This window comes from Phodopus roborovskii, unplaced genomic scaffold, assembly GCF_943737965.1.
Source record: "Phodopus roborovskii unplaced genomic scaffold, PHOROB, whole genome shotgun sequence".
NCBI lineage: Eukaryota > Metazoa > Chordata > Mammalia > Rodentia > Cricetidae > Phodopus > Phodopus roborovskii.
Genome location: NW_026126625.1, coordinates 6,301,227 through 6,428,223, shown reverse-complemented (window position 1 = coordinate 6,428,223; position 126,997 = coordinate 6,301,227). Strand labels below are relative to the sequence as shown.

Genomic DNA, 126,997 nt, shown 5'->3' with positions numbered 1-126,997 from the left:
GGTTTTTGTTATTGTTTTGATATGAGGTTTCTCTGTGGAGTGCATGCTGGCCTGAAAGTCATCAAGATATGCCTGCCTCTGCCTTACCAAGAATGGTCTGGTGTGTTCCGCCACAGCTGCTGATAGCGTCCTTTTGGAAAGGTGCCTATATACGAAGCTCTGGGGAGGTTTTGAATCCCTTTTGTTCCTCCCTTGAAACTGGTGAGTTTTGTTTTCTTGTTTGCAGTACTGGGGCTAGAACTCAGGGCCCTGTGTGCACGAGGCTAGCTTCTGACCAACAGGCTTTCACTAAGTTGCCCGTGGTAGCCTTGAACTTGTTCTATAGCTTAGGCAGGCTCTGGACTTAGGAACCACTTCCTCAGCCCCACAAGTAGCTGGGGCTATATGACTGCTCATAATGCTTGACTAAAAGTAAGTCTTGTCTTTAATTGTCCTATCAGTTACTTGTAACAACAAAACAGGGCTGGCAAGATGGCTGAGCTGGTAAAGGCACCTGCTTCCCAGCCTAATGGCCTGAGTTTGAGCCTCAGGACTTACATAGTAGAAGAAGAAAACCAACTTCCAAAAGTTGTCCTTCAATCTCCCCATGTAAATACACACAAGCATATAAATAAATGGGTTTTGTGTGTGTGACCATAAAGTTATTAAACCAGCCAGAAAACTCATTGTATGTCATCACAGAAACATAACATTTTTAAGGGTTTTACATAATTATTGCTGAACCAGCCAACTCTTGTAAAGCAGATAAAAAGCAAACCAGAGCCAGGCAGTGGTGGTGAGTGCCTTTAATCCCAGCACTCTGGAGGCAGAGGCCAGCCTGGTCTACAAAGCTGCACAGAGAAACCCTATCTCAACAACAAACAGAGTGAGGGGGGAGGGAGGGAGGGAGAGAAAAAGAGAGAGGGAGGGAGGGAGAGGGAGAGAGAGAGGGAGAGACCAGAATTCTAGTAAAAGTTGAAAATCTCTACCTTCAGAAACCTTCAGCCCTTGAGGTAGGCTGATCACTGCCCTTGACTCAGAATAGCTGAGCAGAGTGTGGGTCCTTAGGGACCCTGCCAGACTCCCCTCCAGTGTCTTCTTACAGTTGTATCTGACTTTGTCACCAACGTTCATCCAAATCCACTGGGAAGTGGCACAATCTTGCTTTTGCTTCTTGGACAGGGAGTGCTTGGTCTGAAAGGCTTGGCAGATGTGGTACATGAAACATATTGGCAACTATGGCAGGAAGATCCAAAGGGGCCTCTCTGAAAGCTGTCTGAGATCAGGGAAGGTTCTCTAAGAATCCTTCATTCTATTTAAAAACAAAAACAAAAAAACGCCAATTACTTACAACAGAAGTAATAACACAATTAGGTTCCTCCACTTTTTAAAGATTGTTTTTTGGAAATATTTTTATTTATATACATGAGTGTGCAAGTAGCCATGGGGACAAGAAGATGGTGTGGTATCCCCTGAAGCTGAGTTATGGGCCTGACACGGGTGCTGGAACCCAAACTTGGGTCTTCCGCAAACACAGCAAGTGTCTTTAGCTAAACCATCTCTCCAGGCCCCTAGGCTCCACAGTTCCATTGGGAAGGAACATAAAGGCTGCCTACTCAGCATGCTCAAGGCCCTGGGTTCTATCCCTCCACCACCCTCCCAAAAACAAACGAAACATTTGATATGAAAGAACATTACCGAATATGGAAAAGGATTTTTTTTGTTCTGTTTTTCTTTTTAGAGACAAGTTTCTCTATGTAGCCCTGGCTATCCTAGAACTAGCTCTTGTAGACCAGGCTAGTCTCGAACTCACAGAGATCCGCCTGCCTCTACCTCCCAAGTGCTGGGATCAAAGGCGTGCGCCACCACCACCCGGCAATTATGTTTCTCTTATTGATTGATGAATAAAGCTGTTTTGGCCAATGGACAGGCAGAATTTAGCTAGGTGGGAATTCTGAACAAAGAGACAGGAAAAGAGAGACAAAGGACAGACACCATGTAGCAGCCAGGGAGTCAAGAGACCCGGGCATCACCGGTAAGTGAAGGCCACCTTGAAATACACAGATTAATAGAAATAGGTTAATAAAGAGAAGCCTAAGCCATTCACTAAACAACTGTAACTGATTTTAAGTCTCAGAGTGGTTATTTTTTAAGCAGCTGTGTGTGGAGAGGAAACTGGTCCAGTGCGATCAAGACAGACAGAGAAAATCTCCTTCTATACTTCCCAGATTTCTCCTTCTCTTTATTCTCTCTGCCTGCCAGCTTGGCCTATCCTTTCTCCTGCCTCTCTATTGGCCAGTCAGCTCTGTTTTAGACCATTAAATGTTTTAGACAGGCAAAGTAACACAGCTTCACACAGTTAAACAAATGCAACAAAAAGAATGCAACACATCTTTGCATCATTAAAACGATGTTTCACAGCATAAACAAATGTAACACACCTTAAAACAATATTCTATAATACCATCTATAGACCCTAACTCAGAGATCTGTTTGCTTCTGCCTCTTGAGTGCTGGGACTAAAGGTTTGTACCACTGTCCAGCTGGGAAAAGATTTATAATTCAGTCATTACATTAAGTAGGACTTAGTGGGTAGATTAGGGGCTTTGCCAAGATTCTCAAGGTAATATTAATTATAACTCTTGACTTAAAGATAGCATGTACAATTCTAAGTACTAGAGATGGTTTGGAAAAATAGAAATTACACTCTTGCACTGGGTAGTTTTATGTCAACTTGGCACATGTAGCATCATAAAAGAGGAGGGAGCTTCAATTGAGAAAATGCCTCCATAAATTGGGCTGTAGGTATTTTCTTAATTAGTGATTGATGGAGGAGGACCCAGCCCATTGTGGGTGGGGCCACCCCTGGGCTGGTGGTCCTGGGTTCTATAAGAAAGCAGGCTGAGCAAGCCATGGAGAGCAAACCAGTAAGCAGTTCCCCTCCATGGCCTCTGCATCAGCTCCTGCCTCCAGATCCTGCTTGAATTCCTGTCCTGACTTGACTCCTCCAATGAGCTGTGACTGGAAACTGTAAGTCAAATCAATCCTTTTCTCCCCAGCTTGTTATGGTGTTTCGTCACAGCAATAGCAACTCTGGCCATGACAGCTCTGCACTACAATTTTGAGACTTTTTATGACAGAAAACTACAAACATACAAGAAGAAATAGCATAGTGAACTCCCACATGCCCACCATCTGGCCTCAAAAACTGCTAGTACCCAGGCATGTCAAACAGTTTCACTTATGCCCCTCCCCACCCCGTATCCCCGTGGTTATTTTGGCAGTCCCGGATAAATAAATATTTAGGAGGTGTCTCTCATAAATTCTCAGTGGGAGCAATCTTACTTTCCAACAGTTGTTTTGTGAAATCTGGAGACTAACAAGTAGAGTGCTCCTGCCTGGTATCTAGTGGGTAGAGCCCAAGGATGCTGCTAGCCAGCTCAGACAACTCCCCGAAGCAAATGGTCCAGCTGCTTTTACTGAGAAGGGAAGATGAGAGCAAGCAAGAATCCCAACAGCATTATCAGACCTAAAAATAACTGAAATACCAGACACGGGCTGAGGAGGACTCAGTGGGCAAGGCACCTGCTAAGCAAGCATGAGGTCCGAGTCCAGATCCCTGGAACCAGGTGTCACAGTATGTGCCTGTAACTCCAGACAATTCAGCTGAATCAATCAATGACTTAAAGTTCAGTGAGAGACCTTGTCTCAAAATATAAAAAGTGGAGAACAAATGAGGACAACACCACACACACACACACACAACACCACACCACACACACACACAACACCACATACACACCACACCACACACACACAACACAACACACACACATACACACATACATATACAACACCACACACACACACACCACACCACACACACACATACACACATACATATACAACACCACACCACACACACACACCACACCACATACACACCACACCACACACACACACACAACACCACACCACACACACACACACAACACCACACCACACACACACATACACACACATACACACATACATATACAACACCACACCACACACACACACACCACACCACATACACACCACACCACACACACACACAACACCACACACACATACACACACATACACACATACATATACAACACCACACCACACACATACACACAACACCACATACACACCACACCACACACACACACACCACACCACACACACACACATACACATACATACACACATACATATACACCACACCACACACATACACACAACACCACATACACACCACACCACACGCACACAACACCACAACACACACACACATACCACACCACATACACACCACACCACACCACACACACACATACACACATACACACATACATATACAACACTACACCACACACACACACACAACACCACACCACACACACATACACACACACATACACAACACAACACCACACCACACACACATACCACACCACACACACACACCACACCACATACACACCACAACACACACACACAACACCACAACACACACACACACACATACATATACAACACCACACCACACACACACACCACACCACACACACACACCACACCACATACACACCACAACACACACACACAACACCACAACACACACACACATACACACACATACACACATACATATACAACACCACACCACACACATACACACAACACCACACCACACACACATACATATACAACACCACACACACACACACACACAACACCACACACACACACACATACACAACACAACACCATACCACACACACATACACAATACCACACCACAGACACACACACACATATACACACACACATACATATACAACACCACACACACACACACATATACAACACCATACCACACACATACACACACACACACACACACAATCCATGTTTAAATTTCCCCACTTTTATTTATTTTATAACATTTTGTATGTTTGCCAAATAAGATCACACATTACATCTAATTTGATCTGTTTCTGAAATTCCCCTCTCTGGAAATTCTCTGGTTAGGCAGTTTTTTTCATGCAGATATAGTGATGGACCTCTAGATAGAATCCAACCCTAGATTTCTTATTCCATCTGTGTGTGTTACTCAGTTTCGACCTTCTGGCAGAATAGTTCAGAATTCCCCCCCCAGCACATCAGAGGCTTATCTTTTGGTAATGGAAACACTGAGTGTTGGATTCGATGTTGCCAATTTGACTCATTCATTTCCAAGCTTCCCAGAAGGGTTGATACAACCTGCACCTCAGTGAAGAGCAATCATTCCGCCCATATGAGGTCTTGGGTATGATCCACAGCTCCACAAAACAAAACAAGAAAAAAGCAACAACAAAACAAAGAGCTTCACATCTGTCCTCATCCTGTTTCATGAGACCCAAGCCACCACTGACAAGGACAGACTCAATTTTTCCACATCATCATAGCCAAAAGGCCAAGAAGTGATTGGCTGCATAGATTTCTGTTTGCTTTGCTTTTGCTTTTGTTTTGTTTTAAGACAGGATCTCACTGTGTAGCCCTAGCTGCCCTGGAACATGCTTTGCAGACAATTTGGCCTTGATCTCACAGAGATCAGCCTGCTTCTGCCTCCAAAACGCTAAGATTAAAGGCGAGTGCCATGACACCGGCTGGCTAGATTTCATATTAGGAGTTAATAATATCAGGATTCCTATTTTATTTTATGTTTTTAGACAGAGTCTCACTGTGTTACCCTGGCTGGCTTTGAACTCACAGAGATTCATCTGCTTCTGCCACCTTGACCATCCTGGCTTTTTAGTTTTATGTATGTATGTGTGTGCCTGTGTTTGTGTATGCACACATGTGCAGGCACATATGCTGGAGGATGCCTGAGGAGGCCAGAAAAGGATGTTAGATCCCTGTAGCAGGAATTACAGGTGGTTGTGAGTCACTGATACAGATTCTGAGAACCAAACTCAGGTCCTCCGGAGGAAGAGCAAAGGCTGTTAACCATGGAGCCATCTCTCCAGTCCTTTCTCCATTATTATCTTTTAATAGTGACTTAGGATTTGATGCCTTCTGTGTCCTCCTCAGATTCCCCCACCCTTGTGTGCACATGCACATACACTCACATACAACACATAGATAGATAAATAATAAATGACAAATGAGACTTGTGTAAGATGCAATCATTATGAATGGGGCTGGGGTGTAGTGCATTTGGTGCAGGCTTGCCTAGCATGCATGTAGCCCTTGGAGTTGTAATCATGGCATTTGGGAGGGGGAGGCAGGAAAACTGGAAGGTTAAAGTAGGGGCCTGTGAGATGGCTCCATGGGTAAAGGGCCTGCTGCCACTCTGATAACGAGTTTGATACTTGAGATGAACATGGTGGGAAGAGAGAACTAATTCTTGCCAGCTGTCCTCTGACTTCCACAATGTCCTATGACATTTGTGTGCCCCCTGACATTTGTGTATATGCACATTTTGAAAAATAAATACATGAGGGCTAGAATACATGAGGCCCTGCCTCAAAAGCAAACAAAGGACAAAAACACAACAACAAATCACTATGAACATATCCAACTATAGCAGCACACTAACACAGTATGCTGTATTTCCAGTCCTAAGCGGCTGAGGCAGGAGGATCACTCTACAAGGCCTTGTCTGAAATATGTTAAAATATCATGATAAAGTGCTGGGCTTCATTTGTATGCATATATTTGGGAATGGTAACATGGTCTCCTGTAGCCTAGACTGGCCTGGAACTCACTGTGTATCGGAAGATGCCCTTGACCTCCTAGTCTTCCTCAGGCTCCAAGTGGTAGGATTACAGGCATGAGCCAGCACACACAGCTCTAAGCTTTTCCAGTAGGGAGAAACTTTAGGAGAAAAACACTTCGTGAGTTCATAACAAACACACAAACAAAACCCGTTTTTATGTAGATGTAGTTCAGGAAAGCTCTGAGAACTTCATACCATCTAGCTTTCCCCGAGTACCTCTGCACCCAGAGTTCCATCTTTCAGACTCTTGGCAACTGGTATGAACCTTCCTTATGGCTCATTCCCCTGAGCTTCTGAGCCTTGTTCACTGGTCAGTGAATGTCATGTTGGGAAGACGTGTGGACAGTCTCTCCAGAGTTTGTGCCCTTCTGTGGGCTATGGGGGAGCTACTGATGAATTCAAAGTGCAAGAACGGCTCAGAGAGTTGTCTCAGAAATTTAAAGCCTGTGAAAGTCCCGAGGCTGGGCTCAAGGCAGGTTGTTCCAGGTGTCTGTAACCTTCAGAACCAGAATCCACTCCCGCCCCACCGTCCTCCACCCCCTCACCCCACTGCTGCTGCCCTGGGAAGCCACCCTTACATCTGCACATGGACACCCATGTCTCTTCCGGTAGCCTTTGACTGGGCTTGGCTGATGGGAAGCATCACCAGGAGCCCCTACAGCACAGGCTTTGTTCAGTCAGGTGATTGCAGACTGGCTCCTCTTTCTACTCAGGGTCCCCATCAGACAGGTTTTCCAAGCACTCACTTCTCCCCAGGAAGGTAAACAATCTCACCCTAAGACCCTTGGGCCTCCATCGATAACTAGCCCCCAGAGGAACTGCATTATCCCTAAGCTCTGCCTTGCCTCTTAATTAACTTCTCTTCAAGCCACTCCATTTGAGTCTGCTACCTGTTTCCTGCTGGGATCCTGACTGATACACCAGTGGACCAATTAAAGTCTCAATTAAGGGGGGGGGTTGGTGTGGTGCTCTGGGTGTTAGGATGGAAAGAGGCCGGGGAAGTTCTGGACGAATTTGGGAATTAGAAGTATTTGTTGGCAGTTGTAGGAGGAACAATGGGCCCTGGATTCTTCGGCAACAAGCATTTCTCTCTTCTATTACAGAGTATATTGGGGGAGCATCATGTTCCATCATCACCCTACACAGAAGATAAACACATAAAAGGCTCTGATGGTTTTTTTAAGAAAGACTTTATTTTTATTTGTAATCATGTGTATGCATGTGCATATGTGGGCAGGGGACAGGCAGGATGTGTGTGCATTTGAGTACAGTTGCCCAAGAAGGTCAGAAGAGAACACGGAATCCCCTGGAGATGGAGTTACAGGCAGTTGTGAGTCACCTGACTGAGGTGCCTGGAACTACGGCCTTCTGCAAGAGCAGCGTGTGCTCTCAACAGTGAGCCATCCCTCCAGCCCCCAAACTTTGATTTTCCTCTCTTTTTCTGCCTTTTTCATCTTTGAATGCCTGCCCAAACCCTAAGCATATTTGTTCTGTACTCTGGGCTTTCTCACTTTCTCTGAAGACCACCCTATCATCGCCCCCTGGCAGCTGCTCACAGCCCTTCATCACTAACCTGCCTGCTTTCTCGGCCCCTAACTCAAAGGCAAGATTCTCCTTCTTTTCGCCATCCCCTCCTCACAACAGCTGCCGGCATTCACAGCCTGCTGGCCCTACTGTTTTTCTCTCAAACTTTAATGAAATTGTCCTCTAGCTAAAATAAATAAATACATAAGAAACAGAAACAACAATAAAATCAGAGGAAAGCTGAACTTAAACCATCTTGAAGCCCACTGAAGTCCATGGAGCACAGCTATCCCCAGACTTTTCTGGCCTATAGTCCCAGCTTGCTGACCCTTACCAAGGCCTCACGGGCTGTCAGTGCAAGGCATGCTCCAGGGCTGCTTGGAAACCCCAGTGCAAGAAGAAGCTAGGATATACCATAGGCCATCTGAAAATGGCAAATATTATTAGAAAACAAAAAGGGGAAATTGTGCACCTGTGTAGAATTTTTGACTTCAGACTGCAATTTCATTATAGTTTTAGTGTTTGTTTAAAAAGTGTTTGCTCTTGCTGGCATAACATGCATAAGGTCTTGGGTTCAGTCCTCACCGAGAATACACGCACGTGTGCACACGAGCAAAACATGCTAAGCTGGGGGTGTTGCTCAGTAAGTGAGAGCTTGGTTCAGTCCCATCACAGCGACGAGGCTTGGTGTATACACCTGCTATGGAGGATCAGTAGTTCAAGATCATCCTCAGAGATAAGTTCCAGCCAAGCCCGTGATAAATGTGACACCTTTGGGAGACTGTAGAGGTCGCTTAGTGCTTAGGATCATTTGCTCTGTGGAAGAACCCAGTTCAGTTCTCAGCACTTACACCAAGCAGCTCTGTCACTCCAGTTGTGGGGGATCTGACCCCCTCTTCTTGTCTCCTCAGACACTCACACACACATACATGCACTCGTTCACACACACAGACACATAATAAAAAATAAGTGTAACTTTTCAGTGTTGAATTTTGTTTTTTGTTTCCTAGAAAATGTACACACACACACACACACACACACACACATATGTATATATTTGTGGTAGAGTGTTGGCTTACCACATGCCTTAGGTGCAATGCCCCTGCACTGGAAAAAATAAAATGTATACTTGATAAACTTACTTGGTCACAGCCACGGGCCTTTGTTGCAGCAGTGAAACACATTGCTATAGACACACAGCTCTGAATGGTGGCGGCAAGCTCTAGAGAGGAGTCATGAGATACTCACTAGAAAGAGCAGTGTTATGTGGATTAGAGAATAATGTCTATAAAAGGCCGGTTTTAATTTGTTTTCAGCTCGAGAAAACACAAGGTGCCCGCACAGCTGTCTTCACTGTCAGAGACCAAGTTCTTTTCAGTGGGAAAGGGATGGAGGAGGAAGCTTATTGGCGGCTGCTGGGGACCTTTAAGAAATCACAGATGAGGAAGGCAGATGGTGAAGCTGGACTTGCTCCCCTCCTGGACTGTGACTTTCAGAGGGAGGTGGGAATTTCTCAGAGAACTGAACTGTGGGAAAGTGACCTTTCTTTAACCTGAAGTTGATTTTTTTTTTTTTTAATTTAGTATGTGTGCAGGATGTGCCTATGGAGCCCAGAAGACAACTTGGGAGAGTGAGTATGTGGGTCCACCATGTGGATCCCAGGGATTAAACTCGGATTGTCAGGCTTGGTGGCAGTGCCTTCACCCCTTAGCTACCTTGCCAGCCCCGACTCCATGTTTAAGATCTGAGGCTCTGGATCCAAAGGGAAGAAATACTGGGTTGAGGAGGAGGCTCAGTCAGCTCAGTGCTAGAAACACAAACACAAGAATGGGAGCTCAATCCTTCTCACCTGGTCCAACAGCAGCTACAAGGCTGGGCGTGCTAGCCTGTGTTTGCAATCCCAGCTCCAGAGCTGGAAGCAGACACAGGCAGATCCCTGGGGCTGTCTAGCCAGCCAGTCTAGCCTAATCAGAAAGTTCCAGGTCCCCATGAGAGACCCTGGCTAAGACAACAAAATCTTTAGACTGAAATACACTCTTAAGTAAACAAGCTCTTTAGATTTAAATTTTCAAAATTCTAAGATCCAAGATCCGTATCTGACACAAAGCAACAAAATTGCAAAGTAATCAAAAGATAGATAGGATTGTCTACAGAGAAAGTATCAAGCCAGGGAGGGGCAGAAGGGTTGGGGAATGGAGCTCAGCAGGCAGTGTGTTTACCTGGTAATAAAATACCTGGATTGACCTCTGGCATTCGCAGGCACACACACACACACACACACACACACACACACACACACACACACACACACACACACACAGAGGAACAAGGGAAAATAAAGGGGGGAGCTGGAGAGATGGCTCAGTATCTAAGAGCACTGGCTGCTATTGCAGAGAAACCTGATTTGGTTCCCAGCACCCACAAGGTATCTAGCCACCCTCTGTGAATCCAGTCCCAGGAGTTCTAATGCCCTCTTCTGGACTCTGCAGACACTGCATGTGGGTGGTGGGACTACATTAAAGCAGGAAATACACTTACACACATTAAGTAAAGGAACAAGTAAGTGAATAAGCCATTTTTTAAGGAGTTGGGGGTAGTAGGAAAGGGGAAAGAGAGAAGGAGGGAAGAGGAGAGGAGGGCAGAGGAGGTGGAGTATCATGTCAGGGGTCAGGATAACTGATATGGTGAGATTAATGACTTATTCAAACACAGCCTTGCTAGAGAGCAGGCATTTTAAGATAAAACAAAAACCAAAAAACAATTTAGTTGAACTACATTTGTTATCCCTGTACCAGAGAGAAGATAGGGATTACCTACAAAGTAACAGACACAAAACTAATAGGGGGGGGAACGCACCCAGAACACTGGGGCCCAATTAGTAGAGTGTTCCTCTACCATACATAAAGTTCTGGGCTGCTGTGTTTGTGTTCAACCATAATCCCAGCAGTTGGGAGGCGGAGGCAGGAAAATCAGTTCAGGATCATTCTTGGCTACATAGAGAACTGGAGACCAGCATGGGATACTTGAGACCCTGTCTCAAAAAAACAGTAACAGAGTAATGAGTTGGCTCGGTGAATAAAGGATCTTGTTGCCAAGAATGATAACCAGAGTTCAATCCCGGGACTTACACAGTGGGAGGAGAGAACTGATTTCCAGGAGCTGTTTGATGACCTCTATGTACCGTGGTTCTCCCTACATTCCCACCCCCAACAGTAAATACATAAACTTAATAATGTAAAGAAAAAATAACAATAAACAACTAAATAAATACATAAAGTCCAGATTCGAGAAGGGAGGAGGATGAATATGTCTGGTGAATATACACCAGTGAAAAAATAAAATGCAAGCTGAAATAGTGCATGTCTGTAATCCCAGTAATTGGAGGTAGAGGTAGGAGGATCAGGGGTTCAAGGTCATCCTAGGCCACAAAGCCTGGGCTACATGAGACCTTATTTCAAAAAACTAAAATAAAATATAGATACCTTAGAGGTATGTAAAATAGAAGACAGCATTTCCCAGGACCCTCTATATTCCTGTACCTATGTATTGATGTATGTATAATAAAATTTCTTCTCGTTAACTATTACAGGCCATGATTCAGGACCTGGGCTAGTGAATAAAGGCTAAAATAACAAGACTTTAAACGATCATCTCTAGAACAGTGGTCCTGAAGCTGTGGAGGATGAGTATTCGGCTCCATAATACCAGGGCCCTTCTGCTGCCAGTTCTCCGTCATTCTCAAAATTGATCTAAAAGGGATCAAATTAACCCTTCCATCCAGTGACCCAGGACAGCTGCTTCCATTCTCGTTGGTAAACCCACATTCCAGACAGTAAGAGGAGAGAGGAAATGCAGGGAAGGGAGGCAAAGAGAGGATAGGGGAGAAATGGCCGTTCCTTCCGATTAAATAAGGGCACAGTCCTGAAGCCGCCCATGTTACCCCTGCTTAAATCCTGCTGGACAGAATACAATCTGGTGACCATGCCTGTTGGGAAGGGAGACTGTGTGTGTGTGTGTTGATTTGTGTGTGTGTGTGTGTGTGTGTGTGTGTGTGTGTGTGTGTGTGTGTGTGTTTGAGACAGTATTTCACTATGTAGCCCTGATTGTTCTGGAACTCGAATGTAGTTGAGGATGACCTTGAACTTCTGAATTTCTGACCCCCTTGCCACAGTTGGGTTTATGGAGTGCTGGGAATTGAATCCAGGGTTTTGTGCATGCCAGGCAAACACTTTACCTATTGCTCTGCACCCACCCTCATGAAATTAAAAAAAATAATATATTAAACAATATACCAATTAATAAAATCTATAAAAAATTTAAGAATGTATATGGGTATTTTGCCTGGTTATATGTCTATGCACCACTTGAGGCCAGAAGAGGGTGTCAGAGCCCCTGGGACTAGAGTTACAGATGATTGTGAGTCTCCCTGTGGGTGCTGGGAATTGAACCCAGATCCTCTGAAAGAGCAGTCAGTGTTCTTAACCATTGAGCCATTTTTCCAGTCTCTATGCATATTTTATTTATTTAATTAATTAATTAATTTAGTTAGTTTTTTTTTTTTTTTTTGAGACAGGATTTCTCAGTGTAGCTTTGTAGACCAGGCTGGCCTCGAACTCACAGAGATCAACCTGCCTCTGCCTCATGCATATTCTTACTTATATTTAGTTATTCTTGACATATTCTTATAAGTTATTTATTTAGCGTGTGGGTATGTGATTTCAGGGCTCACAACGACTTGCAGTAGCTAGATTAGGTTGTAGGGTTTACTGGCCAGCCCCTCGGGAGGCAATTTTTAACTCTTCCCCCAAATATACACCAAAGTATATACTCTGTACACACTTAATGCTGATTTATCAGATGTGACCATTTAGTTTCGTTGGAAGAATGAAAGCAAAGAAAAAAATGGTAAAAGTTGGGCATAAAGCACCCTTTTTAAGACTGGAAATTGAACAATCTGTAATATCGAGTCCATCACAGACAGCAAGGTCACAGGGTCATTTTCAGTGAATCTGTCTTTCTAAAATTATAAACCTCTGTACTTACTCCAGGCAATTCCTAGCACTGTTATTTATTGGATTAAAATTTAGTTCAGGGTTGGGTGGTGTGGTTGAGTGGTAGAGGCTTGCCTATCATGTGCAAGATGATTGAAAAAAAATTAAAACACATTAATTACAAGAAGACCTGAAATAGAGCGAATATATTCCAGATCAGATGGGGAGAAAAATGTAGAATTAGGATGCAGTATGACAGCCCCTGGTGCTGATCAGGTTGATGGAGACAGCTCATTTAGCTCCATAGCCAATCCCAGTACCCTTCAGTCCTTTCACATGTAAAAGCTGGAAGGTTAGAACTACATTTTCTAGGCAACTTTGCAGCTGGAATTCTGGGCACAATTTTGTTTCTTCCCTTTTTTTCCCCCCCAAGATCAGTAAATAGATACATTGGAAAGATGGCTCAGTGATTAAAAGTGCTTGTTGCTCTTCTTTCGAGGACCTGAGTCCAATTTGCAGCACTTACAGTCAGGCAGTTGAGCTTCAAGGGATCCAGTGTCCCTTTCTGGCCTCCATGGGAATCTGCTGTGTGCATATGGGCACACACACATAAGCAAATAAAATATTAAAAAAAGAAACGCTTGCTGAATGGGAGCGAAGTGAGTTTGTGCATTGTTTCTGCTGGGGAGGGCTATGGTGGTGGTTTCTCACCATGACCACTGAGTAGTGGCTCCCTTACGGTGGGATTCCATTCTAGGACCACCAGTGGCTGTATGAACTACTGAGGCCTCTGCGTATGATTTCCCTCAGTCATTGGTATCACAGGTCTTAGCCATCTAAACACACTCTCCCCAAGAGCATTTGCCTTTTCATGTTAAAAGGGAAAAAAAAGTAAGACACTTTACAACTTCATTTTGGCATATCTGAATTGCCAGCAGGCTGGGCCTTTTTCTTTTAAACTGTCCCCTACCCAGGAACAGGGTCTTATGTAGTCCAGGCAGCTCTCAAACTGGCCTGGTATCTGAGGTTGGTCTTGAACTCCTGATCCTTCTGCCTCTACCTCCCAAATGCTGAGATTATAGATGTGTGCCACCATGACCAGCCAGGGCTCTTTTCCCTCAAGATTCATCTTTACATTATGTGCCTGGGTGTGTACATGTGAGTGCAGATGCCTGACAAGACAGGAAGCTTCTGATCGCCCTTGTGCTGGAGTTATTGCCAATTTCCAGCCACCTGACTTGGGTCCTCTACAGGAGCAGTACAAGTTCTTAACCACTGAGCCATCTCTGCAGTCCCTAGGGATCTATTCGTAAGGTTTCACTGTATTTATGGTGCCCATACAGAGATTAGAGACCACCTTCTAGGAGTCAGTCAGTTCTCCAGTTAAGCTTGCACAGAAAGAGCTTTTATCCACTGATTCATTCTTGTAGGTGCCCCTCGAGGGCTTCTTTATTAGTATTTTTACATTGTTTGCTTCTGTGTGCATATGCACACTCCATGACACCTGTATGAAGGTCAGAGGACAACTTGCAAGAGGTGATTCTATTTCTATCATGTGGATCCTGGGGATCAAACTCAAATTGTTAGGTCTGGTGGTAAGTGTCTGCATTCTCTGAGCCACCTTGCTGGCCCCCAGCTGGGGCTTTTTATTAGATAAAATAAAGGTGAACAAAGCATTTCATGGCAGTTCATCTTCCATCTGAGACCATACTAAGCAACCAAGCAGGTGGGTGATATATACACCATGGACATGCTGGGCAGGTGGTCTATACCGATGTATAGACATACTGGTCAGTGTTCTATACAGCACAGACATTCTTGCTGGGCAGGTGGATACCTCCCATCCATTTGTGAGATGACACAAATTTTCATTGTGCTACTCAGATTGGCAAGCAATGTAAAACTCATGAATTATTAATTTTTGGAATGTCCCACTTAATATTTTTAGACTATGGTTGTTGGAGTGTAATTGAAACCTTGGAAAATGAAACTATGGGTAGGGAGTATGCTTCCTTGTGTGTTTTCAGAGCTGCGAAGTGTAGCTAAGTGTAGTGACAGCTTTCCCATCTGGTTGGTGGCTTCCTATTTCAGAAGTAATGGTTCCTTTGCTGGCTCATTTTTGCAGCCAGGCCCTCAACACCAGAGTCTGTATCAATCTTCCAAATAGGTTTTTAAGCAATTCCTTTATTACTTGAACTAGCTAGCATGGATTTTTAGTTTAACTGGTTTTGTTTGTTATTAAGATGGTGGAGAAGGGGGCCTGACTCACTATGTGGACCTGGCTAGCCTTGAACTCATAGAGCTCTACCTGCCTGTGCCTCCCGAGTGCTGGGATTAAAAGTATGTGCCATTTCCCCTTCACCTGTTTATGTATATACTTGTTTTGAAGACAAGGTCTCAGTATACAGCCTGGGCTGGCCTAAAACTCAATATGTACATCAGGCTGGCCTCTAACTCATAGATATCTTCTTGCCTGTGCTTCCTAAGTGGTTCAATTAAATGTGTGTGCCACCATGCCAGGCTTTTTTTTTTTTTAAGATTTATTTTGATTATATTTAATTATGTGTTTATGTGTCTCTGTGTGGGCATGTATACATGAGTGCAGGTGCCTGTGGAAGCCAAAGATGTTAGATCTCCTGGAAAGGGAGTTTCAGGAGGCTGTGAACACCCAATTTTCTGGGTGCCAACGGGTCCTCTGAAAGAGTTACAAATGCTCTTACCCACTGAACCATTTCTCCAGCCTGCCTGCAGTTGCAGCCTAGAATGACCTCTAACCTATAGTCCTCCTGCTCCACCTTCCAAGGGCTGGGATCTCAGGTGTATGACACTATGGCCAGCTGGCTTCTGTTAGTTGAAACTGAACTCAGTGTGACACAAAGGCAGAGAATAACATGTAAAGAAAAGCATGGGTGAGGCCAGAGGCTTGACTCAGTGATTAGGAGTATTTACTGTTTTTTTGCAGAAGGCCAGGGTTCAGTTCCCAGCACCCACCTGGCAACTCATGATCAACCATCTGTAACTCCAGTTCCAGGAGATCTGATGCTCTCTTCCAAGCATTCCTACACACACATCCTGCACATAAACTCATGCAAATGCACACATTTACATAAAAATGAAGACATCAACCTGAGTTAGATGAATGGGCCCCACACAGTAGAACTAATTGCCACAAAGTCAACTTGGCACATGTGAACACACATGTACAATAAATAAATAAATAAAAATAAACACACCTCAAAAACATCTCAGAAAATAAGTTGCATGTCTTGTCTATAATTTTGTTTTTGTGACAAGGTCTCATATAATCCAGGCTGGCTTCAGTCTCACGTTGTAGCCAAGGGTGACTTTGAACTCCCGATCTTCCTGCCTCTGCCTCTCACTGCTGGAATTACAGACATGAGCCATAATACCCAGCCTCATTTTTATACAAATCTAAAATATAAGACTTCATATTCCACATATTGTCACTGGATTAATAGATCATACATGATAAAAGTATAAAACATGGACAGTATATATTAATCAGTGTATATTAATTTTGAAAAATATGAACATAGTTACATTTTATGGAGACAATGAAGAATGAGGGTGGGTTTTTTTTCTTTTATAAACTCCAAGCATATGAAGCAAAATGACTTAAATGACTTTTTAAAAGTATGTGTGTGTGTGTGTGTGTGTGTGTGTGTGCGTGCGTGCGCCGCGCGCGCGCGTGCATGCACGAGTGCTCAGGTGTGTGCTTGCACAGTCTGAACGTAGATGTTGAAGAACAATTTCAGAACTCAGTTCTGTCCTTCCATACGGGTGGCTTTTAGGGATCAAACTCGGGTCATCAAGCTTTTATTAACTGAGTCATTTAGCTGGTCCCAAAACGACTTTTAAATTTTATTTGCAGTCCTGGAATGAAACCAAAGCTAGGGCTTGTCACACACGCGCTACAGCTGAACACCATTCCTAGGCCCTGCAAAAATGTTTTGATGGTTTAATCATGAGGTGCGTGGGTGTTAATAATGTTATTTTCTGTACTTTTCTGCATGTCTCTAATACATCCTAATTTATAAAACACAGATGCGCTCAACACTCTCCAGGACATCTTAGTATACAATTATGTTGGAAGCGGCTTCTGGCTAGAAAGGGGGAAGCCTGATTAGGCAACTGGCTGTTTTAAAGTGTCGAAATTGAGGGGGCTGGAGAGATGGCTCAGCTTTCAAGACAGTGATTCTCAACCTGTGTGTTGAGACCCCTGTGAGGTTGAGGGACCCTTTCACAGGGGTCACGTATCAGACATTTACATTATAACACATAACAGTAACAAAATTACAGTTATAAAGTAGCAATGAAAATAATGTTATGGTCGGGGGTCACCACAACACGAGGAACTGTGTTAAAGAGTCGAAACATTAGGAAGGTTCTATACCTTCCGACTTTGGTTCCCAGTGCAAGGGACATCTCTGATCTCCGTGGGCACCTGCATACACGTGTACATATTCATACACTTGCATAAAGTTAAAACGAATCTTAAAAAAAAAAAAAAAAAAAGAGTTGCACCTTCTGAAGTTGGGCTTTTGAAGACACCACAGGGCCACTTGCAAAGAATGGGGGCTGGTACTCCGGTTGTGAAGTGGAGTAAAACAGGAGAGAGGGTTAGAAACAGATCCAGGCTTAAGCTGATTTGGTGGTGGTGGTGGTAATGATGACCTCAGAACGCCACCAGGAAACTAAACCGGAATGGGTAGGAGGAGGCAGCTGTTAGGCTCCAGGCCGGCCCAATGAGGTCCCCAGGTACACTCTGTGGTAAATTCCTCAAAGTGAGTTCGATCAGGTTGCACCCGCTAAACTCAATTACGCTCGCTTGAAGAGGGTAGGTGTATTGGCACAACCCTGTCCCCTCTGAGTCACCTAAATGCAAAGACCATCCCGAAGCTGGAGGTGTGGGCAGTGGTACCCAGCGGCTCCCACACGTTGGCGCGGTTCAGCCGTGCTGCCGGGACGTAGGTGTGAGGGGGTCAGCAGCCTGGGGTAGTGGGCTGAGCGCTCGGTCCGGGCGCGGGAGGCCGGGCTTCGGGGCCGGGAGGCTCGGCAGGCGGCGCCGAGGGCGGGGCCGGCGCGTGGGGGCGGACCTCGGCGCGCTCCCGGCCGCTCGCTGGCTCCGGGGCCGCGGCGGCTCCTCTGCCGGGTCGCGCCGGAGGACAGGCTTCGGGCGGCGGCTTGGACGGCCTGCGGACCGAGCGGGTGGGCCGAGCCGCGGTGCCCCGCGCCTGCCGTCTGCCCTGCCCGCTCGCGCGGGGCGCGCACCATGGCCGCCTCGCCGGGCTCGGGCAGCGCCAACCCGCGGAAGTTCAGCGAGAAGATCGCGCTGCACACGCAGCGGCAGGCCGAGGAGACGCGGGCCTTCGAGCAGCTCATGACCGACCTCACCCTGTCGCGGGTGAGGGCCGGGGCCGGCGCGGGCGGTGCGGGCGGGCCCGCGAGGCGGGGGAGAGGTCGCCGGCCGCGGCGGCGGCGGCGGGGCGGGCGGGGGCAGCGGCGGCGAGCGGGGCCGGGGCGGCTGCGGCCTCGGTTCTGGGCGGTCTGGCGACACCGAGTGCGGCTCGCGATCTCGGTGGAGGTGCGAGGGTCGCCGGGCCTCCGGTGCGGGAAGCTGGAAACCGCCGCGCCGCGGGAGGCGGGCAGCGGGGCCGGGCGGCCTAAGCGGGAAGATGAGCCCGAGAGGAAATCGCACGCAGCTCCGAGGCGGGACCGAGACGCGCCTGGTTCGGGCGGTGCGGCTTCTCGGAGCCCTGGACACCCACCGCCAGCGAGTCCTCGACTGTCGGCCTGGAAGGCCTTGGGGACCCGGGGGTCGCACATCCTCCCCGGGGGAACGCTCGCTGCACGCACAAGTGAATGGACGGCCGGCTCCTGAGAGTGGCGGGGGGCCTTGGTACCACGATGTGATTCCGTGACGAGTTAGTTTGTGGCTTTCCCCCTTTCGCCTCTTGGAGGTGCTTTACGTGGTCCGGCGTATTTGTACAACATCAGTTATTAGTGGAACCGACGGGGTGCGGAGCGTAGACGGTGACTGAGGAGGGCCCCAGAGGAAAGAGTAAGGAGCGAGTGGGGACCAACGCCTGGGAGGCTAGACACCTGGAGCAGAGCTGCAGAGGATGGAGAGCCCTGCTGCTGTCTGTGCAGGATCGCAGAGGGTGAGCAGCCTTGAAGATTCTGAGTGCTGGCCTTGAAGGCGCGTTGTCAGATGGGGAGGCCATGAAGATGCTGGGGGTGGACGGCTGGAAGGAGACATGAGAGCAGATTGCAAACTGGTTGTTTCCCTGCTCCCTGCTTTGTAGACATACAATTTTTTGGCTATCATAGTGTCAGGAACTCAAAAAAAAAAAAAAAAAAAAAATCTGTTGCCAGAGTTTTAAAATTGGAAGTGTTTTCTTTAAACATACATTTAATATAAATTGAACTAATGTAAACTAAACTTACTTTAAAATTGAGACACCTGGTAACAATCTTGAACTCTTATGTTCACCTTTGAGTATGAACTCTGTTTTTATTTTGCTGTAATACAATTCACACCACTCACTGTCACAGTCCCCCACACTGAGACCATTTATCATATTTATGTAATGTTTTCTTTTGGTGTAGTTAAGGGAAAAGTGAAATACTTTCCAAGCTTTCATTCCTACTACACCATGGCAAAAAAAAAAAAAAAAAAAAGGGGGGGGCGGGATAGATAAAGAAGGTTTTTTAGGAAAAAATTTCGTGTGCCCTGACCAGCTCCACTCCTTACCAGTTGGCTTCCATAGGCCTTTACATTTTGTGACTTTGGTTAGACTGAACTTGACAGAGCACATTGAAGAGGATGTGTGGGTAAGAGCCACAGATTAATGTAAGGCCTGTGTTGTGCTGTTTAGAGACATATGTTATGCACATATGTGTCTGTGTATCTACAGTTCCAGTCACTCATTTGATTTTGAGTAATGTACAGATTATTTTTATTTTTATGAGACAAGGTAGCATAGTCCAGCTGGCTTCTAGCCTGCCATCCTTCTTCCTTAGCCTCATAAATGCTGGGGTCATAGGCATGTGCCATTATACCTGGTTCAGACTTGTAAACAAAAAGCCCTCACAGATGCTCAGTGTTCACACATAAACTTATATATGAAGTTCTTCCGGCAGAGCTTTGATATACCCATAAATCAAAACATTTGTGTGTGAAACATAAACTCAAGGTTACAAATGCAGTAAATCCAAGTACATTTAAGTTACATGATAAATGCTATTCTGCTGAACTGAACTGAGGCTCTTCTGTGTGAATATGTTGACTTTAGCAAGTCTGGTCAACTAACTGCATATAGGCTATTCCAACTGATATTTTTTGCTAATTACTACAAAATTATGTCACTTTGATGCCCTTTACTTGGTACAGGGAACCATTTGCATGATAATTCTGCTTGTGTTTTCTTCTTGACCAATTGGTTCCATTGTGCTCACATGTTCACAAGTGACAACACTGAATTTGCCCAGGAGAATTTGCTTATTTTACATTTTAAAGGATTATTTTCTCAAAGAAATCACATAACGGAGCACTTCTTATAAAGAACTCCTAGATCCTCAAATATATGAGTATATTCTAATTTGGAGAACAATATGTATATTTCATAGAGGGTAATTGGATGACTGCTATACAGGCTTTCTTTACTGTTTATATATAGCAGGCATGTTATTGATAGATAGGCACTGAAACTGATCTAGGTTTCCTTTCTTTTCAGAGACTGAGTTGAGCTTCAGATTCTCAGTGTATCTGCCACAGTTAGTCTTTCAGGGCTGAACTTAAACTTATTTGCTAGGAAGGTGGGATGCTCAACCTGTGGCTTGCAACCTTACTAGGGTCTCAATCTGATTTTTACATTACAATTCATAACAGTAGGAAAATTACAGTTATGAAGTAGCAATGAAATAATTTTGTGGTTGGGGTCACCACCATGAGGAACTGTGTTAAAGGGTCGAAGCATTGGGAAGGTTGAGAACCACTGCTTTAGATTTTGGAGAATTTTTTTCTTTCCAGCTTTAGTTGTTCAGCTTCATCAGGAAGCAATGTGAAAGATTTTGTTTGTTTGTTTAGTTGGTTGGTTGGCTTTGGTTATTTTAAGACTAGACTACTCTGGGTAGCCGTGGCTATCCTGGAACTTGGTCTGTAGACCAGACTGGCCTTGGAACTTGGAGATTCTCCTGCCTCTGCCTCCTGAGTACTGGAATGAAAGGATGCCTGGCTAGTAGTGAGAAAGTTTTGAGAAGGGAGTACTCGGAAGATTTGTCCATGGTGGTACCTGGGATTTCCTGGAAGGAGGAAAGTGGAGGCAGGTCTGCCTGGGAAGAGTGCTGTGTTTCCATCATTTCTGTGTTGTTTGTGAGTTGGGTGCTACCTGTGGGGTTAATGGACTGTTTATGACATGTGTGTGTGATGGAGGTAAAGACAGGTGTTCCCTTTGACAGTCTCCTTAGTGTGCTTACAAATGCTGTGTCTGTAGTGTGTGCCTTGGTTATTATGGTTATTTGGGATGCCATATCAGGCAAGCAACAGAGTCTTCTAATAGACGTTAGGATCTAGAGAGGAAGATATTTAAGAAGTAAAATCCATTTTGGTGATTGTTATAAAAAGGCAGTGGCTGAAGCCCTGGGCATGTATAGTCGAAAGTCCATGCCACTTCTCATGGGCTGAAGTAGAAGAAGGGGTATAGGGAAGGAATGCGGGGGGATCTGTGTGTGGGAAGGGAGTGTACTTCAGGCGGAGTCCTAAGGTCCAGCAGGAGGATTAGAAGGGAGATTTGAGATGCTGGAGACTTCACAGGTTGTAGAGATGAGACTTGGGGCTTGATCCTAAGAACAATAGTAGGTCATTAAAGAGGTCAGACCTGGATTGATCTGCAACTTAAAAGGATCCCTTGAGCTCCAGGGTAGTGGCTGGAATCTAGGAGACTACAGTAGAGAAGCTGTTTGGAGGTAGTAACAGTAAGTTAAGGTCAGGCAGGGAGTTGGTGGCATTGACTAGGGTGAGGGTGAGCCAAGCAATACTTAGAAAGTGTGAGGAGTTCGGAGAAGTGAGGATGGTGAGAGAGGGAGGGTCTAGATGATACCCAGGCTTCAGGTGCCTCAGGCCCTTCATGGAGAAATCTCTGGCAGCAGGACATGAGGGCCTTCGAGGCAGGGAAGGCATGTTCCAGCAGGCATTGGTTCGTATGGGCCTGGGGCTCAGGAAGGCAGGATGGGTGATGATACAAATTTGGGGCTCTTTGGAGTTTAGCCACAGGAGATTTGGCTGCTTGGGAAGAGTTTAGAGGCCACATCCTTCAGGGAGGGAGATGTAGGTCAGGTGGCAGGCGGCTTGCACTGAATGCTCCAGGTCCTGAGTTTGGTCTCCAGCAATACCAGGTGTGATAGCTCATACCTGAAATCCCAGCACTTGGGAAGTTGAGGCAGGAGGATGAGAAATGTAAAGTTATCCTTAGCTACATAGGAAGTTTGAGGTCAGCCTACCCTATCTGAAACAAAAGAAACCCCCACCAAAAAACCCCTACAAACTGACTGTCCGTCTACACCCTATTTTTGGTTCTCTGACATGATTTTATTTTGCTTTCTTGGCCCAAAATATGTGGTGTGTTTTGTGTGTGTGTGTGTGTGTGTGTGTCTGTCTGTCTGTCTGTCTGTCTGTCTCTCTGTGCGTGTATGTGTGTGTCTGTGTGTCTGTGTCTGTATGCTTGTGTCTGTTTCAGATGGGCCAGCAATGAGCACTATGATTGTACATTAAAGTCTAGCCTCTGAATTTTGGAAAATGAGATCACTTAGCAACATCCTTCTTACATTTCTTTTTATATTAAAATATTTATTTATATTTTTATTTTATGTATATGAGTGTTTTGTCTACATGTATGAAAGTGTACCATATGGGTGTCTGGTGCTTATGAGGCAGAAGAAGGTGCTAGATCCCCTGGAATTGGAGTTAGGGATGGTTATAAGCTGCCACGTTGGTGCTGTGTACCTAACTGGATCCTCTGCAAGAGCTGGAAGTGCTCTTACGTTCTGAGCCATCTCTCCAGCTCCTCCTTTTACATTTTTTCACATTTTGTATGCAGGGGAGGTATATACTGCACACGTTTGTGAAGATCAGAGGACTACGGGCAGGGTCAGGTCTCTCCTTCACCACATGGGTCCTGAGGGTCCAACTTACATCATCATGCCTGGCAGCAAGTGCCTTTGCCTACCAAGTCATGTCCCTGGCCTTTTCATCATATTTCCAAAAGCATGGCAGCAATAGTCTGGTGTTATGAGCAGTTTTCCTGCCAGCCTGGTCCCAGAGCCTGCCAGCCCCAAATAACACACAGAGACACTGTATTAGATATAAAGCTGTTGGTCTGTTATTAGCATTACTTATTGGCTAGCTCTGTCTTAATATTAACCCATTTCTGTCAATTTAAGTATTTCCATGTGGTCTTATCTTATCAGAGAGAGGGCCCGGACCTCTGGTCTCTTCATTCTACATTTTGAATCTCATCCTACTTCCTCTTCTCTCCTCCTAGTCCTGCCTATCTTGCTCTCCTATTGGCCAACAGTACTTTATTCATTAACCAATGCGAGAAACATATTTACAGAATGACATCTTCCATCAGTCTGGTGATGCCCCATTAGACAGGACATGTGTGTGGGCCTTAGTTTGCCAGAGTCCCCACCATCTCTGTGGCATGCCTCATGATGCTCTAGATTGCCTTTGAATCTGTCCCCTTGCTGTAAAGACAAGTGTGAAGAGGGCCTAGAAGCCAAAGAGCTCCTGCTTTTTAAAGGGAGATGGAGGATGAGGTGCCATCAAAGACTAAAGGACAACTAGAATGGCAGGAAAAAACTAGAGGTATTACTGTGAAGGGGTTGTCTGCTGCTGAGCCTGTGCTGCTGTCATGTTAAGAGCGTGTCATTTGGTCTAGTTGTGTGCAGACCATCAGTTACCACTGCATGTGGGAATGCTGGTGGAAGATGGATTGTGAGGTATGGAAAAACAGGTAGACAGAGAGGGAAACCGTTGGAAACCTCAGGATAAACTGAGCTCTGCAACGCCAAGTGTTGACTTGCCTTGGATAGTTGGCAAAAGCCATTGTTTTCTGTTTTGTTTTTCTTTCTCTTTTTTTAAGACAAGGTCTCATGTAGCCTTAATAGTGGCCTCAAGCTCACTGTGTCAAAAACTGTTGAACTCCTGTTCCTCCTGCCTCTGCCTCTGGAATGTTGGGATCACAGGTTGAACCACCATACCTAACTTAGCAGCACTAAGGAATGAAGGAGCACTGGGGATGTTAGGCAAGCCCTCTCCCTGCTGAGCCACAGTCTCAGGCCATTCATTGGTTTTTTGTTAAAACAAACAATGGACATGCTGTAGAATGGTGAGGCCTCTGAGCCAAGAGTAGAGAAGGAAGCCTGGAAAGACCAGGTCTGGGTTAAATGTGAGGGCTCTGACAGGCACTATACTGATCTCTTCACTTGTTACTTCAGACAGTCTTGTGGTTTATCTGTCTAGATTTTCTGTCACTTTGTGGATGAATAAACTGAGGCTTAGCAAAGTTTCTTTCCAAGACTCCTAAGGGCAGAGCTAGGACTGAGCTTGGTGTCACACTGGATGCCCAATGCATGCAAAATCCTTCCCCCTCTGTCACATTTACTGATCTTTCTCCCTACCCCACCTCCTGGGATTGAACCTGAGGATTCATACCTGCTAGGCAGTGCCCTGTCACTCAGCCATTACCTCCACCCCAGATTTTTTCACAACAGCACCCTGGGTTTACTATAGTTTTGTAATAGATCTTGAAACTATTAACTTAAATCTTGTAATTTACCCAGGTGGTGGTGGTGGCAGCTGCGAATGCCTTTAATCTGCAGGAGGCAGAGGCATGTGGAGCTCTGTGTGTTCAAGGTCAGCCTGGTCTACAGAGTTACAGAACGGCCAGAGCTGTTACACAGAGAAACCATGTCTCCACCCCCCCCCCCCGTCACTCCCCCCTCCCCATAAAAAGACTCAGGACTGGAGAGATGCTCAGTGGTCAAGAGCATTTGCTGCTTTTGCGGAGGACCCAAGTTTGGTTCCCGCATCCACAGCTCATAAGTGGCTGTAACTCCAACTCCAGGGGACTATGATCTTCTGGACTCTATATGCACCTACGCTCATGTGTGCATTCCCCTACACAGACACATAATTAAGAATAACATAAATCTTTAAAGTTTCCGCTGCTAAGCTGGGTCATTTGTACTTGCATAAATTTTAGAATTATCTTGTTGATCTGTGAAAACAAGACTGGCTGGGATTTTTTTCACTTTTGTTTTTGTTTCGCTGTGGAGATTGAGCCTTTGGTATGTTAAGCTCTGCTCTGCCACTGAGCTATGCTCCCAGCTCCCTGCTGGGATTTTGATTGGATTGTATTGACTATTGGGAGACAAGAATTAGTGTAGATTCTATCTCATTTATGCAGGCATTAAAAGAGATTCTATTAAAGTGTGTGACCTTAGGCCAGATCTTGCTAATGAAAGTTTCAAGGTGAGGTAGATAAGGAAGATGAATGGAAGGGCCAGGAATTGATGGCAAATGGTAGCTAATCCTTAGCTATATAGAGGATAACCAGGTTTATCCAGGCCTGGGGCAAACCGAACAAACCAGGCCCTGGCTGAGGAGCAAGCAGTGTTGTCATGCAAGAATATGAGTTTAGGGCTGGTGAAATGGCTCTGCTAGTCAAAGTACTTGCTGGCTGCACTGCTGATTTAAATCCAGTCCCCTGTCCACATGGGGGAGGGAGATGATCGACTCTTAGAAACTGCTTCCTGTCTTCTGCCTACACGAATGCACAACTATGAATTCAAAATACATGAGCATGTGTGTCACACACACACACACACACATACACACACACGACTTTATTGTTGTTTGCTCTTTCAGTTAGAAGTATGGGTTTTATGCAGTCTCACAAGCTCTAAAAATTGAAATTGAAAACATTGAAGGAGTCAGAAGTCCCTGTAGACTGCCAGTCTGTGACCTCTGCCTTAGTCTAGTCATATTTTAGTCCTTATTTTCAACATCTGTAAGCATGGAGGTGTTGAATTCAGTCTCAGGTTTCTTTCTAGTTTAATGATTCAAAATTTCAAAAGAGGAAAGTGTCAAAATAACGGAAAGGTTTTAGAGGTAGCTGAGAACATCTACAGAAATAGTATCCAGAGAACATGTTGGGGTCTCTCTAGTTCACATTTTTTAAAAATAGTTATCCTTACATCCTTTGTGAAGGGCACGGGATGACTCGGCTAACCACATGAGAGCTCACTCTGGTGTTACACAGTCTTTGAAGGCTCAGGAGATAGGCTCCTCCAGTGGGCAGGCAGTAGCAGTCCTGGGGTCTTTTACTTGCCAGGGCCTTAAGTAGAGTGGAAGGCAGATCCCTAGCTAGATTTATAACTGAGCCTGGGTAAGGGTTGAAGACTTTGTGAGAATTCTCAGGAGGGAGGAGCTTTGGCATGTGTATACCTTTTAAGCTTGTCCCTGGCATGGTGTCTAACACACAGTTAAGTTTTTGTATACACGAAGAAGTGGATTGAGTGGCCCTTTGAAGAAGGGGTGAAAGGCTTTAGACTGAGCTAATCAAGAATCTTGTCTTAGCATTTCAAGGATTGTGAGTCAAATGCTTCTAGTAAGTACATTTAGAATGTTAAATGGAAAGCTGGCTTTATTCTTAAACTTGGCCCATAGGCAGAAATACTTAGTGCGTCTTCAAATTTGACTACGAGATCTGAGTTTTGATTAATATATATAACATATAATTAATATGTCTCCCTATACATCATGTTTGAGAAATTAAGTGCCATGAGTATAAGGAAGTTAGACACTCGAGGGCTTCTATGCCTTTAAAATTTACAAACAAATATGTACTTACTTTTGGACTATGCATATTAAATTAAGGAATATTATCACATCTGGGATTTCTCTTAGAGTGCCAAGGGTAGTGGAGGAGACAGTGATGAACCGGGCTGTATCTCAATTAGTAATCATAGAGCTGTTGGATAGATAGAAGATGGGTTTCATTCCAGTCATTCCTATTTTTTATGTATCTGAAAGCTTTCGTAGCAGGTATTAATAAATCAGAGATTCATAGGCTCCACAATGTATTGAGCCTTCAGACTTTGTAAATAGTATGGTCATTGACTTTTTCTTGTCATAATTTCCTTACTGCCATACTTACAGACTATTTACTTTGCATTAGTTAACTTTTGATAGTTAACCTTAAAATCATGTGTATGTGTGCCTGAGTGAGTTTGTGAGAGTGGTTGTGGGTTTGGAGGCCCTAGAACTGGAATTATAGGATGTTGTGAGCAGCCTGATGTAGGTCTGGGAACCAAACCGGTATCCTCTGTAAGAGCAATACACTTTTTTTTTAACTGCTGAGTCATTCATTACTCCAGCTCCTACACAGTATCAGATATTTTAAATAATAATAAATAGTATGATTATTAAGGGAGAAATGAAAAACAGGAATAGAGCATGTTAGAAATAGGAATGTGGGTTTTGAGTGAAGCAGCTGTGGCTTGGCCTTGGGCGGGCATTGAACTTAACCTGAATCGTGGTTACAGGTCTGTAAATGCAGGGTAATGCAATTTCCCTGATTATTGTGGGGAAACTAAGGGTAAGAGGACCAAGTCTCAGAGGACAACACCTGACCTGCCCTGAGGGTTCAGGTCTGGTATACTTCATTTTATAATTAGAGGACAGAGTAATGGAAGGGTAAAATCTGCCTAAGAGATCTCGCTATGACCTTTCTTCCTTGTGTGAATATAATACACAGTATATTATTTTAGAAGTAGAACTCATGAAGATCACATTGCATCACTGTAGGGCTTATAACAATTATGACAGTTGATTGCCCTCTGAAAATAAATAAGAATGAAACTGTTAAATCTGTAGGGTACTGCTTAATGCCTGTTTGCCTTGGCCTCCTTCATTAACTCTTTTTATTACAAATTCATGTATGTGCACATGTTCACATGGCACAAGCTGTCAAAAGTCAGCTTGTTGGAGTTAGTTCACCCCTTCCACTATGTGATCCTGGGGATCAAACTCAGGTCATCAGGCTTGGTGACAGACTCTCCCACCTATTAAGTGATGTGGTCTCCTTTAGTATATCCATGTCTAGATACTTAATAATCACTCCTTAGGATGAGTTCTAACCAATTCAGGAAAATAACTGTCACATAGCCATTAAAAATTACATACACACACACACACACACACAAACATGCAAGATTGTACTTATGTATCTATGTTGGCTGAGTGTGATGGTACATACTTGCTATCCCAGGACTTGGGAAGGGGGTGTGGCTGGGGGGGGGGTTGGGAGTTCAAGGTCAGCCTCTGCTACATAGCAAGTTTGAGGCTAGCCTGACTTTATGAGACTCCAGCTAAAAAAGATAGAAAGAACAAACAAAAACAAAACAAACAACCTTCCCCAGCAAGTTATATCTATGCTGTGATCCCTCATACATAGTTATGACATGTAAGGATACACGGGAAGTCTATGCAAAGGAAAGGAAAACAATGTTTTTGGTTTTTAGATAGCTCAGTTTTCTTTTAAAAAGGCTCTTATTGTTAAATATTGTGCCTGCACGCCTACACATCATGGTGTAGAAGACATCTGGAATATTCATAAATTCTTTCTAAAACTAATAAAGAAATTAAAAAAAAAAAAACAGAAAGAAGCCAGGCTGTGGTGGTGCGCTCCTGTAACCCCATCACTCGAGAGTTGCACAGTGAGGTTGAGACCATCCTAGGTTGTAACGAGTAGGTTTTTCCCACCGCCACGCCAGCCCCAGTTAACACACAGAAACTCTGTATTTGATATAATGCTGTTGGCCTGTTACTTGTTGGCTAGTTCTGTCTTAAAAATTAACCCATTTCTATTAATCTAAGTATTTCCACCTGGTCTCATCTTACCGGAGAGTGGGCCCAGACCTCTGTTCTCCCCAGTCTCTCCATGCTGGCTTCTCCTTACTACTTCTTCGAATCCTCCTTGTCTCCTAGTCCCGCCTATTTTGCTTTCCTATTGGCCAACAGTGCTTTATTCATTAACCAGTATGAGAAACATATTTACAGAATGACATCTCCCATCATCTCCTCTTTTCTGTCTTAATAAAAAAGAAGGGTTTTAATCTTAACATAGCAAAATATATCACACAACAGTTATCAAGTAAGAATCACAGTTAACAATATTTAGTTCATTAACATTTAGTAAGATTCAAGAAAATATTTCATCATTTATTATATCTTTGTGAGTCTAAAGTCCTATATGTAACTTATCTTTAATCCTAACTAAGGAAAACTATAACCATAACTATCTGTCTTCAACTTCTTCAAAGACCACAGAAGAATAGTATATAAACTCTAGAAATGACAGAGACAACTCACTGCCTGGTCAGTCACTCGAAGTTCTTCTGTAATCTTCCATCTTCAGCCCATAGGCCATAGTGTGTCTGGCAGACTCCTCAGCAAAGCAGGAAACTTTAAACTGTCCACCTGTATTGGCAGTTTGTCAGTCACTTTTCTCTGTGTCATGCAGACTGTCTGGCAGACTCTTCCATGAAGCAGGAACTCTGTAGCAATGTCCATCTTGAATCAGTAGTCACTTTTCTGTGGGTCCTGCATGTCCAGTTTATACAGCATAAAGTCAAACAGTCCAGACAAGAGCAGTATCTTGTCCAAATGGCTAGTCTTGCCATATTGGAAGTAAACTCCATAACGAGTTTCTTCAATGTCCATCTTCCTTTCTGTATCTCAAAACAAAACCCAAATGAAACAGATCCCAGAAAGTTCTGGAAACCTGAAGATTATGGTCACTTAAGTAGAAAAAGAAATCAAAATCAAGACTTTCTTTTTAAAACATTATACAAAATACTGTACTTAGATGCCTCTTTCAGATTTTGCTGAATTGAACACTCTTGAAATCACTCTGTTTCCAGGTTCAGTTTCAGAAGCTTCAGCAACTGCGCCTTACACAGTACCATGGGGGATCCCTGCCTAACGTGAGCCAGCTTCGGAGCAGTACATCAGAGTTCCAGGTACTCACTTGCCAGCTTTTGTGATGTTGAATAGGGTGCAGAGAGACAGAGATAAGCCCTGAGAAGATTAGTGTTTGGAGAAAATAGCCTGGGCCTAAGTGCAGTTCAGTCTTGTGGGAAGCCCCGCAGTGTATTCTTTCATAGTGTTTGTCTGTGAAGGTATGTGACTCACAAGTAGTTAGAGGCTGAGCATCCAGTTGAAATGTGTGATGTGAAGACAGCTTGCCCAGCATGTACCCTGCCCTGGCTTCCATCCTTAGCATCACCAGAAAACAAAACAGAGGACACCCCAAACTAACTTGAACCACGTGTTTAAATTAATTTTCTACTAGCCATATTAAAGGAAAATAAACTGGTGAAATTAAGTTTAGAATAATTTAAACAAAAGATATTTATTTTAAAACATTGTATGCATGTATGATGTGTGTTATGTGTGTAGACATGCCCAGCTGTGCCCAGCATGTGTATGGAGGTCAGAGTACAACTTTTGTTTGTTTACTTTTCAAGACAGGGTCTCTCTGTATTCTGGAACTCACTCTGTAGACCAGGCTGGCCTCAAACTCAGAGATGTACCTGCCTCTGCCTCCTGAACACTGGGATTAAAGGTGTGCACCACCGTGCCCAGCTTCAGAGAACAACTTTCAAGGGTCAGTTGTCTCCTATCATGGGTTCTGGGAATAGAACTCAGGTCATCAGATTTTTTACCTGTCAGTATCTTGCTGGCCCATGCTTAGGGTTTTTATGATAGAGTCTATACAGCCCTGACTGCACTGCAACTTGCTATGTGCACCAGGGTATCTTCAGATTGTTCTGCTTGTCCTGCCTGTATCTCCTAAGTGCTGAGACTACAGGTAACTCACTACATCTGGCTTGTTGTCGGTTTTCTTTCTTCCTTCCTATCTCCTTTCCTTCCTTCCTTCCTTCCTTCCTTCCTTCCTTCCTTCCTTCCTTCCTTTCTTTTTGTTTGTTTGAGACAGGGTCTTATGGGTCTTGAGTAGCTGAGGATGACTTTGAACTTCTCATCTTCCTGCCTCTGTCTCCAAAGTGCTGGGGTGATTGGGGTGCTGGGGTTGGGACCTAGGACTTCTGTAAATGCTGTACCAGGCAAACACTCTGCCAGCTGAGCTGCATTTTCAGCCCTGGTCTTAAGTTCTTCGTTTTCTTACTGTAGCTCTCCAAGTCCTGGGATCATGGGCATGTGCCAGCATTCCCAGTTTCATTTAAATTATTTGAATACTTATTTAACCCAAGATATACCATAATACCATTTCAACATGTAGTCAACATACAAAACATAAGAGAGTTCTCATATAGTTTTGCGCTGAGTCTTGAAGTCTGTTGTATATTTTACAGCACTTCTCAGTCTTGACTACTCATGTCCCCACATTCATGAGACTAATGATGGCCTCACTAGGTAGGTAGGCCAGAGGCATAGATAACAGTCTTGCTGCACTGAGATTAGTACCATCTCAGGCACTAGAGTCATTTACCAGAAGAGCCTTACTTAAAACAATGTGGAATTAGTGTTGCAGACAATGGTGTCTAGTTAAGATCTGAGTTAGCCCTACTTTGATGTCCTACCCACAGAAAAGTTAGAAGCCTGCCATTTTTAATTAAATAAGTTAGGATCTGATGTTAGAGTTAATATATAAACTTTGTGATAAAACATCATGCCTTTGGATACCCTTCTATCTTATTTTGGGGATGTGTACATATGGTGTATATAATGTCTGTGGTATCTGTGTGTTTGTGGATATGTGATCTGTGTGTTGTGTGTGTGCATGTGTGTGTGTGTGTGTGTATGTGTGTGACAGCTCTCATGAATATATGTGGTGTGTGTATGTGTGTGTGCATGCACGTGCCAGCTCTCATGAATGCATGTGCATGTACCTATGAGCTCAGGATTGCTGGAGTCATGCACACACAAAGCCATTCTTAGCTCTTTACATGGGTACTGGGGATTTGAGTTCAGGTTCTCATGCTTGCAGAGCCTGTGTTCTTACCCAGCTGTCTTCCTAGCCCTACCACCCTTCAAGCTAGGTCTTCTTCATTGAGGAAAAGGAGTTCATTGTCTTTATGATATCCAAAATATTGCAGATCATTTTGGATTTCTGACTTTTAAAAATCTCCCCCCCCCCGCCGTGTGTGTGTGTGTGTGTGTGTGTGTGTGTGTGTGTGTGTGTGTGTGTGTGTGTGGTGTATGTTTGTGTGTTAGTTTGGGTTCAAGCGTGTCATGGCACACACGTGGAGGTCAAAGGGCAACCTCAGTTGTTAGTCTTCATCGTCTGTCTTTTTGAGACAGGGTCTCTTTGCTACTGTGTACACCAGGCTAGCTGTCCTGCAAGCTTCTGGAGAATCTTCTGTCTCTTTCTCCTACCTCATGGTAGGAGTAATAGGCTTACAGATGTGTGCTACAATGTACATCTACGTGGATTGATTCTGGGGGGCCAGAACTTGAGTCCTCCTGATTGCATAGCAAATGTTTTGCCCGCTGAGCCATCTCCCTAGCCCAGATACTGGAATTTTAAATGAGGAATGCTCAACCAGTTATGTTTTTTGCTAATATTTGAAAAAAGTAAAGTCTGTGGTACTTCTGATTTTAAGCATTCATATTAAGAATTCTTAATTCAAAGTTAAGATTTTTTTTTTAGTATTGAAATTGTTATTTTAAGCCAGTGGTGATGGTACATGCCTTTAATCCCAATACTCAGGAGGCAGAGGCAGGTGGATCTCTGAGTTTAAGGGCAGCCTGGTCCACAGAGGAAGTTCCAGGATAGCCAGGGCTACACAGAGTAACCTGGTCTTGATAAACTTAAAAAATATATATTATTTTGGGAAGCTGAAGGTATAGCACAGCACTTAAGAGCATTTGCTGTCTTGCAGAGGACCCAAGTTTGGTACTCAGTGCTCCTTCATATAGTTCACAACTGCCTGGAACTCTGTGCCAGAGGATCTGATTTGGTCTTCTGGTCTCTGTAAGCATCTGCAAGCACATGGTGCACATTCATACACTCAGGCTCATGCGTGTGTGCATAAAATAAAAATAAAGCTTTTTAAAGTTATTGTTTGAGAGCTTAGGGAGACAACACAGTAAATTATTGGCTGTGTAAGTATGAACACCAGAGTTTGCATCTCCAGAACCTACAGAAAAGCTGGGCATGTATGGCAGCCACCAGAAATCCAGCACTGAGGAAGCAGAGGCGTCTAGCCTTACCGGTTGTGCTTGGTGTGCTCACAGTTCAGCAAGATGCCCTGCCTCAATGCAGTGGCACAAGATGGAGGCAGCTACCCAGTGTCAGCTTCAGACCTTCGCACGTGCACACACACACACTATACACATGTGTAAGATGTGTGTTTTAATTTGCTGTTTGGTATATAGCCCAGGCTGGCATCAAACTTTCTATCTTCCTGTCTTGGCCTCTAAGAGTTGGAATTACAGGTTACAGGTTTGGTCACCATGCACAGTCAAAATATTGTTTTGGGGTTAGGATGCAGCTCAGTTGGTAGAGAACCTGCCTAGCATACATAAGACCCTGGGATGGGTCTCTAGAACAACATGAGCAGGAGGATTAGAAGTTTAAAGTCATCCCTGACTATATAGCAAGTTTGAGGCCAGCTGGGATTAATGAGCACCTGCCTTGAAAGAAACAAACAAAAAAAATCGGTTGTCTTTTGTGACCTGCATTTTTGACTGTTACAGGCAATTGTTTCGTAGCACAGTCCCAGCTGCCTTTTAATACTTTCTGGTGCTTGAGATTGATCCCAGGGCTTCACGTGTGGTAGGCAAGCATCCACCCACTGCGTGCAGGCTCCCTCACTGCTCTGCTGGGGCTTGTGTTGTAGCTCTGTGATGAGATTCAGATGATGAGTCTGTAGAAAGAGCTCAGAAGTGACAATCCCATTAGGCATATGACTCCAGTCTGTCCTGTGACCTAGGCTGAGCCTTTTACCAACTACAACCAGTTGTTTAGGCTTCCCACTCTGAAGTTGCTTTCTCCTTTGTATTGAACGACTGCTCTGTGCACAGCTACCTTAAGTCTTCACTAACTTTCATTAAACTTTGTATTATAAGCACACATGCATGCACACACACACACACACACACACACAGTATGCTTATTGGTGTATATATTTGTAGTGTATCTCGGTGTGATTTTATGAATTCTCATTTTGTTCAGTGGGTTATGGTCTGTAACTGTTATTTTTATTTTGATGATGCTATAATCACTCATTAGGCTAGTAGGAGCCTTCTTCCAAATAGAAAAGTTTGTAACAGGTTGATGTAGAGTCTTGGGGCATAGGTGTTTTTCTGTTGCCTTCTTTTGAGGTATAACTGGCTGCTTTAGACACACAGCTCTGTGTCATGGAGCCACTGTCACAATCGTTGAGGTCCAGAATGGCTCTCTCACTGCATAGTGGCTGTGTCCCTTGGAAGTCATTCTTCATGTTTTCCCAGAGTGCTCTGGGAGTGCAATCAAAAGGATGTGGTCTTCTGGCTTCTTGTTGCCTTTAGCCTGTCACACTGGAGCCTCATCTGTGTTGTTGCATTTCCTGGTTTCCTGTGGCTGCTGATAGAAAGCACTGCAACATGGTGGCTTCCAACAGCAGAAATTCATTTTCTCGAAGTTCTTAGTCCAGGAGTCTGAAATCACGGAATCAGCAGGGGCGCATTCCCTCTGAATGCTCCCTGGAAAAGTCTTTCCTTATGGCTCCCTGGCTTTTTATTAGTAGCCCTGTCACAACCACCTGTAGCTCTGTTGTCATGTGACCATACTATGTATCTACGATTAATAAATAACCCCTTCTTCCCTCACTTATAAAGACATCAGTCCTTGGATGTAGGGCCATGCTACTCTAGTATGACTACCTTCTGAATTAATGGATGATGTGCAAAGATCCTGGGTTCCCTTTCTTTTTCCCTCCCCCTTCTTTTGAGACAATGTCTTACCTGCAACCCAGGCTAGCCTGGAACTCACTATATAACACAGAGGGGCTTCAGACTTGGAGCAGTCCATTTGCCTCAGCCTCCTGAGTGCTGGAATTACAGGCACCACCACATCCAGCTTCCTGTGTAAATGCCTCGTGAGACTGGTGGGTCATATGGTAAAGTGATCTCTCTCCCTCTCTGGCTCTGTGTATCTCTGATGCAGGGGACTGGCCTTGCTTTTTAGTATGCTGACCAAGTCCTTTACCCTAGCCCCTTCTTTACCTTTATAGGGGGTTACCCACCTGGTTTCCAGAGTGGCTGTACAGTGTCACACTCCCACCAGCAAGGCTTGAGTTCCAATGGCCCCGTATCTTCTCTATCACTTGTTGCTTCAGGCTTAACAAAACAAAAAACCAGCCAGGTGTGGCAGCACGTGCTTTTAATCCCAGTAACTGCAAGCATGGGGAAGTGGATCTCTGAGTTTGAGGGTAGGCCAGGTAGGGAGGTATGGTAAAATGTTTTAAAGGGGGGGGGAGAAACCGCCCAAACCAAACAAACAAAAGCCAACCACACACACACAAACTTGCCATTCATTGGCATTAAGAACATTCATATGATTGTGCAACCACTCTCCAGGACTTTTTTACTTTACAAAACTGGAACTCGGTACTCATTGAGAAAACATTTCTGTTTTCCCTTTCCTAGCCTGGCAGGCACCTTCTGCTTTCTGTCCATGAACGGGGCTGCTCTATGTGCCTCATTTAATGATACACCTCCTGTTTTCTTGTGACTAAGTAGTTTCACCTCACATAATTTCCTTGGTTCACCCATATTGTGACAGGATTTCCGTCCCTTTTAAGGGTGAATACTATTCTATTGTCAGTGCATGCCACATTTTGTTTTTCCATTCATCGAGTGGGCTCCGCCTCTTGGCTATGGTGCTGTTGTGCAGAGATCTCAAGTCTCTGCTTCCTGTTTTGTGACAGGGCCCAGGTAGCCCAGGCTGGCTTCAAACTGGCTAATAGCTGAATGGTGAATTTCTAACCCTCCTGCCTCTGCCTCCCAAGTCTTGGGATTACAGCTGTGGCCCCACACCTGGTTTAAGAATCTTTTGTTTTAGGTATAATGCAGAAGTGGGCTTGTGAGATCATATGTAGGTCTCAGAACTGCCTGTCTTCTGTAGCAGCTGCCTTAGTTTGTGTTCTCACACATAGTGCTCAGCGTTCCAGCTTTCCCTCCTCCCTGAAGCCATCCTAACAGATGTGCCTTGTCAGCAGAAGAAGCTTTCAGTGTCTCATTGCATTTTCAGTTTGCATTTTCCCAGTAACTCCCAGTAACATACTCCTTTCATCTTCTTCATCTTAGTGATAACAACAAGAACAACTGTCATTACTGTTGTTTCCACCCTTTGCAGTCCAGGCTGGCCTTGAACTTTAGTGATCCTCAACCTCCCAAGCACTAGGATTTCAGGCTGGGGAGTTGGGACATCTTAATAATATGGATGAAGTCTTTATTCTCGAGCATGGTTCCAATTCCAAATACTGCAGAAACACAGATTTTAATTAAGTTGCTTATATCATTTACTTACACACAGTCCTCTTTATATGTTTTTTTCTTTATTATATCTTAACAAAGAAAAAGTATTTATAATATATAACCTTTTCCTTTTTCCTTTGCTGGGGATTGAATTTAGGATGTTAAGCATTCTTCCACCGAGTTCCATCTCCCAGTGGTTACAACGTGCTTTGGTACGTGGGGAATGGCTAAATCAAACTAATTAGCATCCAGACCGCCTCATATCCTTATCACTTTTTGTGAGACTACTCAGAAATTTTCAATTATACAACACGTTGTTAGTAATTATTGTCACTATGAGGTCCAGTAGATTCTCCTGTCCATTCATGTTTATGTTTTGTTTTGGGACAACTCACTATGTAGCTTCAGGCTGGCTTTGAACTCTGTTCTCTTGCCTCAGTCTTCTGGGTGCTGGATTAGAGGTTGTCCTTCCATGCCAAGCACATGGATTTTGCTTGTTTCTTACTCTACCATTGGATGGCAAGCAGAGTACCACTTTAATACGATTAAAGGCCAATTCTTTATCCCAGGGGCAGACCTGAAAGCACTTTCTTTCCTCTACTCCAGAGGCGCCTCACAGGGCATAAAGATAGGCAGCTGAGTAAACCGAAGCATGCCATTCAAGTCCCCTTCTGATAGTCCTTAGAATGGGGTGGGCTGTCCATCAAAGATGTCTAGCGGTGGGACTAGCACATGCACCCTACAGGCAGTGAGGAGGAAGTGGGCAAATCCTCTGAGAGCCAGGGTTGCCCCTTTTGGTTCGAGGAGGGGTAATTCTTCCACTGTCTGAATCACAGCTTGGGCACCTCTTGGCTGTGTGACCTGCTTATTAGGCAACCACAGAGCAAGGGACTTAAGGCTTCTATCTGTGGAGACTGGGCTCTTTGAGTTTAACTGTAGCTCTTTGTAGCCTGCATGTAATATACCTATCCTTTTGAATTGTATCACCAAAACCAGCTGAGAATTGTGTCACCAAAGATTTCTACATTGTAACTAAATTGCATTATCATGTTTATCAACTGGAGGTTCTTGAATTCTGACTGAGTTTGAGAACAGTCTGGTAGCCAAGGGGAGAAAGCCCTTGTTGCATGGGGTGGCAAAGGCTTTCAGGGAGGATCTACAAGGGTGTGGATGTGATGAAGCCAGAGTCTGCATAGCAAGTATGTCAAAGAGCCAAGGCTTCGGACCCTAATCCAGTCTCAGTGGGCTTCCTTTACTACATTTCCTTCCCTAATCCCGTGAGGTTCTCAGAAAAACGAAAGTAAAGCAAGAAAACAGATAGACAAAACCGGCAGCAGCATATTTTAAGCTTGCACTGTGTGCCAGATACTGGGTTAAAATCTATTATTAATTTTTACAGAATCCCCTTGGGGTTGATATATGGATTTGGTAGTTGTCAAATAGCATAGCAACAGATTGCCCAAAGCAGAAACCCCTAGTAAATAATAATGGGACAGTAGCACGATTACAGATTTTTAATTCACTGCAGTGGCTTAAGTCACTGGACAAAGACAGTGAGAAGGGCGCCATAAATAAATTATCTACTTCTATGTGTGTATGAAGACATGCAAGATATATGTAATTATTAAATTATTATTAAAACACACATACACATATATGTAATTTATTCTCTAAAATAAAAAGCACACTCTTAGATACTCAGAAAATTTAAAAGTATTTTTCCTGTTTTCAATGTGATAGTCACGTATTATAGAAGTAGATAGCATCTTTCTTTATAGTTTGATTTTTTTCCAGTAGCATTGCTGTGGAAAGTGTTCTTGACAAATAAGTATCAGATTACATGAATGTTTCATATCTTCTTCTGTTGTGAACAATGCCACCTGTGTTTATGCCCCTTGTGTTTAAATAGTTTTCTAAAGAATTATCTAGTTTCTCCTGGGATTTTATCACATACATGCAGCACAGTTTACCTAACTGCTCCCTATGGTTGGGCATATGGTTGTTTTTGCTGTTAGTTCAGCAGACAGACAAATGCTTGTGTATGTTGGTGTATGTATGCATGGGTCATTTATAAGACCAAGTAGTTCTCAGAAGAAACTGAACCTGAATGATATAAAATTATAAGCCAAAATTGATTTAAATTAAAAAAAATCCTGGGCTGGAAAGTTGGCTCAGTAGTTGAGGTCATTTTTATTGTTATGAAAGACCCTGGTTCGATTCCCAGCACCCACATGGAGGCTTACCATCTCCTTAGGCACCAAGGATACACATATGATGCACAAACACAGACACAAAAATAATAAAATTTTTAAAAAGTTGAAAAAAAACCCTAACCATTTGAAAAAAATTAAATCCTTAAAAAAATTAGATGCACTGTTAGAGACCAGTTAGACTATGTCAGTCAGAAAAGGACCACATTTGAATAGCTTATATACACATACAAAGTATATTACATAAATCTATAGCTATGTATTATATTAAAACAATATATTTATGCACAAGGTACTAATTTTTACCTAAACCTAAAAGAACTGTACACATCAGGAATCCTGGCACTTGGGAAGCAAAGACAGGAGAATTAGGAATTCACGGTCAGCCCACAAACAAACAAAAAAGCTTGAACCATGTGAATAAAGCTGAGGGGTGTGTAGCAGTAAGCCACAGGAGTGTCTTCACACTGAGATCTGCTGAAGGCTGTGAATGTCTCTCCAGAGAGACATAGATGCGCAAGCATACCTCATTCTCTTCTCTGTAATTATATTTTTTAAAAAGTTTTTGAGATAGAGTCTCACAATGTAGCATTTGTTAGCCTGGAACTCGCTCTGTAGATCAGGCTGGCCTCAAATTCATATAGATTCACCTGCTTCTGCCTCCCAAGTGCTGGGATTAAAGGTGTGTGTCACCACACCTGACAAAAACTATTATCATTTTAAAAACTATGCATGCATGTGTATCTTGTGTAGGTGTGTGCACGGGCAGTGTACCTTTAGAGACTAAAAGAGCTGGTGTTATAGGTGGTTGTGAGCTGCCTGGTGTAGATGCAGGGAATTGAACTTTGAAGAACAGGAGATGCTCTTAACCTCCTGAGCCATCTCTCCAGCCCCCAATACCACCTTTTAAAAAAGATAAAGTCTGGCTAGGTAGCTCAGACTGGCCTGGAGTTCCTGTTTCTCCTATCTCAATCTCTCAAATGCTGATACCATGGATATGCAACACCCCTGGGAAAATACACTTTTGAATAGGCAAAACTTGAAAAATATCATTCTCATTTTTGTCTATATATTTATCCTGTGTTGAGAACTCTTGGCCTAAAATGATTTACATAGCAAGTTGTATTAAATAGAAAAATACCACCAAAAGTGGTGGTATGCACCTAAGCTCTCAGCATCAGTGGGCTCAGGCAGGTCAGAAAAGGAGTGACTTAAATACCCACTCCTCCATTGCCCCCCTTTAACCTCTATAACAGCTTTTAAAATCCCTTTTGTCCTCATGTAGAAAATTCATCCCTAGTTGTGAGTTTGTATGTTAGCGCTTGGGAACTTGTGTTTTTAAATTTCAGAGTAGTGTCCTAAGTGGTATGAATGTAGCACCAAGCCATGGTAGAGTGCCCTTGCTTTCCAGGTGGAAGCTAACCTCTCAGCTCTCTGGCCCTTGTCCTCCTCCTTGGGGTCCTGAGTCTGGCAAGAGGGATGCCTTGGTTTGGTTTCTATGCTATGATAAAGTACCCGAACAAAATCAATTTGAGGAGGAAAGGGTGTCTTTGGGAATGTATTCTGGGTTACAGCCCATTGATGGAAGCCAAGGCAGGACCTCAAGTCATGGTCCTGGAGATACTGGAAGCAGAGGTCATGAAGGAATGCTGCTCACTCCCCATGGGCTTTCCCGGTTTGCTTTTGTACTCTCCGGGACCTCCAGCTCAGGGATGGTTCTTAAACACTCTCAGGTGTATGCATTTAAGGCAAGGATACCTGCAAACTCAGGCGGGTAGACTGACACACTGTAAAGACAGTCTGGGCTCTTCCTCCTCCTCCTGTGTGCACAAACAGCCCTGCCCGTGAGGACTTCCTGTTCTGCTCCCTCCCTCTTCTGAGAGATTTAACTACTGTCTGTCTTCCTTCATTCCAAAGAAAGATATTTGGCAAATATTCCTCTTTTCTTTTTGTTTCCTTCCTTCCTTCCTTCCTTCCTTCCTTGATACAAAAATCTCACTATATAGCCCTGGTTGTCCCAAATTACTTCAGGCTGGCCTCAGACTCAGAGATCAGCCTGTCTCTGCCTTGGCCTCCAGAGATTGTGCCACCGCCAATCTTTGTTGTCTGTTTGGTAGTACTAGGAATTGAACCTACAGCCTCTACCACTGAGCTATGGCCTCATTCTGGTACATCTGGAACATGTTTCTTGAAAACCCACTGTGTGGCAGGCTCACTATAGGACCTAGGAAACATGGAAAGGAGTAAGACAGCCCCCCCTCCCAACACCATTAGTTCTGGTTTACAATCCTAGGCTCTGCTTCTCGTGAAGGGCTTCTCTGCTTCCAGCCACAAATGGCCTTGAAATCTCAGTCAGTGTCTGTGGAGACCACCCAGCAGTTCTTTGTAGCATCTTGAAATCCTTTCTGTATCTCTGGGGTCAGCTCCTGGCTCCTCAGGTCTCCTGACCAGCAGCTCTCTCTTTTGGGCTTTAGTCTTCTGCAGTTTTGCCTATGGCTTTCTGTTAACTGCTGCTTGTGTACTGCTTAGGCTGAGTTGTTCTTCGAAGAGTGTGTGGGCTGACATGTCATATCAACCTAGATGGCATCGTCATCTGTGAGTCTGTGCTGTGGGCATGACTCTTATGTGCGGGGAATGATACTGATAATTGAATGTAGGGTAAACGGAAACCACAGGGAGCAGGAGGCATTGACCAAGGGTTTTGGGAACTGGTATGTGTCAAGGGAACTAGTGTGTATAGATAACAGATTCCTTCCAAAGCCACTAGCTTCACTCGTCATAGTTTGTGGCTTTTGTGGCAGAGTCATCTCAAAACTTAAAAGTGAGAGGGAATTTTGTTTTCAGGTAGTGTGGTAGTGGGACAAGATGGGCAGGAAAAACCTTACTCCTAACAATCAACCTTAGTAGCCAAGCCCTGCTCTTCATCACTGGCTGCTGTCTGCCAGCCCCAGAACAACAAGTGCTATTTGAGAGAATGAGATAGGGCAGTGACCTTGTGTTTCTGCATGAGATTTAGAATATCACTTTACAAGTCATTTTAGTATGAATTATTTCCAGGAAAGACTTCCACTGGTTACTAATATTATTTTGTTATTTTGTTTTATGTTGCATCTTTTTTTTTTTTTTTTTTAAAGAAGGTGACCTTGTTTCTAAGTTCTGTGTGGGAGTCTGTCCCTGGCAGACCAAATGCACTTTGCAGCTGGGACTTCTCTCTCTGTTTTACTTGCCATTTGCCTTTGATTTTTACTTTCAGCAGCGTCTTCTTTTTTGCTGAAGGGAATAGTGAGAAGCAAAGAAAGTGGCTTACTCAATACTTGTGGAATGTGCATCTGTCCCAAAATAGGAACTGTGACCAAGGATATGGTTGTCATATTTTAATGCAAATTTGAATTGTGCTTTCTTCCCTCTTTCTTTTTATCTAGCCATATGTGTTGAATAAGAGACTTAGAGAATAAGAGAGAAAAGTAGACAGCTCATGAATCTCTACTAGTCTGCAATAAAGCCTTTGTTTGAAATTATAGACGGAGCAAGGAAACATTGGCCCCGGCACTGAATCAGGAACATCTGTGTCTATGAGAACTTGAGCAGGAACACCAGGCAACTGGAGCTGTGCCATGTGCATTCTGCCCTCCCATGTGATCCTAATCGTCCCCGCAGTGAGGGGTCAGCAGTGGCACAGATGCTTGAGGGGCTGGGCTGGAACTCATTGGTGTAGGGCTTGTCTTACACTCACAAAGCCCTAGTTTTGATCCCCAGCACTGCATAAGCAAGGTGTGAAGGCGCGCACGTGCGCACGCACACACGCACACACACACACACACACAGCTTTAATCCAAGTACTCAGGAGTTAGAAACAGGAGGACTGTAAGTTCAGGGTCACCCTCAGCTATATTGCAAGTTTGGGGACAGCCTGGGACACGTGAGACACTGTTTTTAAAATATTTTTCATAGTGTTTTAAAAAGGCATTTGCCACAAGAACACCCACCTACAGTCCCAGCTTTTCAGGAGGCCAAGGCAGAAAGCTCTTTGCCTAGGTGTGTCCACCTCTAAGCTGGGGTTAATCAATAATGCCAGTGTCGTTGGAGTTTTTGTTTGATTGGGAAGTATAAATGAGTTCTTATGTGTAGCACTCTCGAACAGTGCTTGGCACAAGGTGGACCAGGTAGGTGTTTCCTCAGTGTTGGTTCTGCCACCCCTGCTACCGCCACTGCCCCCTGCAGCACCATGCACACTGGCAGCTCAGAGCCCTGTGGAAGGCTAGCTTCATTTCTGCCCATAGTACCTGCCTTTGAGGACTGTGGTGGGGATGAAGTAGAGTCTACATGGCAGTGTGGGTGACTGCTAGGTTGCAAGAAACATTTAAAATCGATGGAAATGTCGTCATCGCAGCAGCTCTTGACAAAGGAGTTGTTCACACCAGGTTTTATCCTCCATTATGAGCTGTTTCCCTTGTAAGTCACTTGTTCTTACTAATGAGGCACCAGAGCTTGAGAATTAATTTCTTTCCATGATGAGAGGCAGTAGATTCAGCAGGTAAGCGTGGGTACTGCTCTTTCAAAGGACCCAAATTCAGGTCCCAACACCCAGATTGAACAATTCACAACTGCCTGTAACTTCAGCTCCAGGGTCCATTGTTCTCTCCCCTCCTCGGACACTTGCTGTCATGTGCACATATCTCCATGTAGACATACAGACACACGCATACAAACACTTATGCACATAAACACACATGCACATAAACACACACTTAAAATAATCTTTAAAAATAAATTAAAAGACTGGGTATGGTGGTGTATGCCTTTAATCCCAGCAGTGGCAGGCTGGTCTCTGAGTTCAAGACCATCTTGATCTACATAACAAGTTCAGGACAGCCAAGCCTCCATAGAGAGAACCTGTCTCCAAAAAAACCCAAATAAATAAGAGCTAAATCAAAGTTGTCTCCATCCTCACGTTACTGAACTTCTGTCTTGAAAAGTAGGAGGGTGTTTGCACCCCCGAGTTGGTCACATCTTGGCTATACTCTGGGTACACAGGTCTCACAGCTACTGGTGAGTTATTTGTATGGGCAGAAAAGAAATTTGAAAAGCACAGGCCTGGGGTGCTGTTAGGACATGCTTGCCTGTGTTCACATTCACCATGTGGCAAGCCTTGGATCCTAATGATTGCCAGGCCAAAGCACCATAAGCTTGTACAGCCCAAATGTGCTTATCTTGTCCAAACACACTTATATGCCAGGAAATACTTGTTCAGATTATTAAAAATCACTTTTCTATTACATTAAGCGGCTATTGTTACTTGACCTGAATTTATTTACTAATGTTATAAGAGTGACTGTTATGAATAGATCCTGGGCTTATGAAGATAATTTAGAGACTGTTTAAGAAGTTTTTAGTTGGACATGGTAGTGTATGGCCATAATCCCAGCACTTAGGAAGCAGAGGGAACAGGACAGTTCCAGGGCAGCCTGGGTTACATAGCCACACCCTGTCTTAGAAACTGCAATAAAAGCCACTTAGAATCAAGTCTGATAAACTGAATATTTGCATAATAACTATAACACAATATCATTGACTCTAGCATACTTCTCCTTCCTCCTTCCCTCCCTTCCCTCCCTGTCTTCTCCCCCCTCTTTCATGACAAGATGTGATAGGGTTTCCTGTATCCCAGGCTGGCCTCAAACTTACTGTGCAGTCAAGGCTGAACTTGGACTCCTTGCTCATCCTGATTCTCCTATTCCTGCCTTCTAGGTAAAGTAATGCTTGGCATTTTTAGCTTTTATTTTGAGGTTTAAAGTGTTTGTATTTTTATTTTACTGTTTCTAATTTTTATGTGTATGGGCGTTTTGCCTGCTTTATGTCTGTACAACATGTTCATGCTTGATACCCATGGAAGCCGGAAGAGGGAATACGATCCCCTGGATCTAGAGTTACAGACAGTTGTGAACCACCATTTGCGTACTGGGAATCAAACCCAGGTCCTCAGAAGAGCAGCCAGTGCTCCTGACTGTTGAACCATCTCCCCAGTGCCTGAATTTTACTCCTTTTCTGTTCACTTAGAGTGTGGTGGTACCGTGGGTAATCCTAGTACTTGAGAGGGCAAGGCAGGAGGATTGAGAGTTTGAGGCCACTCAGGGCTATGTCATGCGACTGTTTCCAAAAACAAACAAATTTTTTTTTATATTCAGGGAAAATAATAAGTACATTGCATTTGTGTGTAGCTTGGTTCTTAAGTCTTTCACTATAAAATAATATATGCTCATTATATAAAATTTAGAAAATATTCAAAAGTAAAGGGGAGTAAGTAAGTTGGATGTGGTACTTGGGAGGCAGAGGTAGGTGGATTTCTGTGAGTTCAAGGCCCACCTGATCTACATAGTGAGCTCCAGGCTAACCAAGACTACATAGAGAGACCCTATCACAAAAGGGGCATGGTGTGGGTACAGAAAAATTAGTCACATATTTATGTATATATGCACACATACGTATATTTTGCTTTTGAGACATGGTCTTATGTAGCCCAGAGTAGTCTGGAATTTGCAGTATAGCTGGAGATGACCTTGAACTTCCGACCTTCCTGACTACTCGGATTGCAGGTTATGCCACCATGCCTGGTTTATACGTCAAACCCAGGGCTTCAAACACCTTGCCAGCAGAGTCACATTCCCAGTCCCCAGCCGAATCGTAGGAACTGGAAAATATTTTAGTGTTTCATTTTAGTCCTCATGTATCTTTATATAGATGATGGCATCCTCTCTTCCTGTCTGTCTCTCTGTCTCTGTGTGTGTATGCGTGTGCATGTATTCCTGAGCATCACACTCAAGGCCCTGTGCCCAGGATTAAGATTTTCTTCAGCTGATCCTCCTGCTTCAGTTTCTCTCGCCCTCACTTTCCATATTTGTATTCTGGCATTCCCCTCCCCTTTTGTTTCAGTGATTACATAATAATAATTTTCCCATGTCATTAACATACTTTGTTAATACAGTCGTAAAAACCAAACGACATTTCATCATTTTTGACATATAATTCACACCCATTCTCAAAATGTCGGATTCTGATTTCCTTTGATTAGAAATAATAGAGTAGTGAGCAAATTTATGTGTGACGCATCTATACGTTGATTATAAATTTCTGCCAGTAAAACCAGACAAGGGAGCTGTCTGCAAGGGTTTTACTATGTGGTGACATTGCTTTTGGCAGTGAGGTTTAGTCTCACAAAATTTGTGGTGCTGATTAATATGAATATTTATTATTTAACTTCTAGAGACCCTCAGTTTTTCTAGAACTAATATTCCAAGTATGTGTTTACTAGTCAAGATTGACTCCAAAATCCATGACGTAAAGAAGTTTTCATGCTTACTGAATGAAGCTCACAGTTTAATAACATTGGCTGAGCAGCTGGGAGGTGACCAACCCCGCTTAGCAAATGTCACTGGGGCTTCCTAGGCCTGTACATTACTTTTTATAAGATTATCAATTTGAGTACTTAACATTTCTGAATATAGAGGACTTCTGTGGGGACTGAAGAGATGGCTCAGCAGTTAAGAGTAGTGGCTGCTCTTCCAGAGTACTTGAGTTCAGTCCCCAGCACCTACATGACTAACAACCATCTGCAATTCCAGTTCCAAAGGTTCTGATGCCATCTTCTAGGCTCTTCAGGCATCAGGAATGCAATGTGCACAGGCATATATGCAGGCAGAACATCTTAACACGTAAAATAAAAATAAATAAAACTTTTGCTGGGCAGTGGTGGCGCATGCCTTTAACCCAGCACTCAGGAGGCATAGGCAGGTGGATCATTGTGAGTTTGAAGCCAGCCTGGTCTGCACAGCAAGTTCTAGGACAGCTAGGACTACAAAGAGAAATCCTATCTTTAAACCACTCCCAAACACACACACACACACACACACACACACTTAAAAAAAAAAAGAGGATTCTTGTGAAATTGGCAAGACCATTAGTTTATGGTATACAAACCTGTAGAGGAAAGCTGTCCCTACTGCAGAAATGTACTCAAGAAAAATCCTCAAGAACACTGACATTTGTAACCAAAGGCCTGCAAATGCTATGTGGTTTCTAGTTGCTAGGTTGTATGTGTTCATCTTTTACTTCTAGCAAATAAATCTGTTTTTATTCTTAGTATCAACTAAAGTAATTATTTTCTATATTAAAAGTCATGAAATTATATATGCATGTAATTAAACATAAAAAATAAATACATCAATGAAGTTGTCAGTAATGTATTGTGCTGCTAATGCTCTTCCCCCACTTACTCACTTTAATTTTAAAAAAGGTTCTTTAAGAAAGGAAATATGTGGAAAATAGTTTTATCAGTTTCTGAGAAAAATTTAGCAAGAGAAACATTGCTTCGACCAATTGCAAGTTTGTATTAATATCTTTGTTTAACCTTGCAGTCTTTTCTGGAACATGTGTATACTTTGTTTCTGTTTTTTGTTTGTTTTTGTTTTTTATGTGTGTACTAATTATTTGTTTTGTTTTGTTTATTCAAGACAGTGTTTCTTTGTATAACCCTGGCTGTCCTGGAACTAGCTCTGTAGACCAGGCTGGCCTTGAACTCACAGAGATCTGCCTGCCTCTGCCTCCCCAGTGCTGGGATTTCACTGGTGTATGTGTACTTTTAAGAGAATAAGCCACCCTTCCAGCCCCCTGCATCACAGTCTTTAGCTTCCTTCCTTCCCTCTGCTGACAAGGTGGATGGTGAGCTACAGTTGCCTCTTGTCTGGTCCCCAGAATGCTTATCTCCTTTATTTCATAGTCTCAGGCAAATTTGCACCCCCTGTCCTTCCTTTGAAGGATTTTCTTTTTTTTCCATTAAGATCTTAAATACACCCAAATGGTGCCCCTCTTGGCCAACTTCACCTTTATTTCTGGTCCTTTCCTATAATGATCTGTTCCAGGCATAAACTTGATCTGTGATGTGCCAACCTCCCCCAGTGTTACGGCTGTTATAATGGAGTCAGGGTATAAATGGAGTCAGGTCTGATTGGCTTCTGGTTCCTGTTGTTGCCTCATTCCCAGGCTCCTGGGCTACTTGACCCCCACCTAACCTTCATCTTGTCCATCTCTAGGTTCCAGCCAGAACTGAGGCAGGGGGGTTCAGAGTGCTGCACATTCTGTAATTTGGCCTCCAGTCCCCACCATTGGCTTTGCGCCTTAGCTCTGAAAGCTGGACGCTGGTCCGGTCCTTTGTGCCAGAGTCCCATGGTAACAGCCTCATTTCTTTGTGGCTGCTTTTTATCAGCCCCATTCCCAGGGACTGAATCCCAGCGACCATTGTGCTTTCCTGGTATCAGCCTCCAGTTTGGACTGCACTCTAGAGCACTGTTGCTGCTTGTTCTGGTGCCCACAGTCAGAAGTCCCTGTTCTGAACACTTAGCAAAAGGGCAGCTGTGTTCTTGCAGTGCTTCAGACCAGAATTCTGGGATCATCCTTCACCCCTCTTACTCATTCACATCTGCCTTTGAGCCTCCAGCAAATTCTTGATTCAGTGCTGAGAATGTAGCTCCATAGCTAGAGTGCTTACCTAGGTGGGTAGCATGCACAAAACCCTGGGTTCAGTTCCCAGTCCTGGACAAACAAGACCTGGTGATACGTGCTTGCATTTAGTTCCCCAAATGCAAAAGAATTAGAAGTACCTCCCCAGAGCTCTCTAAAATGAATGCCAAAATTTAGATCTGGAAGTGAAGTTAAGAGGATCAAAATGCAGGGTCATCCTTGGCTAAATAGCTGGTTTGAGGCCAGCCTGGGCTCCATTAAATTATGTCTCAAAACAAATAAATGAGTACATACATACAACAATAAAAGCCCTCCAGAATCTTGACTACTCTTATCTGGCCTCCATCCTCTCTTCCCTGGATTCTTGCAATAGCCTTCCTGCTGGGTTCTAACAAACAAGAGAGTCCTGTTAACTTCCATCATATTTTCTGAACTGCCTCTGAGTGGTCCTTTAAAACATGATCCAGATTTATCACTTTCCAGTCTTGGAGTGGCCTTATGGCATTCAGCATGTGGCCAAGAAGCAAATAAAGTACATCCAGTGTCCCACAAGCTCCCATTGCCTCTGCTGTCACCTGCCTACTGCCCCTGGCCTGATCCTCTTCTTCACTCTGCACATTTGGCCCCACTTACATGGTTCTCTGTCCCTTTAGCTCTCTCTGAGAATTCTCTGATAGGGCCATTCTTCCCACTCTTCAAGTGACATACTTCCTCCCTTTGCCTGGCTCTTCATTCCCATCAGGTCCTGAAAATTACACTCCTGTCCCAATCATTTCAGGTATATTTTTCTTCTTAGCCCTTATCACTGTCCAATACATGATAGGTTTTTATCTGTCATTTACCTTCTGTCTTGTCTGTCAGAATGCAGTCTCCAAGAAGGCAAAGGCGCCAAATGCTAAAGCCGTACCATCTCCACAGTGGTGGTTCCTAATTGCTGACTGAGTGAAGGAGTGGGAAGTTGAGAGTTTTTTGCCTGTGTGTTAATACACTGTATCTGTATTAATAGGGTCTCACAATGCTCTCATGATTCCCATTTCACACATAGAAAACTGAGGCTAAGTGACTGACCCAAGATGTTCAATGGGGAACATGTCTGGAGAGCAAAGTTTACTGTGATACTAACTTGATATATGTTCAGACCTCAGCCCTGCCTACGATTGCATCTAAACCTCCAGAGTCAGTTTTCTTACATGTAAAATGTGGACAATGATTCTTCCCCTCAGATTACTGAGTCCCTTTCTTACTTATTACTCTGATTATTGGTAAGGTTGGATTTTTTTTAATTTACTTTTTAATTGGCCATTCAGGCTTCCTCTGGAGAGTTTCTGTCTATAGCTTTTCCCAGCTTTCTTTTTGGTTTCTTTCTAATTAAGTTGGGAGGAATTCTTTGAGTATCAGAAATCTGTGTTGCATTACAAATAGTCTTCCTCATGTTCTTTCACTGTTAATGATGTTTTTGGTAATGGCTTACCTTCATGTGGTCACAGGTCCAGTGTTGTTGATAATGAAGTCAACGAGAATACTGATTTATTCACTCAGCAGATATTTCCTTAGGGCGAGAGCATTTGGGGATGCCCATACAGCTAGGACAGCTGTAAACCCTGACTTCCAGTTTGTGCCACTGATGTTTGGCCCTTCAAATTGATTTTAGCAGAATCTTGAAAGTGAATATATTTTCTCAGAGCCAAAGAGACCCAAACATTTTCCACATTTTGGCCACATAATCGGGAATTTCAAGAGTTCTGGAATTTGTGGGCTGGTCTTCAAGTTATCAGGCATCTGCTGTCTTCTCTGGGAGCAGTTTGCTCTCAACTTACTCCACCCTCCCTCAGCTGTGCAGCACAAACGGGGCAGATGATGGGAGCTTCACATGTCTCCTGTGGGATGAACTCCAAAGGCAGTCTCTAGACTCGTAATTCACATGGTCTGAACTTGGCAGGCTCTTCTGAAGTGTTGTGACTTCTATCAGACCCCCGGCTCTGCAGGTCTGGGTTGCAGCCCTGGGGAGTGAGTATGGCACCCAGATGCTGCCTTCCCTAGCTCAGATCTGCTTTGAATTTGAACAGAACATCTGAAGCCTTCGACTGTTGCCCTGAAAGGCCCTCCTAGACCAGGTTTGATTTGTGCAGATGTCTCATGTAAGAAATATCTTGTATTTTGAGCCACTTGCTGATCAGTGAAATGGGTCTTTCATATACCTCTTTTTAAAAGAGATTTATTCTTCTAGCTTTAATTCTGTGCATGTGGAAGGGGTGGGGAGGTTTGTACACGTGAGTGCAAGTACTGGTGGAAGCCAGAGGCATCCCTTAGAGCTACAGCTACAGGTGCTGTCCTCCTTGTGAACTGCCCAATGCAGGTGCTGGAAACCAAAGTGCTCTTGACCACTGAGCCATCTCTCTAGCTCCTCAGGTACATTTATTATGCAAGTCCATCTATTCCTCCACTTCCCCATCTACCCCTCCACCGTCACCTGCACAGTGTGTGTGTGTGTGTGTGTGTGTGTGTGTGTGTGTGTGTGTGTGTGTGTATTTCTGTCTTTTGTTCTTTATTTGAGACTGGATCTTATGTAGCTTAAACTGACCTCAAACTCACTGTGTAGTCTAGGATGACTTTGCACTCCCATTCCTCCTGCCTGTACTTTTGAAGTCTGGGATTGTAGGCACACGCCAGCATTCCAGGGTTATGCTGTGTTAGAGATCAAAACCAGGGCTTCTTCCCATGCTAGGCAAACACTCTACCAACTCAGCCACATCCCCTGGCCAAGATATTTTCCATTTTTTTTAGATTTTTTTTTTACGTGTGTGTGTGTGTGTGTGTGTGTGTGTGTGAGAGAGAGAGAGAGAGAGAGAGAGAGAGAGAGAGAGGAAGCTGAAGTTACAAATAGTTGTGAGTTCCTTCCCCTATGTGGGTGCACTGAACTCGGTCAAGAGCAGCAAGCATGCTTAACTATGGATCCAGCCAAAGACCTATGGCACATGTCTATAATCCCTGCACTCTAGAAATTGAAATAGAAAGATCACAAGTTTTAAGCCCACCTGGGCTGCATAGCAAGACTCTGCCTCAAACAGTACAAAACGATTAAAACTTGCCAGCCAAGTTTTAATGGTAGCGCACATCTTTAATCCAGCACTCAGGAGGCAGTGTCAAGTGGATCTCAGTGAGTTCAAGGCCAGCCTGGTTTACAAATCAAGTTCCAGGACAGCCAGGACTGTTACATAGAGGAACTCTGTCTTGAAAAACCAAACCAAACCAACAACAACAAAAACAAACTTGCCAGCTATCTGGTGTATGAGATATATAAAAGTTTCATGTCCTGATTTGGTGTCTTAGATTGGCCAGTGGTCAGGAGTGTTGTCCCTATATTAAGCTGGATTTCATCACCAGCTTCTCAGTAACTAGCATTGAGACCTGAGGCAAGATCATTAGCCTCTCTGTACCTGGCATACACATCAGTAAACTCTGGTGACTAAGAGGACGACCTAAGGTAGACTGGCAGGATTTAATTAGCCAATACATGGACATCCTCAGAATAATGCCCACCATGTAGTTATTGCTCAATGAATGTTACACAATTCCTGTACCAACTTCTCTTGAGTGAAATGCTGGAGGCTGGGCATGCCAGCCTTCTTGTATGATCTTAGTAAATTGTTGATTCCACTCTTCATCTCTATAAGGTAAGGTTTCAGGTTTCAAGTATTCTAAGCAGCATTAGAACTCTCTCTCTCTCTCTCTCTCTCTCTCTCTCTCTCTCTCTCTCTCTGTGTGTGTGTGTGTGTGTGTGTGTGTGTGTGTGTGTGTGTGTGTGTAAGAGAGGGAGAGAGAGAGAGAAAGAGAATCTCTTACTATGTAGATAGATCAAGCTGACTGGGTCTTCATAGCAATCTGCCTGCCTCTGCCTCCCAAGTGTTTGGACTAAAAGTATGCATCACCTGGCAACCTTGAGTATCTTCTAATTTTCTTTTCTCTGCCTCCCAAGTGGTGAGACCACAGGCAGTGCGACCTTGCCCAATTTATGCCATGCAGGGGATTGAACCCAGGGCCTCACACATGTTAGGTGAGCACTCCACTAATTGAACCACACCTCAGCGCCCTCTCCTTCCCTCTCAACCAGCTCTTACTGTGTAACCTAGGCTGGCCTGGAACTGATAGTCCTTTGTCAGCGTCTTGAGTGCTAGAATTACAGGCATGTGCTACTACACTGGCCCTTACATAAAGCCTCTTAGATTCTGTGCAGGCTGGTTAACATCTGAGTGATTCCTCATTGGCTGGATAAAAATACCCATGCTGGAGCCTTAGCTGGCGCTGCCCAGGGTCATGCACACTGTATATGAATGCCTTGACTCAGTGCAGCTTCTGGAGAGGCAGGAACCACCAGAAAGAAGACACCCAGGGCAGTGGCGGAGGTAGATAGGGGCAGAAGCTGTTTCTCCAGGTGGTCTTGTATTTGGGCTCTGGAGCTCAGTGTTCTTTCCTCTGCCCAGAACCTGATTGCAAGGTCATTTAAGAGCGGGGAAGGGGGGCAGCAGTCAACACAGTGCCTGTCTCTAAACTTCTAAGTCACCACATATTTTGGCCATAGAATCAGCCAAAGTTTTGTTCCAGTTCCTTACAAAATTTCACAATGTTCAGGCGTTAGAATTGGTCCCTATGTTGTGAAACGGCTAAAGATGAAGACTTAGTTGTTGATTATTAGTTTGGATATTTTCCAAGAGTAAGAATGCCATCTGTGGAAGTTGCTCCACAGGCCTTAATGCCAGATACTGTAGCAGTTTCCCTATTCAAAGACAATAGTCTGTGTTTCAAGGCACTCCCCCAGAGGCAGACATTGGTTGCCTTGACAACAGATAGCTGATGTCTTAGCTCTTTTCTTTACTCCCAACCTCTTGGGGATGTGACTTCAGAAAGCTCTGCCCTCCCATTTTCTCCTGGAAACCTGTTTCTAACAGTAGTAACCATTTTGTGTTCTAGTTCCTCTCTACCCCACCGCCATTTCCCAGCACTGAGTATTGAACAGTTTTTGCTTAATGTCATGTCATTGAGCCATATCCTCATCCCTTTTTAGTTGTTTTGTTTTGGGACAGTGTCTCAGTGAGGTGCCCAGTGCAGCCTTGCACTTGCTCTGTAACCTGGATAGACCTTGAACTTTCAGTTTTCCTGCCTCAGTCTCCTGAGTAGCTGCAATTACAGGCTGGCACCACCAGGTCCACCTCAAACTTTCCCTGTTTTTGAGTGGTAGATTGGGGGTGGGGGCGAGATGCTGAGTATTGAACCCCGGATTTCATGAGTGCTGGCAAGTGCAATATCACTAAGCTAGATTGCTACCAATTCTAGTTTGTTATCTGCCGTGTGTGTGTGTGTGTGTGTGTGTGTGTGTGTGTGTGTGTGTGTGTGTGTGTGTGTGTAAATCAGGACAACTTGCAAGGGGAATTGGTTCTTTCCTTCTATCACATGTGTTCTGAGGATGTCAACTTGACAGCAAAGTGCCTTTACCTGCTGAACCATCAAGCGAGCCCCTATTCTAATTCATTTGTGATTTTATGTAAATACATTTTATTATTGTGTGCATGCATGCCCCACCTCCACCTAGCACACATTTGGAGGTTTTCTTCTGCTTTCATGGGTTTCAGGATTGAACTCAGTCTTGGGTGGCAAACACTTTTGTGCACTGAGTGGTCTCACCAGCCCCATTCTAGTTTTCTTGACTGAAAGGAAAATGCTCCCCCACAGATGTTACAGATGTTAGCCAGGAGGTATTTGCTTGATTGAGACAGAGTCTTATTATGTAGCCATGACTGGCCTGGAACTCTCAACGTAGACCAGGCTGGCCTTGAGTTGTGTTGATTATCCTGTCTCTGCCTCCTGGATAGCTGGGATTCCAGGAATGGGCCACTGCAGCTGCTGTTTTTGGTCTTATTTTGGTGCTCTGGACTGAACCCATCTTTGTAAGCTGCACTCCAGCCTCTGGGCAGGAGTCTCATGGTTAGAGGACAGAGCAGTACTGAGTTCTGCTCTGTGTGTCCTGTCTCTTATTTCTCCTGCTGGAGTAGACACTGGTACCTTATCCCCACTTTACCACTGCCTAGACAGTAACACACCTAAGATTACAGTGGCAATGACATCATCAAGATTCTGACCCAGAATTTTTATCTTTTTGTTATCTTTTCCAGGCCTGTGTTCTTATTTAGCAAATAAAATAGGACACACAGAATCAATTTGTTTTCCATGGAAATGTGTTTTATCTGTTTCCAGTCAGTATAAATGCCCTTTTCTGGTCTCTTGGAACCTTCAGACGGCCACTTAGTGTCACTTTTTATTCACTCCCTTAGCCACCTGAGATATATTTTTGTTAATATAACTCTACTTTCAGCCCTAAGCAAACTTCTCTTCCTCCAGACACCAAAGCAATGTTTCCTTTTGGCGGTCCCATATCCCCTCTACCCTGAGGATTTCATGCTTCAACCTGCTCAGGAGAGGCTAGAATTGGGAGTCTGTAACCCTCATGGAAGTGGTCCATTAACAGGGACCAAGGCATCCAGACCAGGGGGACAAGCATGGTCCCAGAGGTCAGAATGCCAGGGAGGATGAATGGCCAGCAAGGGCAGACACAGCCTCACAGAGCTCAGTCTTCCTTCCCTGTGGAGCCTATGCTAGCACTTAATCTCTTCAGCATCTCTTGGCCGTGTTGGCATTCACAAAATCATTCAAGAGACACACAGGACCAGTCTGTGCCTGTTTAGGCCCTGAGTAATTTTTGAGGTTTGTTTAGAGTTAATTAATTAGGATAGTCATTTAAAAGTCTTAATATATGCAGTCATTACATGTTAATTAAAAAGAAAAAATTAAAAGCTTAGAGACAGCTCCTGAGTTAAAGTATAACTTAAAACAAAGCCGAGAGACTGTTGGAGCAAAGCGTTGAGGGCAGCACAGCTCAGCCTTGACTGGGTTTCTGCCAACAGCAGTGGCTCCAATTTGTCACAGTGCTCTTTCCATTTTGATTACTTGCCCTGGAATAACAGAATTTACAGCACCAGAGGGAACTCTGTAGTCTTTCAATGCATAGGTGGGAAACTGAAAGCAAGAAAAACCAAGCAGTTAGCCAGCCAGTGGCTTCTCAGCCAGAGTGCGAGGGCGTGAGGACAGTTCTGCTCTCTAGTCTAAAGTCTTTCAAGCACTATGTGATCTTGGCCACCATATTTGCCTTTGTTTCCCAATTAAGTGGAAAGGGAAAATATACTTCTTTCTTTTTTCTTCTCTCCTCTATCTTTTCCCTCTTTTGTTTTTGTTTTGCTGTTGAGACAGGATCTTGCTGTGTAGCTTTAACTGGCCTGGGGCACACTGTGTAGACCAGGTTGGTCTTGAACACATGGTGATCCTCCTGCCTCTGTGTCTTTCATGTCAGGATGACAGGTGAGCTTCAGCTTCACAATGCCTGACTCCGTCCCTCCAATCAAGTTTCTACCAGGAGTATTGTGTGCTCCTGCTACTGTCACTACCATTACTGGTTAAAAAGCTTGCTCAGTCTGTACCATGTATTGCACCCTGTGGCTAAGTGCTTTGCATATCATTTTTTTCCCTCCCAGTAACCCCAGCGTAGGTGCTGTTACTGTACCCGGTTTACTCACAGGGCCAAGACTGAAAGTAATAAGGACCTCCCTAAAGGCAGATTTAAGGCAGGCACACTCTTCCTAAAGTCTATGCTTGTAACCGTAGCTGTCCTGCCAGGGGCTTTTGTTCTTTTGTTGGTTTTCTGAAACAGAACTATTTTCTCTGAATGCAGAAGTTGAAACCTGTTAAGGAAATTCAACCAGCATATTTCTTGAAGAAAAAAAGAAACCATTTCCTGATTTCTTCATTTGTTAACTCCGTGATATCATCAGGGCTAGCCTGCTCTGCTCTCTCAACTTTATTCTGAGTGAAGTGTAGATAACCCTTGGGGACCTGGGAAGCAGTTGGGGGGAACCCTTTGACTTTTTCTTTTCATCCTTGCTTTGATTGTTTTTCTGCCTTACATTTGGTTCTTGTAGAACTGTGCATCCCTACTCATGGAGTAAAGGCAGAGAGGTCCCTAACTAGTTCCTGCAGTGGCTGAGGTCTTCCGGTGTGCTGGATAAATAAATGCTCCTCTAAGTTGTGCCGCTAGTCTGGATGCAGCTATCTCTGACCCTTTGGGTTTATTGGTGTTTTCCTGTGGGTAAAAAAAAAAACAACAACAACAAAAAAAAAAAAAAAAAAAAAAAAAAAAAAACAAGAAGTAGGAAGCTAAACCAGCAAAGAAACTTTTGGGAGCGTGTTTGTTGGTGGTGGTGTGTGACACCGCACACAAGAGTGGCAGAATGAGGCTTAGAGAGCCTGGGTTCAGATGCTGTCTCCCCTTCCCAAGCTTTGCACTCCAGAACTGAAGCTTTCCAAGCCTCAGTTTCCCCGTCTGTTTGATGGGGCAGTACTAGGCCCTCTTCACAGAGCTGCTGTGAGGAATGAATCAGAGTGAGTGCCAGCATTGTCCTGGCACATTCTGAATGCCAGTACAGGTTCATTATCAGGCCAAGAGTTAGTTATTCTTTGGTGCTGGTGAGAATAGGTCTCTAGTATTATTACAGACACTGTAATCTGGTACATGTCTTTTAAAAGCAGTTTAAGACATGTTTCACATTGGTATAAAGAATATTAAGACTTTAGCTTGGTGGTGGTGGTAGCACATACCTTTGAGCCCAGCACTCGGGAGGCAGACACAAGCTAGGTGAGTGCTCCACCCTTGGTCTCACTCTAGACTAAATCACTTTTCAGCACATACTCGAGGAAACTTGTAGTAGTTTTTTTCAGTAACACACATATAATGCTACTGTCCTAATGATACCCAGAACTGATTACTATAGCTAACCCAGAAGGCTATAATTTAAATCATTGTCTTTTAGAGCTACATAGTAGTGCATAACTGTTATCACAGTTCTCAGGAGGCTGAGTCAGGAAAATTATGGCAAGTTTGAGGCCAGTCAGGACTACATAGTAAATTCTAGCTAGCCAAGGCTGTATACTGAGACTCTGCTTCAAACAAACAAACTGGGGGCTGAATGGGGCATAAAACAAACCAGGCATGGTGTATACACTTTTAAACCCAGAACTTTGGAGGCAGAGACAGCAGAAATCAGGAATTTAAGACAGTTCTTGGCTACACAGAAAGTATGAGGCCTACTGGGCTATATGAGACCCTGTCTGATAAACCAAAAAAAAAAAAAAAAAAAAAGTAATTTGGAAAAAAAAATTTACCACATACTCCTAAAAACTCAGCAATGCTGTTACGCTAAGTACAAAGTCAGTCTCTAGCAGTGACAACAAGGTGACATGTTTGGTATGTGGTATATATACTACTTGAAAATAAAAAGGTGCTCTTTATTTTGGAAAAGAAAAGCTTGGTCTTCAGCAGGGCACAAAGCATTCCCTGACCAGAATGGCTGCCAGAAAGGTCCTGTCAAAATGTCCAGCTTGGGAACACAGCTAAAAACAGACACAGGGAACAAAACCTTTGGATCTAAACAGTGGTTGTATCTGGATGGTAGAAATACAATCCATCTCTCCTATGTGGTGATACATTATTTATAATTTATTAAAGCTTGCCTGAGGATTCAGAAAGCAAAGTCAGCATCAAGCTATAGAGATCAGGCAGTGGTGATACACACCTTTAATCCTAGGATTTAGGATTAAGAGGTAGATGGATCTCTGTGAGTCCAAGATCACCCAGATCTACACAAGATTGATCCAGTCCTAAAGAGAAACAGCCCACACAAAGATGATTTCAGCACCTGGGATTACAGGCCTTTAATCCTAGCATTAGGGAGATATGTAAGACAGGAGCAAAGTCTCAGTATCAGACATTCATTCTCCAGTCATGTTGAGGATAGGAGGGATTCATTATTCTCCAGCCACATTGAGGACAGGAAGACATTCAGTCTCAGGATCCTCCAAGCATGCTGAGGAGAGGCAGCAGGATCAGCTTATTCAGCCTGAGATAGCTGTAAGAGCTAGTGCCCAGCTACTTTGTTTTTCTGATCTTCAGCTTGAAGCTTGAACACTAATATCTGTCTCTGGGTCTTTTACTTATTGTGTTACACCCCTAATCCGTGTCCCTAAATTATATATAATGTGGCTATGTTTCAGCACATTGTAACACAGGGCTGGGAAGGCTGAGGCAAGAGTGTCACAAGTTTGAGGCCAGCCAGGGCAACAGAGTAGGAGCCTTTCTCAAACAAAGCAAAATACTGAAACAAGCAGCCTTCGAATATTGATCACATAGAGTTTATAGTCTAGACACTGCTCGATACTAGAGATACAGTCGTGACCCAGACATGCTGGGTCACTGCTAGGCAGAACTTCAGGCCGAGGGGCAGGTGGATGATTTTATGGTGTTTAACACCATGTGATAAACATGCAGTTGAGTGCAGAGCTGGAGTGCCTCAGAGTGGACCCAGATCCCGACTGCAGCCTGGAAGCCTTCCTGGAGGAGGAGGCATTGCCGTGTGACCCAAGGGCAATGCCACTGAAAGCTAGGGCAGCATCCTAATGAGAAGCACTGATAGGAGAGAGCTTGCTCTGTGAGGGACTGAAAGTTTGGTGAGTCTGAAACAGTCATCACTGTGAAGAAGGATGGGTGGGAGCCAGAATCAGGTCCCATACCTCTCTCTATTAAGGAATTTCCAGTTTGTCTTGAGGACAGTACAAGGCTGTTGAAGGAATATTTATTGCTCTTTGCTTACTTATTTGTTTGCTCTTCCAAATTTTTTAAAATAAAAAATACACTCATACCTATATTTAAATAAACTCAAATAATAGCCAGGTGATTTGGTGTACACCTTTGATCCTAGCATACGGGAGGCAGAGGCAGGTGGGTCCCTATGACTTCAAAGGCAGCCTGGTTTATATAGCAAGTTCTAGTCCATTCAGGGCAACCCAAGACAAACAGACAAACAAATTAGCAAAAAAAAAAAAAAAAAAAAAAAAAAAAAAAAAGCCCTTCAAATAATTCTGAATCACTGAAAAATGAAAAGCCAAAGTCTTCCTCTCTCAGTGACACCATCCAAATTCTCGTCCCCAGCAGGGCCTCCTATTGCCAAGTATTGTTTTCATCTGTCTAGAGGTTTTCAGCCTGTGTATACATACTCTCCTTTTACTCAAATGGCATTGTGTCACCTAACACACACACACACACACACTCTTCTTTGTTGTAATCCCAAGCCTTTGTGTGCTTTACACTGAATTCTCTCCCCAACCCCTTTATATTCATTTTTTTTTTCTCCAGTGCCAGGGATGAACCCAGATCCTGCAGCCTCCTAGGTAAGTGGTTGACCATCCAGCCCCTTATATTCTTGTTACTGCACCACTTTTACTAGACATTGTAGTGTGTACTTGCATTCCCAAGTACTTAAAAGGCTGAGGCATTAGGATCACTGGCATCCCAGAGTTCCAGTCTAGCCTAGGCAACATACCGAAACTCCCTGCCACACATACAAAGCAGTACAGTTTACTTTTCTGTACAGTTTCATTTGCTAGACTACTTTCATACTGAGAAAAATTTAAATTATATGTAATTGTTCATTATTATTAGGCAAAACTGGGGCACATCTGCAAGCCCAGTATTTGGAAGACGGAGGTAGTTGAATCAAATGGAAGTCCTTTTTTAGCTACACAGCAAGTTTGAAGCCAGCCTGAGCTACAGGAGACTGTCTCAAAACCAAAACAAGAAACCCTGAAGCAAAACTGCAGTGAATATCCTTGATAACGTTTATTTTTGGATATTTACCTGAAGGTGTTCCTCGAAGCAAAACAATGAAGTATAAGCCAGACCTGTCATCCTAGTGTGTGAAAGGCTGAGGTGGAGGATACCATATTTGAGGCTAGCTGACCTGACAGAAGAGAGCTGGTCCTCAAAAAAAAAAAGGAGTGTGTGTTTGTGTGTGGTGTGTGTAGTGTGTGTGTAGTGTTGTGGGGAATTTGTGTGGTGTGTGTGTGTGGTTGTGTGTGTGTGTGTGGTATGTGTGTGTGGTGTGTATAGTGTGTATGTGTAGTGTGTATGTGTATTGTGTGTGTGATGTGTGTAGTGTGTGTGTGGTGTGAGTAGTGTGTATGTGTATTGTGTGTGTGGTGTGAGTAGTGTGTATGTGGTATGTGTGTATTGTGTGTGTGGTTGTGTAGTGTGTATGTGTATTGTGTGTGTGATGTGTGTAGTGTGTGTGTGGTGTGAGTAGTGTGTATGTGGTATGTGTGTATTGTGTGTGTGGTTGTGTAGTGTGTATGTGTATTGTGTGTGTGATGTGTGTAGTGTGTGTGTGGTGTGAGTAGTGTGTATGTGGTATGTGTGTATTGTGTGTGTGGTTGTGTAGTGTGTATGTGTATTGTGTGTGATGTGTGTAGTGTGTGTGTGGTGTGAGTAGTGTGTATGTGGTATGTGTGTATTGTGTGTGTGGTGTGTGTAGTAGCTATGGGGGGTTTGTGTGGTGTGTGTGCATGTGTGTGTGCATGTGATGTGTGTGTATGGTGTGGTGTGTCTTTATTATTTGTATATGGGCAGTTTGGTGCTGTCATGTATGCTCACTTGTCAAGCAAAGCTGGTCTCCAGAACCTCTTCATCTTGGAAGTCAGAAATAGCAGCTCCCACTTTCCGCCCCTCACCCTCTGGTACCCACCATTCTGCTTCCTCCAGCTATGACTTTGACTGAGCTTGATGCCTCGTAAGTGAAATCTTACATACTTTGTCTCCGTGTAGCCAGTCTCTTTCATTTAGCATGATGCCCTCAAGGCTCATCCATGTTGTATTGACAGGATTGCCTTCCTTTTAAAGGCTTAGTAATATTACCTTGTGCGTATATATCATCCATTTACCCATTCATCTTATGATGGACATGAGTTGTTTCCACCTCTTGGCTGTTGTGCTTAAAGCAGCTATGGAAATAGTTAATAGGTGTGCTCTTGGATGCATACCCAGGAGTGGTTCTGCCGGATCATTTGCACAGGCTGGCCTGGAAAGCCCAGGCTGAAGAGGTGCTCCTGGGGATGTGGGAGGATGGGCATGCAAACTGCACCCCTCTTCTTGGTGTTTTGCCTGCTTTTCTTGTTGCACTAGGGACTGAAGCTCAGCTTGGGTGTGCAGGTTCTACCATTGAGCTACCGCAGCCTCAGCTCCCAACTTTTAGTTTCTTTGGGAGATTGCTCTCATGTTTTTCAGAGCACTTTCACCATTTTATAAGTCCTCTAACATTATATGCCCTGACCTCATTCTTGCTGCTGTGCTAAAACACCCTGAGAAAAGCAGCTTTCTGGGGAGTTTGTTTTAGCTCACAACCTTGGGATTTTGTTTGTGAACTTAGGCATTCTTTATGGCAGTTATCCCAGCAGGTGTGGAAAGGTCCCTCATTATGACTTTGTGCTTCTCAGGATCATTAGATCTGAAGCATCTCTTCACATGATTCTTGGCCATTTATAGCTTCTTTGGAGAAATGCTTATTAAGTCATATCTGTCATCATCTTTGCCAAGAATGTAACAGGCAGAGATTGGAGGAGGCACCTCCATGTTTAACCAGCACGATTCTTACTATGAGTGAAATTAATTGATTCAACAAATAAAAGTGAGGGAACCCCATGTGTCTCGCTTTCTAAGATCCTGGGGCTGAACACTTTTATGTTTCTATGACCACTTGTGCTTCTGAGTACTTTACCTTCTATTGCATATAAGAACACTTTACATATGTTAAACAAATTGGCTTTCAGTATCTTAGTTGTTTGTTTTCTGCTAGGAAAACAGGAGTGTTGTCCTGGGAATGGCAACACCATCACCATAGCTGTATGCCATTAGGAGAGGCATGTTGCAGGGGGCCCTGCCCACGGCCAAGGGCTAAGGGTTATGCAAAGGAATGAAGCCTGGGAGGTGGGGACTGTTGGGGTCCCCTTTGTCTTATTACCACAGTCTTGTATGTATATTCCAAACAACCTCTCCATTCAGAATGTGTCTGGGAGTTTTCTGCTCTATAGTCATGACAACATTTTGTAATGCTGGGTTTTAATTTCTGGTATGCTTAGAATAAACTTCACTCGGGTTCCTCATTAACTCTTTTCAAAGTCCATATTCTACTCTATACTATTACTATTTTGGAATTCACTTATCACTACCACCACCCTTTGAGACAGGGTCTTGCTTTGTAACCCAGGCTGGCCTCAGAGTTAGAGCCTCTCCCCTTCAGCCTGGCATTACAGGCATGTGCTACCATACCCAGTGAGTATTTTTATTGTGTGTATGTGTGTCTGTAATGTGTATTTGTGAGTGTGGACATACATGTGCATAAAGGTCTGAGGACAACTTTCAGTAATTGGTTCTGGGAGTCAAACTCAGGCTATCAGCACAGCAAACCTTTTTAATAGCTGAGCAAACATGTTAGACCATAATTTGTTCATTTGTTTTTCTAAAAGATTTATTTTTAATTATGTGTACTTGTGTGTGCCTGTGGGGGGGGGTATGTGCACATGAGTTTAGGTGCCACTAGATGCTAAAAGAGGGTATTGGATGTTCTAGAGCTAGAGTTATAGGTGGTTGTGAGCCACCACGTGGGTGCTGGGAACTGGACTCAGGTGCTCTCTTAACTGCTTAGCCAGCTCTCCAGCCCACCACCATTTATTTCTTATATATATATTTTTTACAAGTTTTCTTCCTATTTTGATCCACTGGTGTGGCTATCCATTTCTTAGTGTGTCTTTTTAACTGTATATTACTGTAGGTTTAGAGTATAGCCTTTAAGTTTAATTTTAGTTGTGTGCTTTTTGTTATATGAATACATGTTCACATGGTCCAGAATTAAGGACAAATGAAGGGATGTTCAGCCCAAGTATCCTGTGGGACTCTGCTATAGCTCCTAGTTCCCTTCCCACCAGCAACCAGAATTTTCACATTTTCTTAATCTTTTAGGGGCAATTTACATATACATCAGCAATGGTACTCTGACTCTTTTACCTATATTTCTGGACCTGGCTTTTTTCCACTTAATATTTATCTTAAGGATCTCTTTATACCATTTTTAAAAGTGTGTGTGTGTACAGGAATGTGTGTGTGTGTGTTCATGCACGTGTGCATGTTTAAGTGTATGTGTTGTATATTCGTTTGTGTGTGTGTGTGTGTGTGTGTGTTCATGTTTGTACCATGTAGGTACTCATGTGTCACCAAGTGTATATGGAGGTCAGAGAACAACCTCAACTGTCAATCTTCACCTTTTACTTTGAGACAGGGCCCCCTGTTCACTGTTGCATATGCTCCCAAGGATCCTTGTGTGCCCACCTCTCATGATGCTGTAGGAACACTGGGATCACAGATGCTGATACCATATCCAGTTTTACAGAGGTTCTGGGGATCTGAACTCAGCTCCCCAACCCAACCCACCTTATCTTTTAGGCAGAGTCTGTCACTACTTTGGAGCTCACTGATTCAGTAAGACCTGCTGGCTAGTGAGTGCCAGGAATCCTCCTTTGCCTCCCCCCACCCCCTACCCCCCGTTACAGGCAGGTACTGGGGATCCAAACCCAGGTCCTTTGCTCAAGTGGCTCTTATAAACAAAGTGTGGGTTTTTTTCCTGTGTTTTGGACCATTTATGTTATCTTTACTCTGCATAATTTGTCTTTTGTCCTTAATTTTGGTGATTGAGTGTTAATGTGTCAGAAAATGTGGCCATTCTTCTGTGATTTGAATCATACATATTTTCACAGTTTACTATTTCTTATTAGACTTTATGATGGGATTATTTTTTTCATGTAATTTTTTTTAATGAACAAAAATTTGGGGACCTGGAATATAATACAGGTGATACAGTGCTTGAGTTCCAGGCATGTGCCATCTGCTAGCTTTGTTTTTATTGGTGTATCTGTCATTCTAACAGTGTCATAATATTTTGACTCATTATTGTAGGTTTATATTACATTTTAAAATATTAAGCAACTTTCATGTGACTTTACAGTTATTTTTCTTTGTAGGCTTTCCTTGAATGTTTGTTTTCAAGATGAGTTTTAAGTTGGCTTATTTGGGATTGTGGTGGTTTGAATGAGAATGACCCATAGGCTCATACATTTGAATGTTTGGTCTCCAGTGTTTGGAACTGTTTAGGAAGGATGAGGAGGTGTGACTTTGTTTAAGGGGGTGGCCCATAGGGAAGACTTTGAGGTTTCAAAATCCCATGCCATTTCATTTAATGCTCTGCCTCATTCTTGTGGATCTAAATATACTCTTAGCTACTGCTCCAGCACTGAGCCTGTGTGCCTGAGGTCATGATTCTTTTCAAGATGGTCATGAAGCCTAACCCTCTGAAGCTGTAAGCCTCCAATAAATCCTTTCTTCTTAAGTTGCGTTGGTCATGGTATCTTATCACAGCAGCAGAAAAGTAACTAAGACAGAAGTAAGGGTTTGTGTGTGTGAGTGTGTGTTTGTGTTTTGTTGTTGTTTTGTTTTGTTTTTTGAGATAGGGGTTCTCTGTAGCTTTGGAGCCTGTCCTGGAACTAGCTCTGTAGACCAGGCTGGCCTCGAACTCATAGAGATCCACCCACCTCTGCCTCCTGAGTGCTGGAATTAAAGGTGTGCACCACCAATGCCCGGCCAGAAGTAAGTTTTTAAAATGTGTTGTTAATAACTCTAAACCACTAAGCAGTGCCATCAGATTCATGTTTTAGCAGCTTATTCTGACTGTAGTGTGGAAGCATGGCAGGAGGTAACAGGAAGTTACAGCTCAGCATGGCGGAACACACCTGTGGATCGGGTGCCTTTCAGTCAGCCTGGGCTGTACAGTGAGACTCTGTCTCAAAACAGTCAAAAGTAAAATACCAAGTCACAAGGTAGTTTCAGATTTCTTAGGGAGAATAAATGGATGGGGAATTAAGGATCAGGGTGGGTATGGAAGATATTGAGGTCAGTATAATCAGCATTCCTGATGATCCAGATGAAGAAGAAAGGGAAAGGTGCTCAAGGAAGATTCCAAATGTTGTGGGTTAGGCATCCAGATAGGGCTGTTCCTGAGGTCCAAAGTGTACAAGTCAGGGCTGGTGTGAGAGGATGGAGGCTGAGTGACTTGTCAAGGTCACTGAAGCTCTCAGCACTTGTCCAGGGGGCTGTTGACTACAATCTGTAGCCTGGAGAGATGTGGGATGCAGGTGGAGTTGTGTGACTGACCCCCAGGGATGCTCAGCATTTAAAGGATGGTTTGTGTGCTCAGAATTCTGTGGAGGAAGAAAAACAGGAGAGCATGGAGTCGTGGAACAGAAGGGTTCAAAACAGAACAAATAATCCCAATTTCAGATGCTTTTAGGGTGTCAGTCATTTAGGCACTGAAGCAGTCCATTTGGATTTAGTGGCAAGGAAAGGCTGTGGGTGCCGTGGGGAATCCAGTGAAACAGAAAAGGCTGGGAGCTGAGAAGGGAGGCAACAGCAGTAAACAAAAGCTATCTAAGAAACTGGACAGTAAGTTTAAGGAGCAAGCACCAGCAAGATAGCTCAGTTTGTAAAGGTGATTGCTTCCAAGCCTGAGGATCTGAGTTCAAGTCCCAGAGCACACTTGGTGGAAGTTGAGAACTGAGTCCTGAAAGTTGTCCACTGACCTTTTACTCCAGCCCCATGTTGGAATGCCAAAATGTAGTTAGTTGGTTGTTTTCACTCTTTTACTCTTTGTTCTTTTGTCTCTTCTGGGGCCTGCCACCCAGCTCCCAAATAAACCACACATGGAGTCGCATCGCTTGTTTCTAGCCAGCTTTTAACTTAATTAACCTGTCTACTTTTCGCCACTGGGATTTTCCCTTTTCTTACTCCTGTATATCTTACTTTCACTCCTACCCGGTGGCTGGCTGTGTGGCTGTCTGTCCCCTAGTGTCCTCTCCTTGTTTTCTCTTGCTCCTCTTTTCTACCACACTCCTCCTGCTGTTTATACTCTCTGCTTCCCAGCCCCACCCATCCTTTCTTTCTCCTGTCTTGCTATTGGCCGTTCCAGAGCAAAGACAAATGTAGATGTAATGTTCTACATCTACATAATGGCTATGGTATATGTACCCACCCCTCCACATTACCCATCTTACCCTCACACAAAAACAGATACATCTAAAAATTTAAAATTAAAAAGCAGAATTTAAGGGCCAGAAATGTTGCCCAGTGGTAGACTACTCGCCCAGCATGAATAGGACCCTAAGTTCAGTCCCTTGGCTCAGTCCACAAGACCCTCATAAAAGCCAGGTGTGGTGTGCATGCTTCTATCCCACCCCAAGGAGTCAGGTCACTGACCAGTCAGCCCAGCCTACTTGGCAAATTCCAGACCAGTGAGAGTCTCTCAAAAAAGAAAAACGCTGAATGGTACTAAAGGTACCAAGGTAGACCTCTGGCTTCTACCTATATGGGCACACACTTTAATAAATAAGTAATAAGTAATTATAATAACATTTGTGCTAAAAGAGAGGAATAGAAGTAAATCCATTCCTACTTGCTGCACACATAATCATTATTTGAAGGACTCATGAACATATTACCCTGACTGCACACATAATCATTATTTGAAGGACTCATGAAGGTACTACCCTGACTGCACACATAATCTTTATGTGTAAAGATAGTTTATTGTTTTAAAAAATAGTAATTCCAACAAGACCTGAATATTCTTTTTCAGGCAGGTTCTTGTGTAACCCAAGCTAGCCTTGAACTTGTGATGTAGTTAAGGATGTCTTTGAACTTCTGACCCTCTTCCTCATACCTTCTGTGTGTTGGGAATACAGGTCTGTGGCCACCATGCCCTGCTTTATGGGGTGCTGGGGGTGGAGCCCAGGGCGTTGTACATGCTAGGCAAGCATTACCAATTGGGCTACACTCCCAGCCCCAGGGCCTGGATTTTCTTAGCTACTCCTGGCTCTAAGTCCCTGATTTGTCTGAACATCTAAGAAACAAACTCTTGCTTTTTGTCTGAGAGAACTTTGACTTTATTTGGCTCTCCCCATCTGGGAACCAGCAGCCTTGGGGAAGCTTTCCTGGACCCCTGGGTCGAGGAAGAGGTCTGTGTCTGCTGCAGCTGGTCCTGGCTTGCAGTGCCAGAAAGGAGCAAGCCAGAAGTCAGTATCTTGATGGAGCTGACACCATGACTCTCCACATCCCAGCTGGGACACACGCCAGTGGCAGTTAATCTTTCAACTTTTGTCACCCCCATCACCATTATAAACTGGGGTGATTCCCAGAAACTACAAACCCTCAAGTATCCCCCAGGTAAGCAGAAGTAAGAAGCACAGAAAATTGAAGTGGGGAAGAAGGGCTCTGACATTCCTCATTTATTCTGGGCTTGGCGCAGACAGTGAAAAATTGCATGGATTTAACATATTTTATTTTCAGTGTCCAGCTCTTACATTCCCTGCTGATTGTGACTCTCACCTGAAGCATCAGAGGAGATACAGACATCATCTCAGATCTTGGACGAAGTAAAAAGCTCAGTGGCAGAGTCTTCCCCAAAACTCATATAAGACCCTGCTTTGCTCTCTACTACCACAAAGAGAAGAAAGGAAAACAATTCCACATATGAAAACAGTGAAATTACACAAGAACACCAGCATCATTAGTGGCCATTTCTCTTTACCCCTTTTTAGCGTACCACACAAAGTAAATCTAACCTGAGGGCTATGTAAAGAGTGTGGATGACAGGAGTCAGCATTCAGATTTCTCCCATTAAAACCCTCAGGTGCTGTACAGGTCTCAGTTCACAGGACTAAGGGGACTTTTAACCACTGTTCTCTGGTTTAGACCGTCACAGGCTAGTGAGCCCATGAGAAGTCAGTGAAGGGTCAGTTGTCAGCTTTGCTTATGGTGGCTCAGGGACTCCTGTGGGCTGGACTGTATGAATGGGTCATGCTTATAGGTGAAGCCAGCTGAGCCAGCAGTCACTGGGCTACCAGGGGCTACCAGCCCCACCCTTCCCAGCTGTAGGCTGAGAAGCTGGGGGATGATGCTACATTCCCTCCTGAGAGAGAGAGCTTGCTAAGACTGTTGGGAACTAAGAAGCTGAGGCTACTACCTCAGGAAAAAGACTTTAAATGGGTCCTACAAGTTTGGCTGTTTGACAAAAGAATTTCAAACCAATTTAACTCAGCTATAAATAAGCAACCAGATCCAATTTGTTGTTGTTATTGTTTTGTTTTGGTTTGGGTTTTGGTTTTTCAAGACAGGGTTTCTTTCTGTAACAACTCAGGCTGTCCTGGAACTCACTCTGTAGATCAGGCTGGCCTTGAACTCACAGAGATCCACCCTCTTCTGCCTCCCAAGTGCTGGGATTAAAGACCTACTCCACCATCATTGGGGCAGATCCAGTTTTGGTTAAATGGGGAATCTAGAAAGGAGGGGAGGAGGAAAGAAGGAAGGAAAAATTTTAAAATCAAAACAGAAACCAACAATCCAAGAAGAGACTGGTTCTGCCTACCTGTTCTTCACTTTTGCTAGCTTGGTTCCTTATGGAGACAACGACTGGATTTTTAGCAACCTCTCATCTGGGCAGATGCCCTCAAGAGATTGGAGGACACTGCAGCTTGGCATGAAATAGAACATACCATAAGCGTGCTGTGTAACAAAGGACTACACCATGAGAACGTGGCGTGTCCCCATGTTCAGCGGGACCTGGAGGCAGCCAGCTAGCCAGTGGCAAGGGTGCACGCTTGACTGGGCTAACCTAGAAGGTCGTCATAAGCTCTTGTGACTTGGTGAATCCTGGAGAACAGGACACTGTATGTCTCATCAGGATCAAGAAACCAGATGAGGATAGTACCCTATGCTCTTTTAACCAAAAACAGGATGTAAGGGTTGTGGGGCTTTCAATCCAGTATCTTTATTTAGAATTACCATGTGCTATATCTAACTGAATGTTCTAGATTATTTTATTCTTTCCAGACAAACTTTTTCTTATACTTTAATACTTCTTTTGTGAAATTAAATACTTATTTTGTTCTTTATTCATTTACTTTTTTTTTTTTTCCAGTGCTGGGAGTCAAACCCAGCATGCTAAGCAATTGCTCTGCTAAACAGCTAAATATCACTATTTTGTTCTTCAAAGACATCAGTAATGGGCCAGTGAGATGGCTCAGTGAGTAAAGGTGCTTGCTGCCAAGTGTGACCACCTGAGTCCTGTCCCATGAACCCAATGGTAGAAGGAGAGACCCTGTTCCTACAAATGTCCTCTGACATCCACACTCATACTGTAGTGTGTGTGCTGGTATGCATATGCACACATATAAATATATGTTTGTAAAAAAGAGTTCGTTAGTAAATAAAATAACAATAGGTAGGAAAGAAAAGCAAAACATAAAGATATACATACTCTGTAGGAGTGAGGAGAGCTTTTTTGTCATCCAACTATATGTACTCATTACTAGTTTCAATATCTTCCATGGTTCCCTCCCCCCCCCTTTGTCTGCTTGGTATTAACTTAGGACCTTGTGTGTATAGACAAATGTTCTACCATTGAAGGAACTACATTCCCACCCATTTTGTACTTCTAAATTTGAGACAAGATTTCACCAAGTTGCCCAGGCAGGCCTTGAACTCACTCTGTAGTCCAGGCAGGCCTGGAATTTTGATTCCCTGCTGCAGCCTCCTGAGTGGCTGGCATGACAGGCCTGTGCTGTCAGGCTTGCTACAATATCTTCCACATCTGTATCTACTACATTTTGCTATTCTTGTTTCGTCTATTCCCCTCTTAGGTCATTTTTTTTTCTTTTAATCTAAATTCTAGATCTCTCTGAAACTCAGTGAAGTGTCTCATTGAGTGTAATCGCAGCGGTGAATCTGTGTGAGTCAGATGTAAGTGGGGAGCAGGGAAGCACCCATGACTGTCTCTTCTACCCGTTCTCTGTGGCAGGTGCTTTGATCCCTTCTCAAAAGGGGGGCCTAAAGTCTCTCCCTGACCCTTGCATCCGGAGGGTGCCTTTTGCTGTCCTCTAGGCATTTGCCCTCCTGTTGAGCCCACTTCTAGGTCGGGCTCCTGCTTTGCTCTGCCCTGGTTCAGCTCAAGCCTTGGTTCATCAAAAACCAGTTCTGGGTGAGGACTTTCTGTCCTACAACAGTATGGTCCTCTGCTGGATGTGATGGCACATACCTGCAGCCCTAGTACTTGAGAGGTGGGAACAGGCAACTTCTCCTCTGGGAGCCAGAGCAGCACGACCTGGAAATAGGGATTAATGCCATTAGACTCTGCTCAGAGCCTGCATTAGCCATGTTCCCCCACCCCCACCCCAAGGGTTTGAGGTTGAAATTCTTCATTTTAATATGCAGATTTTTAGCTGTACACAAAAGTAGAAAGAATAGAATAATAAATCATCACCTTTTTTAATAATTATCAGCATCTTGCTATTTAAACTTTTTGATCACCAGTGCTAATGATAGAAAGTTTTGTGTCATCTATTTGGACATATTGTTTGTTTATAATTGTATACATATGGCACTTTCCTGTTCAACATACACACAAATATAAAACTAAGTGGGAACAGAACTATATTCATGCTGTGAATCCCTTGGGAGACATACTCTACCCTGGAACCTGAGTTATTAGAAACATTAGATAATTAACCAAAAATGTTGGCAACCATTCGATGGCAGGCACCATGTGGGTGCTGGAGGAGGGGTTAGAGCTCTTTCAGCCAGGGTATCATCTCCCCTTTTAGGATGGAAGCCTGGGGAGTCCTGCAGAGATGCTGCCCTTTTCTTTTTTTCTTTTTGTTGTTTTGATTGTTTTGAAACAGGGTTTCTGTGTAGCTTTGGGGCCTGTCCTGAAACTCTCTCTGTAGACAAGACTGATCTTGAACTCACAAAGATCCACCTACCTCTGCCTCCTGAGTGCTGGGATTAAAGGCATGAGCCACCAGCCCCCAGCTAGAGACCATGCCCATTCTATCCTTTTCTTAAAAGGCTGCTCCAGTTTAGCCTGAGACCCCACACTCAAGCATGCTTTGCGTGTTGTTCTTTGTTATGCTCTTGTAACCTTCTTCTCTCTTGAGCCAGGGTAAGAGCTTATAGGAGTTTGTGAACTGAAATCGCATTCTCTGCTGGGTTCTGATGCTGCCGAGGGCAGAGGAATATGGGTTTTTTGCAGTCAGGGAGTCTGGCAGAGCATTGGCACATCTGGCTGTTGGCAGCTTGGTTTTTGTCATGTGTGCTGGTTGATTTTGTCAACTTCACACAACCTAAACATAACTGGGAAGAGGGAACCTTAACTGAGAAAATGCTTCCATGAGATTGATCTGTAGGCAAGTCTGTGGGGCATTTCCTTGATTAATGATTGATGTGGAAAGTCCTAGTTCTCTCTCTCTCTCTCTCTCTCTCTCTCTCTCTCTCTCTCTCTCTCTCTCTGTGTGTGTGTGTGTGTGTCCTGGGTTGTATAAGAAAGGAGGCTGAGCAAGCCATGAGGGGCAAGCCAGTAAATAGCTTTCCACCATGGTCTCTGCTTCAGTTCCTGCCTTGGCTTCCCTTGGTGAACTGTAGTGACCCAGGATACATATACCAAGCAAGCCCTTTCCTCCCTGAGTTGCTTTGGTCATGATGTTTTATTACAGGAACAGGAATTCTAACAAAGGCATCGTGAGAACCAAAGGGACTTCTGGAGGTGGCTGGAACGCTCTCCTATTGGGTCCTCAAGAGACACAGTTGTTCTTATTACATATGTCCTTTTGAAAAGAGGGAGCCTGTAGCATGTCTCTCCATTTTAGCTCAAGTAGAAATAAACCCTGCTCACAGAGCTTGCCTTACCTAGCCTGCTCTGCCTCAGCTGAAGAAGGTTCAGTACTGGGGGCAGTCTTCACAAATTACCAAAAGCTAAAGAACTTCACTATGACAGGCTAGCTAAGGGATCATTTTGTAGAGCTCAGTGATCCATTTAAGTGTGACCTCAGGCCAAGCATTAAGTCACCCTGTCTACTATCTTACCTTCCAGCCAAACTTGCCTCCAGTCTCCTTGCTTATTTACCCTTATCAGGGAAGTAGGAGACAGCTGTGGACCTGAGTACAGAGAGGCATGTAGGGCTATTGAAGTAGCATTTTCAGTCTAAAGGAGGAAGCATGACTTGACCAGTAAACAGCTCTAGGGCTTTTAGCAGCTGACCATTTGTGAAATACTAAGTTGATTACCTACCTCAAATGAGATCATAGATGAATATCAAGCCATAGGTGTGTTATATACATTATAACATAGTCAAGTATCTTACCAGGTTATTATCATTTGACTTTCAGAAACATAGTAACATTTAAATTATCTCTCTCTCTTTGTGTGTGTGTGTGTGTGTTTTGCAGAGGATTGAATAAATGAACTAAGGGTTTTACACAGTGTGCTCTACCACTGAGCTACAGCTTAAAGGATATATATCTCCATCCATCCATCCATCCATCCATCCATCCATCCATCCATCCATCCATCCATCCCCTGGAAACAGAATCTTACTATGTAGCCCAAGCTGACTTTAAACTTGTCATCATGCCTCAGTTACCAGTGCTGGGATTTTAGGCATGTACTAATATGCCTTGGTAAGAAGAGTCTTAATAAATTATTTATACATCAGTTAAAATTCTTGTTTTATTTATAAAATAAATGAGATTTATAAAATCTCAAAAGCAGTTGGTTGTATGTAGGCCATTTAGCAAAGAAGACAAAGTGATAAGATGCTAAGATCACTGAACAAGACTCAGGGATTCAGAATTCAAATTTTCAAGCTGCTGGGCTGGGTGCCACACACCTGTAATCCCAGCACATTGGTGGCAGAGTCAGGGGCCTTAGCTACATAGTTTAGGGCTAGCCTGGGCTATGTGAAAGGCTGTCTCACTATATTTCTAGCACTGCCTTCCTGAGAAAAACCACTCTATCCCTCTGGCCCTCGTTCCTGACTGTGGAAGGAAGCACAGACCCAGATTGCCCTCTGCGGCAGTCCTTGCTTTATTTGTCTAATACACACTGACAGACCAACAGCCCTGCCTGTGTCTGCACTCTTGCAGGCTAAAGAGGACTATATGTATCGTAGGAGAATCCCAGGGTTCCCTTCCTTGTGTTCTTTGGCTCCCGTGTGCTTCTGTCATTTGGTTTCTTATATACTGCTGACATAGTTGAAGTTGCCACATAAATGATACTGAATCATGTTACAATTTTGGGTGATATTGAAGTTTCAGGCCAGTATGCATTTCTGGCACTGATGTTGGTTTTTTGTTGCTTTGGCAGTTTTGTCCATTCTTTGATCTCTGTTCATCATTGTGCTTATACAGCCACTGAGAACTGCCTATATAGATTGCTGCTGTTGGAGAATATTGATTGGGCAATGCTCTGCAAAGATGCTGAAGTTTTGGTATTGCCAATCAGAATTTTCAAGAGATCCATTTGTGGGCTAAATCTTGGTCTCCTGTGACTTTTTAAACTGAACAGCTGTCCTTAAACTTCTGGGCTGAAACAGTTCTCCTGCCTCAACCTCTGGAATAGCCAGAGTTCCAGGTCATACTACCAGTGCTGGGTTAATATACATATAAACATCTGGATGTGTGCCCATGCAGTGTGTGTATGTGTCTGTCTGCCTTGGTATTGTTGAAGATCAAACTCAGGGTTTCATGCATGCTAGGCAGGAACAGTTTATTTTTAAAATGTTAATAGAACTCCTTAATACAAGAATGTCATTGATTAGTACTGGGCAGTATTGGTGAACACCCTTAATCCCAGCACTCGAGAGGCAGAGACAGGTGATCTATGAGTTTGAGGCCAGCCTGGTCTACAGAGTGAGTTCCAGGGCAGTCAGGACTACACAGAGAAACCCTGTCTCAACCCCCACAAAAAGATTAGTGCTTAGAAGCCCATATTCTTCTGCTTTTAATAACTGCATGGCCAGATGGAAGTGGTACATACATTTTAATTCTGGTACTGGGGAGGCAGAGACAGGCAGATCCCTGTGAGTTTGAGGCCAGCCTAATCTGCAAAGTGAGTTCCAGGACAGCAAGAGCTATTACACAAAGAAACCCTGTCTTGAAAAAAACAAGAACAAAAAAACAAATAATTACTTTGTATAGAAGTATAACTTTAAACTAGAATAGATTTTCTGTTTTGCTGCAGAGATAAAGTATGTCTTGGTTGATTATAAATAAAGGTTGATTATAAATAAATCATACACTTGCATATGTGCACTTTTAAAATTTTCTATTTATCATTATTATTATTATTAATTATGATTTTTGAAACAGATTCTTTTTATATATCCCTGGCTGTCCTGGAACTCACTCTGTAGACCAAGCTGGCCTTGAACTCAACAGAGATCCACCTGCCTCTGCGTCCCAAGCGCTGGGATTAAAAGTGTATGTCTCTGTACCCAGTTTATTTTTTTAAAAAGATTTGTTTATTTTGTTTTATGTGTATGGATGTTTTGGTTTTGTAGTGCATGTGTGCAGTACCCTCCAAGGCCAGAAGAGGGCATGAATTCTCTGTCAGTAGCGTTGTGGGTGCTGGGAACTGAACCCAGGTCCTCTGGAAGAACATCCAGTGCTCTTAACCCCTGAGCCATCTTGCCAACCCCATACAGACCTCTAATAATATTACTAAAACCTTAGATTAACATACTGTCTCTGACTCTAAGACTTCAGCTCATTGAATGACCAAAACTGGACTTACTAGGAATCCCCATATGTTTGCCAGTGAAGTAAGAAAGACGTGGGATTCTAATTAACCACAGATGTAATGATAGGCCAGCAATGTTGTAAATCCCCTGAGAGAGTAATGGAAATGTGTCATAGTGATGAACAGTAGTAGCTACAGTACAGGTATTCCTCTGCTCACTAGACTAGACTAGCATCTAGTAGAGGATAAGGAGACCAGCTACAGCAGCTGTAGCTTTCAGAGGTCATATGATGTGGGCACCCATGTGCTGTCACCCACACACACAAAGAGCCCTAGCCAGCACCGGGAATGCAGCTCAGTGGCAGAGTGCTTGCCTAGTACTGTGGGTGTGCACAACTGTAGTCTAGCACTTGTAAGGCAAAGGCAAGAGGTTCAGGAGTTCAAGGTCATCCAGCTGAATAGGAGGGCTGCCTTGGCTATATCAGAATCTGCTTAAAAACAACAAAACAGCAAATTGTTGAACACCTTGCACTGTAGCAAATTGTTTCTTCCTTTCCTTTAATCTATGCAAATATGAATATCTACACATAGGTGTAGGAGAGATCGATTACTACCCAAGATCTAGGTCTCTTGGAGGAGTGCCCTAAGAGTATAATACAGTGTGCTATTAGCTCTAGATTTCTTCATTGAAATCCACAACTTGCAGAGACCTAGTGTTGTAAGCCTGTAATTTGGGCTACTGAGGAAGCTGAGGCAAGAGTATCACAAGTTCAAAAGCCAGCCAGACCAACAATTTAGCAAGACCCTATTGGAAAGTTAAAAAATGACAACCACTGGGGGTGGGGGGGAACAACCAGGGCTGGGAATGTAACTCAGTGGTACAGTGCTTGCCTAGTACTGAAGGCATGGGGTGGGCAGGGGGTGTAAACAAATGAACAATACTGCAGTTTCACAAGAGTCATGTCAGAAAGGCTCTGCTGTCTGTGTTAGCTATGGCTCCCCTGCCTTGTCAGCCACTTAGTACCTGCGAGGCCGGAACAATTTGCTGCCCTTGTAGATACGTTTTTCAGATAAATGTGGGAGTTTACAATCGTACAAGATGAGGAGAGCCTGAGAGGAAGGTTCTCTGCATGTGGCCATACATTTCCCACTGTAGTTTGAACTGCTTTGAATATCGTATAGCTCACCCACAGAAACAAAGGAAGATGTGGCCTTAGCCATCTCCTTGCCCACCTGAGTGTTAGCCTCAGCCCAATCCCTCCCTCTGGAGCTCCATGGAATCTTGGTTTTTGGAGCAGGTTCTACACTCAGGTTGCCCTCCTGCAGACTGGTGACTTAGGCCCAGAATCTCCCTTGTACCTTGGGTTGCTACCCAGCCATCTCTGCTGCTCACCCTCTATGATGATCAGGTCATCCTGTAAGATGGAACCAATAGGCCAGCCCTTGACTGCTAAGGCCCTTTGTTGGCCGCCTGGTGTTAACTTGCACTTTCAGGCTATTGGTGTTGTTTTAGGTTGCCACTAACAACACTGTGTGCTCCCTCCCTCTGCTCTCTGGTGCTCAGGGACCCACTTGACCAGCACTGGCTCCAGACCCTGGGGAGGTTACTTGGCCAGCCCTCCCATTATTGTTCCAGAATAAAACTAAGTTATCCCAAACAAACAAAAAGTCTTGAAAATGCAACTGAATTCGGGTTTCTCCCACAATGAGTTCTTGGAATTGTTAGAAATTTTTTCAGATGACTTTCCCTCCTCTGTTGCCCATGCTGTGCTGGCAGTATGCTCCTCTGCCTCAAGTGGTCCGCACTGTGCTCCAGAGAGCTTTTAAAATGAGCACTGAGGTCCCCTGAGTCTCAGGTTCTGCATCATCACCGTATTCCTCAGAGCTGAGCTGAGGCCTCTTCAGAGTATATAGGCAGCAATTTGTGCAGTCTTCTGGCTTTATGCCTCCTGGTTTTCCCCCTGCTCTCGTCAGTGCAGCCTGCCCTGCCTTCAGTATCACAGCAGAAGGGTTGCTACAGGAACAGCCCATCCAAATTCTGGGGCTCTCAGCAGACATCCACTTTTCACTTGGATTACAGTTCGTAACTTCAGGGCACCCACTGAAGCTCTCTTCCTATGTTTTTCTGTAGTCCAGGCAGAAGGAACGTGCTGTATTTGGGACCTAGCATTCATACAGCAGAAAGAAAAGGGTATGAGCATTTGTTTGGACAAGATACTCATCTGTTTGCTCCTAAGTCATTGACCACTCCAGTCACGGGGTCCACTTGGGGTAGCATGAGCAACAGGTGGTGCTTCACTGAGGTCTAGGTCTGTTGAGGGAGGTATAGGGAAGCTGCATGCTGGAGAAGACACTAATCATGAGAAGGATCTGTAGGGTGACCTTTAATATAATGTTTCCCAGCATGCCCTATCACACACACATAGACCCCTCTAATGCTCAGATATATCTGGAACAGGGCAGTCCACACATAAGGGACTTCATTTCACTTTATTTTTATCTTTTTATTACATTTACTTACTGACTTGCTTATTTATGTGTGGAGATTAGAGGACAATTTATGAGTTGTTTTTCTCTCTCCGCCGTGTTGGTCCTGGAAGGATCCAACTCAGACTGTCTGTCAGGCATGGTAGCAAGTACCTAAACCACTTTGAGTCATCTTACTGCTCCCTCCCTTTTTCTTTGTTTTTCCAAAGCCCTGGCTGTCCTGGACTCGCTTTGTAGACCAGGCTGTCCTCAAACTTACAGAGATCTGCCTGCCTCTGCCTCCAAGTGCTGGAATTAAAGGCGGGTGCTACCAATGCCCATCCTCATTTTATGTTCTTTTTAATAAGCCTAAATGGAAATTATCATCCCTATCTCATAGGTAAGGAAGCCAGAGTAACTTGTTAGCAAGTGGAAGATATTAAGGTGTCTCCAGATCATACAGATTTTGAACTATGATTTATATTTCTTGGATTTATGAGCATTAGAAATTAAGTACTATGTGATTTCTAAATAAGTAAATAGAAACATTTTATGTTATGAAATAATGTTAAGTACAGAACTAGATCTCAAAAATATATTCACTCTCCGGGTATCAGGTTGTAAAAGTTATACACAAGTAAGCAAAGGAAAAATAAAGTACTTTAGGGCAGCAGAGTTTAATTTTGTTTGTTTGTTTGAGACAGGGTTTTACTCTGTGGCTTTGGTTGGCCTTGAATTTGTGATTCTTCTGTCTCTGCCCCCTCAAATTCTGGGGTTATGGGTATATGCCACCCAGCTCATTATTATGTTTTTAAACATGTGTGTGTGCACATGCGTGTGCTTGTGAGCCTGAGTGCACACATACTCGTGCGTGCATATGCATATGGGTGTACATTCCATGGCACTTATGTAGAGATCAAGACAACTTGGTAGAGATGGTTCTTCCTCTCATCTCTGTGGGGTTTGGGGGTGAACTCAGGCTCTAGCTTTCGAGGCAGGCACCTTTCCCCACTGAGCCATCTTTCTGGCTCAGTAACTACATTTTAAAATAGAATTTTAGCTCTCACTGGGCAAGAAGAGACTGAAACAGCTTGATGCTATAGTCCCCCAGTTCTCCATTTCCTAACTGTGACAATTTTTATGTCTGCTCCCATATTAATATGTTAAATACTATTTTTGATATACTCCATAATTATATAGAAACAGAGCCACATGTGACATTTTATTTACTTGACACAAAGCAGCAACAAATTAGTAAAATTAGAAACTCGAACTTTTCATCTGTTACCAGTCGCTCTTGAGGGTGAGTGGCAATTTCATGATCAGAGGCCAAATGTTCTTCCTTTCTCTCTGCAGCCATCATTTCATCAAGCTGATAATGTTCGTGGAACCCGCCACCATGGGCTGGTGGAGAGGCCCGCCCGGAACCGCTTCCACCCCCTTCACCGAAGGTCTGGGGAGAAGCCAGGGAGACAAATATCCTTTTTCACTGAGGAGAGTGAGTTCTCAAGCGGATGCTCAGGGTTTATCTGACTGCAGGTTCCATCTGATCTGCTGAGAGGAAGCAATAAAGTAACTACCAGCTTGTCTGCAGCCAGGCTGGGAAGACAGACCATGAGAGGTGTTTATGAGAACATCAGGAAAGTTCTGTTGATTGGAACAACACAGCATAAACTTGTAAACCCTGGCGTGCAGGGTATCCTCATCATTGTCTTCAGAAATCAACAGATCAGTGTTAAGCTTGACTTGGAGTCAACTTAGGGAGATTTAGTCGTCTAGCAAAAATAGGCACAGTGATGTTTGTCTTTCTGTTGACCTCATGACCTGCTTTGGGATCTTAAAGGAGAAACCTCATAAGATTGTCTGTTTGTATAATTTCAAACTCAGCAAATGACAAGTAAAATGTAAACTTGGTATTTAGGAAAAAAAATTTTTTTCCTTTAATTTATGTACATTGGTGTTTTGTCTGTATGAGGGAGTTGGTTCCCCTGGAACTGGAGTTACAGACAGTTGTGAGCTGCCATGTGGGTGCGGGGAATTGAAGCTGGGTCCTCTGGACAAGCAGCCAGTGCTCTTAACCACTGAACTATCTCCCCAGCGGTATTTAGGAAAATTCTTAAACAGTGATGTGACACCAAACTCTGTGTTGCTAAGTAATAAAGAAAAGGAGCCAGCGAATTCATCTGGCAGTTTGATTCAAGTGTGCTTCTTAGGAGTGGGACAGGCTGGGGTGGCATCTTGTGGGGCACCCACAGTGCTAAGGGTTTGGGGCAGACAGAGCTGGATGCTGTGGGAGAGGGAGGACCAGCGCCCGAGGTGTGCCAGGAGCTTTTCTCACTTCGCTCCTCCTGTCAGCCCAGGCATGGGCTGAGGGAGGAGCAGGTGGGCGTGGCGAGTCTCCTGCCGAGAGCTGATTCCTGGCAGTGATGGTAGAATTGGCTCCACGGGCTTAGAAACCAGGAAGTGTGGGAGGGCACTCATGTTTACTGAGCACCTACCCATGCAAGGCACTGTGCTGGGCAATTTCTATGTCATTTAGTCCTCAGAATTCAATGAGTCGTTTGTTTATTTAACCCTCATTTTCCCACGAGAAACTAGATGTCAGAGTAACTTGTCTAGGATTCTACTGCTGTGACTCATGTAGTCCAGGCTTGCCCACTTGGTGGCAAGGAGAAGCATGTACTGGAGAATTCTCCTAGTCTCCTATTTCAGGGATTCACAGAGGAAGCCCCAACTTTTCTTGTCTTCAGGGCCCCTTGGGCTTTTACTCTATTAAGAAGTGAGGACAGTGATCCTGGCCAGGAACATGAGTCTTCCCATCTGCTCTCCAGACACACCAGATTTGATTCACAAGATGTAGTGACTTCTAGTCTTGTCTATTATATGATGCTGTCAGGGAAAAATGAAAATGACAGACAATCCTGAGAATTCCTCCTTGGAATGTGGGATGACTTTACATAGAATGCAGAAAGCAAAAGGGAAACACAATTTATCTAACTAGCACATGTGAGTAGCACACCAAGCAATTGTCCAAACTGCTTGGAATTCTCTAGCAAAAGACCTACCGTTTCTCTGCCCGGTTTACAATACTTGGGTAGGAGAGTATAGCTCAGTGGTAGAATGTACTTGCCTAATGTTGTCAAGGTTTGGGGTTCAAGAAAAAAAAAATGTTTTTTCCTGCTAGTGTGGCTCTATGGCAGGGAACCTAGCTTATGTAAAGCAAGACCTGGGTTCAGTTCTTAGCATGAAAGAAAGAGAGAGGAGGGGAAGAGAGGAAAAGGAGTAAAAAGAAGGAGAGGGGTGGGGAGAGGAGCAAAAAGAAGGAAAAGAAAAAGGAAAGGAGATTGAGGCTTGACGGTTAAGAAGAAGCAGGTGTGCTGTCCATTCATTAAGCGTAGATTCATGAAGCCATTCTCTGTGGTGGCCTTCTAAGCCCCTAATTTAGATTCTGGGCCTGGATATCTGCTGATGTAGAGAAAGTTTGTTAGCCTAAGGGTGTCCACCAATGAACTATTGAGTCCTGTTTGATGGGGTTAAAAAAAAAAAAAACAAAAACAAAAACAAAACTGTGAGCATCAAGTGAAAAACAGTATGATTTTACATCTCAGGTGGTTACTGACTCGGACTTTGGAGGGAGACACCTGAAGCCTGTCTTTGTTTTCCCTGCTGGCGTTCTGTTGGCTGTGAAGTAACTCAACTCACTTTAAAATCTTGTGTTTCACATTTGTCTAAGTTTAAAACTGTCTTTTATGTATATGTATATTTGCCTGTGCACATGTATGTGTCTGGTGCCTATTGAAGCCAGAGGAAGACGTGAGATTTCCTGTAGTCACAGTCAGTTGTGAGCCACCATGTGGATGCTAGAAACCAAACTCAGATTCTCTGAAAGATCAGCCAGTGCTCTTAGCCTCTGAGCCATCTCTCAGCCCTGAGTTTTTATCATTTTAAAAGCCAGAAATTGGTTTGAATCTTTGTTTATACAAACAGAAAAAAAGGTGTACTCAGAATTCTTTTATTGTAGTTGATTTTAGCATGGTATTGTTTTAGGGTGGACACTTCTGCTAACAAATGTTTGGTTCAGGACTACAATGGTCACAGATAAAATGAACATTGTTCAGCAAATACTCCAGCTTCCTCCTCGAGTGGGCAGCCCCCATCCAAAGGGCTCAGGCACAGGACGCTCCTTCTGCAGTAGGCATGGCTGCCACAAGGCCAGAACTTTGTCACAGCAAGACCTGCTGACCCCTGATACTTGCAGGCAAAGTAGAGGCACCACAAAGGCTATTTTTGGCCTGGAGTGGTCAGTCTAGGAAATTACACCTTTTTGCAGCAGTATGCCATGCCTTTAGCATCCCCCCCCCCCCCACACACACACACCTCATTGATAGTAAACTTGCTCCATCCCAAATACCATTTTGTTGAACTTCTGGACTATTTTCTAGAAAATGTCATCTTCTAAGAGAGGTATATTGTTGTGAAAGGAAGAAAACAAGTGTTTAGAAAAGCCCCAGCAGAGCCAAGACCCTGGCCTGAGCAGTCCTGAAACACAAGCTGAGGGCCTGACAGGACCCTTCCTCCTCTGCAATGGCCTTGACTTATTTATCACAATAAGATGGAAATTTTAGGACATGGGACATTGTTCTTTGAGATTCAAAGCCTGTTAAGTCTCTCTTCCCCCTCCCCCCATGCTCAAAACCTGCTCTTGGAGTTTCATGGTACATAGTAGGTTCCTAGAAACTTTGTGGAGTTAATAAATGTCTATCTTGCCAGGCATTGGTGGTACACGCCTTTAGTCAGCACTCAGGAGGCAGAGGCAGGCCTGGTCTACAAAGCTAGTTCCAGGACAGGCTCCAAAGCAATACAGAGAAACCCTGTCTTGAAAAACCAAAACCAAAACAAACAAACAAACAAAAAAAGACAAAAAAACAAAAACAACAATAACAAAAAATATCTTTATGAGTTTTCAAAACCTATGTGACTTCAAACCCCAATCCCAACATTCCTATCAGAAGGCAGAGAAACACTGGACCTTAGAGTTCTAAGGTAGAACAATCCTGACTTCATGATGTCGCATGTAGCCTGCTTCCCTCTTAAATCTGCAAGACTTAGAAAGAGCTCATACATTTCTTTTAAGATTTGACTTGAGGGCTGGCAAGATGGTCCAGCAGCTAAAGGGGCTTGCCATGCATGCTTAGCAACCAGAGTTTCTCCCCAAGAACAAAGATAGACAGAGAATTTACTCCATTAAGTTACCAGTGTGCCTTGGCATTGGTGCCCTGCCCCATCATGCACATACACACATGGGCTAATAAGTTAAAAGTTTTTGACTTGATCCATTCTTTTTATAGGAGCGTGTTTGGACTGAACATGGTGGCTGGAAAATGCAGTTCCAGCGCTCAAGAAGCTGAGATAGAATGATTGCAGTTCTAGGCCAGCCTGAGCTATCCATTGAATTCAAGACCAGTTTGTCTAGAATGAGACTTTGTCTTAGGATGAGAGAAAAAAAGAAAGAAAAGGAAAGGAAATAGAAATCAGGGAACAAGAGAAAATAGAGTAGCAATAAAGATAAAGCATAGACTGTGGGAAGGACCCAAATATTAGAGAAGCCTGACTTTTTCACTTTCCATGCCCAGTCTTGCTGAGCTCAAAGTCACACCGGCATCCTTCCTCCCTGAGTCCCTGCAGTCAGCAAGGTTAGATAATCTATCAATGAGGGCTGTGCTTCTTGGATTTTTAGCTATCCACCAAATTAGATGAGAAGTAAGGCAGAGAGCCCATATGTCATATCTTCTAGCTTCTTTTACCTCTGCCTAGTCACATGGAGAACAGCCAGGATTTACTACATTTTCATGTTCTAAGTGCTTATTAAGCAGGTTAAAATGCAAGCTCACTATACCTCAATATTTGATCATTGTGTTATTGTACCACCACATTCTAACTTGAATGGCCAATACTTTGTAATGGATGCTTTTTTTTTTTTTCCTGAGACAAGGTCTCCCTAAATAGCCCTGGCTGTCCTGGAACTCACTGTGTAGACCAGGTTGGCCTTGAACTCACAGAGATCTGTCTGCTTCTGCCTTCTGAGTGCTGAGACTAAAGGTGTGTGTCACCATGCCCTAATGGGACTTAATGATTTTAAGGATGGCAGTGTACTTGAAAAACCATGCTAGACATCTGCTTTATGAACTGAACTTCTGTGAGCAGAGACTCTTCTAATCTTTCAGAAGAAAGAAAGGCAGAGATAAGCACAGGCTGTGAAACTCAGGGTTTCCTCCCGATAGGCTTTGCCAACTCCAACATTGATACACTCATGTTTCCTGGGACCTCTTACTCTCCTGGAAGGGAGCTCCCCTGAACTTCATAGACACTGAGCCTAATCAGGTTGAAGAAAGATGTCTGTGGAATATATATTTGTTTCATTGTGTTGGCTCTGAGGCAGAGTAAGAGATAAGGTAATGAGACATGACAAAGAAAACAAGTTTCTGGAAGACAAACTTAGCAGTCATAATGCATTTCTTGGCAAAGGAAATCATTAAGATCCCATTAATACCCACATTTCTCTAACTCCATATTTTGTGTTCACTTTAAATGTGTAGCCTGGGCCTCCAATGGCAGGTCTCCACCCCATCTTCTCCTGAGCCCATGCAGGTGATACTTTCCTATCTAGGCTACATCTTCTTCCGAGAATACCCCAAGTATTTGTTTTCTCTTTTCTGGGGCCCATGGTGACAGTTCACCACCTCCCAAGAGGTCATATGGCTTGACAGTCTGAAGCTTTGGGGTTACTGAGTGGTAGGTTTGACCCCAGCCTGCCATGCCAGCTGTGGAATTGTGGGTCTCTCAGCTCCTCTGGGGCTGAGCTTCTGTTTCTTCAGCTGCAAAATGGTGATCATGTCATCTGCCTCCTAGGACAGTTAAGATTATAGGGGAGCTGCAAGCCAGGCAGTGGTGGCGCTTGCCTTTAATCCCAGCACTCGGGAGGCAGAGGCAGGTGGATCTCTGAGTTTGAGACCAGCCTGGTCTACAGAGAGAGTTCCAGGACAGCCAGGGCTACACAGTGAAACCCTCTCTCTCTCTCTCTCTCTCTCTCTCTCTCTCTCTCTCTCTCTCTCTCTCATCTCTCACCCCTACACATACACCCACCCATACACACAATAGGGGAGCATGAACTTGCTTAATACAAGCCTAGAATGTAGTACGTACTTATTGCCCCCATTTTCCTCTCTCTGATACTTTAAGGTTTACCTTGCATATTCAATACTATTTGTCCCTTACATATAAGAAATAAAGATTTGAAGTCAAAAGCAGTATTGGAGATTGTTAAGTGTGCATTTGATCCAGCCAGGGACATAAGAGACCAAAAGAGTGGGTTTGGTGATGTGGTGAGAAGCGAACCAGATCTTTAAGGAGGGCTGTGTCCACCAAAGAGGACAGGAGAGGGGCCTTACGCCAGCAGAGGCAGAGGAGTAAGCATGTGGTGGTGGAGCCCAGACCAGAGTGGCCCTGCAGCCACATTGTGGATTGACACCATTATCACCTGTGAAGCCTTTTTATTATATTTAATTACATGTGCATGGGGTAGGGACATGTGCACATGAGTACAGATTTCCTGAGGGGACCAGAGACATTGGATCCCTTGGATCTGGAACTGTTTAGCCATTTCTCCAACCCCCTTCTTAAATTAATTAATTTTATTTCTTTTTGAGACAAGGTCTCATTGTGTAGTCTTGACTGGCCTGGACTTTACTGTGTAGACCAGGCTAGTCTGTGTAGACTAGGCTAGCCTTGAACTCAGAGAAATAAGTCTGCCTCCAAATTCCAGTGTGCTGTAATCAAAGGCGTGTGCCACCACACCCAGCTTTTCAATTTTTTTAGAGAAGAAAAATAATATTATTTAAAATAGTCCTTTAGTGCAATTCACCAAATCAGCACTAGCAGCTCTGCTGTACTCAGCATGCATAGTAAGCAACCCATCTGTCTCTCCATGTATTTGGGGTGGGACTTTAGATGTGCCAGACCCAATAAGCAACACAGAACCTAGAAAACAATGCCTTTTACACCAGAAATTATGTCCACTTCAAGTCTAATACCATTCTGTTTTGATTTAGAAGTAATATGAACTCGCCTTAATTTGGAAAAGGAAAAAATTTTAAGATAGGTATACGTGTACATGTCTATAATCTCAGCACTCATGAGGCTGAAATGGAAGGATTGCTTTAAGTCTGAGGCAAGCCTAGGCTACATGATAAGTTCTAGGCCAACCTAGACTATTTGGTAAGAGTTTGTCTCAAAAACTAAGCCTCCCAAAAACAAACTCAAAAAGGAAGCACATCTCCCCCCAGCACTGGAGATTGAACCCCAGGGCTCATATATGCGAGATACGTGTTCTTCCATGACTTCTTACTTTCACTTTGTTTGAGAGAGGGTCTCACTAAATTGCCAACTCTGGACTCAAACTTGCTATGTTCCTGCCTCAGCCTCCTGGGGAAAAAGGGAGTATATTGGCTTATGTCACTGGAAACCCAAGGGCTATGACCAGGAAGCCATATGATATCATTAATGCTATCTCTGTGGTGTTGACTTCTTGATAGACAAGCATTCTGCATGAGGAGCCACCTGTACTAGAAAGTACTCTCCTTGGTCCTATGTGTATCTTGAGCCTATCCCAGAATCAATTTCTGTTTGCAGGAGAATGTGATAATACCTTGACTAAAACTAACTGGCCCTGAGTCCATCCATCCCATGAGAAAGTGAGGCCTGCATAGTATTTGTAGTGTAAGTGATGAAGTTCCTGAAGACAGGTGTTGCGCAGGAGACACACATATGCACGCATGCATGTTCTCATGCACAGTGGGGGGAAGAAGGCTCTGTGCACCATGCAAACTTGAGGACCTGAGTTACTCCCCAGAACTCATGTGACAAAATAGGACGTGGTGGCACACACTTAAAATCAGAATGCTGGGCAGGCAGAGACAGGCAGATCCCTGGGGCTGGCCAGTCAGCCTTCTCTACTCAGCAAGCTGCAGGCCAAAGAGAAGCTCTGTCTCAACAAACAAGGAACCAGGCATGGAGGTGCAAGCCTTTTATCTTAGCTCTCGGTAGGCAGAGGCAGAACTTCAAGGTCATTTTGGTCTACATAGCAAGTTCTAGAGCACCAGGACTATATAAGAGACCTGTCTCAAAAGACAAACAAACGAAAGTACAAGAACAAACAACAACAAAAAACAAGGTAGATGGATAGCTTCTGACTCCACAGACACACACCTGCACACACACAACACAAAAAGAAAGAAAATTCTGCACGAGTCTGGTGAGGACACTGGTTAGAGGGTGGAGACATGGAGCCCATGAGAATGTGTGGAGGGTGCCCCGTCGGGTGTGGAAGACTCCGTGGCCTAACCTCCTGTTTCAGTTTCCTGATCCCGATGCAACTCCCCATAAATCTCGTTTCCCTTAATTAAAAATTCTACTTCGATGGAAATGCTTTTGCAGCCAGTTACTCTTCGCAGCCCCTGGATGAGAGCTGGCCAAGGTAAGAGAGCTATGTAGAAGTGTGTTGGGTTTTTTTGTTTTGTTTGTTTTTGTTTTATAGACATATTTTAACAGATAGGAGAGAGCTTCTTTTTAAGATAGTTTAACTATTTTAACCATCTTGAATGCTGTTTTAGACTTATTTATAATTTTAGGTTTTTTGTTTTTTGTTTCTGTTTTTGTTTTGATATTTGAGTCAGGGTCTCTTGTTGCTCAGACTGGCCTGCAACTTGTGATATAGCCAAGGATAACTTTGAACTCCTGATCCTCCCGCTCTGCCTTTCCAATGCTGGGATTGGAGACTTGTTCCGCAGTGATTTTTTTTTTTTTTTTTTTTTGAGAAAGGGTCTTTATGTAGTCCAGGCTATTCTGGCACTTGCTCTGTAGATCAGGCTAGCCTTGAATTTTACTTCTGCTTCTGCCTCCCAAATGCCTGGCCTAGCTAGAAACTTTTAACACCAAATTTTGTTTTATCTTATAAACTAAGTCTGGAGCTGGATGTAGTGGCACATGCCTGCAATCCCAACACCTTAGAACCTGGAGAACCACAAGTGTGAGCCTAGCCTGTGTGGCACAGTGAACTCCAGGTAGCCTAAGCTATGAAACGAGAACCCATCTCAGATCACAGCAACATCAAAAAACCTCAGCCTGTCCGAGCTTGTAAGAAAATAGAGAATAAAAATTACTTAAGCAACTCTAGGTTCAAATAGAAATACATGGGAAACCATTTGCCAACAAAATGTCTGATTTGGCAGTCTTAAGATAGGCATAAAAAAGTAAATTCCTTCTCTGGCATTTCTTAGTTGGTTACTGAAAGAAGTGAAAGACTCCTAACTTAAAAATGTATGTGGTGAATTTGATTTAGAGTCTGTGAGTATGTTTTGTGTCTGATATAATGGTGACCCCATCGTAACATTGACAGAAGGAGGGCTGCCTCTCTCTGTTGTATATGTGGCATTACTTTACACCTCCATGTCAGACATAAGAGATTCTTAAAATGTATGTGTTGCCAGGAGTGGTGGCCCACAGAATCCCAGAACTTGGGAGGCTGAAGCAGGAGGATTGCTGTGAGTTCAAGGTCAGCCTAGGATACAGTGTGAGACCCTGTCTCAAAAAAATAAGACATTGGAAAAAAGGGGGGGTGGCTTTCTTAGCCTCAATTTTGACTCTTTCCTCATTGGTTCTTTGGGCAAATACTGACTGAGCCCTTATCGTGGATAACGTAGTGTGGATCTGAGAAAGGAGGTCAAGATGGCCAACACTGGCCAAACCTCAAGCAGGTTTTCAGCCTCCTCAGCAGTCCTGAGTTTCAGTTTGTAAGATAATACAGTACTGTATTTTTAAGTCAGAAAATGCAGATCTCCAATGGGATGTGCTTCGTCCCTGTATCCCAGAAGTGTCCTTTGCTTCTCAGAGCCTCGGATTGGTCAAGTGAATATTTTCACAGAATGGTGAGCAAGTATATTGCACTCATGGCCTTCCACATGAGAGAGCAAAATGTTCACATCCAGGATTGCCAGGCCCGCACTCCAGGTACAAGATGAGGAGTGACTGTACACTGGAATAAGATCTACTGTCCCTTAGAGAAGGGGTCATTATTCCTTTGACCAGTTCTAGCCAGCATCAAGTGTGCCCAGCTGGATGGTGCTGCACTATGGATTTGCAGTCATTATCCTGGACATCAGAGCTGCTGGCTCCTGAGAGCTCACACAGTCTGGCCTCCTCTCCACAGTGATGAGCAGAGGCCTGAGTGTTTTAGGTAACTCATGGCTGTATGGCTAGGTTAGAAGAGCCAGCTGTCAAGTGCTCTTTGGTCCTATAGCTTAAGCATCTTACCTTTTTATGTCGTTCTGGTTTCTAAAGGCAACAGCCTCCTTGGAAAGAAGAAAAGCATCCTGGATTCAGGCTGACATCTGCACTTAATAGGTATGTGGGTTGTTTTGTAGTAGAAGTACATTTTCAAGAAAGAGATGACGGGTTTGGCCAGGTAGTCTCTACATGTTATCTTGCTGCCCAGTTTATTTATACCAGCTGTGTTTATGGGAAAAACAAAACAAAACAAACAGCTATTGAGTGTAGGAGGTGGTGAGATGAGAACATGAAATCTGGAGGGAGCCCCCAAGGTTTGCCTCTGACCACGTGATCCTGGGCAGACTAAAATTTCTGCCTGCCTTAGTTTGCACATATGAACATGGTGCTGGTAATTGTACCCATGATGGGATTGGCTGAGAGGATTAAATAGGATGCTACATGGAGGCACAGTACATGGTGGAAAAATGACTAGCTAATATGCAAAGGGGACTGGAATTTGAATTGGGCATGGTGGCTCAGGCTGTAATCGCAGCACTCCAGAAGCTGAGAGGCAGGAGGAACTGGAGATTAAAAACCAATATGGGCTATGGAGCTGAACCTTGGAAAATAATTGAAAGATTAAAAATCTTTTAGTGGTGTAAACTTAATCTATATATGCAGGAGAAGTAATTGTAGAGTCCCTGTGCCCATTCTAAGTGTTTCCGTCTTGACCGGCATTCTGCCAGTCTCATTTCCTCTCTTTCCTCCTTCATACGTCATTCCATGACCAGCTAGAAGAAGCTTTTCACCTGTGAATACCCTAACAGTAAAAGGCCAGTGAGAGGCTTAAAAATAATAACTGCACTGTGATTAACAAAATTAACCACAATTTTCTCTCCATGGTCCAATAGCCAGTCGACATTCCCATTTTCCTTATCATTTCTCTGTGTCCTACTGATGTTTTCTGGGTTTCTGTGACTCTGAAGGAGCCAGGAGCCCTCAGGGCACACACTGTTCCTGCAGCATCCCAAGAGTTTTCCCCTCCTCTGAAGCCACGTGGCTTAAGTCACATGAAGCTATTGCCTGGAGCAGAGCATGCAGAAGCACTTTAGGCTGACTTGAAGTTGCTCATGTGCCCCCTTTATGGCAAACAGTTTGACCTTTGGATGGGATCAGTAAATTGTTGTCACCTTCTGGACTGAAGTTGTGCATACACTAGGACTATGGGAGAGCATTTGAAATGCTTGCTGTTGGTCAACAGGTCCCAGACTTTTTGTCTAGGACCATTTTACACTGCTTAAAACAAAACAAAAAACCCTGAAGCCCCGAAAGAACACTTCTCTGTGTGCGTGTACCCATCGATACTCAGCTGCTGCTGGCAGAGGGCTGACTGAGAGATGTGAAATGTCCCCTTTGGTGCATTTGAGCAATAAACCTAGTACATGCCAACACAAATAATACCTTAAAAAAGATAACACAATAGCATTTTCTAAAACAAAATGTACAGAGAATAGTTGCATTATTGTATCTCCTGCAGCAGTGATCAGTATCTATGTTGAGTCTCTTGTGCCATGACATATTTCACAACTGCTGGAAAGTCCTGTGCTGTGCATCAGAGGGTGAGATTGAAGAAAAGAGGCAAGAGTAGTATTCCTACCCCACATTCCCACAGAAAAGGCTTAAGAACCACTCTTTCGGGCGCTCTTCCACATAGGCTCAGGAATTCTTAGGAAGCCTAGTACAGCCCAGATTTGGCTGGCCACAGACCACCTTTCGAGATGCAGAGAGCAAAGGAATGGTCTTAGGGAAGCTGTGAATCTGAGGCTGGCCATGCTGAAATAGTTCACTGTGCCATTAGCTTCATAGTGCAAGGCTATGCAAGCACAAACTAAACTCTTTTGAACATATAGTGGTCCTCGGGTGCCTCCTTGGTATACAGGACTGCAGGTAGGTCCTAATCCTTCATTGAATGGATGTTTGAAAGTCAATTATTCTCTCCTGCTGGTAATATTCAGGAAAAAAAACCAACCTGCATTTCACTGAGGGAAAAAAAAAATGGATTTTCAGCCAGACTCTCTCCTCCCCCCCCCCCTTAGGACCAATTCTGACTCTGCTCTTCACACAAGTGCTCTGAGCACCAAGCCCCAGGACCCCTATGGAGGAGGCGGCCAGTCACCCTGGCCTGCCCCGTACATGGGTAAGACACAGGCCCCTGCTTACAGCATCTGTGCTTTCCCCTGCACTGTAAGAACTGAGAGAGAAAAGCATACATGGTGCATGCCCTTCCCCAGTTGGGTGGTCTTCAGAGAAAAGCTCCCAGCAGGGGAAGTGTGTATGTTCATGATGCAGGTAGAACGCTTCGCTTGCTTGCTTCTTCCATGGCTTCTGCTTCCCTGTTGGCAACTCTTGGCTCTTGAGCTTCCTCTTCCCTGCAGCAAAAACCCCTTTCTAGACACTGATCATCTCTTACACGGGCTCTGGCAGTAGCATCCTTGATGGTCTTTGTCCTAGCTTACATCCTTGCAGTCTGATTTTACTGGGTTCTCCAAAGCTTTCTTTTGTTACTGATACGACTAGGTTGGAGGAAGTGGCTTCTTCACTTTGTGGGTCCATGGACCTTGTACAGTTGAACCTCAGGATGAGGCAAAAACCCTCCCAGGGGCTAGCAGAGCTGGCACAGACAGTTGCTATGGGGGGGGGGGGGAGTTAAACAAGACCAGGGCCAGGGGCAGCCGAGGAGAAGAGCTTTCTGTAGGAAGGGAAGGGCAGTAGAATGGAAGGTGAGTGCCTGTTGTCATTTGCTCTTTGGTCTCCCCTTCTGCTCAGAACATTGGTTTTCTCCCTGTGGGCCAGAGAAAGGCCTGGAACTGAGAAAGGGCAGACTCAAACCACCTCTTCTGTCAAAAACCATCAGTACACTTCCCTTCAAGACCTTCTGGAGTGACATGGGAACTCACTGCGTCCTCCTGCTGTTCATCCTGCCCCCATGTCTTCCTCCCCTGCCCAGCCGCCACTTCCTCGGTGTGAAAGCCTCAGCTGTATCTGCACTGTTGTTGAGCCTTTTGTGACCGTCCCCTCTGCTGGTCCCGAGCTGCCCGTATCCTCCACTGTCCCAAGCTCCTACATGCAGGCACTGTGACCACTGCTGCTTCCTGTAGAATGCTTCTCTCCCCTGCTTAGGGTGAATTTCTTGAAGGCTCTATTCTTACAAGTCTTGTCTGAGCCAGCACCTGACACAGTGCTCGGTACACAGACACAGTTACTGCTGGAGAAGTGTGAAAAAAGTCACACAGTACTGAGCGCTCCCTAAAACTCTCTCCAGGTGCTCACATCTAACCTGCACCCAAGGTGAGGATGCTTCATTTGGATACTTCCCAAGCATGTCTGTCTGGGCCTTCTAATCTAGAAAGAACACAGGCTTGACTCGTCTGTTCCATATACAGATTGACTTTGAATGTAAGGACTGGCCTAGATACTAACTCTTCCGGTTTTCTTTACAGTACTGGTTTATTTAAAGCCTAAAAGTCTGTTCCTTCCTAGGAGAGCCAGTCATGGTCTTATTTCCTTGCTTGCAGTAAGGATGGGATTTGGTAGTAATTGTTACTATATTTGTCCCCTTGGTGCATTTCGTTTGCTGAAATGAAGCTTTGTAAAGCCTGAGAGCTTTGGAATTGTTCAGGGACAATGTGCTGTATTTCCACACATGGGAATATGAGAGTGAAGTTGGCAGGGAAGTTGGAATTGGATATGGGTCACTGAACAGTGCTTAGAGAAGTGGGGTATGTGGGAAGTTACAGGAGTTGGCTTCAGGGTAGGTAGAGATGGGTGTGTATAAACAAAGCCTTAAGAAGCAGAGACTAACCAGTGGGGTGCCTGTGCACACAGCAAGGTATCTGTCACCCTGGCTGGGCGCCAGCCAGCCTCGCATGTTCTTCCCTGCAGCCCTGGGTCCCTGCCTTGGTGTTGCCCTCTGTGCTGAGATTACCCTTTTTCCAGAAGGGACTAAAGGCCTAGACAGGACAAGGGACCCATTGGTAATTTAAGGAGCATTTGAGCTCCCATGTAAAGAGAAAGTGAGTAACTGAAGAAATGAGATTGAATATTTATTCTAAGAGTAACATGGTCTCTGAGGAAGAAGTAAGAGCTGTCAGCAGGTGTGAGGCTGAGGACGAGAGGCGGAGCAAGTCAGACACTGACCGTGAGGAAGGGAGAGGGAGGAGCAAGTCCTGGACAGGGCTCCTGGGTTCAGTGTTGGAAATCGTGGGCCCACAGTATCGGCCAACTAGAGAAGGTGGGCCACTGCCCAGCATGGATGTCTGCACTGTGCCTGCTTCTGCAGTCGCCTTCAAGTATCACAGAACTCAGAAACACATCCAAATATGGATGTGTTTACATGGGAAAGCCAGTGTGTTTAAAATATTATTCAAGTCTCCAAGGATGGGAATTATTTCTGGAGAATTATATTTGTTGGTGGGAGCTATTTTAAAGGGTTTTATGTATTTTCCCCCTGTAATTCATTAAAGTTTTTCATTTTCTTTCCTTTTGGACTTTAAAAATAACAACTAGCTTCACAAAAAAAAAAAAAAAAAAAAAAAAAAAAGTATTTCTTTTTATAGGACCCACCAAATAAAGTAAAGAGTTTCAAAGTGATGGGAAAATATGACCAAAGCCCAGACCTAGATTCAGTAGTAGGGACAGTAACAATGGCCCCTTCCTGGGAATCTTTGCAGTACATAGTGATAGAAGCCGGTCATCGTGGTTGTTGTTGTTACTGGAAGCAGATGATGAGGGAGTGCCCACTTATAGTCTAGCTACACAAGCTATCAAGTATATGATCCATTTGCCAGCTCAGTTTGTATCCCCCAGGAAGCAAAGCTGTTAGCCTACATGGTTGATACTTTCCATAATGGTTATTGGGTTATATGACAGTTAGACATAAATGATACAAAGTTGTAAGTGACAGAGGTAAACTTTTATACAACCAAATGGGGTTCTTCAATAAATTATCTTGTTTAATTACCCATTTCCCTGGTAGCATGTGCAGTTTAATTCCCATTTCATATATTCATGTGGATGGATCAGCACAGTGGCTCTCTGCGACACTTGCCCTGTTCCACAGCCTGGTGTATCTATCTCCAAACTGTTCTCCTTCATAGTAGTGTGTATAAAGAGCTAAAGTAGCCCTTGTTCTTCAGGGAGCAGGCTAGGAGCTAAGGGCAGAGAGTGAAGACTGTAACTACAAACCACCATCTCTGAGGACTGTAGTCCCTTAAGTCTCCTCTGAGGGGTAGAGATGTGATCTGTATCTCAATGACCCTTCAACAGGCGGTTTAAAGTCAAGTAACCATAAGAGAGCTAAGCCTGCTGGTGATACAAAGAGTCACCTCAGCTGGTGAAATACTTGCCATGCAAACCTGAGAACCTATATTGGATCCCCAGAATCCACGTAAAACTACATGTAGTGTGCACCTGTAGTCTGAGTACTTCTGTGGGAAGCGCAGGCAGCAGAACCCCCAGAAGTTCCTGGGCCAGATAGCCTAGAGTATGAAGCAGCAGAAGAGAGGAGACCCTGACCCAAAGAAAGTGGCAGCTGAGGACCAACACCTAAGGGTGTCTTCTGACCTCCACATGCACACACATCACGGTTCATATTAGCAAGAGAGAAGGGGAGGGAGAGAGAAGAAAATAAAATATAAAGCAAAACTAAAACAAAAGTGTCATCAGGGTGGCAGGAAGGCCCAGATGGGAAAGCTAAAATTCTAGAAACTTCTCTTAGGAGTCACTGTGGCTACAACAGCTACACCTTGTATTCCTACCTCACACGAAGACTGTGAGGCATTCTGTAGACTTGCCAGACATGAGGGGAGCACATAAAAAGAACATGGTCTCAGATGTTCCCAGTTAGATCAACCTCTGGAGCTCCAAGGCTGCAGGTTTCCTGCAACACAGATGTGACCTTGGTCCTTGCTGTCCTGTCCCCCTGTGGGGCTGTAGTGAATTAATTTCCTCTTTTACTAGATTCCTAGTCATAATTCCCTGCTTTTTGTTTGTGCCCCTTATGTTATAGTCATACCCTTTGGTAGTTTGTGTGTGCACGTTGGTATGTAGTAGCAATAGTAGTACTAGCAGTAGAGATCTGGATTTAGCTATTTTATGGCATGTTAATTTCGAATACATTTGTCAGGCATGGCTGTCACTTAAGCGGAACACTTGAGAATGATATTTAATCTCTTACTCCCGTACCCTTCACCCCACACTAGACAAGCTGTGCTCTTGCTCTCCCTGTAGTGTGCCTTGTATTTTTGCTCTTCACTGCCAAGTACCCTACTTTACGGCTTCTTGTCCAGCCCATTGGTTTTCTGTCTGGTGCCCTGGCCTTGAAGCTGTCTTAAAGCATCTCATGTTGAGATTTATTACTAACCCAAGCCTCTGTACTCCACCTCATCCGGAAGGCTAGCAGACTCCTTCCACCAGGCAAGTCTCTCATTCCTCCCGGCTTGTGCATAGCCAGACCTCACCATTCCCTGCAGCGCTGTGTGTCTTCCTCTTCTCCTTCCCTTTTCCTTACTTCTTACTCCTCTTGTTTTCACCGAGGCAGACCTTTATCCTTACTTCCACTTGCCTGAATTTCAGCTCCAGGCACAGCACATTGGCTGGGGACATGGACTTTCTGAAGGTATCGTGCCCAGAGTCCTAGTCCCGGAACTGGCAGTGTGAGCTCATTCATGCCTTGTACAGTTGCTCCAATGATTACATGAGATCACTGTGAGGTGCCTGGCACGAGGCAAGTGTTACCTCCCTCCCTGCTCCTTACTGCCTAACTAGGGGTGAAACCTGCCTTCTGTGCCAGTCTAGGGATGAGGCTGGAACTAGCAGGATACCACACAGGGAATCTGCTCACCCCTGAGACTCACACGGTGACTCCTGGGTAGCTCTTCATGTTGTAGGGACTGGTCAGCTTTAGTAATTAAACTTAGGGTGTCTTCTTCAATGTACCATAACAGACCATTTCATAAAATGTCATTTGTCGTTTTTTAATAGGATACTCACATTTTGGTGATCAGAGTGGTCAGGTTCCCTGCCCTTTCTCAAAAAGCCACAATTTGAATAAGAAGCTTTTGTCCCCTCCTCCTGTCAGCGCTGACCCTGGAGCTTTGCCTTTGTCCCTCTGCACTGCATTTTCTGATGTCCTCCTGTCCACACAGTCTTTCCCTAGAGTGCTAAGTCACAGACTGAAGAAGCAGCCACTCCGTCCAGCTCTGTGCAGCTTGGCCAGTTTCCTTTTTTCTACTTTTGACTGTGCTTGCTTGGTGGTGCTGCGCTCAAATGCATGGCCTCAGCATAGTAGGCAAGCACTCTCCTGTGGAGTGCTGTCGAGTGAGTGGTGAGTGACATGTAATTCACACACCTTCTGCATCAACATCTTTAAAGGTTGGGTCTAAGAATCCTCTTCTTAACAAATTTACCCTAGTGGCCTGGCAGTAGTGGTACACACCTTTAATCCCAGCAGAGGCAGGCAGAACTTTGTGAGTTCGAGGCCAACCTGGTCTACAGAGAGGTTCCAGGGCAGCCAGAATAACCTTGTTTTAAAAGACCAAAAAGAAAAAAAAAAAAGTACTGTAGGATGTAGGTGCACTAAAACTGTTTTCAATCACTAACTTAGATTCTGTTTTCTGGGACCTGGGAGAAAGCCTGCATTTTATGAGTATGCTTAATTAAGGAGCTCTTGACACCCTTGGAAATGCTTAATGTCCTTGTGCCCCTAAGACTCCATAGCTCTGCCTCTTCCTGTCTGCCCTGCATCACCTGCCCCCATCCTCTAACACACACTGAAGGAACTGAGCAAGTACCTGTTGAATGAATGATTAGTAGGTGTTTAAGTTTTATAGACTAGTTGGGTTAATTTATAGTTTAACCGTTTCATCTAGAAACTTACCTAAGCTGAGATGTATTTAAAGGCTTGGACTTCAAATTTTATCCCAAGTATATGATGAGCACTCATTGGTGTAATTGATTACACTGAGGAGAATGCTTAGCTAGTCCATGTTGGGGATGAAGCTTTTTAGTTTTAGTCAGTCATGTGCGGTATATTCATAGGCTAGGTGTTCTTCATTCAGTCAGGATTGATTACACTCTTTGAATAGTTATCACATATGCCCTTGCCTTGGCTTAGACTCCAGATACGTACTTTTTAAAACAACTTGTATAAGAATCCAGAGTATGCCAGTGCCCATCATGGAACTTCCACCCATGGAAGTGTCAGAACAGTGACAGGGACTCCAAGTTACCTACCCTCCCTGGGATGACTTATTTGGAAGTGTGACAGAACAAACTGTTTTGTTTTGTATTTTGAAGACAGGTTCTCAGGCTGCCATCCACTGTTCTCTTGAGACAGAGTCAGCAAGGACATTTAAGACTAAGATACTTTTAAAGGAAAAACACTTGGACACCAGCTCTAGACTTGGAATAACTGCATCTGTTTGTAGTGTGAAAGCTAAGATTAAGCTTTGTTAAAACTGCATTAGACTTTTCAAAAGTTATATTTCACATCAGAAAGTCATTCTAATGCATGAGTAAATGAGAACCCCACATATAAAAGTGTTTGTTTCCCCCCCCCCTCTCTCTTTTCTACCAGGTTTCTGTGATGGAGAAAACGATGGCCATGGGGAAGGTATGAGCAGGCGTTGGGATTGACAATCATATTTATGTGAAGGCTGACAACTGTTGCCTAGATGACTTATCTGAGTTGCTCTAAGAAAATTAGCTAGACATGATCAAAGCCATGAGAGAGGAAATGTGTGACTAGACTACAATGGTCCCTTGTTACCCAAGTCCCCTCAGCACCACAGTCACAAGGTTGTGCAAGGAAGCAAGAGTTGTAACCACATGAAAATGTGAATTAATCAAGTACTTAAATAGTTTTCCACTGCCTTCTCTCAACACTGCCTCAGCCCATTTAGAAAGTCACTGTGACTAATTGATAGATTTAAATAACAGTGCAAGGAACATGCAAGTTAGCACTAAGACTATACTTCAGATGCTACACTGCTCGGCATGCATGCATGCAACCCAGAGTTCAGTCTCCAGCAACATATAAACCAGGCATATTGCATATTCCTTAAATCCTCCACCTGGGAGATGGAGGCAGGAGGACCAGAAGCTCAGGGATAGGTGTAGCCTTGGTCTCACAATGAGCTTGAGACTTGCCTGGGATACATGAGATCCTGTGTAAAAAAAAAAAAAGATACAAATTTATTATAAGGTAGAATTATGCATTTTGCAGAAGACACTGAGTTCATAAAAGCCAGTTAAAATCATGCTAGAGATCTGCTGAAATGAAACTGAAAGATATCAATAGTTGGGGTCCTACTCTGTTCATTCAGTCATTTAATAGGTGGCACTGTTAGAGTTTTATAAGCTGAGATGTAATTTTCATAATCAGAATTAGCTGAGTAGCCAGTTTGTGTCACAGAGACCAGGGCTGTACAGAGCATGATGAGAAGGATCACTTGCATTAAGCGGCAGAGCCCCCTGATACCACCCTGCACCTCCATTTCAGGTGTTAAATAAAATCATAAACACTTGAAGCAGACCCATCTGATCATTCAGGGCAGAAATGAAGACATGGCTTCAGGGCCATCCACAGTTAATCTTGTGAAGAATTCCCAATAAAGCTGTCCATGGAAAGAAATTACAAACACTCAATTCCTCGAAGGAAGCTGTTCCAGTCCCGGTCCTGTGTCCCAGCTCTTAAGCTGCCTTGCTTGGCCTCCTGCAGAACCTTCAGGGCCTATTGCTATCCTGTTCTCCCTCTTGTCTTGAACCATAAGGCCCTCAAAGCCCATTGCTCCTGTCTCCCCACTGTGGAGAGTCCTGTAGGTCTGCACGTCCCAGGCACTGTCTGTTAAGCACCACAGAAGCAGAACAGTCTAAGAGCCTTGTGGGGCTTATATCCCTACAGCATTTATAACCATGAATAGAAAAGAGAGCCAGCAAGAGCATAGACAGAATACACTCTTCAGAAGAGAGTAATCCATCTAGGGTGATTCAGTGAGGGAACGTAGGGCTTTTCAAGGCCTTAGCAATACACAGAGGGAAACAAAGTAAAGAGTGAGTGGTTTGAACATCAGGACTGAGAGGCACCGAGGCACCCTGCTGAAGTCCCGTTGTCTCCAGAAATGGCTTCTGTTGCACTGCTGCTGGAGGGTTGATGATCACTGCATCGTGCTGTGCTAGCCACTGGCAATTAATTCTGGGAGCCCACAGCTGTAATTATTTCCTAAGTTTTATTAACTTGAAAAAAAAAAAGAAAGAAAGAAAGAAAAGGAAAGGAAAGGAAAGAAACAAAGGTATTCAATTTAAATCCTTTTCTCTGAGTTTATTTTGAAATTTTGGCTCCTATTTGTTTGTCCTTTGAATATGGTATCATGTAGCCCATGCTGGCATTGAACCCCTGATCCTCCTGCTCCTTCTGCTTCTACTTCCTACATGCTGGGATTCCAGACTTGTGCCAGCGTGCCTAGCTTTGATCTCAGTTTTCAGTGACTTCCTGGGATCTATTACTCATCTTGTGTGGGCCAAGGGCAGGACAGGCAAAACAGTCACAGTGGAGCTACGCCGTCCCCAGAGCACTGCAGCATCCCTCACTCTGAGCAGTCTCCAGGTCTGCTGTTGAATAGTCTTCCTGACATTATATCACACAGTCCCTCAGAGGTCGCCTTTGACCCCTGGCCTGTGTCTGAGAACAAAAAGCCTTCGCTTGGTTTGTGGCTCGGCCGACTTTCTCACTTTGATTGCTATGGCTGGGAGAGTTAACTCAAGATAGCCAAAGACAGTCCCTTCAAGTAGAGCCAGACTGTTCTATTACATTAAAAACCCATTAGAACCCCACCAGCTGCAGTCCTTGTGGGTTATCAGTCCTTTATTTCCAGTCCCAGCACTTCACCAAGTAGCTTCACTGCCACTGTGATTTCCATACATTGTTCCTAACTCCGTGTGTGTGTGTGTGTGTGTGTGTGTGTGTGTGTGTGTGTGTGTGTGTGTACACCCGTGTTCGTGTATGTGGACACCTTGGGAGGCACTTGCACATACATGAGCATTCACGTGAAAGCCCAGAGGTGGGTTTTTTCCTTGATTACTCTCCATTTTATTTACTGGGGTAGGAGAAAGTGCGGGATCCAGCACTTTCTGATTTTAGCTAATCTAGTTCCTCAGCTTGCTCAGAAAGCAAGGAGACCCTGTCTCTGCCCCTGGTGCTCTGGGGATTATAGGCAGCTGCCATGCCTGTCTGGCTTTTACATGGGTTCTGGGGATCTAAACTCTGGTCGTCACTCTTCCAGGGCAAGTGTTCTGTCCACCAAGCTGTCTCCCCAACCCTGCTCTTCATTTGTTGTTTCTGTCTTCATTTCATCTTTTCTTGATTAGTGTGTGTGCTTTTCCTTATCTTTTTTCCCCCATGCTGCAGGACCCTGACCTGGTCTTAGACTTCCACGTTTTACTTCCTATTGCTCTCCTTTATCTAGCCCATAGTCCAAATAAAAGGAACACTCTGGCTGGTGGTAGCCACCATTTGTTCTCTGAGCCTTTTACTTATTACTCACCGAATGCCCTTTGCTTTGTCTCTGAAGGGAGCTCTGCTCCGCTCTGAAGCAAGGGTGTAGTGTTCTCCTGGGCTTCCTTCCGTTTCATTGACCATCATAAGTGTGTTGCCTTCATCCCCTGGCTAGTTTATAGATTTCCCAGGAGACTGTCAATACATATTTGAGATGGCTCAGTGATTAATAGCACTGCCAGAAGACCTGGGTTCGATTCCTAGCTCCCACAGGGTGGCTCACAACCATCTGTCACTATTTCTGATGCCCTCTTCTAGCCTCAATGGGCACTGGCATTCACAGACACATATAGGCAAAATACACATCCATATAGACAAAATAATACAATAATTAAAGAAAAAAGGAGTATGTTTAAAAAATGAATATTTGCTAAAGAAATTGTGTTCACTAGGCAGGGTAGCACATGCCTATAACTCCACCACATGAGAGACAAAGGCAGGAGGATGGCTGCAAGTCTGAGGTAAGCCTCAGCTGCACAGCAGGTTTTAAATGGTTCTAAATGCTAAGAACCATTTTTAAAAATTTTTTTTCTTTTCTTTCTTTTTTGTTTGTTTCAAGACAAGGTTTTTCTGAGTAATCCTGGCTGTCCTGCAACTCACTCTATAGATCAGGGACCAGGCTGGCCTTGGACACAGAGCTCTGCCTGCCTCTGCCTCCTGAATACTGGGGTTAAAGGCGTGTGTTACCATGACCCGTCTTTTTTCTTTTCTTTTGAGCCAGGGTCTTTCTGTGCAGCCCTAGCTGTCCTGGAACTTCCTGTGTAGACCAGGCTGACCTCAATTACAGAGATCCTTCTGCCTCTGCCTCCTGAGTACTGGGATTACAGGTTTGCAACCCCCAACTCCACCCCAGCAGTTGTAAACTAAGATAATTTATTTGGCCAAAAGTGGGGTGGCTGCCTTCTAATTTTAGTTGAGTGAATGTGCTTCATCTTCCTTTTAGTACCGTCTTTCCCCGGTCTGTTGAAAGAAGAGAGTCTGCTAAATGTTCCGAAGCCGCTGCCTAAACAACTGTGGGAGACCAAGGAGGTGTGTGAGCAGTCCTCAGCTGCAGTCATCACCCTGGCTGGCTGCCCTGCAGAGGCGGAAACCAGAACTAGGGAAAAGGGAAGAGAGGATTTGGCTGGACACCGAGACAGGGAAGACAGCAGGGGATGGATGCTGTTCCAAGCAAAATCATGATCGTGGTGGTGAATTAGCACAGTGATCTTGTGGCTTCCTTGCTTGTGTGTGAACCTTACACGAACATTACCCTGTCAGGAGCTTGGAGAACTGGCACAAAAGGGCAGACATCTCTGCTTTGGGGCTGCTCTCCAGTTCCTGTTGAGAACGGCTATCGTGCCAGATGGTCCTTTCTAAAATCAGGCCTTTGACCCGGGCTCTGGTGAAGCAGCAGGTGATGAGTCATCTGTTTACTATGATTTCTCTGAGTTCCGAATGTCAGTATCAAAAGTCCTACTGCTGGCGTCCACTTCACTGAACAAACTTCGCCCACTGAGGAGAGGGAGGCCCCCAGCTCAGCTTGGCCTCTCTTTCTGTAGAGCAGCTGTTTTGAGAGAAAAGTCCCTCCTTCCAACCCTTAGTGATGCTCAGATGTAGTTGGTTGTTTGGTCTCTGGGCCTAACTGTCCTCATCTATCAGAGACGTATTGGTCCTGCTCCTTTTCTTCCATCAAGTCTACCAAAGTCTGCTAGCACTGGAGTGATCTTGAAAGGTTTATACACACACACACACACACACATACATACATACATACATACATACATACATACATACATACATACATACATACGGGGCCTAAATGAACCAAGATTTAAAATCCATGTATTTAAACAGCTCTCCATCCTCTTGGCTGTGAAAGGTGGCTTTAGAGACCTAATTGTAGAAGACAGAAAATGGGTATGCAGGCAGGCACTCCCTCAGAATGCCCGGAGCTGCTCTCTCTGGAGAGATGAACTAGTCTTCCTTGGTCCTGTGGCTGTGTGGTTGGTATCCATCCCTGTCCCCTACCAATTTACATCTTAGATTGACCTTTTCCCTTGATACTCATTCCCTCTCTGTTTTGCTTTTTTATTTTCTTCTTTTTCTGTCTTACCAATTGAAAAAGAAATATTTAAAATCTGAATGTTTAAAACATTTGACTCTTTGAAGGAAATAACCATTTAACTAGAAGACAAATTAATAAGGAATCAAGAAAATATGTTAATGTTATACTTCTCTTTTGACTGGAAAGTTAAGACATTTAAAACTCCCCAAACTTACATGGGTGCTCTGTGAAGATGATTTTGGCCTGTTCTGTCTGTCACTCTAACTAGGGTGCTCAGAGCCCCCTTTTCAAACACTTGAATTTGGCTGTGCTTTGAATAAGCCTAGCTTTCTTTGTCTCTTCCCAGATCCAGTCTCTGTCTGGACGCCCTCGATCCTGTGATGTTGGGGGCAGCAAGTAAGTCTTGTCCCTTGTGCTGAAATTTTTATGAAAGTCTTCTCTGCTTTGTCACAGAACTGAAAAATGGAACTTGCTCTATATAAACCCAAGTCAACTGCATTTGCATAAAAATAGCTGTTCTCTTTTATACTCATAATTCATGTATTTGAGTTCCATTATATAGCTGCCCAAAGCCAATAAAAACCACTATAAATGTGTTTAAGAACAGCCCAGTTAGCCGGCATTGGTGACTCACACCTTTAATCCCAGCACTTGGGAGGCAGAGGCAGGCAGATCTCTGTGAGTTCCAGGCCAGCCTGATCTACAGAGCAAGTTCCAGGACAGGCTCCAAAGCAATACTGAGAAACCCTGTCTCAAAAAACAAAACAAAACAAACAAACAAACAAACAAAAGAATAGCCCAGTTGACTCTGGGCACACACGGAACCTACCTGATAGAAACAGAAGCATGCATGTGTCCACTGGGGCCTGTGGCAGGCCGAGGGTATCAGTTGACAGGGAAGGAAACTATCAGTTAACTTGATTGGCTACATAGAAGTTGATTTTAGAAGTTCCAAGAATGTACTTAGTGCTTCTGATCTGCACATTGCAAAAACAGTTAAATCAGTGAATTTATATAGTATGTGTATTTTGCTATGTTTAAAAAGGATGATCAGGGTGAATTCAAGGCCAGCCTGATCTACAGAGCCACAGAGAAACCCTGTCTTGAAAAGATGAATAGTAAGATACAGGAAGATTTTTGATTTCAGATGAGTCTGTGCGCTATTCATTAATTAATGTTTATTATTTGGTGGTTTTTTTGGGGGGGAATTTTGTTGTTTGCTTGTTTGGAGGTAAGAGGCTCATTATGTAACCCTGGATGGCCTAGAACTCACTATGTAGACTAGGCCAGCCTTGAACTCACAGAAATCGGCCTGTACCTGCTGAGATTAAAGGTGTGTGCCCATACACCCAGCTTAATAAATAGATTTTATGACATACAGATTTACTTCCTAAAATATTTTAGATAGATTATTAAAACACATATAGTTTAAAAATCTTTGTAGTATGAACAGTTCTAAAGTTTGTGAGGAAGATGAGAGTAAGGGAGATTAAGGGGTAGAGGGGTTGTGAAGCCTAGGTATTGACACTCTAAAGGAGGCTGGTATAGATGACTCCATTGAGGAGTGATTCCGCCACTGCTAAGGGAACTACAGCTACCCATTGCCTTAGAAGCAGCTGAATGATCTGTGTGGGTCTTCATGGGGAGGGCCCTGGGCTGGACAGTGCCCTGCGAGAGCACTGAGAAAGCTGCATGGGACAAAGCCAGCTCAGGAACAGCAAGTCTTCCTCAGACCAGAGCAATGTGATTGGAAAATGAGACCTTTGCATGATCTTGCTTGACACAAATGTCCATTTTAAAGGGTCTTTGGGTGAATTAAATTAGCTTCTGGCCATTAAGTAGTATGTCACAAAATCATGATGGCACAGCAGTGCATTAGGGCACTGAGTGCCACAGCTTTTGTGGTCAGTTAAATACAGCCCATGGTGCTGAGAAGAACAACAGAAAGCCTGCTAGGGATATGGCAGGACAAAGAAGACCAGCCCATCCAGAGATGCAGGACCTTGCTACAGACAGGGCCAAGATTTAAGAACCAAAAAGTCGGGGGCTAAGATTGTAGCTCAGTTAGCAGGGTGCTTGCCCAGCATGCACAAAGCCAAGGACCCATCCCAGCATTCATCTGCAATCCTGCAATCCAGATGTGAGTGCAGAAGGATCTGAAGTGTAAAGTCATCCTCTGCTACGTAGCAAGTTTGAGACCAGCCTGGGACAATTAATACCCTGTGTTTAAAAAAAATGGAAGAGGGAGGACTAAAGAGATGACTCTAAGGGTAAGAGAGCTTTCTGTACAAGCATAAAGACCCAAGTTCAAATCCCTAGTAGCCTTGTAAGAAGCTGAGCATGCATCTGTAAATCTAGTGTGGGCAGAAACATAAGGCTCGCTGGGGCTTGCTGACCACCAGCCAGGTTCCAGGTTCGGTAAGAGGGTGTGGTGTGTCAAGGAAACAAGCAGAGAATGACTTAATGCAGGACACCCAGATTCCTCTTCTAGCCTTTGTGCATGTACACACACACACACACACACACACACACACACACACACACACACACGTATACACACACACCTTATTAATTAATTAAAAGCATGTCTGGGCTTTACATCTCAGACAAATCAACACTGCAGGTTCCACTGCCTTACACTGTAGAAGTAGGGCTGCAATCTTAACTCTGGAGAGCTCTGGAACTAGTATCTGCTAGGTAAAGGAAGTGGCCTTCTTGCTTTTATGTTAAAGATAGCATTCCATCAGTGTTCTGTTCATGCAGATTGTTATTGATTCCTAATTTTATGCACCAGATCCAACAATAAACAGAACAGGTCAGTACCTGCTTGTAAAGAGCTAGTGTTCCTAGAGAAACATACGAAAAAGCAGGTAACTCGGAGGAACACAGCAGGGAGATAGACATTGATCGATGGTGACAAAAGCCATCTGATAGAGTAGCCATGACAGAATCCAGCCAGAAGAAAGGATGTGAGGGACCCAGGCAGAGAGAACAGCATGTACGAAGACTCCGATGAGCATAAGGAGGCCTTGTAGTTGGATCACACCTAGACTTGATTCTCCAGAGAGATCTGAACCAGGAGGAACATTGCTCGCTTTATACCAGATCTAGTGGGGACTGGAGTGATGGGAGCAACATTCATGAAGTGACCACTTGCATTTCCCAACTACAGAGTTGGGACCAAGGCTCACACTGGTCACATCACTGTGACCTCAGCCCACCTGGCCATTGCTCTGTCTGCTGACACAGGAAGCCCATGTTCTTACAGTGAGCTACTCCATTGTCTTAATTTTTGTTTTCTAGTGCTCAAACTTTGGCTTTATAGCCAGTTCCACACATCCAGCCATCTGAAAGATACGGTTTTCATGACATTTCCTACAGACTTTCTTCCTCACTCATCCACATGTCCCCATCTATTGCCAGATTCTCCTCAGCTCCTGCGGTTAGACTGGCCCTATTCCTTTTACAGAGAGAAGAGGGTGTTAAGGAAAACACACTCGGCTTCCTTCTTCCCAACCTCTTCTCCATCACCTGTTGTGCCCTCTGACTTCCAGAATATTCTCTCTCTCTCTCTCTCTCTCTCTCTCTCTCTCTCTCTCTCTCTCTCTCTCTCTCTCACACACACACACACACACACACACACACACAGAGTTTTATGTGTTCATGCATTTTTGCCTGTATGTATGTCTGTGTACTATGTGTATGCCATGTGTTGTAGGCCAAAAGAGAGCATCGTATCCTCTAGAACTGGAGTTTCAGATGGTTCTGAGTCACCATGTGGATGCTGGCAAACTTGGATTTTCTGGGCAACCAGTGCTCTTTACTCCTGAGCCCTCTCTCCAGCCAGCCACACTATCTCAGTGTAACTGTCCTCCCAGCCTGTGAGTCGCCACCTCCAGGGCTTCCCCTCAGTGAGGGACATCCCATCTGCATGTCATCCTGTGTAGCCAAAGCTAAGTATCTAAGATAGGATTTATGTTCTTACCCATCTTCTTGCCCTTACCCCAGTCTAGCATCAAGTCTAGCAGTCCCATGTCAGAAGTCAGGAACTGTTCTTGGGCCCTGCCACAGATTTCTCCAGCATCCACCCCCACTCCTCCGTTCCCACGGCATTGCACGCTCCAGTATGATAACTCAGCATAGCCACCGCTTGCCCCTTTGCCTCCTGGCTTTGCTCTTTGCCTCCCAGGTCTGTCTACCAAACCATCCTAAGAAAACTGGGTGTGTCGTTTCCTAGCCTTCCCCTGGTGCCCTTGTCCTCAGCAGTCTGCCAGCTATCGCAGTTTAATAAGGATGTTGTAGTCCCGGCTCCATCACCCCCACCCTCCTAACTTACCCCTCAGTGGTCATCAGTCTTCACAGCTCCTGGACGTCTATGCTTTAATGTGCTGCCCCTGCTTTGACTCCCACCGAAATGGTTTTCCTGCCTAGCACACCTGAGCTCTTCATCTTCCCACTTAGCTTTCAGGGCCTCCAGGATGCCTCCTCCCACATACCAGTCACTCCCTCGTTCTAGATCCCATCAGGCTCTGTTGTTGCACGAGTGTGTTGGATTTCACAAGCTGCACGCTTTATGACTATGCTTACCGGGGTCTCCTGCAGGCCCTATGCCAACAGTTGCAGCTGGTCCCTGCTCTGCAATGTGTGCTGTGTGGAGCGAATCATTCCTCTCCCTGCTCTGGCTTATGTGGCTTTCTTCAGCTGTTCCTCTCTCTTCAGCCGCACTGCTCTGCCCTGAGTCATGCTGGGTCATTGAAGAGCCTTCTGTTCTCTTCTCCTACCCTCTCTCTGTTCCCTTGAGTCTTTCCCACTGTGACTACTGTAGCTCCCCTAGCCTGCACTTGGCTCCCTCTCTCCTACAGTCCAAGACTGACTCTTCCCGACAGTATCGTCCCTTGTGTTTTCTTGCCCATTAGCCTCTCTCACTTAACCTCTCAACACCTGCACTACTTGCACTGGCCCCAGCAACACCAAGCATCTTGCGGGTCCTTGAGTATTGTGTCATGTCCCTAGTGAAGCCTTCCTCACCGCCACTCTTCCTGTCTTTGGCATCTCCAGATTTTGTGCCTGGTATTGCTTGTGCCCAATCACTCTAAGAGTAGAATACTTCCTACAGTTGCCTGCTTGATCATTGTGCTGCTCCATTTATGGACTCCAAGAACATGATTCCCTCATAGGAGGACTAAGAAGCCTTGTCCTTTAGAGAGACCACTCCTAAGCTACACAGAGTCCAAGGGACTGCAGGGACCCACAGTACACATGTGTTTGTAGGATGGCCACGTGCCTGCCTTCCAGTGCAGACTAGGGCTGGGTAAGGAAAGAAAATATGGGCTAAGGATTGGGCTGTTTCTCCCAATGTGTGCTAATGCAGGACCCCAAGAATTCTGGGAAGTCTACATTTGAATCAAAGCTATTATAAATGTATGCTTTTTCTGGACACAAGAATTTGTTCTTTTTTATAACTTTGGAAGATTAAAGCAAGGACTGGAGAGAGGGCTCAGTGGGCTCATAGCTTTTGCTATGAACACTGAGTTTAAATTCCCAGCCCCCTCATGAAAAGCTGGGTATGGCGCACGTATGCCTATAACCCCACTGCTTTTGGGAGTGGAGACAGGAGAACCCCGGGGGCTTGCTGGCTTCCAGCCTAGTTCCAGGTCCAGTAAGAAGTCCTGTCTTCGAACACACACATATTAAAACAGATACAATGCTAACTCCCATTTGTGGTTTGCATCCTTGCCCAGGTGTGCAAACATCAAAGCAGACTCAACCATGAACATACACCTTACTTACTCTATCGACTCATCATATCTCCTGAGCCCTCCCTTGTGCCTGGAAGGCGATAATCAGTCAGTGGTCTTAATAAATGAGTGCTAATATGTTTTCCTTATTTTCAAGATTATGGAAACTTGGCTGGAGAGATGGCTTAATGATAAAGAGATGGGTGACCTACAACCATGTGTAACTTCAGCTCCAGGGATCTTAGTTAGAGTTACTATTGCTGTGATGAAGCACCATGACCAAAATAACTTGGACAGGAAAGGGTTTATTTCACTCACAGTTCCATGTAATAGTTCACTGTCAAAAGCAGTGAGGACAGGAACCTGGAGGCAGGAGCTGATGCAAAGGTTTGTGTATATAGTTGCTTTTTTGTGCAATTTTGGTAGCAAAAATAATTTAGAAAGCTAGCAAAAAGAACTCTAAATATGACATAGTATCTCACATTTTATATAGTGACTTAAACTTTGCAGTATTCATGATCTAATATGATCTGGAGAATACCCTGTAAGATAAGCATAGGTGAGGGCATCTGTATCATTTATCAAGCCAGGGGATTATATCAGAGAGGGTGAGCAGATGTCCACACTCTCAGGCGAGGCAGGGCCCCCAGGGACCACAGTCACTGACATGGAAAAGGCAACCTATGTGTCCCATTTTCCAGCAGCCAGACGCACTGTCTAAAGCAGTCCTTCTTTGCTTTCAGTGCTTTTCCACATAATGGCCAGAACATGGGCCTCTCACCGTTCCTGGGGACCCTGAACACTGGAGGGTCATTACCAGATCTAACCAACCTGCACTACTCAGCACCGCTGCCAGCCTCCCTGGACACCAGCATGAGTGTGGGGAATAGTGTGGGCAGCCTTCCCGCCGCTATGACTCATCTGGGCATACGAAACTCCCCTGGTAAGTACCCTCATGTAGAAAGGCGACATGTTACAGGATCCTTCGCGCTGGTTAGTGTCTGCTCTGGGCTCCTAGCTCCACTTGATTGACAGGCATTGGAGTAGTTCTGCTACACCACATTCTCCATTGTCTTCACAAACCCATGTGTACACAGAACTTGGGGAGGAATGTTTGGGAGTAGAGAAGTAGGTGCCATTCTATGCCAACTGAACAATGTTAGCCGTTCCTATCAGCATATAGTTATCTTTTATCGTTTAATCCATTTCTTTAGCTCCCCAGTTCCCCACTGGATTTCAAAAGGACAATATTTTAAATTTACAGTGGGCGTGATGAAAATACTTATACTTAACATACGTCGGTTAAGTAGAAATCTACGACAGTTCAAAAACACCCACGTGTTCAGAAGTGCTCACAGATGTGGTCCTGGCTGCAGCCATGTTGCTTATGATGTGACGTGGACGTACTGCAGGCTTGACTGCCCACAGTCCAGACCCTCCGCTGACTTCACGTTGAACGAACAGTGCTCTTGTCGGCACCCAGAGCAGGCAGTAGACCCTCCTCTACCAGTGGTGTAGTACAGCCCCAAGTCAGGCGCCTGCTCTGGAATGTTCCATTTGGAAGGCTCCTCAGTGACAGTGTAGGTGGAGGAAGTGGTTTCTGGTTTCCACTCTGGGTTCAGTAAGACTTTCCAGGCAGCAGAGCCTGCCCACCTGGGAATGGCCCTCCAGGTCTGCACTGGGGCTGTGGGACTTCTGCTGAGCAGTGTGATTTAGGTTTTGCACAGCTGGTTGCAGAGATCACCTTTATTTTTGTTTTTGGAGGTATTTTTTGTTTTGTTTTTGGTGGGAGTATCATTTAATAATAAACCATCTTTTTTAATTTTGTTTTTTTTTTTTTTTTAGAAATCAAGTTAAATATGGGCAAGCTCACTGTCAAGAGTGAATAGTGAAGCCACATGACAATGTCTTGAGTGCAGGGTGTTCCCAAGTGTAGTAGGGAACCTGGGACACTGTTTAAGAAGACACCAGCCTCTTAGCCCTGAGTTTCTTTGATTATTTCACAACAGAAACTCTCAAACCCTTTGAAAGTTCTAGACTCAGCCTGGGCAAGACCCCTTTTGGATGAATTCTCAGTGGGCAATGATGCCCAGGGTCACTAAAACAAAACAACATCCCCCACAGTTGCCTGGGGTCTTGAGGAAGCTGCCACCTGTAGGTTTTAACCCTTTGCTTCTGCCTGAAACGTCATGTTCAGTTATTGACTGTGTCACCTTCTCCAAAACACATCATTTTATGCAGAACACCATAGCTTAAGTATCTAGCATTGTAGTGCTGTGCACACCTTCAACTGAGGCTACAGAGATGGCTCAGTGGTTAAGAACTTTGCTACTCTTTGCAGAGAACCTAGGTTCAGTTCCTAGAATCCACATGATGGCTCATAATCACCTGGGACCCCAGTTCTAGGGCATCTGATGTTCTCTTTTTGGCTTCCGCCAGCACCAGGCATGTGCATGAAACAAGCATTCATACACATGAAATAAAAATGTTTAAGTATATGCCATATGAAGTGTAAAAAGCTAAGGTAGGGACTGGAGATATGGCTCAGCGGTTAGGAGCACTGGATGCTCTTCCAGAGGACCCTGGTTCAATTCCCAGTACCTACATGGAAGCTCACATCTGTCTGTAACTCCAGTTCAATCGGATCTGGCCTGCTCACACAGATGTATATGCAAGCAAAACACCAATGCACGTAAAATAAAAATAAATAAATTATAAAAAAGCTAAGGCAGGTGCATCACCGATTCTAGACCAGCCCGAGCTACCATTCTAGAGAGAGCCTGGTACATGTGTCTTTGAGCTTTCTTTCTGAAGGAGGCTTCTTTTTAAGTCTTGCATTCACACCCTTAGCTCTCCTTTACTATTTGAGCTATGTGAGTCTCATGTTTGCATCGATTGAGTGGTGGGATAACGATCAGGGTCCTATCAGAAACTTCATTCCTAACTTTAAAAATGTTTTTTCAGGCTAATGAAATGGCTCAGTGGATAAAAGCGCTTGTTGCCAAACCTGAGTTCAACCCCCAGAACCCACACAAAGGTGAATGGAGAAAGTGACTCCAGAGTTGTCCTCTGCCGCCACATGTGCCAAGGCTTGTGTCCCTTCCCCATCATATACACATATACTAAGTAAATAAACACTTTTAAAATTAAAAATCTCGGGGCTGCAGAAATGGCTCAGCAGTTAAGAGCACTGGCTGCTCTTCCAAAGGTCCTGAGTTCAATTCCTAGCACCCACATGGTGGCTCACAACCATCTGTAATTCGATCTGGCGCCCTCTTCTGGCCTGCAGGCAGAACACTGTATACATAAAAATAAATACATCTTTAAAAAAATAAAACTAAGTTAATGATCTTGTATTAGGTATGGTGTTCCACACCTGCACTCCAAGCATTTGTGAAGTAAAAGCAAGAAAATCAGGAGTTCAAGGTCATCCTTTGCTACAAATCTAGTTCTGCTCAGGCCTGGCCTATGTGATAGATGTCCTGTCTCCATTTTAAAAAGTTAAATTAAATCATAATAATTTTGCCAGCTAAAATAGTTGATTTTGTAATCTCTTCATTTCAGTAATTTTTATCAAACAATTTTTTCTTCCATTATATTTTTACTTGGTCTGTGTATGCACGTGCATGCACACGTGTGCAAGAACTGTACACATGTGCAAGTCAAGGGACACTAGGTTTGGCACTAAGTGCCTTTACCCATTGAGCCATTTGGCTGACCCTGATTTTGTTTTTTTGAGACACTCCCATGTGGCTCTGGCTGACCTCCAGCTAGCAGATCTTGAACTCTTGGCCCCACCGCCTCTACCCCTCAAGGGCTGGCTTGCAGGGTGCTGTCCTTACTTGTTTCTGCTTTTGTTTTGTTTGGTTTTGCTCAAGGTACTGGAGCACTCACCTAGGGCCTCAAGAATTCCAGGCAAGTGTTCTGCCACTGAGCTATCCTGACCTCCACAAACACACATTTGTGCTTCCCAACTTAGACACAAATGTGGTGGACTGAATAACTGTGGATGTGGCCTGCTGAAATACTGGCCTCTGAAGGAAGCAGCTTTCTTGTTCATGGAGTGGAGCTGTTCCCTCTGGTCCAGTGGGGTCCCAGCTTCCGGGAATTCTTCTCTCAGTGTCTGTGCTATGAAGACCCCATTCCCAAAACGTCTTGCTCATGCTAAGATTCACTCCCCTCACACCACTTCTCCTCAGAGGAACAGGGACTACCAGAAACATCCTACCCTGAGTTTGGAAACATTGTTAACAGACAGCTTATGAAGAGGCCAAAATGCAAGAGTGAGGGACTGCCTATAAGGCTGAGAGGTCTGGGGGAGGGCATGGGGGCACGTTCTTCAGTGGCCATAGAGGATCCAGGTCATGTGATGGGGGGATGCACTAGGCTCTAAATCGAGGCTCCTCGCCACTCCTCACCTGCTCCAGCTTCCACGGGATGGTTTTTCAGTCGTTTTCCCTTTTGGAAGCAGTAATTCTCCTCTCACCAAGCTGGATGCTTGGCCGCACCTCTCCTATGGTGTTGCCTTTCCTTGCCATTGGTACACCAAGACATTCCCAGTAGGAGAGCTGCCCAGAAACTTCTTCACACACACAGTCATCACATAGCTAGTAGGAAGTTCACTTTGGAAAACAAAAGCTTTGATCTGAAATCATAACAAGAAACCTGTGGATTTGTTATCTTGCAGGTCTCCAGAGTTCTCGAAGTAATCCTTCCATCCAAGCCACACTCAATAAGACTGGGCTATCATCATCCTTCAATAGCCCCCCACAGACATCTGTGGCCAGTGCATCTGCTCTTCACCCCTCGCTCCGTCTCTTCTCCCTTAGCAACCCGTCTCTCTCCACCACAAACCTGAGTGGCCCCTCTCGGCGCAGGCAGCCTCCAGTCAGCCCTCTCACGCTCTCTCCTGGCCCTGAAGCACATCAAGTCTTCAGCAGACAGCTTTCTTCAACCAGCCCATTGAACCCATACCCTGCCTCCCAGGTGAGGAAGACTAGGCTGAGCTTTTTCTTTGGGGCCATTTCAGGCCTGGGCCATTATTATTGCACTGCACATCCCTGAGACTACAAATACACTCATTTCTATCTTATTCCTAAAATGAGAGCAGAGGTGTTCATGAGTCAGAATGCATTAATGATTTTTTATTTGTAATCGACTTGTAATATGTACTGCCCTTAAGCAAATATTAAACAATCTGTAGCCATTAACTCTTGAAGTTGGGGCTGGGGAAAGGAGTGGAGTCGAGTCTGGAGAATGAACAGCAGTTCAGAGAAACCTGTTTAAATTGCAAACTGCACGGAAAATCAAACATTGACCTAATAACTACAGTAAGTCACAGAGAAGAGCCCCACAAACACTTCAATCTTCCCTCATTCAACTGCCCACTTGAAGAACAATACTCTCATGATATGAAATACTAGCTCTGACAAGGGTGACAGCACTCTAGAAGGAGTCTGCTTAGAAAGAGGCATATTTGGGAGTCACAGTCATTATAGAAGTAGAGGAATGTCACCTTGGGCTTTCTGACTTTGTTTTTATTCTAAACTCTTGGAGCGTTTCTCTTTACCATAATCATTGATAAATATATTTTTGACCCATTTACCACACCCTAGAGACATTGTAACATCATTAATTACTCATTGCTTCATGTAAATGAGTAATGGTTTATGAAGAGGAGTCAGTGGAACACCAGGAAAGAAGTCACATGATCTGGTTATTAATCACTCTACCAGTTACTGGGATGGGATGCTGACATTTTGAGCCACTTCTGAGGAACATGACACAGCATTTGGGATTTTATTTTTTAATTAAATTTTAAAAATGTTGCTGGATTGCTGGGCAGTGGTGGTGCACACCTTTAATCCCAGTGCTCAGGAGGCATAGGCAGGTGGATCTCTGTAAGTTCGAGGCCAGGCCAGCCCGTTCTACAAAGTGAGTTCCTGGGTAGCCCGGACTATTACACAGAGAAACCCTGTCTTGAACTCCCCATTCCCCCACCCCTATTTAGTTTTGTTTTGTGTATGAGATTATTTTATGAGCTATAAAAGTGTTCTTGCTCTCTAACTACATTTTAAGGATAGAAAACATTAACTATAATTTTTGTTGTTGTTTTTCACAGCAGGGTTTCTCTGTGTAACAGCCCTGGCTATCCTGGAATTCACTCTAGACCAGGCTGACCTCAAACTCACAGAAATCTGCCTGCCTCTACCACTCAAGTGCTGGGATCAAAGGCGTGTGCCACCACCGCTAATATTTTTATTATTATTATTTATTTAATGTTTAAATTTTAAAATGTCTTACTCATGCGTGTAGTTCCAAAAAGCAAATCGTTTTAAAGGGCCTGTCTCCCATAACCCATTAACCACAGTTTTCACTAGCTGGAGTTGGCTTTTCCAACCATCTTAGCTAATCTCTTTGGTATAAACATGTTATTTCATGCTTGTGTTGTTGTAGATTTTTGCTGTTAAGCATTATCTAATGACATCCTGCCATCCAAGACTGGGATTTAGCTTTCTTCAACACTCCCACAGCCCCTTTCATAAACACCTTACTGAGTCTGATCACTTTTTATAATTTCAGTTAGAACAATATGTGGTGTTTGTGTTTCTATAGCTACAGTGCTGTAGTTAGACTTGACCCTCATAGTACATGATGAAATAACAAAGTGAGTGTTTGTTTTGCTCCCAGATGTTAATGTCCTGCTGTTGATGCACTTTCTAGCTGTGTGTTGCTAATTCAGCCCAAACTCTGGTATTGAGGAAATCTGTTCTGCCTTCCATTTAGTTAATAGTTGGCTAGATAGAGAACTCTAAATTGGGATATGTCCATCTGGAACTTTAGAGGTATTGATTGACCTACTCCACTCATACACCTAAGACTTAAAATGGCATCTCCTTCACTCCTCTGGAAGCATCTAGGGTGGTTGTTCCTGTCTCAAGTATTGTGAAACTTTGAGATAATGTGTGTGGCTTGTAATGAGTCTGGAGGTTTGCTGAGTTTCTTGTGTCTGGAAACTTACATCCATCGTTTCTGGGAATTTTAATTATTTCTTCAATAACATTTCCCTTGCTTTTCTCCATTTCCTCTGGAATTCCTATTTTACAAATGTTGAACACTGTGAAATTTTCCTCTAATGCCCATATTTCTTCTCTTGACTTTCATTCATTTGGGTTTTTTGTTTTATTTTGTTTTTGAATAGGATTTCTCTGTGTAGGCCTGGCTGTCCTAGAACTCTCTCTGTAGACCAGACTGGTCTCAGAAATCTGCCTGCTTCTGCTTCCCAGGTGCTAGGCTTTAAGGTGTGCTACTACACCAGGCCAAGATAAGCATTATTTAAAATGGCCTAAATGTTACAATAGTAAACTACTTTCCTTGTTTCTTCCTTCCTATGTTTCTGGTCTGTGTCTCTTTGGGCTCTGATGGGCATGCCGGGCAGGTACCCTACCCACCTGGAGATGAGGCCGTCTGGCAATCCTTGGTTCTCCCCTTGCGTTTAAGAGCAAGACACTAAATTGCTGACAGGCGGCTCTGAGACTAGGGGCTTACTGAGGCATACTTGATGACAGAACCGTCTTTCTCATTTCTGTGGGGGGCTTCTGTCTAGTACTTCTGTTTAGAGAAGTCTCGGGCTGGTTCAAAGCCCTGAGCAGTACTGCACTGTTTCATACGTGGGCTTGGGTCTGGAGAACAGTCTCTGGCGCCAGGTTGGAGGGAGATAGCTCACCTTGTGGCATGCAAAGACCTTACCTTTACTCTCCAGAGCCAGCCTCCTCTCCCCGGGCAGCATCAGGGAGGGCACTAGCTGCCTCGCACAGCCTGGAGCTCTTCAGGAATTGGGTCACATGAATCAGATTAGTCCTGGTTTTCCTTGGTGACACACATGGCCTTCTCGGTTCTGCTGCTTCACAGGTTGTGTTGCCATTTTCTTCTCTCGCGCTCTCTCTCTCTCTCCTCCCATCAGCGTTGCTTGTGGTGGTGGTGTCTGCTTTGTTCACTGTTGTTACTGCTGTGTCAGCGTCTCGCTTTAGTCGAGTTTAAGATGGTAGTACAGCAGAGAACCTTCTTCACTTTCCACCTCTCACCAGCAGCCGTGGCTTTAACAACAAACATCATTTTCACTGAGAAAACAGGAAACTGGCTATATTCTTGTTTATTTAAACAATAGAGATGCCACTGATAGGAAATGTTTTCAAGGGTGTGAAACTGAGATGAGCTGTGGAAGAGCAGGAGCCGGGAGACAGAGGAGCAGGGCATCTCGGCTTCTCACTTGGAAGCTAATGAGTCACTTGATTTACTTCACAGGTGGTATCCTTCCTGCCCACAGAAGCTCAAGCCCAAGTGTCCCCACCACCCCCTTACCCCACACCCCAGGAGCTGCCCCAGCCACTCCTGCAGCAGCCCCATTCCCAGGAGGCCCCTGCTCATCCGCCCCAGGCAGCCCCCTCCCTGCCACAGTCGGACTTCCAGCTCCTCACTGCCCAGGTTAGTCCCTGTGGGACATGGTGAGGTGGGGATGCTTGTTTCACTCTGCGCTCCAACTGTAAAGAGTTACTCCTTATTTCCCAAAGGGCTCGTCTGTGACCAACTTCTTCCCAGATGTGGGCTTTGACCAACAGCCCATGAGGCCCAGCCCTGGCTTTCCTCAACAGGTAAGTGACTGCTTCTGCCCTACCTTTCCTGAGGTATAAAATGCACCACCAAGGTTGTTCTGTGTATAGACCCTTCAACCTGAGAGATGAGACCTCCCTTTTGTTTCAGTTGTGTTCCATGACCAGGAGAGCCTTGCGTCTTCCCTCTTACTCAGTACTGGGCGGCTGCCTTATGCCTTACATGCCTCGTGTAGTAGGGTCAGGTCTCAGCAGAGGAACTGTTGGAACAATGGTGCATTTTGATAACACTCTAGTCATAGAGTTGGGGAGATAATTAACCAATAAAGCACAAGGATTTGAGTTCCATCCCGGAAACCTACTTTTAATAAAGTAGACACCAGGTATAGTGATGCACACCATTAACCCCAGCATTTGGGGTGTAGAGGGAGGCATATTTCTGTGAGTTTGTGATCCATCTTGTATATGTAGAAGTGCTAGACCAACCAAAGCTACATAATGAGATGCCCTTTAAAAAAGAAGCATCAGAGGCTGGAGAGATGGCTCAACAGATAAGAGCACTTGTTGCTCTTTTAGAAGTCCCAGGTTTGGTTCCCAGCACCACATAACAGCTTACAAAGATCCATAAATCCAGTTCCAGGGCATCTGACTTTCTTCTGGCCTCCTCGGACACCAGGCATGCATGTGGTGGACAAAATATATGTAGGTCAACACTTATATGCATAAAAATAAATCTGTGTTTTGTTTTTTTTTTTTTTTGTTTTTTTTTTTTTGTTTTGTTTTTTTTTTGTTTTTTTTTTGAGACAGGGCTTCTCTGTATTGAAACCTGTCCTGGAACTCGCTCGAACTCACAGAGATCCGCTTGCCTCTGCCTCCCAAATGCTGAGACTAAAGGTGTGGGCCACCAATGCCTGGCTAAAAGATAACTCTTTTAAAAATAAAAGATGAAAGAAATCCTAGGTGCCATTGTGCACACTCATAATCCCATCACTAGAAAGGCAACTACAATCCCTAGGGCTTTCTGGCCGGCTAGCCAAGCTTAACTGATGAGTTCCAAGCCAATGAGAGACCCCATCTTAAATTCAAAAGGTGAATGGCATCTGTGGAATAGCACCCAAGGTTGTCTTCTGGCCTTCAGATGCACACAGAATACATGTGTACACACACACACTCACACACACACACACACACACACACACACACACACACCATAGCAGCTAACTAACTAGTCAATCCCCTAGGTTGGGGGGGGATCTGAAGGACAAGGAAGCATAACACCTGGCTGCAGTAGCAGAGCTGGAAAATAGTGTAGCACTTGCCTGCAAGCCTAGGGCCACTCCGAGCTCAGTGCGTCTCCTTCTAGGAGAGCTTAGCCCAGGACTGGATAGGGGAAGTTCCTGCTGCAGGGCATTTCCATTCAGCCACTTTCTTTTGCTTTTGTGTTTTCAGTAGTATTTAGTAAAGACAGGTCAGGCTCCAGGATGGGTTAAAAAGTGAAGGGAGGGTTGACCCACCTTCAGAACTTAACAATAGTGACACAGATAAAGATAGCTATAGCCAAGTGGTCAATAGTGATGCCTTGTGGCAAGAGGAGTAGTCCTCACCTCTCTTGCATTTTGTTTTGTTGCTGTTATTGATTTGTATTTTGTGGTGCTTGGCATGAGACCCAGGGTCTCACACATGCCAGGCAAGCACTCTTGCACCAAGCTGCATCTACCTCACAGTTTTATAAAGAGCCCAGCACTCCCCGCAAAAGTGTTGGAGGTCTTTCTTCTGAAACATTATTTTTTTAATGGTCTAAAAAATTAATTTCAGCAAAAATTCCTAAATCAGTCCCAATTCCTACTTGGGCCTTAGAGGCTTTGTCCTAGAGAGGTGCTGGCCCAGTGTGGAGGGAAGATTTCACTCTTACTTCCCTGAAAGCCAGAGAGCACAGAGGGAACTGTGATGGGCTCCCACGTGTCTTGGTGAGTCTGAGGAGCAGAAACATCTGAGACTCAGAATCTGACCCTGTGGCCACTGGTGTCTCTTGGGATCATGTAACAGACAGTGTGAGCAGAGAAAAGCCACCCACACTGTGGTCCTCACGGACCCCTCCTGATGTCCAGGGCGTGTTGTTACCACAGCAGAGCCCCCTGGGATGCGAGACAGGACTGCGGGACAGTCTGTGGACACGTTGCATGAGTTGCTTTTGGTTCTGCCAGGTACCTCTGGTGCAGCAGAGTCACCGAGAGCCACAGGACTCATTTCACTTGAGACCTAACCTGTATTCCAACTGTGGGAGCTTCCCGAACACCGTCCTGACAGGTAAGCGTGGGCCACCCTTCAGCTTTGTTGTTGATCTCATTTCAAAGGGATTTCCCTCTAAAGATAGTTTAGATCATATTGAATTCTGTGAATGAAATAGACCCCCAGAGACAGAGACAGGCAATGAGGAAAGGGCCTGGTGGTCAGCACACTTCCAAAATATTTAGTCTCTGGTGACTGAAAACCATTTAAAAGGGGGGAAAAACTACAGAAATTCAAAGATTTATTTGGACATGGTCATGCATAGCTGTAATTCAAGCCCTTGGAAAGCTGAGACAGGATGGTTCCCTTGAGTTTGAGGCCAACCTTAGGCTACATACAGAATAAGACTCTGTCTAAAAAAAACAAAAGCTGATTTCAGGGCCCAAGAGCTGTGGGCTTTGTGTAGTCAGTATGTTGGTGTTCACTGGCCTGCCTGGGAAGATGACAGGTTAGAATGCTGGGGACTGTCACTCTTTAGAAGCCTCAGTGCTCCTGTCCCTAAATCTCCTCTCTGCCTCTTTCAGAAGATCCCAGTGCCAGTCTGTACAAAGGCCTTAGTGGGGGGCTGTCGGGCATGCCCGAGGTTGGCCTGGACATGGACACTCCGTTTCCATTGGAAGAGGAGCTGCAGATCGAACCGTTGAGCCTGGATGGACTCAACATGCTAAGTGATTCCAGCATGGGCCTGCTGGACCCCTCTGTGGAGGAGACGTTTCGAGCTGACCGGCTATGAGCACAGTGCAGTGCAGCAGGGGACCTGAAAGGGCCTGCGCACAGGCCAGAACGGAGCCAGCCGACACTGGAGGCAGCCGTGCTGTCCCAGGCTCTCCTGAAGTCCTAGCTCAGATGTCATGGCTTTCTAGACCTATCTGCATCCTGCCCCTCCGGCCTGTGACACTGGCTGGACTGCTGCAAGCCAGCTGCTTTGGAGCCTCTGATGACTGTGAAGCTCACTGTGTCACCCTCTGTTCGTTCTTTCTATTGGCCATCTAGTCAGTTTGTAAACATAGAGTGCTGTGTAACGCCAGTCTCTGAACCACAGATCCCAGTCAACACTGAAGGTGGGACCCAGTGTAGGAGTCAGTTGGGAGCCACAGGCCTGCGGAGTTGGCTCATTATCACACCACGGTACCAGAGCACCACAATGCCTTTGTGCCTGATCAGCAAGGCCAGGCACCCCGCAGCTGGTGGATAGTCTGGGCCTCCCCATTGCTCTGCCAGATGGCGTAATGAGGTGAAGCAGCTTACCCACCCGTCCAGGGCGGGGCGGCTGTCCTTAGGCAAGCTGAGCTCAGTTTGCTTTCTCCCAGTCTGTGATCACTTTGCTGCTGCTTTCCTGTACACGGACCTTTTTCTCACAGACAGGAGGAGAGGGAGACCCATTTGCTCACTCAAGAAAAGTTCCCTGGACATAGGGTGAGCCTAAAGAGGGCAGCTCTCCCTCTAGGAGGCTGCAGGTATGTCACCTGCACAAGATGTCCCCGTCTTAGGCCCGCCACCCTATGCCCCACTGGACAGAGCTGCTGGGGTTCCTATCAAAGCGTAGTGGCTGAACTGCCCTTTTCCTCCCCAGCGTTCTCTGTTTAATGCAGTCCCACTAGACTGTAAGCTCTGAGAGGGCAGGAGCTGTGCCTTGTTCCTGCTTGAACCCCTCGTGCCTACCAAGTGCCTGGTAAGAATGAGTGCTGTGTGACTGGGTGTGGCACCCAATCAGGGGTGCATGAATCAATATGCCATGTGGAGGGGCATTCTGACCTGTAGCTGTCTCTATTTCCTGCCTAAGCTCAGAGCTTAACCTTCTCATACTGGTGCCTTTAATTCATACTCACTTAAATATGCCTTAACACACTAGATGACCAGATCTGTCACTGGGCTCAGCACCATCTTTTTGGGGATTATGTTCCTCAGCAGCTAGGTGGGAGTCATCCAGAATGGCTGAGCACACCACAGCCCCTAAGTGTGGGGCCCCTGGAACATTCACTGGGCCCCACAGCAAAATCTTCCAACTCAGATCCATGTTCTGTTCTAAATTGTCTAAAATAGAGGTTCATACGTTGAGGTTAAGAAATGAGTTTTTAGTAAATGAGGGCTGATTCATGGGACTCCTGTTATTCATTAACACCTTACCACACAATAATTTGACCAGATGCCCACATAGCACGCAGGGGAGGAGTCAGGCATGAGAGAGATGGAGGAGGGGCAGGGGCTAATGGAGAATCTTTGCTTAGACCGCTGCTACCCTCCTGGAGACATAGGGGTGCAGCTGAGGCTCAATGACTGTTTCCACGCAGGCAGCTGACACGTGTGCCTGTGGCAGGAGGAGCCCGGGGCAGCTGGCTCCTGCACCCTCCACACCTTGTCTGCATCTTCTCTTCTGAGATCCTTCTTTATGATCCTTCAAACAGCCCTGAAGGTGCCATATTCCACCTTCTTCTAGGACCCAAGAATTTTGTGCTCCTGCTTACCTCAATCTCTGCTGTTGAATTGGGAAACCAAATTGGAATCCTCTCTACTAGATTCCATCCCTAGAAGATGCTACTGGCCTCTGCTTGTGAGCCCCATTCCCAGTGGGACTCTCATGCTTTATGCGTGAGTTCCCAGAGAAGAGTGACTTTAGTTAAAGGGACAGTGTTTCACTGCTCATGCTGCCCAGCACCCCACCATGCTCACTGTCCCGTCCCTGTCCCAGGCCCGAAAGCAGGCCGCAGCCTTCAGGTGGGGATTGGTGCTGATAGAAGAGTTTAGAAAAAGGGATCCCAGCACAATCTGCTCTCTGCATCATACCTTACTCATGGGATCATTGCATGGGGGAGGGGGACTGCCTTGTTATAAGAGACCCCAGGACTTCATACCAGGAGTTGCCTTACCTCTGGGCTATTCTCCAGCTGATGGGGAAGTACTGGCTGTGGGGGAAGTCGATTAAAAAACAAAAAAAGCAAAACAGTGCAGTGTAACACTGAGTTGAATCTGCTGTTAGGTTCACCAGCCTGAACTTCTCATGGGAGAAGATTTAAGCCGCTGGAGAGCCCACCTTGTCTAGATGGTGTGAGGACACCAGGAGACAGTGCCGCCTACCCCAGCCATGTAAGCCCACACCTGCTGCTGCCTTTGTGACAAACCTGTCTCAGGCCTCAGCACTGAAGGGGCTACAGGCGTCCTCAAACCTACTGTTGGTGTTTTAACTTGGTTGCACCCGCTGTACTCGCCTTTCTAGCAATGTTGTGGTTGTGGGTTTTAGGATATGGGTGTGAGGAGATGTTCGGATCATGTCTAAGATCAGTTCCCCTTTGCCCTCTCCCTTCTCCTAAGTCTACTGTAGTCTCTGAGCTGAAAGTGGTGTGTTCATGCTCACGCGTGTCTGAAGACATGTCCTGTTAGGACTCTTCAGGGCTCTTCTGGTTTATGCACAGATGGTTCCACACATTTCCCACTGCTCCAGGATGGGGCCATCCCAGCAACTAATCAGACTTCCTGCCGTGCCCTAACTCCCGGCCCTCTGTTAAGCAATATTGAAAGATTGGACTTTGTATAAAGTAGCTTCCAAGTTTTATAATGCATCATTTTACATCTTTCATAATTAAAAGCAGCACAATATGGTTGTACCTGCTCTCTGTGTTTCTTTGACCTTGGGTGCACCGGCTCGGTGGGAAGCTTCACTGGCTGTCTCTGCCTACTTGGCTGGCAGTCCCTGATTTCTGAACATTTTCTGCTGGGTCCTTCACCAACCAGCTATTGAATTTTCTCATGACATATGCAAGCTTCACAGTCTCTTTGAACCTGGGTAACAAGGCCAGGGCAGGGCACCCTGGATGTCTGTCTTTGGCTTCCTCCCGCCTCCACCAAAGGCCCCACCACTCCTTACCCCTGCTGCTCTGTCCTGGACCAGCCTTGACCCCCCCCCAGTGCTTTCTGCCCTCATCATAACCCTCCTTTCCTTCAGAAGCACTCCCTCTCGGCTACACGACTTCTTCAGAGATCTCCCCTCTGGGCAGTACCTTCGGAGCCTCCACCTCAGCTCTGGTCCCACCGTGAATTCTTACCTCTCTCAGCACACTTGGCTTCTTCTTTTTTCCTCCCTCCTGACTTGGTCCCCAGCGTTAGTAGCCTCCAGGATGCCCTCAGGAAGCTCCTTTTGCTCTGACTCCCCACCTTTGACCTTCCGGCCTTTGACCTTCAGAACTCAGCAAGCCCACCCTGCCTACTATCAGTCTTCGGCTCTCCTTAGGGCCCTCCGTTGACCTTGTTATGCATTCCCTCTCGTCCAGCCACCCCAGTCAGTCAACACCACTCACTGCCTTCCCTCCTTCATTCCCTGTCCCATCCTCTTCAAGCCCCTCTTCTCCTCCCTTTCCCAGAAGGCAGCGCTGCATGGCCTTTGCCTCACATCTGTCTGAAGGCCCTCTGCGTGTGCACACTGTGCTGCTAGCCCTGTCAGGTCCTGCTGACCCTTCCCCGACACTGAAGCCCTCCCTTGGGCCACACCTCTTCCCTTCAAGCCCTCTCTGGCTCCAGCAAACCTTCCTTGTTTACACTCACATCCACCATTCCTATATGGACCTTGGCCACGGCTCAGGCTACCTGATCCACTTCCTCCAAACTGGTACCCCTCATCCTCCATCTCCACTTCCCTGTTAGCTGGGGCTCATCCACATGCTACCCCATCCTCCTGCTGGTTGACTTACAGATTCTTGCTTACCTGCCTTCTGAACCCACCTTCTCTTCCAAGTTCTGGGGCTCAGTGCCTGGCATATATATAGTCAGTCTGGCATATATATAGTCACTCATGCCTCCCAGCTGCCAACCCTCTATCTTTCTCTGTCACAGCTCCGCACTCCTCCATGCTGCGTGAACCCCGGCGGAATGCTCAGAACCCCCTCCTCCAGCTCCTCATCCCCTGCCTCACCCAGCAGCCTCTGCCTACACCCAGCAGAATGGTAAAATTTTTTGCCATAGTTTTGCTCATGCTCTGAGAATTTCACACATGTCTACAGTGTATATTGATTATATAACACCCATTCCCCTTTCAACTCCTCCCAGACCCCACCACTACCGCCCTCCTAATATCATTACCTCTTTTCATAGCCCACAGAGTCCAGCAGGTGCTGTCCTTACCTGCATAGGTGTAGGGACAGCCATTGGGACAAGGGCATCCCAACAGGCCACTTGCCCTCAGAGTGATGGATTTTATTTATTTCTCTGAACCTCTAAAATGAAACATACCACCATTTCTTGACACTGGCATGTGTGAAATGAATATGTACAATTCAAACTTAGGGTTGTTTCTAGTACCTAGGAATCTCTCAGGCAATGTCAATTTTGTTGTTGTTGTTGTTGTTGTTGAGATGGGGTCTTTCTGTGTAGCCCTGGCTGGCCTAAAACTCACAGATCTGCCCTTGCCTCTGTCTCCAGTGCTGTAATTAAAGTCATGTGCCACCACATCTGTCAGTCAACATCATTTCTTATAACCGTTACATGAATCTGTCCCTTTGAGGACAGTATTACTGATGCCTAAGGATACTTGATTGGTACAAGACTTGATTTGAAATCCAGATATTTGCACTGGAGTATTGCTCCAACTGGATGCTGTCCTTTAGAGGTGGCTGTGTCCCCATGTGGACACTAGATGGAGCTGAGCCTCCAAGAGGTTCTCAGGACCCAGAAACAATCAAAGAGAGCCACTTGATCCCCTTGGTCTCTGGAAGAGTGGCATCAGTAAGGAATGAATTTCATGGTGACAGAAGGTCACTAGCTTCTTAGTGACCACTGCAGACTATCAGACACTACACATCACACGTCCCTTCCAGCCACCTAAAAGCAATGCAGGAAAGGTGACTTTTCCACTTTACAGAGAGGCTCAGGGTCATCAGCTGCTGGTGGGGACACAAGGCCCTGACCCTGGGGAGACTGACTCCAAGGGTCTCTCCTTGTTGCCATACTTGTCATGGCACTGGATTCCCAAGGCTTGAAGGTCCATCCTGAAACTGGACAAGCAGGTGCACACGTGTAAGGCCAACACTGGGGAGGCAGAGCAGGTAAAAGATTGAAGCCAGCCTGGGCAACATGATACCCTGTCTCACACACGTGTATATGAGGGCTGGAGAGAGGACTTGTGGTTAAGAGTACTGGCTGTTCTTCTAGAGGACCTAGCACCCATATGGGAGCTCACAACTATCCATAACTCCAGTTCCAGGGGATCCCATGCCCTTTTCTGGCCTTGGTAAGCACTAGATGCATGTATTGCACAGACATGCATGTAAGAAAAACACCTGTATCCATAAAATAAAAAATTTGTAGAGCGGGACATGGTGGTGCCCACCATTAATCCCAGCACTCTAGCCTGAGACAGGCAGATTTCTGTGAATTCGAGGCCAGCCTGGTCTACAAAGAGAGTTTTAAGATAGCCAAGGCTGTTACACAGAGAAACACTGTCTTGAAACACCACAAAAGAAAAAAAAAGGCTTTACTGGCCTGGAGAAGCTGTGGGGCCCTGAATTTGATCCCCATTACTTCCGGAAAGAAAAGGCTTTGATTTCATAAAAATAGGGGCAGATTCCTTATCACAAATGCAAAGTGGCATGGAGCAATACCAAAGGCAAGGCTTTCAAGTGGGTTGAAACCTAGAACTCCCAGAAATAATCAGGGCCGACACCCAGACAGCATCCATGGAGAAGTCTGCACCAATGAGAACTAGAAAAAAATGGCAGGCGGGTACAGCGATGGCACCCTGTAATAGTGTGCTTTTCAGGAAATAATAATTCAGTGTAACAGAACAAAAAGAAATCTGCATCCAAGGAAGTTACCAAGCCAGCCACCAAGAGTCGTGCTGCCTCTTATGTTTCTACTGTATTTTCCAAAGAGAAATACTAAGCGGTTTGGTTTGTGCTTTGGCAGGTTAGGAGCATAGAGGGCATCTCCCTGAAACCCCAGGCTTCGGGAAAGGAAATGAGCTCACCACCACTTCCTAGTTCCTTCCCCTCCTAAATTTTACAAGTTTGAGTTTTCACATTGTCAAGGGTTACACTATTTACATCCTGCCCGGCTGCCTTCATTCCCACCATTGTTTGGCCCCTATTCCGGGATCGAATGCTTTGCTCTGGCCTGTCCCATCAGAATGGGCTTCCCATCCCTTAACTATTGTCATTTCTTGTATGGCTTTGTCATCGGGATCTTTCCAAGAAGGGCTGAGCTGGTCACAGCCACGGGTGTCTGGCCACTAGGCTGCAACCTTGAAGTGAGTTGGACAACATTTTCCAATGCACTGGTATATGTCTAGGAAAATAAATAGAAAAGACACCTGTAGTGATATATTATTTATGATTTATTAAAGCTTGCCTGAGGATTCAGAAAGCAAAGTCAGCTACAAGTCATAGTGGTCAGGCACCTTTAATCCTAGCATCCAGAAGCTAGAAGGTGGTGGTACACACCTTTAATCCCAGGACTCAGAATTAAGAGATAGATGGATCTCTGTGAGTCTAAGACCACCCATATCTACACAAGATTGATTCAGTCCTAAAAAGAAACAGCTCACACAAAGATGATCTCAGCGCCTGGGATCACACGCCTTTAATCCCAGCATTAGGGAGGTATATAAGACAGGAACAAGGTCAGTATCAGGCATTCGTTCTCCATCCACGCTGAGAATAGGAATGCCCCAGCCCTAGTAGAGGTAAGAGCTCTCTGGTAGCTTGGCTTTGCTTCCCTGATCTTCAGCTTGATCCCCAATACCTTTCTCTGGGATT

At 44.6% G+C, this 126,997-nt stretch overlaps 1 protein-coding gene across 1 annotated transcript; it reads left to right on the top strand.

The window, feature by feature from the left end:
* Positions 1–18,416: 18,416 nt before the first annotated feature.
* Positions 18,417–122,865, top strand: Crtc3 (CREB regulated transcription coactivator 3). The gene is made up of 16 exons (XM_051206529.1): positions 18,417–18,712; positions 30,298–30,396; positions 78,999–79,118; positions 87,113–87,174; positions 89,037–89,099; positions 91,061–91,161; positions 97,600–97,635; positions 101,519–101,604; positions 102,969–103,018; positions 109,104–109,303; positions 113,048–113,346; positions 116,125–116,145; positions 116,665–116,844; positions 116,931–117,011; positions 119,174–119,276; positions 119,783–122,865. The coding sequence occupies exons 1-16, from the start codon at positions 18,581–18,583 to the stop codon at positions 119,989–119,991; spliced, it is 1,842 nt and encodes a 613-aa protein (XP_051062486.1). The 5' UTR covers positions 18,417–18,580; the 3' UTR covers positions 119,992–122,865.
* The last annotated feature ends 4,132 nt before the right edge of the window (positions 122,866–126,997 follow it).

What these genes read in the sequence shown, in the direction of transcription:
- Crtc3 (XM_051206529.1), top strand. Translation starts at nt 18,581, where the DNA reads ATGGCCGCCTCGCCGGGCTCGGGCAGCGCCAACCCGCGGAAGTTCAGC. An exon ending in GCAGTACATCAGAGTTCCAG is followed by an intron (nt 30,397 to 78,998) that starts GTACTCACTTGC and finishes TTCTCTCTGCAG; the next exon opens with CCATCATTTCATCAAGCTGA. An exon ending in CCCGAACACCGTCCTGACAG is followed by an intron (nt 119,277 to 119,782) that starts GTAAGCGTGGGC and finishes TGCCTCTTTCAG; the next exon opens with AAGATCCCAGTGCCAGTCTG.